The following is a 143,436-nucleotide window of genomic DNA, read 5'->3' on the forward strand; positions in this document are numbered from 1 at the left end:
TAAGCCATCCAGGGAGAGGCCGGCTCTGTTCAAGGATGTAGAGTGGGCCAGAGGGTCCCCACTTGAGTCAGGCGGTGAGCACTTTCCGAGGGGTGATGGGATGACCCCAGGCAGCCTCTCCTTAACATCCAGGTCTCCTGTAGCACAAACGACATCCACCTGCCTGAGGAGGGAAGATTAAGATTGGCTCCCAGTTGGGATTTTACTTCTGAAGCAGCACATTAGTCCCAACTTGAATGAACAAAGAACATTAGAGAAATATTTCACTCCATCTGGAGGTCAGAGGGGGCTGGCTAGAGTGTGCATAGCTGGACAGGCCCCTTGGGGGGGCTGATGGTGCACAGGTGCTTCAGGAAGGGCAGCAGGACACGATGCTGGGGATTAGCTGACCCCCACACACCAAGAGCTTGGCTTCCATGTCGAGAGTAAATGGAGACAACTGTGGATCACCCCAGAGGTCTGGGAGGAGGTGCGGAGGGCCTCAACGGCAATCAAAGGACCAAATTCTTGATCTTCACACTTTTAAGCGTTCTGATGAGATTCTACCTGCTGAGGAATCCTGCAAACAGCTGTAGCTTAGTTCAGCCCTGACTTGTTAGGGAAGCAGAGGCTGGGACTTTTCTCTTGAGCTCTAGGGCCTTCCACCTCCCTAAGATTTCTGGAAAGCGCGGCTTTGCGCCAGGCGTGAAAAAGCAAGATCCTCTTGCCTGAATCCCTCCATCTTCGGTTTGGAGTAAAGAACAAGACGGAGTGGGCCCAGGCAAGAGTATCCAGTTCCAGGGGTGGTCAACCGAGTTTCCTTCCCTACCTCCAACATGTCTGCAGAATCGTGAGGGATGAAACATAACTGGAGACATTTAAGATACACGGTCAGCAGCAGAGTTAGACTGTACGGCCTCTCACTATTACAAATAAATTCCTTCACACGGGTTATCATTCCTTACCTAAAAACTCCAATTTACACATTACTGCTTTCCCCGCTTTATAGATTTTCCAAATTGAGGATGAAAGTTGTCCATTTTCCCCCAAGTTCTTATAGAGCTTATAAAGCAGAAGTGGGTCTCAAACTTTGTATCTTCTGACCCCACAACTGGAGTTCTCTTCATGCCACACCACTGACACTCAGCCGTTACAGTGCTGGCTGCCACAATAGGTAGGAAGGCAGCCAGAGGTAGGAAAGACAGCAGCCCCACAAGCAGGTCTTGGAGAGGCAGACAAAGGCTATAGGACCCTGGAAAGTTGAGAGATAGGGCTGAGAAGGGCAGCTCTGCCAGGGATCCTCTGTGGACATGAGGTTCTCTCAGCCCTCCAGGGCCAGTCCCGCTGGGACAGGGGTTAGACACCATTGTCCACTGGGGGCTAAGCAAAAAAGAAGGGGCGTGAGACGGGTCCAGGAAAGGTCGAGTAGGGCAGGGATGAGGGGCAGGACCAGAAGAGCTGTTGGGAGGACACAGCTGTGCAGGTCCGAGGTGTGGATCCAGCCCATGTGCTGTCCACATCTAGAAAAGGGGGAAGGAGCAGAGGACAGGGCTCGGGCTCCACATGGAGTGTCCTGGAGGGCCCTCCACCTAGTGAAGCCACAAGGCTATCCGGGAGTTGAGGTCGTTTTCAGGATTCGAGTGACTGTGCTGTATGCTCTGAGGCGCTAATTCCTCAAAGGAACTAGTCCGGCAAAGACTCTTGACCCCGTGTAGGAAGAGAGAAGCACATTGGAAAATCGTGGCTATGTCTACACCTGCATTTCGAGGCCTAGTGAAGGAAGGAAGGGCTGGCTTCTCCATGAATACTGTAGGCTTCGGGGCACGGCCCCACCATCAAGTCCGCTTGTCCCTTCCAGGTCTCCACGAGGGGATGGCTGGAGACTAAATGAGTGGAGAATGATGGAAGGCAGTGAGCCCCAGGCCTTTCAGATTGTTCCAGGTGCACTGACCTGTCACACCCAGTCTCTGGGGGCGGGGGGCTGTTGCACAAAAGGATGGAAGTCTTTCAGAAAGTTTTATGATATCTGGGTTGGTCTTGAACCAGCTATGGGAGGGAGGACTTGGGACTCTTTTCTTTTGGTTGTGATACACCATAAATAGGCAAGCTCTTGACAGAATACAAAGGACTGTCCAAGCAGGAGAGAGGGAACTAGTCTTATTTAGCAAACAGTGTAGTAAGCACCTCATAAATGGGTTAGATCACCCATTTTCTCACCGAGAAAACAGACACGCAGACAGGTGTTAATGACTTGCTGCCAGGCCGTACAACTAGTTAGGGGGAGGGCTAGGTAATCACTCGAAAACTGGAGTTGCCCCAAAGTAACCTATGGAACAGCAAAGGACATTAGAATTTCAGCAGATTCTCTGGAAGGTGAGCCATGAGAGTTAAGAACAAATGTAACATTGAAAAGCAGAAGACATGGAGAAATGGACTGAGCAAATATCTAGTGACTTCTCTGTGCCTGTCCCAGTGCCTCCTAAGAGTCCTTAAACTTTGTCCTGACAAACTGAGCGTTAAATAATCCCCAGATGCCTGTTCTTTTTTGTTTTCGCTTTCCAAAGTGTGAGGGTTGGAGACAGGGGAGGAGTCATAAAGCAACAGCAAGGCAAGTGCACTGCATACCCCCTCGCTCAAGGGAGTTGGGTCTTTTCCCGTTTCAGTATCCTCATCTGTAAGATAGCATAGTACCTCTCTCCCTCCAACGATTTTTGTGTTTGTAAATCACAGAGCTCTACGCAGTACAAATAACCCATAGGGTTCGAGAAGTCACCAATTCATGATGAGTAATGACACGGATCAATGACAACACTGTTATAAATTCCAGGACATTAGTGATTGTTATACGCATATCAGGCCCAGAGTCTGAGGGCTGGAGAGATCAGAGGTCTCCAAATAAGCCCTCCTCCATGCACCAATATCCCTGCCAGTTGGTGTCATGATTATAAACGGGTCTATACCTTTAATTCCGAAGCCCACCAAGGAAGAGAATAGATGAAGAACACGTGCCCTGTGTGTCAATGAGCTCCAGGTTTGTACAGACTCCACCATTACTGCTCCTTGGAAGGCCCCCAGCGTCACAACAGAAGACAACTCCCAGAATATTCTGTGGTCACCACTGGGGTAGAAGAGAACAGAACCAGGGCCCCAGATGGGGAGTCTGAGGGATGTCTGTGCTCTTGCCACATCAGCTCTGGTCTCCATGGCACACAGGGAAAACAGGTAGGGGAGAGGGGCAGGGGCACCGGGCAACCTCTGAGGCCCCAATAAGCCGATGTTTTGTGTTCTGGGACTTGCACTCCCCACTGTGGGATCCAGGAAAGTTGCCCACACCTCTCAGGTACACAGCACAGGCCGATGACGCATACCTGCACTCCTCCGTTCCCACTCTAATGAGGACGCAACCCCCTCCATGCCCTCCCACCTGTGATCTGTTCCAATTCCCCCTTTATCCTCAATCAAGGACTAAAAGAGCAAAGTTATAAAAATAGTAACTAATCAAATTCCAGGACCTCAGTGTGAATCACTGTTTACCTGCTCCTACAACCTTCCCCGTGACCTGACATTCTGGTGGATAATTTTGTTCCTTTAGTTCCTGCCCTATTACAACGCAAATGCTCGGCGCACTCTGCCAGGTGTCTGTAAACCAGCTGGGGCCAGGTCCCGAGATGAGACAGTGACGAGCGTTATTCAAAAGGGGAGGTGGGAGGGCCAGGGGTGCCCACCTGAACAGCCCTCCCACCTGCCCCTCTTTGCATTTCCCAGCGGCACAAACACCATCCACCTGGTTTGGGTGGGAAGGATAGAAAGGATCCCTCTGAGTCTTCACTTCCAAATCAGCACACTGACCACAAGCCAGTGGTCAAGAAGGACATGCAGCCTTTATTAAGCTTTTCCACTCTACCTGTGGTTTGAGAGGCCCTAAAGGGGGGCCTAGCTGACTGACCAGGCCTCTTGAGCCCTACAGGCCTCCTGCGTGGAAGGGCAGTTTTGAGGAACAACGTAATGCACAAACGAGGAAGAATATACTTGTGTGAAGAGTCAAGTTTCCATGTTGATGGTAAATGGAAAAGCCTTGGGGTCAGAGCGGAGCTCTTGGACAAAAAGGGAAAAGAAGAGTGAGGAAGGGAAGGGGCCCAGCCCAGCCCTCTCTACTGACAGTCATGGGAACCTTGGCCTCGGAGGGAACCATAACCCTGAAGGCTCGGTTTTTTTCCTGCTGCCTGAAATTCACGTCTCCTCCCTGAAGGTAGAGTACTGGATATCAGGAGGGGAAGGGGTGGGAGTGGCGCCGGGAACAAAAGTCAGGGTCCTACTAGCAGCTCCTTTTCCAGATGGCTAATGCCACAGCAAAGGCTGGGAAGGAAGGAGCCTGGGAAGGTCCACTGGAGCGGAGACTCCTGAAGGGTGCTTCCCAGTTCCTAGAAGATGGCGGGGTGGACAAAAGGGCTGCCTCCATGCTCTTTGTTATGGCTTGATTGACCCATCCTGTGGAAGTAAAAAGGCAATCAGAAGAAACTCGGTACCTAGAAAGGCAGCAGCTGGGTGGCGGGGAGTGGGAAGAAGAGAGTTAAAATCACAATAAGTAATTTGTGGCACATCCATTTTCAAAAGACATTCACATAAATCACTCCCATTCTCACCAAGACTCGGAATTAGCATTATGATTTTGTCACTTTCCATGTGAGAGCACATACCCATGAAGGGGTTAGCGTATTTCCCATGATCACCCAGAGCTTAGAGGGACGTCTTTGGACTCGAAACTGAGATCCCTGACCCCCCAGGTCTCCAGTTTGTCCACCCCAACCCTTCACAAATCACCGCAGAAAGGGAGTTGAGAAATGAGACTAAAAGCCAGGAAAAATACCCTCAGACCCGGAAGGAGAGGCCTGGTAGAAGCCGGCAGAGCGCAGAGCAGGGCACACAGGAATGGGCTGGGAGGTCACTCTGCCAGGCACGTACTTGTCCCCGGAGTCCCAGTGTCTTTCATGGCATTCAGGTGGCTCTCCTCCTTGGGATGGGAGACTGGAATTCTTCCTCCATGAGAGAGGCAATAAGAGGTAAAGGGAGAAAAGAGCAGAGAAGCGTTCTGGTGAGGCCAGAGGCCAGGGGGAGGGGGCTTGGGAGGGGCTTCGGGGCCCTGCCAACCACCGCCCATCTCCTGGCGTGACAGGAGCACCAGGCCCCAAGGACGGCAGGGCTGTGGCCCCAGGGGACCCTCCGGCCGCAACTTCTGCGACCAACCTGGGTTGAGGGAGAGTGTGCCCCGTTCTCCACGTCCTGGGCCTCAAGGGTTTTCCTGCGTCCTTATAGCAGTTCTGATCTTCCTGGAGGGGGGAATCCCCAAAAGCCTGTTCCTCAACTAAGTCAGCGCCACCTCAGGAAAAAAGCGCAGGGCGCTTCCCGAAATTAACTGCTCTCAACTGCTTCTCCTCCAGCCGTTGGCCACGCCCATCAAGCCACCCTCCCACCAAGCCTCCTCCAATCAGAGGCCCTCCTCCCTCTGCCCACCCCTGCGGTGTGTAAGGGGGAAGCGGAGGATGGCCTCGCGCCTTCTAGAACGTTTCAGAGCCTTCGACAGGTCCTACACCAGCAGTCCCAAGGCAGGAGTAGGGGGAGAGGCCGCCTGGACTCCGTGGAGTTTGGGGCCTTCTAGGGAACCTCTGAGTCTTGGATGGGCCAAGCACTGTGAGTAGGAGTTGGGGGTGTGGGAGGGGATGGGAGCCCGTAGACCGTCCAGAATGTAGATAGGCTGCCGTCTGGCCTCTGAGGGCAGTGGCCCTCGCTTTATATTTGGCAGAACATCAAACCACATTGATAATGTGATGCCTGTGATCCCAGAGTCCTCACTTCCATTTTACCTCAGAGAAAAGCACCATCCAGCTATAGGAGCTACAGGAGAGGTGTGAATAGCTTGAGGCCTCATAGGAGTTAGGGGCTGAGCTGCAATTCAGAGCCCCCTAATGACAACTCCTGACCTTTTCCCACCAACCAAAGGCCTCTCACTATAGAGGAAGCTTTACCCAGTCTCAGCCAGCCCTTGGGGACCCAGACCCTTCTAGGACGGTTTACCATTATCCCATGCTTCCTTGTGTCCCTGCCACAGAACCTGGGGGACCTGGGTTCTCACTCAGAGCCTTGGCATCGAGGATCCAGCCAATGGGAGAGGGTTGAAGGATCCAGCCAATGGGAGAGGGTTGCTGAGCAGATGAGGATGCCCCTGACCAATGAGAATAAGAAAATGTCTTAGAGGCCAGTTGGAGGAGGCCCATGTGTGAATATTCACTGGGCACTTATTTTGAAAGAGTCAGTCCTGAAAAGCTCAAAATCCATCAATGTATTTGAGCATCCCATATTACTTCTTTAAATATGGAAATAGGGAATTCCCTGGTGGTCTAGTGGTTAGGATTTGGAGCTTTCACTGCAGAGGCCGGAGTTCAATCCGTGGTGGGGGAACTGAGATCCCATTAAAAAAAAAAATTGAAATAGAATTCACATAACATAAAGTTTATCACTTTAACCATTTTTAAAAGTACGATTCAGTGGCTTCACAACGTTGTGCAACCATTACCAGTATTCCAGAACATTTTGTCACACACCATTCCTACAACCCCAGGGAGTCCCATACACATTAAGCAGTTAATCCCCATTCTCCCCTCCCCTTTGCCTCTGGCAACCACTAATCAGGTTTCTGCTTTGATGACTTGCCTATTCTAGACGTTCTATGTAAGTGGAATCACACAGTATATAACCTTTTGTGTCTGGCTTCTTTTAGCCTAATGTTTTCAAGGTTTATCGATGTTGTAGCACGTATCAGTACTTCATTCTTTTTAAGGCTAAATAATATTCCACTGCACATATATACCATATTTTCTTTATCCATTCATGTTGGTGGACATTTGGATTGTTTCCACCTTTCGGTTATGAATAATTCTGCTGTAAACATTTGTGTACACGTGTTTTTTTGTTTGAGTATCTGTTTTCAGTTCTCTCTCGGATATATATCTAGGAGTGGGACTGCTGGGTCATATGATAAGTCTATAGTTAACTTTTTGAGGAACTGCCCACATGGAATTGATGCACCATTTTGCATCCTTACCAGCAATATACGAGAGTTCCAGTTTCTCTACACCTTCATCAACACTTTTTACTTTTATTAAAAAAAAATTATAGCCATCTTAGTAGGTGTGAATGGCATCTCACTGTGTAGTTTTGATTCGCGTGTCCCTTGTTCTTTGACTTTTCTGAACTAGTTTTGGAAAGTTTGTATCCTTTGTTATGTGTGGTCATTAAAGTCTGTTCTGTTAGATTAATGCTCAGTTAGTGGTTCAAGAGAAATTTCCTTATGCTCTTAGAACTAAAAGAAAAAATTCCTCAAGTCTTTGCAGATGGACTCTGTGTGTGCATGTGCGTGTGTATGTGTGTGTGTGTTGGGACATGCATTCCAGCACTCAGCTAAGCAGACTACAACTCCCCCTAAGCCTTCACTCCCTGCTCCTACAGAGCCTGGATTCAGCCAGAGGTAAGAACCTAGGGCCTTCTCAGGTCTTTTCTTAGCATACGCCCAGCCCTGAATAGGTGCATGGCCTTCTAGATTCCCAGAAACATGTGACTGCATTTCAAAATCCTTATTCCCCAAATCATCTCATTTCCCAGCCTTTCCTCCCAAACTTTTAGGTTAGTCTATTGTTTTCCCCAACCGTTATTACCGGTCTCAGGAAGAAAAAGCTAATACATTTGCCTTTAAATGTTTTGAACAAATTTTCCCTGGGTAGCTGCTTCCACCCTGGGAATGTTCTGAGTGAGGTGAAGTAAAGCAAGCCATTTGAGAGGGTTCTTCAAGGAGCCACCAGACAGGTCAGAAAAAAACTACATTTGTTTGAGAATAAAGTCTGTTCTGCTCCCTCTGGTTCCAGGTACATACTAGGAATGCCAGCTGTTGTCTTCATGCCACTGCAAGCTGGGAAGTGGGAGATGGTATCAGGGTAAGTTAAAATGTCACAAAGCTCTCTTATCTAGACTCATCTGTTTTTTTTTTCTTAATCAATTTATCATTTCTCTGCTTGTGGTAAATTTTGATTCGATTCCAGAGTTCTGAAAAAAGTTGATTCTCACAGTTTTTGCCAGTTTATTTATTGCTTTTGTGGAGAACAAACTTTTGGAGTTTGTTCCTACTGCACAATTTTTGCGGATGTCATTCTCCTCATATCCTCATGTCACTCTCCTCAATAAGCATTGAAGTAAATACTTATTAGGAGCTAAGCTCCTGAGAGGTTCAGTAACTTGCCCATGTTGTATCAAGGAACACTAAGAGCAAGGATTTGACTCATGTGACCCTAGAGCCTATTTTAACCAATTATACATTTATTCATTCACTGAAGAATATCTATGTTACATCTACGAAATGCTAGGTACAGTTCTAGAAACAGGATTACCTCGTTGTACAAAATTGCAAATGTTCCTGTCCCTGAGAACTCGTATTTTTATGGAGGGAGATTCATGATAAACATACTATATATTTGATATTAGAACTTAAGTGTTATGGAATATAGAAATTGGGATACTTAATGGGTATAAGGGCTGCTATAGGAGAGGTGTGAATACAATTTTTTAACATTTATTTTGTTTTAGTTGCCAATTTATAGAAAAGTTCCAAGAATAGTACATGAATTCCTATATTTGCTTACTTAGATCTATTCATGGTTAACATTTTACTGTATTTGCTTTATCATTCTCTCTCTCTCTCTCTCTCATTTACTAGTAATTTACATTTCATCATGCCTGTTTACTCTTCCATAGTTATTTTTTTTCTAAGTAGAAGGAAATGCTGTCCTATGAGCTCGGTATCATTAACAATCAGGAAAGTTAACATCTATACAATACTAGTATTTAATCAATTTATATTCTATTTATATTCTAATTTCTTCTATTATTCAGGTAGCGTCCTTTGTACCAATTATGTTTTCCAGCCCGGAATTCAGTTCAGCATCATTCTGCATTTAGTTGTCATGTCTCTTTAATCTGGAACAGTTCCCTCTTTTGCATTGTATTACACGTAGATTGGATTCAGCTAGTGCATCCTTGGCAAAAACTCTAAGTGAATCTTGTCCTTGTCAGTGAAATAATAGGGGGCCGTGATGTTGGTTTGTCTCATTGTTGGTTAGGCTAATGTTCATCACTTCATCAAAATGTTTTTAAGCCAGATTTCACCATTGTAAAGTTGTTACTTTTTTCTTTCGGAATTAGTAAGTAATTTGTTGGCAGATACTTAGAGATGATGTAAGTATCTTTTCCCTCATGTTGATTCCATTTTATTCTTTGAATATGTGAAATATTAACATGATTCTAAATTTCAAACCATATAAAATGTATAATCAGGGTATATGCCCAGTAGTGGGATGGCTGGGTCGTATGGTAGTTCTATTTGTAGTTTTTTAAGGAACCTCCGCAAAATAAAATAATAGTAATAAATAAATACACTTTAAATACATTACATCCTCCATCATTCTTTTGCCAAAGTTTCCCCCATCATCTCTTGATTGGATAGAATTCATCCTCTAGCAGGTTATCCATGAAGGGCTCATTTGCACAGATTCTTTTACTCTTTTTCTTTTTTTTTTTGTGGTACGCGGGCCTCTCACTGTTGTGGCCTCTCTCGTTGCGGAGCACAGGCTCCAGATGCGCAGGCTCAGCGGCCATGGCTCACGGGCCCAGCTGCTCCGCGGCATGTGGGATCTTCCCAGTCCGGGGCCCGAACCCGCGTCCCCTGCATCGGCAGGCGAACTCTCAACCACTGCGCCACCAGGGAAGCCCTACTCGTTGTGTATATAATTTATTTTTCTATAGTCTTGGTAATTAGATGATGGCTTTGTTGCATATAAAGTCCTTGGCTCACAATTTGTTTCCTTTCTTTTGGTTACCTGAAAATAACGTTCCATTCTTGCCTTGCTTTGCAGGTTGCTCTTAAATATCCTGATGCCAATATAATTTTCATACTCTTGTAGGTATTACGAGTATTGTGCCTGGAGTCCTTGAGTATGATTTCTTTGTCTTTAAAGTCTAATCATTTTTTAGGCTGTGTCTCTGAGTTGATCATTCTCAATTTTCCCAGACACATGGTTAGCTCTTACATAAATTTAGGCTTTCTTTTATTTCTATAAAGGATTCTTAAATTTTATTTTAAAAATATTAGTTCTATTCCATTGTTCCCTCCAACTCTCAGGTCACCAGTGTTCTTGAACATGAGAGAAGGGGTGGAATATAGCAGAAAAGTGGAGGGGCTGAATTTAGATAGGAGCACAGATAGTCCATTTTTGTAATGGGAAGGAAAGCAGGGGGTGTGGACATGGATGCTGACAGGTGGTACCTAAGGAGATGCTCTTCTAATGGCTTTGGCTTTCTCAGTGGTAAGAAGCAAGATCTAAGCTAACTCTCTAATTTCTCCCACCTGAAAAAGGGTAAGGGTTGAGTGAATTTGCCAAATTTAAATTTGTGGTCTGAATGCAAATCATTTACCATAATCTGTGAATGATGTTCTAGAAGGACCTCAGAGAACAATCAGTCCCTGGCCCTTCTACCGAGGAAGGAAGTGGAGTACCCAGAGCTACTTCCTTCTGGAATGTGTTCATGTCCAGAGCAACTGAAAATGGCATTGATGGGGGATGCGAACCGAGAGAGAAATCAGACAATCTGGAGGACTGTGTGAGGAAGGTGTTGGAGACCTGCCCTGTATTGCTTTAGGAGCAGTGAGAGAAAGCACAGATGTAGACTTTGAGTATAAGAAAGAACTTTCAGGCTTCCCTGGTGGCGCAGTGATTGAGAGTCCGCCTGCCGATGCAGGGGACACGGGTTCATGCCCCGGTCCGGGAAGATCCCACATGCTGCGGAGCGGCTGGTCCCGTGAGCCATGGCTGCTAAGCCTGCGCGTCTGGAGCCTGTGCTCTGCAACGGGAGTGGCCACAACAGTGAGAGGCCCCGAGTACCGCAAAAAAAAAAAAAAAAGAAAGAAAGAACTTTCAAGCACTGCGTGAGGCCGTTGTGTGAGGTGGTGGATCCTCTCTCCCCAGGAGTATGCATTAAGTGGCTGAATATCATGTCAGGGATGTTGAGCCGGAGATTCCTGGGTCAGCAGGGTGATTGCCAAATGGTCTCCAGAGCAACGCCAAGTTGATCGTTCATCTTCTCTCTCCATCTGAACGCTCACTGTCAGTAGCTCTTGTCCACGCTACCTTCAACATATCAATATATTAAGAACCCAACCATTTCTAACTTCGTCCATCTGAATCGCCCTGGACCAATCCACGGTGTTCTCTCTCCTGAATTATTTCGTGGTCTTCTAGATGATTCCTCTGCTTCCCTCTTGGCCCCCCACTCTCCTGCCCAAATCTATTCTCAAAAGAGCAGTCAACTGATCCTTTAAAAAAATTTTTTAAAGATTTTTTTTTATGTGGACCATTTTTAAAGTCTTTATTGAATTTGTTACAATATTGCTTCTGTTTCATGTTTTGGTTTTTTGGCCGTGAGGCATGTGGGATCTTAGCTCCCCCACCAGGGATCAAACCTGCACCCCCTGCATTGGAAGGCGGAGTCTTAACCACTGGACCACCAGGAAAGTCCCATCCTTTTAAATTAGAAGTCAGGCAATGCCACTTCTCCGTGTCAAACTCCCTGTTCCCCAGCGTCCTAACAATGACCTACATGGTTACATGTAATCTGCCCCACCCCCCACCAACCTCTGACCTCATCCTCAACAGCGCCCCTCCTTGCCCTGTGCTCCCCGCTTACACAGGCCCCCTGGCTGTTCCTCAGGCCTGCCGAACGGACGTGCTTTCTCTGTCTTCAAAGGGCCCTGACAGTTTCTTCTTCCTGGAATACTTCTGCCTCAGATATTTAGAGAACTCACTTTTTTCTACTTTCTCCTTAGATTTCATTACCTATTCAAAGAGGCTCTGCCTGTCCACCCTTTGTAAAAAAGCATTCCCATCCTTTTACCTTCTTTTATTTTTCACAATAGTACTTAACGCCTACATAGGATATATTTAATTATTTGTTTATATTCTGACTGCCTTGCCTGACAGTGGCTTTGTCTGTTTCTTAATTGCTGAATTCTCGGTGTCTAGAAGTGGCCCAGCACAGAACCGGTGCTCAAGAAATATTTGTGAGAGGAATGAATGAGTGAATAGGTGTGATTGTGTTTTCATATGGGGATGGAGGACAATGTGACAGTCAGCCAGGACTCGTCTCCTTCTTCCTGGAGAGAGGAGAAGGACCAAGTGTTTTGTAGCTTGGTGGGGCTTTAAAATCTTGCTGTGTTCCAGTTCCAGGAGAGATGCAGTAAACCCATGGCAGCCTGTCTCCCACTGACTATAAAACCTGAGCAGGGTGTACGGAACGGCTATTTGAAGTCTCTGAACAGTAAGTACCAGCAAGTGAATTGGGGGGTAAGAGGCACCAGGATTCCAAGTACCACTGAACTGGGGGTGAATTGAGCCTGTTTTTCCCTTGGGCCTCCCCTGAGCAGAACTCAGCACAGCCTGAAACCCAGAAGTGAGTGCTAGGTGCAGAGACACAGAGAGAGAGATGCAGAAGAGACCCCCTGGTTCTGGTTAGACCAGTGAAAGAGGGGACTCCTAAAACTCAGAACATGGGGAGGCACCCCGATTTCTCCTTTCTTTTTTCTCCATGCTCATGTCCCAGCCACTAGGGAGTCCGTGGCAGGAGTGGGAGTGGCAGCCAATGTGTCTGTCAACATACAAAGGCAGCGGCCAGCCCTCTGAGGAAGGGGAGCCTGTGCTCTGGCCTCAGGGTGCTCTTTCTTCCTGCTTCGGGGGCTGTGTCCCCCCTGTTGGGCACCTCAGGGCTCCTGATACCTATCGCTCTTACCTGTCAGTTTTTAACCTGGATCGGTGGGTGTGGAGATACACATGTTCTTGGGGACACAACAGCTGTCACATCTGGGGCAAGTTAAGAAGCCTGGCTCCAGACTCCGCTATGAATATTCTGTGGCCGAGCTCTACCCGTCACCCCAACCCAGGTCCTGACCTCAGATGAGCTGAGCCCAGCCCACGGGACCAAAGTGCAGAGGGAGGAAATAATGAGCCACCGGTCTTTTAAAAACCGTCACGATCTCTGGGTCGGCTGCGACTCCTGCGTATGGGGAGTGGGGCTAAGCTGGAGGTCAGGGAAAGGGGAGCAGAGGAGGAACGCCAAGATCTAGCCTCCCGGGGCACTTGGATGGGCCAAGCCCTGGCATCTGTGATGAAAGACAGAAGCCCAAGAGGTGGGGCCCCTGCTGACCTTCCTTGACTGTTCTGAGGCTCCATGAAAAGGAAAGTTCTTAACGATGCAGAAAGGGCTTTCTGAGTAGAGAAGGGAGAAGCCTGTGCTTCTTTGCACATGCGCTCTGCCAGTTAATCCTCAGCCCGTGACGTGGGGTAGGATATCCATGTTCCAGATGAGCAAACTGAGGCACAGAGAGGTTAAACAAACCTCTATGTCCAAGGTCACAGTCCTGGGGAGTGACAGGGCTGAGGAAGCCTTCAATAAACACATTTTCCTGTGTTGGAATTGATATGAAACCTAGACAGTTCCTTAATTCCTAAAGTCCTGACTCCTAACACCTGGGCTGTGAACTTTAAGAAGACAGAGGCCAGCAGCCCTGTGCAGGAGACTAGAAATCAGGACAATTCACATTCAGTGACTTGCTGAGTACAAGATGCTCTGCCCCTTGTGGTGAGATGTGAAAGCACTTAGGCCCGGGCCCATGAGGTCTTCACAAGTCTCCCTAAGGAACCGTCTCTGGTTGACAAGGACAGGTGTGCTTCTCATGCAGCCCTCTCTGGTCCCCTTGTGTCAGGAATGCCCGGCCTGGGAAAGGATGGACTGGCCAGAGGATTGCCTGGTGCAAGGTGGCTCTCAGCTGAGGATTCATGGCACTCTTCGAGGTCTGCAGACCCGCGTGCCTCACTTATCAGAGAAAGCGACTGAGACCTTCGAAGGGGAAGAGATTTGCTCTGAGTCCAACCAGGAGTCAGTTAAGACTGATGGTTGTTTCTGAGGAAGAGGAGGCCTGAGGGAGCAAACTCTGGCATTAAAGTTTGGGGGGACGTGGTCCTGTGGGCTTGTGGGAGGAGCAGACAGTGGGCAGGAGAGAACAGTGAGGGGACTCCCGCCTCTTCGTGAGTAAGGCGGGGAGCCTTTAGTTTTCAGCCTCAGTTCTTTAATTGGCAAATTGGCCTCAGAGGCAGATCGAGCTCAGGCAGCTGTGCGTTTATAAACTGAGAAGCACTGAGTAGTTAAATCCATGACACCCAGGACTGGAGAAATGGAGGGCTAGCAGCCTCCATCGTATTTATAATACGCACCGTGAGCACACTGTGATCGCTACATCATATCAGTGACAATATTGGGTATACTGGGCTCTAGAATCACTGGACTGGCACGGAAAGTGCCTCCGAGGCCGTCCAGCTTAGTCTCCCTTACCTGATATTAGAGTTCTCTGATCCATATTTGTGCTAAGGAGTACTGACACCATCCTGACTAACAATGGGCATGTTGAATTTCAGAATCCACCCAGGGGCCGGGAGAGGAGGTCTGTGCCGAACCCCCTCCAGGCAGCCCTGGCCAACCAGATCCATTCTCTTGTCCTCTTGGACCCTGAGCGCAGACAGATTCGGCATCCAGGGTGTCCTGTCATCACCATCTGAACAAGAAAACCAGCTCTGGGTGAGGAACTGGACTGGAACACTTGCTGTGGTGTTTGCCATGCTCTCACCCCAGGAAGGGAAGGACAAAAGGGCAGATGGGCACAGGGGGTGGAGATGGTGGCCCACTCCCCCAGACCCAGGAGGAAATGGGCCCCCCTGTCCCAGTATCAACTAAAAGTCCCCGAAGAGCTCCTGATATCACTCCAGAGTACACCTCACAACGCAGGGCCCTGATTCCCTGTGGATCACGTCTCCCCAGATGTGGTCAGCACTGCTGCCGCATTCATCTGTCACCTGGGAGTCATCGTCTCACACAGTTGTTCCTTAGCGATCACCAAGAAACCACACCAGTGAAGAACACTGCCCCACCCTGCCCCCAGCCTCACCCAGTACCTGGCGCTGGTGGGGAGCCCATTCCTTCATGTTAACAGAACACCCTCCACAAAATGTAACCACACGCAGGAAGGTGGTCCCACTCCTCCAAGTGATGCAGGCTCTGCTCTAGAGCCGTTGAGGCCACAGGAAGTGATCACTACTCGAGGGGTGGGGGGGTCCCTCGAGTAGTGGGTAGTGAGGCAGCCAGGGACCAGGGCCCTTTCTCTGTAATTCTCATCTCTCTTCTTTCCCAAACTCAGTCCACCTGTTGGGATAGAAGGTAAAGGTAGACTCTTGTCCTAACTTCATCACTCCATGCACCACCTCAAACAGTAAAGAATAAGGTATAAAACACTCTCTTAAAGGAACCTGTTCATCCCAGCCTGATGCAAGAGGGACTCTGTTGGAGCCTGGGTGATGGTGGGGCCCCTCGGCCGTGGGTGAAGCAGACGTCCTGGAGTCGGCTTCGAGGCAGACTGGGGGTGCTCCAGGACACTCAGCCGAGGAGCAGAGACCTGGCCATGTGAAGACTTGACTTCACTCAGATGTAAGTGGAGGGGCAGAGCGGAGCCGTGGTCAGGGAGGGGAGGCGGGGAGCAGGGATGATGGGAGGGACCATGTTTTCCTCGTACTAGGATTCCAGCTCACATCCCAGTCTTGCCTTCTGAGCAGTCCTGAGAACCCTCACCCGAGAAAGGAGGGGCTCAAGGGAGGCTTTGGGGCGGGCCTGCAAACAGCGCATCCCCTGCCTGGGTAGGGAGACCCAAGGTGGAGTCTTGGCAATAGCCGAGGGCAGTGGAAGGTGGTCCCTGGAGGAGGCTCCTTGCCAGCTCCCCCGACCCTGCGTAAACCAGTGGGGTTAAGGGAGAGGGCACCCAGTTCCAATGTCCACTGATCAACTGAGCCCTGGCCTGTGGGGCAGCTGGTACCAGCATGGGGAGTGCCCGGGGGGTGGTGGGAGTTCCACTGGAGGTAGGAGTGGAGAAGACAGTTGTCTTGGGCAGTTCAAGATGGTAGAAAGCAATAACAAATTTTGACCACATCTTCTCATGGGAAAGGCCAACTTACACTCTCCAAAGAGAGTCCAGAGAAGAGAGTCACGGTGGATGTCCACATGCCTCTTTGTTGTTTGGGTTGACACACTGTGCTGGGTGCCTCACTGTCCTTTCTCATTTCGTCTTCATAACAGCTCTCTGAAGAGGGTGTTATTGTCCCCTTTTATAGACGAGGTCCCTTGCTGGTGGGTGTGGGGCAGGATGATTGATGCTGACGCTCTGATAGGGAGAATCTTGGGCCACGAGACTGGGCGCCCTCTGCACCGTCCCTGCATCCAGCTACCTACTTCCAGCCAAGGCTTCCTGGCTCCTTGACAGTCCGGGGGGAACATCACGTCGGGGGAAGGGACACCAGGACCCCCAGAGGCCAGAGTGACCGAAAGACAAGGACATGGGGCATGTTGGCACCACGGGCAGGGTGGGTACAGAGGTGCACACCTGGGCTTGCTGAATGTCCCTGGGCTCTGCAAGCCCCCTGCTGTGGAGAGCTTTGCCCAGCCCTTCCCATTCAGTACAGGACTCCTGGGACATTCTCTGCGGAAGCAGAGGCTTTGGGCATCTGCCAGCCCAAGGAGGACTACTCCTGCCTCATGCCACTCATGGTGGCTTTGGAGTTTTCTCCCCCCTCCATATCCACGCCTCCATTCTGGGAAGGCATCGTATTTAACGTACTGGCCTTCAGCCATACGGTAGACGGGGGTTGGGTATTCTCCTCCTACTGTATGAATCACCGCACACACAGACGAGGGCTTGGAGCAGCGCTGAAGTTGGCAAGGCCCGAGTGCCACAGAGCAAGGGTCACATCGCCTGAGTTTGGCGGTACCTCCATAGACCACACACGGGTGTGTGATCCTACGTTTCCCAAACACCTGTTGTCCAGAACAGAATGCCCCAGCTTGGGTCAGGCCCTGGGCCAGAACATTCATAAGCTTAGGTCCCTGCTGGCCTCTCTCCCCCTATCTCCTTGTCAGAGTAGAGATGGCATCCCCTCCCCCCAGACTGCTCCTGGGCAGGGAGTGGTCAGGTGGGGGGCAGGGAGCTGGGGGGAGGGGTGCCCCTTCCGTCCTATCTGATCTCAGACCTTCCTCCTCAGGGCCCAATGCCTGGCCCGGCTATATTTAGAAGCTCAACTCAGTAACTAGAGCGACTGGACCACCGCAGCTCCTGTCCCCACCCCTTCAAAGGACTCTGGAGGGGCCAGTTCCTCGCACCTTTTAACCAAGCCTTCCATTTCTCCAGGCAACCAACAAAAGGCCTGGGCCAGGTGGTGGAGATGCTTGGGCTCTAACACAGGGGCTCTCTTTCCTGTTCTGCCTTCTTCCAGGCCGGGTAATTAGAGATCAGTCCTCAGAGCCATTCTGTTTCTTAGCATCGGCTGCCAGAAAGCCCGTTTACGTTAAGCTGGTCTCACCACTCCTAGCTGGTGCTACACTGCAGAGCACTGTCTCACACACACGGCCATCTGTGCGCCGCGCCTCACGTGGACGCCTTCGTGGGCACACTCTAGTCCGCAGCAGTGTGCACCCGCTACGTGCCAGGCCAAGCTGGTCCAGGTGCAGGGCGCACCACGGTGGAGTAGAGGGCCAGGTCACTGTGTCTGTGGACTTTACATCTCAGTGGCAGAAACAGTAAACCAAGAAGTAAGACCGTGTCAGGTAGTGAGAAGTGCTAAAGGAAATACAGCACATCTATGTGTAGTAAGTGACGGGTAAGGGGGGTGGGGTGGCAGCTTCAGGTAGTGTCACCGGGCTGAGCCTGTCCCAGGAGACATGAAAGCCTGAAGGCCAAGCATTTCAGGCAAAGGGACAGCAAAGACAGAAGCCCTATGTGGGAATGAACATGGTGTGTTTGTAGCTGGACAGCAGTAGCAGGGCTGGGGTGAGGAGGGATGGTAGGATCTGAGGTCAGAGATGTCAGCAAGGGCCGGGTCTGAAGGGTTCAAGAAGTCAGATCTTGGACTCTGCAGTCACGTTTCCTGGGCCCAGTTCCCTCCTGGGCTGCTTACTAGCTGTGTGACCTTGAGCAAATTACTTAACCGCTCTGGGTCTCTGGGGAGGTAATGACAGAACTTCCTTCTGAGTTGTTGTGATGATCAAATAAGTTAACATACGTAAGGAGCTTAGAACGCTGCCGGGCACGTAGGTGCCATGTGCATGTGTGTCGGCTATTCCTCGTCATAGGTGCCATGTGCATGTGTCAGCTCTTCCTTTTTAATAAGCGTTTGCTCTTATGATCAGCCTCGTTGTCATTACAGAAAAGGGGCTTAGATCTTGAGAGGTGTGTGTGTTTTTCTGCTGGGACAAGTTCTGGACTGGAAATTAGGAGAGAACTGAATCTTACTCCTTGTTCTGACTTCCCGTCCCTGGGTGTCCAGTCCCTCTAAGGGGAACCAGAACAGTCTGGTTCCCCTTAGAGGGACTGGACACCCAGGGACGGGAAGTCAGAACAAGGGACCCACAGTAAGCAGTTGACACAGGAGCTGGTTCTGAAGGGTGAGGTCTTAATAAAAAGGTAAGGTTTTTACCCAGGGAGTGAGTTTTAATCTCATCAGGGGAGTGTCATAGGCTGGCTCACACTCAAAGGACACATCTGTCACCTGGAGCAGGGAGGGGAGGAGGGCAGAGAAGTGAGGGGGCAGGCCCAAGCCTGGAGGAGACTGGACAGCAAGGCTACTTCCCAGGAGCCTTCCTTATTGCTTTTGGCCTCACCAGGTACTGTGGAGATGGCTGGGATAACGGCATTAAAGGCCCAAGGTCAGGTGGGCACTGGGCTTGCGACAGGCCACTGCCTCATTTTTTTCATCTGTCAAATGAGGGGGTTAGGGCTTCCCTGGTGCTGCCGTGGTTGAGGGTCCACCTGCCGATGCAGGGGGCACGGGTTCGTGCCCCGGTCTGGGAAGATCCCACATGCTGTGGAGCGGCTGGGCCCGTGAGCCATGGCCGCTGAGCCTGCGTGTCCGGAGCCTGTGCTCCACAACGGGAGAGGCCACAACAGTGAGAGGCCCGCGTACTGCAAAAAAAAAAAAAAGAAAAAAAAGAAAGAAAGAAAAAAAATGAGGGGGTTGGTAGAGACAGTCAATAAGCTCTTTTCTAGCTGCCCCCCTCAGAACACTCATGGGAGGCTCAACCACTGGGGTGGGGTCAGTGGGGGAACCTCTTTGAAGATGAGCCATGGGTCAGGGTTTGTTTTCCTCTCCAGCTGGAGGTGGAGGAGGAACTGGTGTGTGGACCCGGCTAGGTGCGTAGCCGGTCATCAGAAGTGCCTGCCCCTTCCCCAACTAGATGACCAGAGGCCCTGACAAGTTCCACTTATGTACAAACACACATTCGCACCCCTACAACGCATGGGCTTCTGAAAATGTGCAGGTAAGTCAAATTTTTGTAAATCAAATTCTATTCAATGTGGTTTGGTTGCTTTACTGTTTAAAGCAGCCCTGTTGCAAAACCTCTTGTGAAGTAAATAGCTCTCCCTCCATAAATACCAATGTTCATATTCAGGCTTTCAAAGTATGGGAGCCCCATCTGTTCAAATGTGTCTGTGTGTGTATGTCCCTGGGTGTGTGTGTGTGTGCCTTTGTGCGTGTGTGTGCGCGTTGGCATTCACTCTGGCACATAAAAGGATCCATGAATGCAAATTGTTTCTTTCTCTCCACGGCTTTGTTGTGATATGTTGCTGGAAAAAGACACCCTGTTCCAGCAAAGGGCAGCCCTTGAGTGGCTCAGATCTCTATCTGAGCTTGCAGCCTATCCTTCCTGGCGTCTGACTGCGACTCCCCAGGGGCATACCCATAGGGTGGCCACCTTGGGGCGAGGCACAAAGGGAACTTAATCATTTGGGAAACATGAAAAACCTGCCTTAGCCTGGCATGGGACAGGGAAGGAGAGGCAGATGTGGGAGAAGGGGGTGACTGGGGATCCTCCTGGAATTCGTTCACCAGATTGCATTCTACAATCAATTATTCATCAGAGGACATCCAGGGAGCCACTGCTGTTTGCTTCCTGTTTGTCCGCAAGACCAGCACGGTGGCCCTAACGGTTGTGTATTTCCGTGCCTGGAAGAGTGGCCTGACTTCCCCTGGTAAATTCACGCCGCCTCCCTCCGCATGGCCCCTTGTCTCACCACCCCACACCGCTGAACTCTGTGCGGAGAAGCGTCCCCCTTGCTCCCCAGCCTTCCGCAAGCTAGAGCAGGGGCCAGCCGAGGAGACTCTGGAAAGCCTCTTCATCATTTATTTATGGTCCCTGGCCTCATCCCTGAAATAATTAGGGTTGGATATTTTCATATCATGCAGTTAATTGCCATCTGTGCTGCTTAACAAGTCAGGCCACTGGGTGGGGATCCTGGAGGCCCAGGAGGATGCTAGATGGCTGGTGTTGGCTGCGGCGGCCTGGGGGCAGGGAGGGGGAAAGGCTGTGGGCTGTGGGCGGGGCCGGGGCTCAGGTTCAGGGGAAAGTGGTAAGAACCTGCTTCTCCTCTGGGAGGAGAGGGAGACAGATCCTGGCAGAAAGCTAGGTTCTCACTGCAACAAACACCCCAGGAACTATCTTAAGAGTGTGAAGATTTCAGATCAGAAGCCCTGTGTTCTAGCCCTTCTGGTTCCCCAGAAGAGGGGTCTTCTTTGGGATCCCCGAGTCTGTGTGATTTGTTGAGGGAGTGCTCTCAGGAGAAGCTGTGAAGGAGTGAGGGCAGCAGGAGGAGAATCGAGGCCAAGAAGTCACTTCAGGTGAGGCTAAGCCCCGGCTTGACCCACGAGGAGCTCTGGAGCCGGATGGCATGTGGAGTTGTCCCACCTTAAGACAAGGGGGCTGCCTTTAGTCCCTACCCAGCGTCATTAGCCAAGGGCTGTTCCCAGGGCGGGGGCCTATGATGGAGGCCTTAACCTCCTGGCTGTCTCCCAGGGAAGTGTCTCCTGTTGGCTAAGGACAACCTGCTGGACAAGGGCACATTGTAAGCCATTAGCAGCCATCGCTGCAGCAGCTTGGGGCAGGTGCCTGACAGGTGAAGGAGATCCGGGTGGGGCACCAGGGGCATCTGATACATCCTTCCATGCTGAGGCTTGGACCAGCTGCTCTGAGGTCCAGTACCCTCCCATGTGGAAGAGGATTGCTGTCCTGTAGTGCAGAAGGGTAGCAAATTGATGGAGCGTGTTGGAAGGCATCTTTTAGCTGTGATGTGCTCTGTAAATTCCCAATAGTATTATGCACATAACCCCCTGCTGTTGGGGAAGAAGGGCCCGGATTTGCCTTTGCATGGGGCTGGAGTACACAGACCAACGCTTGGCTGGATGTACAAGGCTTCTCTCGTCCCCCTCTCCCCTGGCCCGGGCTCCCTCCGTTAGACAAACCTTCCTTTGGGAAGGTATTATCCTTGGGGATAACTTACAAAGTGGAGGGGGTTAATTTCCAGCTCTCATTCATAGATCACAGATACTAGTGTGAGACCGTTTTCAGGCTGTCTTAGACTAGAGCAAGGGAGAGGCGTGAGGGCCAAGCAGACAGGCTCGGGGTTCCACCGAGGGGGCTGCAGGAGGGCCTCTTCCCATCCTCACCTATTCTGGGGCAGGTTGACATGGAGGCTGGAAAGGGCTGAGCACTCAGGCTGGCGACAGCGGCCCTCTGTCACCCAGAGAATAATGAGTCCAACGGCAGCACTCCCTCCCTGCCCTGCTGAGCCCCCTTCTTCCCTGTGCCCCGGCTCATAGGAAAAGGAGGGGCCCCCGCCAAAGGTGGCCCCTGTGCGATGAGCGAGGTTGCCTCTGTCCAGGGCGCACCCCAGGAGAAGTGATCACTGGGGGAGGCAGGGGAGGGGGCGGGGGGGACAGCCCTCCATTGTGACAGGTCCTAGGGAGACAGGCAGCTCCTGGGAGCCCAGCCAGGGTGAGGGGGGGAGGGGAAGCTGGTCAACAGAGCCCTCTGATGTCCCTGGGGCTGAGTGTAGCCTGGAGACAGCAAGTGTGAACAGCCTCAGGGTCAGAAAGGCTGACTGCTGTCTGTCAGGCCTTCAAGGGAGAGAAAACAATGACATTCTGGTGCCCTTTTCCTCCTCAGGAAGGGACTGCAGTGCCTCAGCCTCCCACATCGCCCCCCTCCCCCATGCTGGCCCTGGTTCTTGGGGTGTCCTGCCTTGGTGCCCCCTCGTGATGTCAGATGTCACCCTGCCAAGAGTCGCACCTAGGCTCTTGGGTGTGCCCCATCTCCCAGGGTTGGGGAGGACTGAAAACTCCAGAGAACGCCTGGGCTTGGGGAAGATGCACGTTCGTTGTCATTAGTGGGAATGGGGATTATTTCTAGGGAAACAACTCGATTCTACCTTACGGGGCGTGTGTGTGTGTGTGTGTGTGTGTGTGTGTGTGTGTGTGTGTGTGTGTGTGTGTGTGTGTGTGTGTGTGTGTGTGTGTGTGTGTGTGTGTGTGTGTGTGTGTGTGTGTGTGTGTGTGTGTGTGTGTGTGTGTGTGTGTGTGTGTGTGTGTGTGTGTGTGGGGCCTAGGACGCACTGTCCCCCAGCTCAAGAATAGATGCCTACATGGAACAGACAGGTCCAGACTCATCAAGGACCAGTCTGACTTAGGAAAGCTTTGGTTTCACTGCTGCTCACCCAGCACGAGGCTGGGCTCTGTGCACCAAGGTGGATAGGAGAGGTGGGCCAGGCAGAGCCCCTGCCTCAGGGCCCACAGAGTAGATTTACTCAGAGGAATAATGTGGGGTGGCCGGGGTCAGACCTAGGGGATCAGAGAAGGGAGGCAGTGCAGAGTCCACCAAAGTGGTCAGGGAAGGCTGCATGGAGGAGGTGGGGTTTGAAAGAAGTACAGAACTTGAACTGGGAAGGAAGAGGAAGGAGAGGGTGAATAGGGAGGGCAGCTGTGCCAGCTAAGTACAGGGGCAGGAAGAAGAGAGGGAGCCTGGCTGGAAGAAAATCTTGCCAGAATCATCATCATCATGGAGCTAATACTAACTGAACACCTACTATGTTCCAGGCACCATTCTCAGAGCTTTCCATGTTAACTCACTTAATCCTCACAATGACCCCATGAAGTAGGTACTATTCTTCCCATTTTAGGGAGGAAGAAACTGAGGCCCAGAGAGGTTAAGTAATGGGTACAAGGACATTCAGCCAGTGAGTGACAGCATCAGGATTTAAACCCAAGTAGCCTTGGTCTGGAGCCTCTTCTCCTAATCAGTAAGCCTTTCTATACAAGCTGGCACACACTGAGTGCTTACTACGTGCCAGACACCATCCTGAGCATTTTATTCATGGAAGCCTCACTGTTGAGCCCATTTTACAGATGAGAAAACTGAGACCCAGAAAGTTTCACATGAGATTACTCAAGGTTACCCAGAGATCAGTGGAGCCCGCACTGGACCCCAGGCCATCTGAGTCCTTAGTGACCCCATGACCCCTCCACATGGAGCGGGTAGGGAGGTGGTGTGGGTGAAGGCTTTGCCCCCAAGCACTGGGAGCCCTTGGGTGATTTGATCACCGGGAGGATGCACACAGCTGGGTCATTTGTTATTGGGCTGCTTGTTAGGAGTGGGTGGGAGACTCAGCCTAGACACAAGCTTATTATGGACACGGGAAGCCCTTTCTGGAAACTCCACTCACCCAGTAGGTGGGGCGAGTTTTCTAGCTGGGCAGAGAGGCTCTCTCTCCTTTGTCCCCTAACTTGGGCCCCACTTCCTGGGAGCCTTCCGAAGCTGGGGCAGGGGCAGAGCCTGCCTCCTCTGTGGCTCCTGTGGCCTAGTTTCCAGGCAGCCTCCAGGTACTGGGGCCTGGCAGGCAGGTTATAAATATCCCCGAGTGACAGTGAGACCTTCACTCTGACGCTGACGTGGATTAAGCTGGACGTGCGGCCTCAAGGTCATCGGCATGGCTGTGGCAGCCGCTGCTCTGGGAGGTCTAGTTGAGGCCGGTGCCAAGGTGGCAATGGCAGGGGAGCAGGGCCCTGAGCCCCCAGGTCTGGCCCAGCTCAGAATTTCCTACTATGTGGGCGAAGTTCTTTACTCCTGCTCTTACCTGCTCTGAATCTCCCCCCACTGCCAGCTTCCTCTGCCCTCCCTCCAGCCTGCCCTCAGCAGGTTTTCTTAACCCAGTCTTGGCCCAGAGGCCCTCAAACCACAGGCCTTGGTTAAGGGGATGTGTTGTCAGGTAGGGGAATGGATTGGTGGGGGGATGGGTTGTCAGGTGGGGGATGGGTTATCAGGTGGGGGGATGGGTTGTCAGAGGGATGGGTTGCCAGGTGGGGGATGTGTCGTCAGGTGGGGGGGATGGGTTGTTAACTGGAGGCAGTTCCTGGCTCTCTGCCCACCTTCTCTTCAGCCGCACCTCCTTCCCCAGCACGTCTTGTCCCCCACCCCTTTCTGGGTGGAGTTGGCCAGTGCCTCTGTGTTGACCCAGCAAAGTTGTGCCCAGCTCCCTGGGGATCTTGCATGTGTGTGCATGTGTGTATATGGCCAAGTCTACTCTGTTTATAAAAACAATATTTAGAAATCTCAGAGTCTCATAGCCAGTCAGGACGTAAAGGATAAATTTATTCTGAGACTGAGGCTCGGAGAGGCACACGATGTGTGGACAGCTAAAGCCCAGGCTTTCTGAGCTCTGACTCCCAGCCCAGTGCTCTCCAGGGACAGTCTGCCTCTGGATTTGGGTCCATGTCAAGGGAGCCCCAAGAGCGCCCAGGGACCTAGGTTGGGGTTAAGGGGACCTGGGCTCAAGGAGCTGGGTGTGGGGTGGGGATGGATGGGCTGACGTCACGAGCATGTGACGTCGTGGAGAAGGAGCTGCAGGTGTATGGAGAAACAGCAGCAGAGGCTCTTGGCGTGGCCCGGGGGGGCCACCAGCTGGACTCAGTGACCCAACTGCTGTGGACGCTGGAGGAAAGATGGTAGAAATCCCAGCAGATCCTTTCAAAGACAACCTAGCACTGCCCTTGTTCAGAGACCAAGGGTCCTTCCCTCCTCCAGAGGGTTGAAAGGAACGGGGAAGCAAATCCAGACCACAGCTTACCCGGAGCCTGAGGGCCGAGCTGGGTCAGGCTGCGGAGACAGTCCCAGGACATCCGGGGAGGCTGTAATGCCAGTGAGCAGCCCCCCTCAAAAAGGCCGAACGCATGGCAGGAACATTTCCTGGGAGCTTGCCCAGGCTGCGCTGGCCCTGCAGGGCTCACCTCCACCATCTCACCACCTCCGGGAAGCCCAGAAGCAGGCCAGCCAGGAAGGAGGAGGTGCTGCAGGGGCTCAGGCGGCTCGGAGGTGGGGGCAGGCCCCTGGCCTGGCACGCCTGCCCCACCGAGGCCTGCACCCAAGGCGAAGAGGAGGCTGCAGCTGCCCCCAGGGAGTCAAGTGACTCCCAGGCCCACGTCCGAGCACACCACTTCCCTGTCCCCAGATACCTCCTCCCCAGTGCGGGGCAGGTGAAGGGTTAACGTGGAAGCACAGGGCTCTGCTCCCCACTCTGGCCTGGCTTGATGGGTGCTGGGTGGGCTTTTCCTTCCTCCTTTCAGTTTAAGCTGGTAACTGTCATGCTGCTCCGATATCACCTGCTGACATTTAGGTCCCAACGTTTTCTAAACATGGAAAGGACAAGATCGACCCCAGCTTGTGCTGCAGGGAGGTGGCCACGGAGGAGGGCCTTCCCAGCGGCATGAGGGACACTGGCCTCTCTCGGGCTCCCTTTGAGAGGAGAAGGGAGGAGAGACTTTCTTCACTGGTTGAGGAGACTGAGAGCCGCCCTGGGTTGGTCTGAAGGCAGAGGTGGTACTTGCTGCTACCCCATTCGTGCTCCATCCTCAGCCGGGATCACCACTGCAGCCACAGGTGGCAGATTGGGGACCCATAACCCGGTGCTTGCTTTGGCTAACATAGTGTTTCACGATTTTGAATGTGAGTGCTGTGCTAATTCTTTCTGGATCCCATCACTCCCTGTTATCCAACTTACTACTCTAAACCTTTACTTTACCTGCTTGCTACCTCATGAATGATGCCATTTCCAAACTTCTTGTAAATGCAGGTGGCCCTGGGAAAGGGAGAACCTAATTCCCTCCTCGTGGGAACTAATTTTTTCACAGCCATCCTCCAATAACCAGTTGACTAGGGCTCTTGGGGGTTGGGGGTGGGCTGGGCGCATTTTGGAGCCTGGGGCACTGACCTGGACTCGATCAGGCAGCAGAAGGGAGAGGTGGGCCAGGGCGGGGAAAGGTGGGAGGTTCTTGGGAAGCGTCACCATTTTTCCAGGGTGGGTCTCATGGGACGGCTTCCAGCCACCATTTTTGAAGCCCCCACCATGAGCCAGGGTTGGTGCTGGATGCCTCAGAGACATTATTCAAGCCAATTATCCCCACATCACAGATGGGAAAACTGAGAATCGGAGAGGAGGAGTCACAGTGGACAGGAAGCCACAGGGGCTTGCTCGCTCTGCACGGCGCTGGGGTGACACGTTATCTTCATGTGGCAGCGGCCCTTTCACTGATTCATCAAAGGTGGATTCATGGAACGTCCCCCTACTCACCAGGACCCAGGCTGCATACACTCCAGGCCCCTGGCCAGTTCCCAGGCTGACAGGAGAGGCAAGATGAACAAGTTGGAATCATCTAACTCTTGGAATGGGTACTGGAAGACTCCTACACCACTGCCACCGGCAAAACAACCAGCAGCGTTTCCCAAGGGCTCATGGGGCACCAGTCTGTCCTAGGGCTTCCCAGGTGTTAACCCTCTCAACAGTCCGACCAACTGGTACTGTCACCACCTCCATTTTAGACAACTAACTGGTCTCAGAGAGGTTAAGTAATTGACCCAGTGCCACCCAGCTAACGAGTACAGGCCAGGGTTTCTTACCACGACATCACCTAACAGAAGTAGGAATAAAGCACTGCAGAAGTGCAGAAGATTGGACGACCACACGGAGAAGCCACTGGCTGCTCACAACAGGCCCACATGCAAGACAGTTAACGGAGACCTGGGGCAGGTAAGTGACTGGCCCAAGTCACTCAGCAAGCAGGCAGTGGAGCTGGGTTTTCACCCCGGGTGTCATACCTCAGAGATTTTGTTCATCCTTTTACCTTTACCTGGGAAGGACTCCTTGGTGATAGGAAGGAGGTGATGAGAAACGCATCCTTAGAAATTCTTAGAAGAGGAGGCATCCTTAGAAATTCTCAGCTGCGAGGCAGAGCTTCCATAACTCCGTTTATGAAGTGCTGGGCCTACTGACCTTGGTCTGTTGGAGGGGCTCTGCCAGCAGCCTCCATCCCCCATTTGAGATGCGCAGCCTGCCTCTGACTGAGCCGTCTGAGCTTCTCAATCCCCAGGAGTGATTCCGTCTCATGGATGAGAGCCTCCAACATCTGCACCTGTCGGGCGACAAATCCAGACACACACTCCCTGTCTGGTTAGAGATGCCTCCGGCCCTATTAGGCCCATGAACCTGCCTGCTTCTCACAGATCCCTTTAGCTGAAAGCCCCAAAAATAAAAGGAAATGGGGAGCAATTCATGACGGGAAGTTGCCTGCTGATGCGTTGTGAAGGGTCTGGGGTACAGACATGGGGGAGTGGGCAGAAGACATCTCCCACCACCTGGGTGACGCCTGGGTAGAATGAATGACCCCCTGGTGCAAGGCAAGGGGTCCCATGCCCTCCAATCCCCGGTCCCTATTAGGTGCTTGAAATCCCAGCACAAGTATCTTCCACCTCTGGGGAGGCCAGCGGGGAGTGTTCTTGTCTTTATGGCCCTGCACCAAGCTAGGCAGGGAGGGAACACAGGCAGCTGATGGGCAGGAGTATCCTGAGAGCAGGTTGGCACTGTGATGTGTGCACGCCAGACTGCCCTGCTCCATGCCTTCAGGTCCGATTCTTCTCCCTCACTTTGGTACCTGTTTCGCCAGCAAACACACCTGGGGAAGGGACACCCCTGCCATTCCCATCCATTAGCCCTTCTCCAGCTCGACTGGACAGCTCCCAGGCAGGGGAGCTACAGGTGGAAAGACGCCAAGGGTCCATCTTCCCTGCTTCCCAGCAGGGCTCTGCCGTGCGTGCATTCGGCCACTTCATCCTTACTGACTGATCACAGGTGCCTCAGCTCCCCTGCAATACCTTCACATACCTTCCACGGTGACGGATGATGGGACACATTCACATCTGTTCCCCAGGGCAGTACCTTCCTGAGTGCAGGAAGCGTGTGTGCTGTACTCCTTTGGCCCTCCATGCGCTGCACACTGGAATACATGTCGGGGATTAATTCAGTGAGTGGTCGCTCTGCTCACTGCTGCTCTCCACTCCTGCACTCAGCCACCCCTCAGCACCACTTGAGGACTTCGGCATGCTTTCTGGTCACCCACAGCTCTTGAACACCCTTGCCCTGTTTGGGAATTTCCCACTCCGGGAGTCCTACCTCTCGGGGTGAGAAACCAGACTTTCTTCCCAGCCTCTGCGACATCCAGGACACAGGCGTGGACCTGGACGCTGCCAAAGGGACGCCCCTGCAGGAGGCTTCGGCTTGAGACAGGCATGCAGGTACAGGTGCCACGCAGTGGCTGTTACCTGCAGAGCCGAGGCAGAGCCATCTGGCTTTGGGGGAAGCAATGGTGGAGATCCAGGACCCAGCACCTTGAATCAGCACCATAATACATGTGCCCAATCGTGCAGCTGTGGGGTCTTGGTGAGAGCACAGCCGAGGGGTGGGTTGGGCATCATTCCTGACTGTGTGGCTTCCCCCAGAGTCTGAGTCTGGCTCCCCCAAAGATTTGATATCTTCTTTTTCTGCTTAAACTAACCAGAGTAGATTTGCAAACTCCCGGACTGGTACAGCACTCCCTGGAGTAGGTCTGAGGTTTGTGTCAATAGTGTGTGAGGGTGTGTGTGTACACACATGCATGCACAGCGCTGGGTGACATACAGCTCCTGCCCTCAAGCTTACAAGCTGAAAAGTAATGGTGGTGATGACAGTGAAACTGTGTGTTGACAGGAAGGCAGCACAGTCCGAGCAGGAGGAGGTGGGTGACTGTGACCAGGACTCAGCGGAACTCTGCAGGGCAACCTGCAGGGCTGCCCATCTGGAAATGAACGGAAGGGGGAGTGATCGGGACAGAGATGCCGTAGTACCTAGAGCAGGAGCCGGGGCACTGGGCCGCCAGCTGCCTCCCTCAGACAGGACTCGGTCCCACCAGAAGACGCCTTCCCAGCTCCCAGGTCCAGACTCTCTGGTGGATGCAGCTGTGCCTGCTGCCCACAGAGCTGCTCCCCCAGGTGCTCAGCCAGGCCTTTGCCCTCATCAGGGAGCTGAGCAGGGATGTAGGACCCAGGACTTTCAGGGAACGTGGCTGCCATTCCCCTCCACATGCTCAACTCAGGGTCCCAGTGGACAGAGTTCCCTTGGTGGCCTCTCAGTGAAGCACCATAATTACCCATCACGGGCTCTCCCTGCCCTGAAACACATGCCTGATGAGGCCCCTCCCTGCCTCTCCCACCCCCGCCTCCACTGTCTCCCTGTCCCCTCTTACCTCGGTCTCTGTAGCCTCCCCTGCACGTATCCCACACCAGCCCCCCCTTTCTCCCTCCCCTTTCTTCCCTTTCTCCCTTCCCGCTCCCCCACCTCTCTTAGCCACTTGTCCACCACCTACGTTCTCTCCACCTTGACCCCCAACCTCTCCTCCTCTTCCCTCGCCCACCATCCTTTCCCGGGAGCCCTGCCGGCCTCACCTGCCTCTCCTGTGGTCCGGCTCCGTGAATTCTAGGGCAGACGGCACAGCAGGTCGAATTGGCATCCCCTTCTCCTTACAGGAGACGTATCACAGTCCTCAGGGGACGTACCAAACTCTCCCATGTGCTGGGGAACCCAACAATGTAGGATGGACAGTTTAAGGGAAGGAAGAGAGGGGAACAGTGGACCCTGGGAGATTCAACTCCAGGAGACCTGGTCCGTCTCCTCCAGGACAGGGAGCAGGGATTCCGGTGTAGAGGCCGGGGGATAAGGGCCAAGACGGGCTGTGAGGAGAGGCTCCCACTCTTGACTCAGGGCGTGTCTGCCTTCCTCTTTCTCTTTCCATCTCTCTGTCTCTGCTTCTGTCTCTCTGTCTCTGAGCCTCCCTTGGTCTCTTGTATCCCTGGCTCTGTGCAGTGTAGAGGGTGAGTTGGAATAACTTCTCAGCATTAACCGCTGCTTCTGTGCAGGAGAACGTTATCTTAATTGAGTCTCAGCTCGTTCACAGCCACTCCACCGTCATAAATAATGGATGTGCAAATGGACTGTAAACCAGAAGGACTCAACAATGCCACGATGCGATTGCCACCAGCCTCTGCCTTCTGCAAGGAACCCAGCATCCCTCTTAATAATGCATGGTCCAAGCCTGCCACAGCCAGATGCCCAGATTCCCCATGAGGCGCCATGTTATGCTGTGGACCAAAGTGAAGCCGTGGAGAAGAATTGGAACATTGCCCCCCACCAGATCCTTCCAGGGTGCGGTCAGTGAGTGCCCCACAGAGCAATATAAAAGGCTCAGGTCTTCAGACCACCTTGTTTATGACAACCTCATTGAAACACTGAAACTGACCCCTACTCTCTCTCCTACTTGCACCAGCAGATGGTCTTTTGGTTTGTGGCTTTAAACCTGAGGTATAAATCCTGTGACTGTCTGCTCACTAGGTCCCTGATGACTGCACCATTCTCTGTGTATAGAGCAAGCTGCTGTTTAGGGAGTCTGAAGCTATTTAACACACTTGTACTGTTTGCAGAACCTCCCTCTGTTTGTAGAGTCTGCCAACAATTGCAGGATGAAGGTTATTTGCAGACCAATGCTGTTGGCTTACTTCTGGCCCCAGGATTCACAGTCAGTGCCTCTGCTCTCACGTAGAGGATTCCCAAATCCCAGCTCCCACCGTGCTCCCCTCTCTCTGGCTGCTCTGCCTGCCCCCAGGGTCTTCAACTGTGACCCATGGACCACCCATGTCAAAGTATCCCTCACCCACCATCCCCCTGTGTTACAGCTGTGCTCAGAAATGTTCTCTGATAATGGGTCTGAAAAATGAACTTCAGACCTTGAAGTTTCTGGGGTGGAGGTGTGAGGGGAGGGACCTGCAGTGCTGCTGAATGGTGCCTGGTGGGAGGTGTTCTCAAGGCCCGGGGGCTTGCTTTTAAAGCTCTGGACAAACACAAGGTATTAATAAACCTCAGTGTCTGCTTTCTTCTAACACGTTCTTGTTGGTTTTGTTCTGGACGGCTGTGGGGTGGATGACGGGAAGCAGCTGTGATTGTTTAGTGGTTTTTAACTTTAATAGCTTTGGTAATGCAGCTAAAGCCTGTTCAACTTCTGCTGTTACTGGTACCCAAATGCTTCAGGCAAATCATCCCCTGGTCTTCTGGTTCTCTCCCTAATGGGCCATACTGGAAGCACACAGGTCCCTGAGATATTTGAGGTCCTCTGAGGGCCAGGGGATGGCCCCTCTGTGGCCAGAGTCAAAAGGGATTGCTTTGTTCAGCGATGGCTGATCTGAGCCTCCTGACGGGATAGGCTTCCCTTGGTTCCCCTCGAGGCCCATGGGCTCATTGGTCATAGACAGGTTTTGAGATTGCCGCCACACTGATGAATGATGTTACTAATGACAGCACTCAGGCAACCTGTGCAGGAAACCGCATTGTCACAAACGTTACGGCACGAAAGGCTCATGAAACAGTCGAGGACAGTGAACTTCAGAGGCGTGTGATGACTTCTCCAAAGGGCAAGCCTCAAGCCTGCCAACTCCACACTCAGTGTTCTCTGCCCGTGCCGGGGGCTCCTATGCCGGTTCTGCCCTCAGGGAGCCTTTGTTCTAGCTGAAGAGGAGACAGGCAAGTAAGTCAAAATAAAATAAAGAAAAGGGCACTGCCTGGTTGTGAGAAGTGACAAGAGGGGAATAGAGGATGAGGAGACACTGAGACATGGGTGGGAGGTGGGGAAGCTCCCCCCCCCCACCACCACCCTGTGTAGGTGACGTGAAAGAGAATCTCCCTCCTCCATCAGACTGGGAGCTCCCTGAGGGGAGCTGCTGTGTCTCCCCCATCAGACTTGGAGATCCGAAAGGGAAGGCACTGTAAGTCCTGCACTGGGTCTAGTAGGTGCCGTGGTGGGTAGGGACATCAGCCACTCTGTTGTCTTGAAATATTGACGAGTCTGAAACGTTCTTTAATTTGGGGTCCTTCACTCAGTTGTTTAACAAATACCTTCCCACTCTTGGCATGTCTGGCCTCAAAACCCTGATCGTTCCTTCCCTTCCAAAAAGGGTTCCATCCCTTTTCAGTCCTACAGCTTCTTCCCCAGCATCATATTCTAAGAATAAAGAATATGGGCTAAAGCTAGACAGACTTCCACGCCCTCTGGCCTCTCAGCCCAGTGCCCCCTCCTCCCACCCACAAGCACCATGCTTTAGAAAGCTCCAGCATCCTGGCCCATTTCCCCTTCACAGCTGAGCATGTAACCAGAATCGACTGTTGTAATGGCAAACTAAATGATGCCCTAATACCCAGATCCATCTTCCTATAAAATAACTCATTATTCAGGCTCCGATTGCAGGGGATGGAATTAAGACAAGAACAGTTAAAGGAGGAACTGCAGCACCAGGTAGCATTCGGGAAACGCAGGGGAGGTGCAGGCAAGGAGGACGTGAGGGAGCCAGCTGGGCCTGCAGGGAGGGCCCCAGGCTGGGCTTTGGGGGAAGGAGTGTCCAGTCAACCATCCCCCCTTCTCCTTGAGAGGAAAAGGGGTGCCACCTTTGCAGTAAAAACAAACAGGCAGAGCCAGCTACAAGCTACAGGGTTCCAATAGGAGTCACTTGGTTTCTGTCGGCAGTGCTGAGGCCAGAACAGGTGGCCCTGAGCAGACAGCGAGCCCCAGAGAAAAGGGCAGGTCCACGACTCCTGGCACGAGACTTAATCTCAGAGAAGGGACTGGGACCTCTAAGATCACTCCAGGGAGAACAATGAAAACAGCCTTTATGCACATGGGAGCCAGTAGAGGAGGGAATGTGGGTGGAGGAGAGGTGACCTTGCCCACGTGAGCGGTGGAGACAAGACCTTGTCTGGGGACCCCTGGACACAAGGCGTCAGCCTTCCTCCCCACTGCCCTCTGTTCTTATGTTGGTGGGGCAGGAGCCAGAGGTCACGAGGGTCTCCAGAGAAACCAGAAGTGGTGATGTTGGAGCAACCCTTCCCTCCTGATACAATTCATTCATTCATTCATTCATTTATTCATTCAACAAACACCCCATAGTCTCCCACTGCATGTCCACCAGTCTGCCTCTGGGGATACCACAGGGAAAAGAACATTGGGCAGGGAGTCGGGAAGCCCGGGTTCAATTCCCAGCTCTGGGACAAACTGGCCGTGTGACCGTGAGACAGTGTCCTCTGTTCTCTGGACCTTGGTGTCCTCATCTGAAAAGTGAGGAGGTTGGAACAGAGAGGGGGCAGCGGGGTCCCATCCAGCCCTGACGCCTGGGTGTCTGCACGGCTGAGAGTGGGCAGGCTCTTCACAACAAGACTGAGCCTCTGTGGGAGTTTGGAGCAGGAAGAGGGTGCACTTTGGGGTGGGAAGCCCAGGAAAAGGGTGCCAGTGCCAGTTGGAAGGCTGGAGCAGGAAAGGCTGATAAAGAAAGAGCGAGCAAGAGAGAGTGTAGGAGATGGAAAGAGAAGGATGGTGGAATGAACGACAGAGAGACAGACAGACAGAGACAGAAAGAAAGCCAAAGAGAGAGACAGAGGGAGACAGAGGGAGAAGGAGAGAGAATGGAAGAGAAGCTCATCTGAAAAATGAGGAAATAACTTAGCTCCACTAAGGTCTATTCAACACATTCTTAGTGGAGTATCTTCCACTTGCCAGATACCATCCTAAGTACAGAGGAGCAAAGACTAATAAGACAGTTGCCGCCTGCCATCGAAGAACCATCAATGATCATATGATAATGTGAAAGTGAGCAAAATGGCAAAATGTTGACCATGTCAGAGTCTCTCCTGCAAGAGGAATTTAATCTGGAATTCATGGGCAATAGTAATAACTAACCCTTATTCTGGGTTCTTACTGACTAACACAATCTTTACAGTAACCTTATGAGGCAGGTATAAACTATCACCTCTTTTATAGGTGAGGAAACTGAGGCACAGAGAGGTTAAGCAATTTTCCCAAGGTTATGCAGTTCGTAAGTGGTACAGCCAGGATTTGAACCAGAGCAGCCTGGTCTCCCAGGCTGTGCTTCACCATCACCCTCTACGGACAGGCTGGGAAGCTTGGTGTGGAAAAACAGAAAGTACCCTCCTCCAACCTCAGGCAAGGTGGAAGCAGCTCGCCTCCTACCAAGCAGCTTCGCCCCAGAGAGGATTGACTCTGTCCCCTGCATCTGCCTTGTGTGATAATTAGGAGAAGTCTGGTGCTTTATACATAAATGCGCCTCACAAGAGAAGAAGAAAGGAACAGAGCTTTGCCAAGGCAAGCTCTGATTCTTTGAGTCAGGACCAGCCCATGGCAAGATTGGAAATCATGTCAGCTTTTCTCTGATGTTTTCCAAGCTGTCTCTAAGTGGTGGCAGAGTCTGTGACTGTGGACTAATGGTTCATTCTCTTTGAAACTCAGTCTTCTCATCTATAAAGTGAGCAGACTGAATTATATCCACACACTCTTCATTGTGTCCCAGACCCCTTTTCCCTTCCACTGTGTCTCTCTTGTCCTTCATTCGTATCAGACATCACATCCATCAGTGTTGTATCAGAAACTGGTTCAGGCAATGGGCCTGGCAGGCAAGCAGTTCCCATCACCCAGATCAAGAAACAGGCAAGGGCTTCCCTGGTGGCGCAGTGGTTGAGAGTCCGCCTGCCGATGCAGGGGACACGGGTTCGGGCCCCGGTCCGGGAAGATCCCACATGCCGCCGAGCGGCTGGGCCCATGAGCCATGGCCGCTGAGCCTGCACGTCCGGAACCTGTGCTCCGCAACGGGAGAGGCCACAACAGTGAGAGGCCTGCGTACCGCAAAAAAAAAAAAAAAGAGAAACAGGTAAATGGCTGTATCTTCATCAATTACCTATACCTATTCAACTACCTATATCTGAAAGATACAAAATAATAGTAGCTAAAACAAGACAAAAGCTTATTGATATTGTAAAAGAAATTCATAGATGAGCCAACCACACAAACAGGGAGGATCTTCAGTGTCAGGGACCTGGGCTCCTTCCAGTTGGTGTTTCTCCTATACTCTGTATGTGAGTGCCACCTCATGGTCCAAAATGTCTGCTAGAGCTCCAGCCTTTGCATCCGTATTCCAACTAGTAAGTAAGAGAAAAAAAATTCAGAAAATTGTGCCTTCTCTTTTTTAGGAAGGCTTCACAGAAGACCCACACAACACTTCTACTTAGATTTCATTAGCCAGAATCCAGTCATATGGACATACGTGACTACTAGGGAGGATGGGAGTATAGTTTTATATGTAAGCTGAGTTTTAAGCCCTGTACTCAACTAAGGGATTTGTTGCTACAAAAGAGGGGGGAAATGGATATTTTGTAGACACTTAGCAGTCTTTGCCATTTTCTCTTGACTTTAAATATGCTGATATCCTGGACGATAGAAATTCCCATCCGGGAGGTGGGGTCCTGGCATAAGCATCTAAGGACAGGAACCCAGGTTTCTAGAATTGTCTAAACTGGGGGAAGCGGAAGACGTGGTCAATGGCATGAGGCAGGAGCTCCAAGCGTGTGACATGATAGCCGTGCTGCCCGCCAGGACTCTCCAACTTCTGTGCCCTGGGCCTGAGGCAGGCCCAGACCTCAGGGGCTAGGTTCCCCAGCTGCAGGGTTTGGGAGACAGGACACAGGGAGCGAGGCAGCTCATTACGTCAGGCACATGGCCTGGGAGAGAGGGGACAAATTGAAAATGTCAGGTGCCTGCATGAAAGACAGGAAAGTCTGGACTCCTCACCAGGCACAGAGGCTGACTCAGCCCCAGGGTGGGTCGCCACAGAAGGCAGAGCTGGGCCGTTCTTGAGGAAGGGGAGGAGGGACATCCTGGGAGCTGGCTACTAGCAAGCCCCACCCCCTGCAATGGAAACGGTATTCTAAACAGAGCAAAGCTTGGGAGGCAAAGCAAAGCTATTCCGCTGAATAAATGTTCTACATTAAAGCCACCAGAAGAGCGATGAATTAAACATCAGGTCTGAATGAAGGGAAAAGGCCGTGATTTATAGTTGCTTCAGGCAGGAGGCAGCCTGGGAGAGAGGTTGTGGCCCCATTAGGGACCAGGTTTCCCCACAGAGCTGTGGAAGCACGGAGAGGAGATGTGGGCTGCCTTCAGGGTGGGGAGACTGGGATGGAGTCTTCTAGCAAAGCAGGCAGCCTGGGGAGACGAAAGGAACGTGCTCAGGAGCCAGGAGGCCCAGCTGCCTCTTAGCTTTGTGTGACCTTGGCTAAGTCAGTCACCTGGTGTCTCTGACTTCCTTGGCCCACCTGTCTGATGGAGAAGATGACACCTGTCTCCTCTCACTCGGTTCTTGGGAGGACAAAGGGTTTTGTGAACGTGATGTGCTGTCATGACTTCTTGGTCCCAGCATCGCTGCGAAGGCCGTGATGACACCAGTGCTGAGCGTCCTGGTTTCCCTTAGGTGGTCAGTGTTTGAGGGGGTGGAAGGCAGTAAGGGATAGAACAAGATGTGTTGGCAAGTGCTGGGAAATGCTGCTTAGGAGGCGCCCGTCAGAACAGCTTCGAGGAGTCAGACGGGCTCACCTTCCTCCCGGCAGTGGGGTGTAGTGGTTGAGATCCTGGGGGCCTGGCTTGGAGTCCCAGCTCACCTACGTGTTAGCATGTGACCTCAGGCAAGTTAGGAAACTTCTCTGCACTTCAGTTTCTTCCTTGTAAGGTCAGTATAGTCATGGTACCTCATTGCGCAGTGTCCTTGTGAGGATTAAATGAGTTAATACAAGTAAAACCCTTGCAGTGTTGCCTGGCACGTAGACGCTTCCCTGTAATTGCTAGCTCTTATTAAGTTTCTAATACTGAGCACATCAACGAAACGTCTAGAAAAGAAGCCACGGGCTGGCTTTACAGGCTCCAGAACACTGCCAAAGCCATGCTACTCATACTTTGCTCTGCACAGGAGTCCCTTGGGGATCTTGTTAAGTTGCAGGTTCTGATTCAGCAGGTCTGCGGTGAGGCCTGAGATTCTGCATTTCTAACTAGTGCCCAGGGAAGCTGGGACCACACGTTGAGTAGCGAGAGGCTAAGGGATGCTCCTGGTTGAATCCCCACGACTCACGCCTCCTCAGGTCCGGATGTAAGGCTATTTCAGGAGGCTGTTGGGTCAGCAGGTCTGCACTGCTGCACTCCACCTCCATCTCCTGCCTGAAAGCTGTCTTCCTGAAGGAAGGAATCATCGATATACATGAGGGATGAGTCTTGATTTTCAACTGACAGGACTTTATCAGCTCACAGAAAACCACCCAAAAAGCTCAGGCAATCTGTCTCGCTGGGATATTCCTGATCTATTGCAAATGACACAGAAATCCATTCCTAAAAATTCCCAGCAGCTGACGATGGTGCTGAGGCTGCTGGGAGAAAAGTGGTGAGTGGGCAGGTGTAGCTGTGGGCAAGTCCCCGCTGGACGCCTGGATCCTGGGGTGCTGACAACCCTGTCTCCTGTGGGCTGTGTGCCTGGGGCAACCAACCTTCCCTGAGCCCGTCTTCCTCAGCGATAAGTGGGGACCACAAGAGCCCCTGCTTTATAGGACAGTGTGTACGGGTATGAAAAGTTGTCCAAGACTGACGGTTAAGTGAAGAAAGCAAATTGCAGAAACAATTATTTTGTTAATTTTAATTCCATTAAAAATGGACAATAATATATATTTGCAAACTCATGCAAAAGTCTAGAAGAAAATATACCCCAAGCAGTAGTTATCTTGGGGAGGGAGAGGAGGGATTAGGGGGGCCTTTTACTGTCAATATTGTGAATTTCTATATTGTTTGATTTTTTAAAAAATGAGCATGCATTACTTTTATAGTCGGAAAACACCCATTTAAAAAAAAATCTGCTTACAAATGGCCATCCTTATAGGCCACTGTGGAGAGAGAACATTTGGCACTGTCCCTTCTTCTGGCCAGCACAGACCATAGGATCTAGGGTCTTCTAGAAGGGCTGGATGAGAGTTTTGCCTTGTCACTCACTAGCTGTCAGACTTGGGCAGGTTCCTACATTTTCAGCAAACTGAACATGATAATAATACCTAAACCAGGAGGTCAGCATCCCGAGCACCAGTGAGGACAGAGTGACACCACTCCCCGGCCCCAGGAGGAAGAGGAGGGTCTGGGAACCCCACTAAGCTCAACACAGTTGGTGTTTCCTCTGCCTAGCGAGGAAAGGAACAGATCGTGTTGCACAGACTATGGCATAGCTCTAATTACCCTACAGTCCAGTATGAAAACTTTCATGCCTCTGAGCCTCTGCTCATGCTGTCCCGGCTCCCTGGGCTGCCCTTCCCTCCATCACCAGGCTACTTCTTGCACACCCTTCAAGACTTGGCTCCTCCAGGAATCTTCCCTGAGCCCCCTGCTGTAGCTGGGGGTGGGCAGGGGGCCCTCTTAGGTGTTCCCTCAAAAGGCTACATTTCTGTATCTCCCTAGGCTACCCGTCTGCATAGTAATTAGTTTCCTTGTTTGTTTCCTTTTTAGGACTGAGAAGTGGGCAGGTGTGGGTCTCATTCCCTTTTTAATCCCTGGCATCTGGCACAGGGCCCGGCACGTATTTTTATCTATCTTTCAGCCTTTTACACCTTTTGATTTAAGCCCCTTAGAATATCCTGGTATTTCCTAGTTGTGCCAATGTGAATCCTTCTGTCCTCTAAGGAAGGGGGAATAGGAGAGGGCCAGATTGCTAGGGTGGTGATGGCATGGTGCCCTCTTGTGGCCATGTGCAGGGGCGGCTGCAGCATTAGGGCAGGGGAAAGGGTAGGGGTCAGGTGGGACTGGGGCGCTCGGTAAGACCAATGACGGTCCCTAGGAGCAAGTAAGTGAGTGGGGGGAGGGGGGTTGTTGTATTAGCCCTTTCTGCCTCCATAGACCCAAATAGGGCCTGTGGTTTGGCTTAAAAGCATTAGCAAAGCAAGAGGAAGCCCAGAGACTGTCCCCCTGTGGAGAGAAAGAGGCAGCCACGTGGAGGTGCCTCAGGGCAGTGCTGAGGGCAGGAAGATGGAGCAAAGATCCCACCGGTGCCTTGCTGGGAGAGGGACTGAGTGTCTCCTGCTGTGACGTTGCCGTAGGCCTGAGAAGAACGGAGAGGCCCTTCAGCTAGGGGAACTGGATCCGTTTTCTCTTGCAGGAAAATCATGTTCGAAAGCTCCTTGCTCCTCCCAGCACCCTTCCAGGCCTGACATCCAGGGATACGTGGGGCTTCCTCACTTCTCGGTGACCCTTTCTCTAAAGCCTGTCCCAGGGCTATGGTTAGTTACAATATGTGATCTGCTCCAACAGATATAAGACATTTCCTAGGGCCATAGCCATGCAGGATAAAACCGAGGTGGAAAGTGTCAAGTACCAAACTGCTGAAACAATGCTCTTTCTCCACACCATGTGAGGAATTTCCAAACCTACAGAAGTCATCTGGTCCAGCCCCCTGCCTCAGATCCATAAACCAGAGTAGGCAGACGCTGGTCAGTCTCCTCTTCTTCCTTGTCATGCGACACCAGTGGCATTATCAGACCTCTCTCGTCTTTCCTCTAGGACCTCATGTTTCCCGGTCGTCCTTTGTGCCTGACCCTTTATGGGACCAGGGAGGGGCCCACTGAGGCATGCAGAGAAGAGGGATCGCCAAGGGAGGTGATGACTTCACCAGAAGCCCAACCACGTCCTCCAACGTATCACTCCCTTTTCACTGAGGTTCGCCGACTGAAGTCTAACTTGAGTCTTTCTTGCTTTATGAACCCAGGTCCCCTAGTTCTGCCCCCCTGAGCTAGAGAGGCGCCCATTAACCTCTGCCTTCCTCCCCCGGCCCCACTTAACTCCCACCCACCCTCTAGGCTTTTCCTACAAGTTCTATTTTTTCCCCAACTTTCCATCATTTCTCCTATTGGCTCTGGCTCCCCTCCAGAACCTCCGAATCCTGCTTAAATGTGAAGCTAAAATAAGACGCCGGGAGAAGGCCAAGCGCAGTGGGATGATCGCACCCTGTCTTGCATGTGCTGCTTCCTCCTTCCTGGGCCCTGTCCCAGTGGTGGAGGCTGGCCCTTCACTGGAGATATTATCAGGCTTGTGGTCCGCTGCGATCCTGGGCCCCCTTGGGTTTTCTTCTTGCCTCCTCTTGGATTGCCGGGGCTTGGGCGTAACTTCTGAAAGCCTTGCCTTGTATTTCACCTGTCCTGAATGGATTGCTTCTCTAATCCATCCAGCTTCTCCTGAGTTATATCCTGGCTCCCTTCGACTGAGTGTTTTCCTTCTAGTGCTCCAGTGTAAGGCAAGTTCTAGTTCTGGTCTTGCTTTTATTCATTTTTTATTCACTTATCCATTTAGTCTACAGCTGCTTTTCCCCTTTGCACCAGCCACTCTGCTAGCTCGAGGATAATGTCATGCCTAAGGCAGTCCCTGGCCTCCGTGGAGACCAGAGTCTCAACGAGGACCACTGAAATGGAACCAGGGCTGCCCTTGTGGAAAGCCTGCAGAAGCATGTAAGAGGGGGCCTGATATAATGGGAGGACTTGTTATAGCATATAGCAACTGTATTGCAGTAATGTCAAGTATGCTGTGGCTTAAAAAAAAAATCAGAAAACAAACAAACAAAAACCCCTCGAAATCTCAGTATCTTAATGCAATAAAGATTTTCTCACACACACATTCCATTGTAGGTTGTGTGACTCCCTGGGACAGCCATCCTCCCTACAGGGATCATGGCTGCTTCTGTCTTGTGGTGTCGTGTTCAATACGTGCCAGCTTCCAGGTGACTGCGGCAGAAAGAGAAGAACCGGGAACCTCACACCTGATTTTAAGTGCCTTGGATTGGAAGAGACCCACAAGGCTCCTGCCCACACGCCATTGGCTGGTTCTGGTCACGTGGCCCCAGCTTAGGTGCAGGGGAGCCTGGGAGACACAGCCTGGCCGTGTGCTCAGACAGAGGACACAGACCAGCGAACACGCAGCGTTGTCTCTCCCGCAGGGACTCACGTGGCCGGAGCCCAGAAAGAGAAGCTCGGTGAGTCAGCATCACCACAGCCAACCCTTTCTCGTCAGCCACCTGCCTTCAAAGCAGGTCTTGGTTGGTCCTAAAGAAGAGGGCCGGAGCCAGAGGCCTGCTATGTCCCACCCAGGGAAGGCCCACGATGGGGTCCCAGCCACGCGGCCGTCAGCGTAGGCCTTGGCCCAAACCCGAACTAGCCGTGGGGTCTTGGCTAAGTGGCCTCTCAGCCGGTACAGGGTGGTCTGGCGATCCCACTGTGTTGGTCTCACGCCTGTTGTCCTCTGTCCTCTCCCTGCCCTTTATCTGCCTTCCGCAGACTCTGAGTCAGCTGAGTTTCATCTCCCCAGCAGGGAGCACAGGATCAGGAAGGAAGCAGCCAGGTCTGGGTCCCTCTCTCCCTGCCTGGGGCAGCTATGGCCCAGCTCTGGCTCTAAAGGCCATCTGGTCCCAGCTGTCCTGGTGGCTCCAGCTCCCAGGCTTTGCCAGCACCCCCTCTCCCTCTCTCTCTCCCTCTCTCTCTCCCTCCCTCTCTCTCTCTCTCTCTCTCTCCAACCTGAGCACTGGCAGTGGCTTCTCAAGGTTGCTAATTTCTAAGTTACTTTGGTGCCCTATTTGGCTGACTCCTCCAATATCTGCGTGACCAGGCCCCTGTGTTATATTCCCTCCATTGCATACTTGAATTTATTTGTTTTCCTGTTTAGATCCTGACTTATACTCCATCTACTTGGCAGGAACCTGGCTAGGTTGGGGGCAGGGGAGGGAAGGGAGTGGGTGTTAAATGAGATAGCATGAAAAATAGAAATCAAGGACAAATGATGGGCCTATCCCCTCTTTGTGGTCTCCAGCATAGACCTTTGCCCTCCCAAAGGCTGTGTCCTCCAAACTGGTCCCAGGCAATAGAAGGTAGGGCAGGGGAGTAAACATGCATTAGAACAAGCTCCGACTGATGCCATCCTGGGCTGGTGCCGAAGCAAAGGGATAAATAGGCAGAGCTGAGCCCTCCAAGTTAGAACAGAATTTTCCAGGCGCTTCCTGCAGGCAAGGCCTGTGTTGTCCCATCCATCCCGAAGCCCTGTGCTGGGAAATCTCGTGGGGAAGACGTTCGGGTGCAGGCAAGGCCTTGCCGCATCGCATAGATCACCCCCAGGAAGGCAACCAGCTTCTCAGCCAGCGGGCTGGGCAGACTCTGCCATCCATCTGGCCTAGCTCACAGTGGCCCTGGCTGTGCAGGCAGCAGACAGCCCGAGTTCTCTGTATGCAGAAGAACATCTCCGAGGCGGGGAAATAAATAAAATCAGAAACCATCAATAAATCCACTGGCCTCACCGGAGGTGAACAAGCAGCCCCTTGGGGAGCTGGGCTCCGCTTCCAAGGAGGTGATTAAATTCTAAACGAACCCACCACCGTCCCCCAGAAAGGCCAGGACTCTGGGGCTGTGGGACAGGGATAAGAACACAAAATATTTTTTAAAAGCGAGGGATTTTAGAGTGAGAATCAGAACTTTAAAATTGCAGGGGACCTTCCAGGAGGCTCTCAGCCCCAGCTGCACATTGGGATCACCTGCAGGGCATTTAAAAAAAGAGACAGAGAGAAAAGCCAGACTCCTCCCCTCCACAGCCCCCGAAGATGCTGACTCAGTCAGGCTGCGTGGGGCCTGAGCTGCTCAGATGAGGAGCTTCTGAACTGCCCTCCAGTCCAGAAGCTCCAGGCTCCACTGACAAGGAACTCAGGGGTTCTGAGAGCGGGCCCAACCATCAAATCACGCAGCTCTTTTCCCAATGCACAGGAAAAAATCAGGCTAATGAAGAAAATGTTCTGTATTTAAGGTTTGTCCCCACCCCCCATAGATGTTTCCTCTCCTTTCGGCACCTCATGCTGTGTGCCTGCCAGTAACCAGTGAGAAGCCAGTATGAGCAAGAAATCCCAGAAGCCACTGATCACATCTACTTTGATGACTTTTTTCGGTGGGGAGTGAGCACACGTGCTTAAGCTCATGTTTCTGTATTGTGTTTCTAGCACAAATATAGTTTTGTATATGTATATAGTTTTGTGTGTGTGTGTGTGTGTATATATATACGGTGGCAAGCATTTCTAGGCAGTGTAAGCTCTGGCTAACAAAATCAGGTAGTAGTTCCCTCAAATATTCTTTAGAAGAAAGTGGGTTAGGTGTAAATAAATACGACTCCATCTTCTGACCATCCTCAAGGTGTTCATAACTTAATACAGCCCTCCTAGAGGTCAAGACACAATCCCAGAGCTAGTCTACCAGCGGGTGAATGTCAACCCCACTGCTAACTAGACAAGGGACCTTGAATAAGGTAACTAACATCCCTGTACCTTAGTTTCCCTACACGGGAAAGAGGGATAATAAGTAGTACCTGCCTCACGTGGTTGTTCTGAGGACTAAGTAAGTCTGTGTGTTTACAACTCTTTCAGCAGCACCTGGTGCTAAGTGATGCTATTAGCTAAATACATTTTAGGACTCAGTGGGGGGGTGGGATGGTACCTTTAGTATCTTTAGTATCTTTAGAGAGGATGCTTCAGTCAAAGAAATGGTACTTTATCCATTCTTTTTTAAAAAAACTTAATTTTTTAAGAACAGTTTTAGGTTCACAGCCAAATTGAAGGGAAGGTATGGGAGATTTACCACATACCCACTCCTCCATGTGCACAGCCTCCCCATTACCAAGATCGCCCACCTGAGTCATACTTGTGTTGCAACCAATGAACTTATACTGACACGTCATTATCACCTAACGTCCATGGTTTATCTTAGGGTTCTCGCTTGGTGTTGTACGTTCTATGGGTTTGGACAAATGTATGATGACACGTATCCATCATTATGGAATCACACAGAGCGTTTTCACTGCCCTAAAAATCCTCTGTGCTCTACCTATTCATCCCTCCCTCCCCTCTGACTCCTTGGCAACCACTGATCTTTTTATTATGTCCATAGGTTTGCCTTTTCCAGAATGTCATAAAGTTGGAATCATACGGGAGGGAGCCTTTTCAGATTGGCGTCTTTCACTTAGTGATATGCATTTAAGGCTCCTCCATGTCTTTTCATGACTTGAGAGCTCATTTCTTTTTAGCCCTGAATAATATTTCATTGTCTAGATGTACCAGTTTACTTATCCATTCACCTTCTGAAGGGCATCTTGGTTGCTACTGAAGGACATCAATTATGAATAAAGCAGCTAGAAACATTCATGTGCAGACTTTTATGCGGACATAAGTTTTCAGTTCTTGTGGGTAAATACCAAGGAGCACAATTGCTGCATTGTATGGTTGGAGTAGGTTTAGCTTTGTAAGAAACTACCAAGCTGTCTTCCAAAGAGTCCGTACCATTTTGCATTCCCACCAGCCGTGAAGGAGAACTCCTGTTGCTCCACATCCTCTGCAGCATTCAGTATTGTCAGTATTCTGGATTTTGACCATCCTAAGAGGTGTGCAGTAGTATCTTGTTGTTTTAATTCGTATTTCCTTGATGACATATAAGGCGGAGCATATTTTCATTTTTATTTGCCATCTGTATATCTTCTTTGGTGAGACATCTATTAAGGTCTTTGGCCCATTGTTTAGTTGGGTTGTTTGCTTATTTTTGAGTTCTAAGAGTTCTCTGTACATTGTGGAAGCAGTCTTTTATCAGATGTGTCTTTTATAATTATTTTCTCCCAGTCTGTGGCTTGTCTTCTCATTCTCTTGACACAATTTTTTAATCACACAATAATACATGAATTGTTCTCCTTTTCAAAAATCCAGACAGTATAGCAGTAAATACGATGAAAAAGTAATAGTGCCTCTTGGGACCCATCCCACTCCAGTGCCACTTCTTCCCGGAGAGAGATCCACTGCTCTCCAAGCAGTTTGAGTCCTGCTAAGTATTTTTCCTGGGAATCCACAGGTAGTTAAGACACAGATCCTGCTCTCTAGGGACGGACAGCCTGGGAAGGCAGACAGACAAGAAAATAAAATAGTAGAGAGTGGTGACTGGAGGAAGGCAACTAAGAGGAAGAAGCACACGTAGTGTTTCCAGCATCACCTGTGAGGAAGGTGCCAGGGAAGGAGCTAGAGCAGTGGTTTTCAAAGTGTGGACCTCAGGCCAGCATCGGCACCAACATTACATGGAAGCCTGTTAGAAAGGAGATTCTCAGGCCCACCCAGACCTGCCGAACAGAAGCTCTGGGGTGGGGCCCAGCAATCTGAGTTTTTCCCAGCCCTCCTGGGGACTCTGATGTGCCCTGAAGGTTGAGAACCGCTGCCCTGGAAGAACTAATCTAAGCTCCCTCCCTGAGACTCCCTGTCTTCCCCTCTGTAAACCAAGAGGGGCTGAGGACAAAATGGGCATGGAGCTGCCCAGGGAGATGATGCTGTGGCCTTGAGGAGCGATTGAAGGGCGCAGAGCTGCCTGCTGGGTGGGGTGGGGGGGCGAGAGGCATCACTTCATGCTTTAGCCCTTTGCCCTTTGGACCTGACGCTTTCCTGGGAGACACGTCTCAGCCCTGCCCTTTGCTTAGGAAGGTGTCACTACACACCACATAACGGATTCCTCAGGAGGACTCAGCAAAGTACACACACCATCCATAATGAATGAGCCTGTTTCCTGTGCGAGTCAGGAGGGAGTTGACAGATTAGCCCTGGTAATGGAGTGAAAATCAAGGTCATTTGTTTGCAGGATTATTGGGAGGTCAGGGTCCCTTCACGTGGAGCAGGGAAGGCAGCAGCCTGTTCCGTTGGTTGAGAGTCACGTTGAGTGTGGCCTGGGCTCTATTGTGTAAGTATATTTTCATGTAGACATTCTTAGGAGAGAAGGAAGAACACGAATGCCTTGTTCCAGAGCCTGACTGGGTATAGGCAGGGCTGGGACCCTTCAGCCTCTTGTTTTCCACCTCTGCCCCCTCCCAGGACCCCCAGCCTGGTCGGGAGCAGGAAGCTCTGCTAGTTTCTCAAGGTGAATTAATGATTTCTTCTTTCAAGATTCACCTACTCCTGGACTCCCATGTGTTAAGATCACAAAAGAACCCCAATACCTGAGCCATGACTGGAGAAGCTGCACTGGAGGTTTCCAGGATGACTGGAAAGGATGTAGTCATGGTAGCACAGGTGGGCCGACCCGCACAGAACACAGTCAAGGGTTGGGCTGGACATGCAAGGCCCTGGCTAGCAGCGTCAGCCAGGCTCCAGGGAGGAGGGTCCAAGGGCTCAGACCGCTGATGCTCCTTCCTGGGAGAGCCCAGGTTTCAGGTGAGCACGTGCTTTTCTTCGCTGGGAAAGTTACCTCCTGCCTTTGCTGAAAATCTTATAGTTCCAACACCTACTTTGGATAAAATCTGAACCACTCAGTGCTACCCACAGGCCCCCGAGGACCTTGCCCCTGCCTGGGTGTCTGGGTCTATCCATTGCCAACACATCCCGTGCCCCTCAGCTGTTCCCAGACCATCCTCTGCCTTTGCACTCTGACCCATGGTGTACAAATGTGACCTCCTTTTGGGAGCCCTTCCTGAGGGGTCAGGAGGACTTTTTCCCCTCCTGTGCATACCCCCGGCACCATAGTTCCATCATTTCTCCTGCAGGACTTCTCACACCCTTTGGTAATGATTTGTCTGCAAGCCTGAGTCCTACAGCAGGCTGTGGGCTCCTGGCAGGAGTGCGGGTGTTTTCCTGTACATCTATGTCTCCCCACGGCTTACACACTGGGGCACCCATGGGAGATGCCAAATGGACAAGGGACTGAAGAGGCTCAGCCTCCAGGAAGCCCCGTGGAGCTTGGGAGACCATGGGTTCCCCAGGGATCCATTCCCTCCAAGGGCAGCCATGTTCTTCTAGCAGGGCCCACTTTCATCACCAGAATGCTTTTTTTTCCTCCCAAAATACTAAAGCAGAAACTGTGGGGAAGGAAACGTGTAGAAGACACTAGATGACTTCCCTTATTGTCTCTAAGCCAGGCATCCCTGGAGGGGTCAGAGCCCACTCCCTACTCCTCCCACCTGCCAGCTGGCTCTCTGAAATAGGCAGGTCTAATTTTATAGCCAGAAGGAGGCTCCAGGGATGGTAAACTCCCACCTCAGGGACTTTAATACCCTTGCATCTGGAAGGATCAGTCTCCTTCCCAGAGAGCAGGGCCTCAGAACCTAGAGCCAAGACCATCTTCAGGCATGCGTGGAGGAGAGTGTTGTTTGCAGTCTGATGAGGGAGGGAAGCTGTCTTAGGAGGTGGCAGCATCTCCCTTCTCCCTTAAATACATCCCTGCCCACTGACAGCCATGCGGCTCAAAGGCCCACCGTGAGCACTTCACTCCTAGGGGCTTAGTTTAGACCCTAGAATTCAAATGTCCCTGTGAGGGGTAATAACAAGCCATTATCAGTATGTCTTCAGGGACAGTTACTTCAGCAGACAATGAGAACTGTCTTCGTCTGCCGTGGCTGACGTAACAAAATACCGTAGACCGGGTGGCATAGGCGTTAAGAATTGATTTCTCACAGTTCTGGAAGCTAGAAGTTCAAGACCAGGGTGCCAGCGTGGTTGGGTTCTAGAAAGGGCCCTCTCCTAGCTTGCAGACAGCCTCTTCCTTGCTGTGTCCTCACAAGGCAAAAAGAGAGCTCTTACCCTCTCTTTTTCTTGTGAAGACACTTATCCCATCTCAAGGGCTCCACCTTCATGACCTAATTCCCCCCGAAAGGCCCTACCTGCAAATACCATCCCATTAGGCCTTCAATATATGAATTTGGTGGGGACACAAATATTCAGTCCATAGCATTCCAGCCCTGACCCCCCAAACTCGTGTCCTTCTCTCATAAAAAGTACATTCATTCCACTCCAACGGCTCCCAAAAACCTTAACTAATTCTAGCATCAAGTCTGAGTCTAAAGCCAAAAGTCTCATCTAAATGTCAGATATGGGTGAGACTCGGGTAGCTAGAAGTTCCCAGACCATCCTCTGCCTTTGCACTCTAACCCATGAGAGGCAAAATTCCGCTCCAGCTGTGAACCTGTGAATCCAGACAGGTTATGTGCTTCCAGACAAAGGATAGGCATTTCCATTGAAAATGGAGAAACAGAAAAGAAAAAAGGAGTAATAAGTCCCAAGCAAGTCAAAACTTAGCAAGGGAAGCTCCACTAGATCTTCAGTCTCAAGAATAATCCTTTTTGGTTCAATGCTCTGCCTTCCAGACCCACTGGACCAGGGGTCCGTTCTCTGCATCTCTGCTGAGTGGGGGTCACATCCCTAACACTCTGGGCAGCCGTGGCCCCTAGGCTTTAGTCAGGGGCTGTCTGGCCCCTGAACAGAGGGTCCTGATGACCTCTGAATCGCCTTTGGGATCCATCTTCCCTTTTCTTGAAGAATAGCACCTGCTGCAAACAGCTCTGTGATCCAGCCCTGAAGGCTCATCTAAGAGGTCCAGCAGTTTTCCTTCATTTCACCCTGTTTTCTCTGTCCCCTTTAGTTCAAGCTGGCAGTGTCATTATATACAGTAAGCCCTCCACATTTGCACGTTCCACATTTTGGAATATTCCAAAAATACTCAAAAACAAGTTCCAGAAAGTTCCAAAAAGCAAAACTTGAATTTCCCACATGCAGGCAATTCTTTACATACCATTTACATTGTATTTACAACTACGTACATAGCATTTACATTGTATTAGGTATTATAAGTAATCTAGAGATGATTTAAAGTATATGGGAGGATGTGCGCAGGTTACGTGCAAATACGATGCAATTTTATATAAGGAATTTGAACATCCTTGAATTTTGTTATCTGTGAGGTTCCTGGAACCAGTGTCGTCCCCCAAGTTGTACCCATGACCTCCTTATCAAATCCCGTTCAGCCACACCCTTCGTGTTCATTTCAGATCAAGATATCTCATTTTTTGCAATACAGATAGGCTGACAGTTTTCCAAATCTTCAAGCTCTGGTTCCTTTTTGCTTAACAACTGCTTCTTCAATACATCTCTCTCCTTTTGCACTTTATGCAGTCAGGAGGGAAGCAAAGCACTCCTTCAATGCTTTGCTTAGAAACCTCCCCAGCTAAGTATTCAATTTCATCCCTCGAAAGTTCTACTCTCCACCAAACTAGAGACGGTTCGGCCAAGTTCTTTGTCACATTAAAACAGGGATCGTGCCTTTCCTCTAGTTTCCAATGACATGTTCCTCAATTCTGTCTAAGGCCTCACCAGAATCCCCTTTAAGGTCCTTATTTCTAGAATGCATCTTAAGACTCCTCAGTCTCTACCCATTACCCAGTTCCAAAATCACTTCTACATTTTTAGGTATTTATGACAGCAGTACCCCACTTCTTGGGACTAAAATCTGCCTTACTCAGCTTGGGTTGCCATAGCAAAATACCACAGACTGGTTTAAACAGTAGAAAGGTATTTCACAGGAGGCTAGAAATCCAAGATCAGGGTGCTAGCTTGGTTGGCTCCTGGTGAGGGCCCTCTTCCTGGCTTGCAGATGGCCGCCTTCTTACTGTGTCCTCACATGGCAGAGGGAGAAACCTGGTGCCTCCTCCTCTTCTTATGAGGGCACTAATCCCATCATGAGCCCCTCTCCCCCTGCCCCTCATCTAAACCTAATTCTCTCCCAAAGCCTCAAACATATGAATTTGCATGGGGTGGGGATGGGGCACAATTTGGTCCATAGCAAGAGTAACGCCCTGCAAGAATGAAGGAGCTAACTTAAGCCTCCTGGCTAGAAAAATAAGGCAAAGCTCCTGTATTCTCATACTGCCTCATATCCTGGAAGCAGGGATATATATGGTTGTTCACGTTGTGCACTGCACAACCCTACTGGTTACCAGTCACATTAGAGACCTTGTGGCTTTGAAAGCTTAATATGACCATTTTTTTTATGACAGATGGCTATGATATCTCTTGTCCTAAGAAAATCAGTATATTATGATAAATGTCCAATGTAAGGCAGTAGAATCTTTTGAGGAAGGATTCCTCTTTTGTCATTCATGAGAAGGCACTGTATAAACTAGATTAGCCCTTCTGCAAAGTCTACTTTTGATCTCTAACTCAAGATAACCCTATGAATGGGTATTTGGGGTCCATTTTGCTGGTAAGGAAGTTGACATGGGCAAGATCAAAGTCATCCAGTGAGTAAGTAAGGAACTAGCCAAACTGCAAAGCAAGCCCAAAACAGAGCCCCTTTCCCACTGCATCTGGCCCCTGTAGCCATGGTCCTGTGTCTGGTTCCAGTGCCTTCTATGAAGATGTTTCTATTGGTGCTCCTCCTTCAGGGCAAGTGTGGAAGGATTGATCTCCCCACATCCTGCCTCTGCCAGGCAGCCCCTCCTCAGCTCCTCCAGGGAGCTCCAGCTCCTCTTGGCCATGCTAGCGCCACCTGGCTCAGGAGGATCGTGTGCTGGGAGCTGGCATTCCCAGCCCCAACTCACCCTGACGGTTGATCCCAGGAAAGGAGGAGGCCCCTTTGGAACTTCTGGGTTTTCTTTTTTGGAATTTGGGAACTGGGTGAAGGGGAGGGTGGAACCCCAGAGTGGTCTGCTGAGTGAGGTCTCACTAAAGCACCTGTAGGGAGATACACTGAGAAATGATACAGTTGGAAACCTAGATGGGAAAACCCCAGGTTCTGTTCTGAATAAATGAGTGAGCAATGAAATGAATGAAAATTAAAGACCAATGCAAATTGGAAGGGTTTGGAACTTCAATCAAACCTGAGAATAGTTGTTTTTTAAATGGAGATGTGGCATATATACAATAGAGTACACAGATCTTAAGTGTACAGCTTGTTGCCTTCTTATCTATGGATACACCCAAGTAACCAGTTTCCCAGCACGCCCTCAGGCTTCCTGGTGCCTCTTCCCAGTGTCTACCCCACCGCAGAGGTAACTGCGATTTGATCCCTGTCACCATGATTGGCTTTGCTTATTCTTGAACTTCTATAAATGCACTGCATACAGTATGTTTTCTTTTGTGTCTGTCTTCTAACAAAATGTCTGTTCATGCACGTTAACAAGTTTGTTTTCTGTGCCAGGATGTATTCCACGTTCAAATATGCCACAAATTATCTATCCATTCCATTGTTGATGACATCGGCTTGTTTCTAGTTTGGGGCTGAATGAAGTTGCTGGAAACATTCTTATGTATGTTGTCTGATGGACATAAGCCCTTACGTCTCCAGGGTCAAAACCTGGCGGTGGAATTGCTGGGGCTCAGAGAGGGTTTCACGGTCTAGTTAGGTTATTGGGGGAGTAGGTCAGAGAGCCTTGTTTCAGGTGTTCCACCACCGTTTGACCTTGGGTTTCCCACTTGTCCTTTCTGGGCCTCCGTGGGACTAAGAACCCGTCAAGTGTTCAGTATAAGGCTTAAAAGATAATATTTGTCAAGCACCTTTTGTGGTGCTTAGCATGTTTAAGAAAGTGATAGTTCCTGTCTACTTCACTCCCCGTCCACATTTCACTAACCTCAGCCCAGTCTCCCTTCAGCAAGAGAGTAGCTTACAGTCTCTACCGGTGCGCACCCCCCATAAGCTAGGCGAGGTGTGAAGGTGAAGCATATAGGGACAAAGCTGTGCCTTGTACTAGAATGATCTGCCCTCTGTGGTGGACGGGATGGTTCTTCTGCCCCCAACAGTATCCTCGTCTTCTGGAAATGTGCCTGTGAACCACGTGGTTCTGGTGAGGACTTACCAATCATGGACCCCATTCCTGCCCCATACCCCCAACTCCAGCTCCATCCATCAGCCTAGGATGGATCCCATGACACAGGCCTGGCCAGTCAGAACCCTTCCTGGGGATTTTCAGATAAGATCTCAGAAGAGAGAGCCCTTTCCTCTCTCTGGTCACAAAGTTTCCAGATGGAGGTTTCCAGATGGAGTTCAGGGCTGGTTATTGATCAGTTCCGCAACAATTCCCTACCCTCCACCTACAACGTGAAGAAAAAAGGTCAGTGAGATTAGAGTTGAGGCAGAGAAAACCTGGGAAGCAGAGGAGAGGGAGCGAAAGGGACAGAGCTGCTGGTTCCAAGTGTTCCTGAGGCCAGCTCCTTTGCCAGCCTTCCGGGTTATTCAGTCATCTGAGACAAGAAATCTCCCCTTCTTTTTAAGCAAACGTGAGTTAGGTTTCTGTCACTTGCTCCCTTTATAGTTCTGACAAATATACCCCATATGGACCTTTCTTTCAGACCAAAGGCCCTTCAGGGTCTCCCCTAATCTTTCTCAGGATACATCTACTCGGCCCTTCTCTTTGCACCAAAGTATCACAAGCATATTCTTTGCTTGTGAAGCCAAGGCTGCTGGGCACTTATTAAGCACACACCTGGTGTGCCCCAGCCCTGGTGTGGGCTCTGAGTTCATGGAGGCAAGTGGGTGTCCTGGCCCCTGACCTTGGGCTTTGCAGCATCCTACACAATTTCTTATAATTGCTCTCTGATTTATATTCCTTTCCTTGGCATGGTATTGACAAACCAAAGATTCGATAGATTCTCTCCAGGTCGTCAATTTAAGGTATCCCCAGTTAATGCAGGAAAGAAATCATGTTCAGTTTTTAAGTGATCGAACTCCAGCCGCATTTTATTTACTTTCAGCAATGTGCCCAGAGACTTGAGTAGCTGCCCTGGCCTGAGCTGGGGAGTGGACTCCTTGGCCCCAGGAAGATCAGCCCTGCTTGACCACTGCCTTCCTAGGTGATCTCTGAAAACCCTAACATTGCGTTACCAGGAGAAGTAGGTGTGTAGTGAGAGAGCAAGACACCTTGACTCTGAAGTCAAAGACCAAAGTGGATTCAGGAAGGAGGGAGGAGAGTTCTGTCTGTCTGTGCCCCAGTGCCTGAGGGGCACCCTGGTCCATTAAACCAGCTGCCTGACATGCCCCCTGTGAGAGCAATGCCTGACTCTGGCTGTGATAGATCACATCGTTTGGCCACAGTTCTTTACTCCTCCCTGTATTCACACCCTTTGTTGTATGTTCTCACCTGGTGGAGTGAAGTCCATCCCTTGACTCTCAGCTTGTCATGTGACTGGCTGTGTCCAGTGAAATATTCATGGGTGAGACACTGCCTAGGCTTGAAAAAAATGCTCTCTTGAAAACACACCCAGGCCAGCCTGCTGGGGGATGAGAGACACATGGAAGAGAACCAAGTTAGCCCGGTCCCCCTAGGCAGGGCCAGCCTGTGTCAGCCAAAAGCAGGCTCACCTCCAGACACTTGAGCAAATCCAGCTGAGGCCAGAAGAACCACACAGCTGAGCCCAGGCTAGATCACGGACTGTTTAAATGTTCATGGTTTAAAGCCACTAAGTTTGGTGGTGGCGACGTATAACTCATACACCTGCTATAATGCAGACATTGTCAAACCAGACACGTGCAGATTAACCAGGTGGATAAAAATGCTGAACCACTGAGAGATCCACTGAGTTAGTTAAGATATTTGAAGCGAAAAGAGTTTTTTGAGAATTGCTTCTTAGGACCTATAGTAAGTAAGTGTTAACCACTTGTTATCGGGTTGAGGAATGGACTTTAAGGAAATTCAATCGTAATTAACTCATTGATATGGCAGGGAGAGCTGCCAAAGCATTTAGAAAACAATTTTAGTTGTTAGTCCCATGAAATAGTTTTCTTGAAATGGGTACAAACCCACAATTTTTCTTTTCCATAAAAATGTTTATCTTTTATTGCCTTTGTTGTTTTAACGCCTCCATTTTTAGGGCCCCCTTCTTCTCCAGAGGTACACAGTGCCCTAAGGATGTCTTTGGGACCTCTGGTAAGAAAAGAAACAGGAAAACTAACTCAAATCAACATGTGGCAGATTTGCGCACATTGGGGCACTGGAATGAGAGTGAAACTTGAAGCAGACTTTCTTTCAAAATACTTCTACTTTTAGAAGAGAGGAAAAGTAGACCTCAGGGAACCTGAAAAGAGCCAAATGTGGCCATGGTGGCATGTCCTTAAAGATTCGTATTTGACCTAATACGGACGTACCTCAGAGATACTATGGGTTCGGTTCCAGACCATAGCAATCAAGTGAGTCACACACATTTTTGGGTTTCCCAGTGCATAAGTTATGTTTATATTATACTATAGTCTACTAAATGTGCAATAGCAATATGTCTAAAAAAATGCATACCTTAATTTTAAAATACTCTATTGCTAAAAAATGCTACCCATCACCTGAGCCTTCAGCAAGTCGTAATCTTTTTGCTGGTGGAGGGTTTGAAATATTGAGATAATTACCAAAATGCGACACAGAGAAACGAAGTGAGCAGATGCAATTGGAAACTGGCACTGATAGACTTGCTTAAAGCAGGGTCACCACCAACCTACGATATGTAAAAAAATGCAATATATGTGAAGCACAATAAAGTGAAGTGCAATAAGGTGAGGTCGACCTGTAAATCCATGTGAAATTTGCCAGTGATTCCAAATTGGTGGTATCCCCAGGAGCCTTGCAGAAACAAACACAAATCTTTTCTGGAGAACACACTTTTCTTTTTATCGAAGTATAGCTGTTTTACAGTACTGTGTTAATTTCTGCTGTACAGCAAAGTGATTCAGTCACACATATATAAACAGTCTTTTGATATTCTTCTCTATTATAGTTTATCATAGGATATTGAATATAGTTCCCTGTGCTGTACCGTATAGGACCCTGTTGTTTATCCATCCTATATATAATAGTTTGCATCTGCTAATCCCAACCTCCTACTCCATCCCTCCCCTAACCCCCTCCCCCTTGGCAACCACAAATCTGTTCTCTATGTCTATGAGTCTGTTTCTGTTTCACAGATAGGTTCATTTATGTCATATTTTAGATTCCACATAAAAGTGGTATCATATGGTATTTGTCTTTCTCTTTCTGACTTCACTTAGTACGATAATCTCTAGTTGCATCCATGTTGCTGCAAATGGCATCATTTCATTCTTTTTTATGGCTGAGTAGTATTCCACTGCATATATGTACCATCCTCTTTATCCATTCATCTGTCTATGGACATTTAGATTGTTTCCATGTCTTGGCTATTGTGAATAGTGCTGCTATGAACATAGGGATGCGTGTATCTTTTTGAATTATAGTTTTGTCCCTACACGTGCCCAGGAGTGGGATTGCTGGATCATATGGTAATTCTATTTTTAGTTTTGCGAGGAACTTCCATACTGTTCTCCATAGTGGCTGTATCAACTTACATTCCCACCAACAGTGTAGGAGGGTTCCCTTTTCTCCACACCCTCTCCGACATTTGTTATTTGTAGACTTTTTAATAATGACCATTCTGACCCGTGTGAAGAACACACTTTAAATACAGATCTTGAAGTATTCTCACAGATAAAAATTGCAGATAACTTGGAACTCACGCTTTAAAATCACCAAATACACAAGGAAACAAGCCACCATGAGCAAGAGTTATGAGAAACCATACACTGAAGGATCAGATTCCCCCAAATGGGAGCTACTGTAACCATCTGATACCCAGTACAAAAGTAGTAAGTTGGATATGGTTAAAGAATGAAAAGGAGATTGAAAGGATGCTGAAGCAAAGAAGAGCTATCAAAATTGACCAGTTTGCAAAAGAACTAAATATAACTTCCATAAGTGAAATAAAAGAAGTGAACTTTAAAACTCAACAGAAGGGGCAAACAGCAGAGTGAGGCATTGCTGAAGTGAGAATTTGTGAACTAGAAGATAGGTGGCAATTGACCCCACTGCCTAGGAAACTGAGTCCTTGTAGTGAGGAGACCGGATCTCAGTTGCTGGGAGGATGGGTGGCAGCTGGACCAGTCTGGTGGGGCCCTGTTCCCTGCAGTGAGGTGGGCAGATGGAAGAGCATCAGCTGTCACTTTCTCTGTTAGGGAGACAGGAATTGTGGGAACAGAGCAGCACAGGGAAGTCCCTAGAGTAAAGCCAGTAGTAAAATAAGCTGCATCAGGGATGACCACCCAGAGTCACAAAGTGCTTCAAAAGACAGTCACAGCAGGCGTTCTGGTTGTCTGTCGCTATGTAACAAGCCGCCCCCAAATTTAGGAGCTGAAAACAACAATAATCATTTCTTTTGCTCGGGACTCGGCCACTTGGGCAGGGCTGGGTGGGGACAGCTTGCTTCCGCCCTCCATTGCGTTAGCTGGGTTACTCTAGTAGGTGCTAGAGGACAGCTTTCAAAGTGACACGCCGTCACCCCCAGGGGCTAGTTGGTGCTGTCAGCTAGGAGACATGGGTCTCTCCAACAGTTATTTGGGCTTCCTCACAATATGGTGGCTGAGTCCCTGAAGAGAAGGCAGACGTGCATGATAATTTTTTTTCTTTTTTTGGCCACACCACGCAGCTTGTGGGATCTTAACTCCCCAGCCAGGGACTGAACCCAGGCCACTGCAGTAAAAGCACCTCATCCTAACCCCTGGGCCACCAGGGAATTCCCTGCAGGATATTTTTATTATTTGGCTTCTGAAGCCCCATGGTGTCACCCTTCAGCTACACTCCGTTGGTTGAGGCAGTCCCAAAGATCTTCCCTGGTTCAAGGAGTGAGGGGAGTAGGAAGTTTCTAGAAGAACATGTGGCATGAGGGGGTACTGTTGCACCGTCTTTGGGAAATGCAATCTGCCACAGGTGATGCCAATCCAGGTGATGGCAATCCAGGATCAGGTGATGGCTGGAGACCTAGGCGGGCAGCCCACCCAGCTGTCATCACTGGGCTGGGATTTGGTGGCAGAATTACAACCCCCGAGGCGGGTGGTAGACAAGAGCAGGGCCAAACCTGGGAGTTTATTAGCAGATGGCATAACAGAGTAGTTAAGAGCACAAAATCTACAGCCTGTGTTTGAGTCCTGGCTTCACCAATTAGTAGTTTATGATCTTGGACAAGGAAATTAACCCCTCTTTGCCTCAGTTTCCCCATCTATTTCACTACTTATCTGATAGGTTTGTTGTGAGGTTTCAGCGAGTTCATATAGGTAAAGAGCTTAGAACGGTGCCTGGCGCCCAGCAAGTGCTATCTAAGGATAAGCTAATACTGTTAATAGGCTGTTTCTCAGAAAAAGCACTAGGAACAAAACAGGGAACCAAACGGCCAAATGGTGTGTTTCAGAGCTTGGAAGTGAGGCAAACTTCCAGAAATGAGGACCTCCAGTAATGAGAAGAATGCTCCTGGGGGAGAGGAGGGGCCTGAGGCAGATCCTTGGCGCAGCGAGGAAGGTGTCCTGGAGTGGAGAGAATTGTCTCTCAGGCCTGGCCTGGAGGCCTTGCTGGGCTCAGAGGCAATGTCAAGTTCAAACAGTACAAAATTCTCTGCAGTGTTTTTCAAGCAGTAAAAATAGTCAGGAGTCCTGAGGCTACTCAGAAATAGAACAACTGTTTTCTCTTTAACGAGCCTCCATACACAGTGTTTAATGAAAACTGAAGGAGCGGGTGAGAATGTGGACCCAAAGAGCTTGGAGGGCCGTGGCTGCAGGAGTTTGTCAGGGCTGGGGGGACCCTCAGAGGCCTGGCACAGCTGCACCCCTACCCCCAGCTCCTTTCATGCAGGCCCCGGGCTGCCTCCACGTTCCCCATAGATGCTCATTATTATTCTTAACCCTGGTGGACATGGTGAAGAATCGTGCTCCACCTGCGTCAAATATCTGTGGGGCAAATAGGGCAAATTACTTTCCCTCAGTTTCCCCATCTAGAAAGTGAGGATACATGAGCCGTCCTTCACAGGGTTGTCACTAGATCAAGCAAGATACATACTGGAGGTGCCGGACGCTTGTCTACCCCCGCCCCGTGGCATCCCTGGCCGGAGCGATTGAGGTGGACCTTGATGCTTTCAAGGTTGCAGGCATCGAATTCCAAGCCACGTTCTGTGAGGCGCTCTTTGATAAAGGGGTTCCAAAGTCAAATACGTTGGGAACCTGCTGTGCTTTCCATATGCTCCTCCCCATTTGCAGGGTGGCAATGCCCGTGGGTATTTTAAAGGTTCTGAGAAGTCCTGGTAGAAACAATCCTGCCGTGTTTAGCGTTTTCTAAAATCTCTCACCATGGAAACTCTGGTTCATACGAATTTTTCTTTATTTGTTTCACCCATTAGCGTCATGGGGCATGGTCTCTAGGAAACACCAGGGTGGCGGCAATCACATGTGCAAAATCACTTAATTTCTCTGAACTCATTTCTCATCTGAAAAATGAGGGTAACCAACACCTGCCTTGCAGGTTGCTATGAAGACTAGAGGTTAGTGTACATGAAACACCTAGCCCCGGGGCCAGGCACTCAACGCATGGGCAATAAGTTGAAGCCGCTGTGACTTAGGCAGAGCCACAGGCGCAGGGAATGACACTGAGGGACACAGGTACTAAAGATGAGAGCTGAGGCAGGGGCTTGAGCATGAAGGGCCAGGCCAGCACAGGCTGGCTGGGGCTGAGCCCAGGGGTCCAACATGGTAATTATTCCCAGCACAAGGGGCATCGCTGGGCCTGCGGGAGAGGGACATGAGGCCTTGCCAGGGGCTTGGAGGACTGCTGGGCACAGGGGTGGGTAAGGGGGTCATTATTAACTCCTTCATTCCCCAAACATTTACTGAGCACCTACTGCATGCATGCCAGGCACTCTTAGTGAGGGAGGGTAAGTCAGTGGACAAGACAAAGTTCCTGCCCTCGTGGAGCTTACACTATCAACAAGTAAACAAACGAATAATGTTTCAGGTGATGATAAGGGCTACAAAAAGTAAAGTCGGGTAGAGGGGTAGAATGATGGGTGGGTGTTATTTTAAGTAAGGTAGTCAGAGAAAGCCTCTGTGAGGAGGTGATGTGAGCAGAAAGTGGCAAGAAGCCAGTGATTTCAAACTCACTGACTCAGCGTCATCATCGTGGTCATCAATAAATCATCATCCTAAGTCCCCCCAGCCATCTCCGTATCCCTATCGGCTGGGCTAAGAGCTCTCGGGATCTGCTTTCCTTCCCGGGGTGCAGTTCCAAGGATGACCACAAGGTGGAGGAGTGACTCTAACCCGGTCCAGGGGCCGTGCGCTTGACGATGAATCCAGACGACCTGAGTCCAAAGCCCCCACCCCTAGAGTCCTGTCAAGGTTGAGAGTAATCGCAAGCGGTGTTCAGCCACAGAAACCCCATGTAATTGGGTTGTAAACTCGACCGTTGGTGTGGTGGGAGTCCTTGGCTATCTGCCACCTAGTGAGCAGGGGCTTGGGGGAGGGAAAAGGAAAGCCCCCAAGGAACTTCCAGGGAAGCTGAGGGAAGGGCTGACAGGCCCCCGGGGTCCCAGGGCTGGGGGTGGCACAGTCACCAGGAGAGCAGTTCCAGCTGCGACTTTTCCTCTTCCGTCTGCCTCTAGCTATGGGGAAGGCAGGGAGCTGGTTCTAAAAGCCAAGGCCTGCGTTCAGCACGACCCATCTGGAGCGAGTAACAACCTGCCTGTGTGTGGTTTATGCCCATCTAGCTGCTCCTATAAAATCCATCTTAGCGTTGGGACAGGGCAGCTGTGAGCTTGCTGGCTGCTGGCCCCGTTTCTGGGGAAAAGGGACCTGCTCTGACCCCCCCCCCCCGCCCCCGCCACCCCCCGTTACGCCCTGGACGGTAGCTGCAGGACAGTCCCTGGTGGCAAAACTGCCATGACCCCCTGTTTGGAGTCTTCCCTGAGTGTCGACTGAAAAGGGGTGACCTGGCTTGCTCCCCTGGGTGACCAGGACCCCTCGCTCTTCCTCCTTGTCAGGAGGATTGATTACCCTCCCAGACTCGTTCCAGCGGGGCGGAATTGCAGGGTTTCCAATTTTCCTAGCATTTTGCTCCCCAATAACATGTGAACAGATGCTGCGAGGTTCTCTCCGAGGATTCCCAGGTAGGGGGGGAAGAATTTTCTCCGTGAGGTTCTTTGCTTTTCTCTGGGAGGAGAAAATCCATTTCACATTGCTCTGTGATTTCACTAACCCGTAAATGCATGGCTGAGGGCTCTGGGTGTAGTTCCACCTGTGCCCTGACTCTGTCTGCAAATGGGGCAAATAATACTTACCTGGTAGGGTCATCTGGTCAACCCAATATGCTAACGCATGTCTAACAGCACCTGGCACCTCATCAGGGTTCAATAAATAGTCTAGTGCATCCTTTTATGTCTAAATAGACTACGTAAGGGCCAACTACATATTCATATCCATGAGCTTGTTTATTCCACAGAGAAACCTGGTTTGGTGCATTTCTCCTTTTTTCTTCTTATTAATTTTTTTCCACAAGAAATATTTGCAAACATTCTCATAGTAACAGAGTCAAGCACTGCTTCAGTATTTGGAGTAAAATACAAATGTCTTCCCTGACCACCCGCTTAGGGGACCCCCCTGCCCCCCAACTCCACCCCCATACAACGCATTCACCAGAGGTAACTTCTGGGGTAAGTTTGGTACTTACCCTTCCAGACTTTAAAGTTACACACTTGTGTTTTACAATACAGTCCTTGGAGATGTAAAATGCAGATCCCTGTCAACATTAGGTAAAGATTCGCCTCTGAATCAGCTGCTGGAGAGGGTGCAGACCAGCTGCTTCTCCCGGGCAGCGTTTAGCTCCCTATCAGCCCTCATCAGTGTGCTCAGAGCACGTGAGCTTTATTAAAATAGACCTGCAGAGGGGGGTTGGCAACACTCTGCAAATAATTACCATTAAGGTCTAGAAAGTCACAGAGGTATATGCCTGGGGTTCTCTAACTCACTTTTCTACTAAGTGACCTTGGCCTCTGTTCCAACTTCTGATCAGGGGGTGAGGCTGCTGGTTCCCAGGATATGATTCTTCAGGCCATTTTCTGCCAAACTGAGAAGCCAAGCACAGAGGACGTGCCTGGCCTACATGAGGGCAGGTCAGGCCTCAGGTCTGGGTTTCGAGCTCTGTTCGGTCAGGGAGGACAGTGTCCCCTGGACACTAGGGAGCCTTAAGGCCAGAAGTGGGCCCCTACCCACCCACCTTCCCCAGCCATCCCGGGGCTGGAAGCATAGCGCTTACTGGGCGGGTCTGTGGGGCACTCCTCACTGGCTACCCACCCACTCCTCACGCCAGCTATAGGGAGGGTACAGCCATTAGAACCCTTCTTCGTAGACAAAGAAACTGAGCCTAGAGAAGCAAGGAGCAGGAACACACAGCTAGACAAGGGCAGTGGCCACGTTGGTGGGTTGAAGCCCCAGTTTCCACACAGAGGCTTGTTCTTCTGTTTTCTTTCACTTGTTTATTCCTTCATTTTTTTGTACACAAGAAATATGTGAGTACATTCTGCTTACGTGTAAGATAAAAATGAAATTCTTTCTATCCCCAGCAGTCCCCCTTCCCGTTGGTGAGCACCAGTATTTGTCAAGTGCGTCCTTCCAGGCCTTTTATCTACATGCACACACACACACACAGTTGACATTTTGAAAATATAAAAGAGATTACACTATACAAACATTTCTATGACCTTTTTTCCCTTAATGTGTTTCTCTTCAGATTCATGTATTTAGACCTATCTTCTTTTTTTAAATGGCCGTACTGTTCCATAAAGTGGCTGTATCAGAATTTCACCTCTACTAATGCTCAGTTAACTCTCTGTAGAATGCAGATAATAATAGTACCTGCCACGCAGGATTATTGTGAGATTAAATGAGATAATGCATGCAAATTTCTTAGAATCAATCCTGGCACATACGTGCACACGCACACACACAGACAAAACTATTAGCTCTCGTGATCTTTACCAACGTTATAATCACTATTATTGATGGACATTAATTAACATTATTTCCAGTCTTTCCTATTATAAGGAATGCTATAATGAAGATGTTATGTGTGAATTTGCCTATGGAGTATTTTTCTGGAATGCTGGGTGAGCAGTTTGAAGGGTGGTAGGAGAGAGAGGTCGGGGTATTTCTTCCCTGGTTCAGCCCCATGTCTCCGACGTTGGCATTGTTCTAAGACTACAGCTCCCCCACGGCAGCCCCTCCGCATGCCTCACCTCTCGTGGGACTGAAGTCCGTTTAGCCCGTGAGCGGTGACATCCTCTTGCGCTGGCTGGCCTCTGGGGGCCTCGCCATCCTTTGCTTATTCCCTTAACCCTGTTCACCCCCCATAAGCTGCTCCCTTATGTAACTGCCATCATTTGAACCATCTGGGCGTGAGCTCTGTTTCCTGTCCGGGCTCTGTATGACGCACCAGCTTGTTGCTTGTTGTAAATTGCCTATTCATATTCTTTACCCATTTTTATAGCGCTGCCTTTATGATTATTTATAAAAACTCTTCACATAGTATAAATATTAGTATTTTGTTAAATATGGTATAAATATTTTATCTTAGCTCTTCTTAAGAAATTTTTTAAATGTAATACACACTTGTAGTAAAAAAAAAAAAAATCCAACAGTACAGAAGGGTATAAAATGTTAAGATGAGAATCAGAAGTCCCCAGAATGAGAGACCTTCCTGTAACCTCTGTGAATGTGCACAGCATGGAATGTTGACACGTGAAGGAAGGTGTGACGGTGTGAGGCTAACACCTACATCCCAGAAGTCTTAGGAAATTATTCTCCCAGAGCACCATTCTGGTTCCAGCCCAGGGTAAACATCCCCCCTGCAGCCACTCTCCACGCTGGGGCCTGGGGGCAGCTGACTGCACAGCTGTTCTACAGACAGTCTCCCAACTAATCACCTCGACTCTGATCTGCTCTTCCTCTTCTGGCCTCTCATTTGTCGGCTGCAAGAGAAGAACAAGTCTCTCCCTCCCCGCTGTCCTTCTAAGACCTGGTGAGTTTGGCGGGTTGCCTCTCTGCTCTGGGTTCGCCCCTGACCTGACTCAATCAGTCCCTGCTCTCCTCTCAGACCTCAGAGGGTCCATGGATGTCTCCCTCCTGTCTTGCAGGGGATGGATACACTCCCTTTAGACAGTCTTTACTGCCATTTCAGTGGGAAGGGGTAATGGTTACGCTTGTCCTGTGCTGGAAGCCTGCGGTGACTTGAACCACAGGAAACAATTGTTGCAGCTCCTGGGGGAGGTGGCGTGATGGGGCAGCCCGTCAAGCCACCTCCAGCCTGGACCGCTAGCCCTTCCTGCTGGCCCCCTCCCCCCACACAGGTGCACACGCCCACCTTGCCTGCTCTTGGTCTGTCCAACACCTGCCGGTTAGAGCCTCTGCCTCCTGCCAAAAAGTAGTTAAGTCAGGAGTAGGCATCAGACTGTCTGTCCTGTCACCTCCCTCCGAGGGCCCTTCCTCACCTCTAGTGCCCAGTTTGAGGTCCTTCCCAGGCCTTCTCATCCTCTCTGCTGGAGCCCAGCGCCCACCCCTCTCCCCCTGAGACTCCTTCCCGCCCCAGTTCCCTAACCGGTCAGCAGAACTGCAGCCCACTGCCTGATTCGGTAAATAAAGTTTTATATCATGTCTGTGGCTGCTTTCAAGCCAAAAAGAAAGAGTCCAGTAGTTGTGACAGAGATCATAGGATCCCCAAGACCTACGATATTTACTGTGTGGCCCTTCGCAGACCAAGTTTGCCCATCCCTGCTCTAGGCATTCTGCTTTCAAGTGTTCGGAAGGAGGGGAAGTCGTTGGTGACCTCCTGCCCTGGACCTTGTGAGGTGGTCAGTGGCTCCTGCAGGAAACAGAAGGCTTGACTCTTACACCCTCCCCCTGGTGGTTGCAGTGATCTTCAGCCTTGCACAGGCTCCACTGTGACCTGGCCTCTGGGCACGGAGTGCACCCCATGGCTGGAGGGCAGCCCTCAGCCTGGGACATCAGGCAGACAGTTAGAAGAAGACGGGACCCCACTCCCCACCCTTTAGGAGGCGAGAAAGTTTACCTGGAGGTGGCGCCAGTGAGTGGGGAAAACAAACCAGGTCTGTTGTAGAACAGCATGTACCAGCCATGCCCTGGTGCCTGGTGGCCCAGCCACACGACCTTGGGCAGGGCTGGGTGTGGAGGGAGCGTGCGATGGGGCAGTAGAGGCTCCAGGAAGGCGCATCTCAGGCAACTCGGGGAACTTGGAGCTCATTCCTGGAGCTCCCAGAATGCCACTCCCCCGAGGAGTCATAGCATCACAAGATGGGCCTGTACCTAACTCCCGCTGCCCTCAGCCGGCCACGGGACTCTCCCATGCCGCCTTCTTCACCCTGTCCTGCCCTGGCGCCCCATTTAACCATGAGGTAATGCTTTGGAAACTTCTAGTTCTACCAGCTATGGAAGCTGCTCTTTTCAAGGTCACCTTTGTCCTCTATGTGGCTGAATCCCATTGGTTTGTCACCTATCCCCATCTTGCTGGACCATCCTGCATCTTTTGACATATTCTTAAGTGCTCCTAGATCTTTTAAACTCTCTCTTCTCCTGGCTTCGGTGGCCTCACACTCGTGGTTCTCCCTCTGCTTCCTGCTCCTTTGCTCTGTCCCCTGCTGGAGCCTCCATCTCGACGCCCCCCTCAGAGGCTGTGTGCAGTCCTGGGACCCACTGTTCTTTGTCGCCCGTATCTTCCTTGGTCCCAGATGTATATCCCCCACCCTGGCTTCTCCACTGGGCTCTGGACTCCAATACAGAACCACCTATTTGACATCACTGCTTGGATGTCCAATGGCATCTCTAACTTAGCATGTCCCAAAGCAGAAGTCCTGATTTCCCCACCCCAGACCTGTTCCTGTCCTTCCAATCTCTACATGGCAATACCTTCCACCCATCGCTCAAACCCCCAGAGTAGGAGGCAATTCCAGGCTTTTCCCTCTCCTCTCATATCTATGTGAACAGTAAATTCTATTGGTTCCAATACAAAACATAACCCATAATTATCCTTGTACCTATGTCTCCACAGCTCCTGCCTCACCCCAAGCCACTCATTGCTTGTGTGTGTGGCTGCAGTAGCCTCCTAACTAGTTGCCCACCTCTTTTATGCACCCAGGGTTCTCTTTGGTTTTATATGTGAATCGTGTCAATCATTCTTCCGCTAAAATGCCGAAGGACCCATCACATTTACGATAACTGCCTCCTTGTCATAGTTCATGAAACTTGTGGTCACGTCCATCTCTGCTCTCATCCTCTATGCCTTTGTGCCTCTGTGTTTCAGCCACACTGGCCTGTGGTCCTGCTGTCGGGCATAGCATTTGTCCCTTCCACACCTAGGATTCTCTCCTGGCTCATCCTGTGGCTGGATCCTTCCGCTCATCCCTGTCTTGAGTCAAAAGGCATCTTCTCAAAGTCTTCCTTTCATCCAGGTAACCACCCCAACCACACACCCACACCCGGTTGCTACCATGTCACACTTATAGTTTTCCCCAGCAATCATCACTACTTGAAATGACATTGTTCATGAATGTGTCAAGAAGTTAAGCGCCTAGGTTCTGGAGCCCGACTACCTGGGTGCAAATCTCAGCTCTGCCATTTCTATCTGTGTGACCTCAGACAACCCAGATGGTGTCTCTGTGCCTCAGTTTCCACATCTGTGAAATGGGGGTGATCTAATCAGGCCCGTGAGCCAAATCCAATCCACTGCCTGTTTTTGGCTGACCCACAAGTTAAGAAGGCTTTTACATTTTTACATGGTTGAAAAAAGTCACAAGAAGAGTATTTTGTGACTCGTGAAAATTATATGAAATTTCAGTGACCATAAATAAAGTTTTATTGGAACACAGCCACCCCCATACTGCTGCTTCCATATTACGATGGTGGAATGGAGCCATGTGTGACAGACTGCAGGGCCCACAAAGCCTAAAATATTAAAGCCTAAAATATTTACTATCTGGTTCTTTACAGAAAATATTTGCTGACCTTTGAGATAAATACCTACCATCTAGGGTTGATATAAATGAATTATTACATGTAGAGATCTTAGTGCCTGGTATCTATATAGATATAGATTAGCTATAGATGTTAGATAGATATGTAGATAGGTAGGTAGACAGATAGATAGATGCGTAGATGGATGGACGGAGATGTAGGTGTGTATCAGCAACATGAAAGTATCAGCTATTGTTTGATAGCGGCCTTCCCTGTGCCAGCCTGTGCGATAGAACTTTCTGCCACGGTGGAAACGTTCTGTATCCACACTGTGCGATGCGGCAGCCGCCAGTCACGTGTGACGACGGAGCATTTGACATGTGGCTCGTGTGACTAAGGAGCTGAACTTTCAATTATAGTTAATTATAATTAATTTCAATTTTAACTTCAAATGCCACCTGGGGCTAGTGGCTACCAGATTGGACAGCCCGGCTCTAAACCAAAGCCCACGAGAAAATGCAGGCCTGGCATATGGTAAGTACCCCATAAACATCGGCTGTGCTGCTCCCTCCCTCGCGTCTCCCAGACTCTGTTCTCCCACTCCTCTCTCTCCTCTCATGGCCCCGTGCTTCTCCTTCACTCTCTGTCCCACTTCCTCTCCTTGGGGCACGTCCTGTCTCTCCCCACTCTGTCCCCCGTCGCTACCCGGCAGGCCCCTCTGTCGGGGCATGGCCCATCCTCCGCCGACTTAGCTGTGGGTGTAAATCAGCCTGATAATTCGCCATCTGGTCCCGGCCATGAGCAGAGCAGAGGGAGCCAGGCCAGGCGGATCCTGGCTGGAGGCAGGGAGGGAGGGTAACCGGGCCCCTCGGTGCAGCAGCCAGGGACGCGCCATCATTTCCAAGGCTGTCGCTGCGCTCACGGGGCACCTGGCGCCAGGAGTCTGTGCCAGGCTGAGCAGGGCCGCCAATCACAGAGGAGCCAGGGGCCTGGAGTGGGGAGAGTGGCCAGGAGCCTGGCTGCAGGTGCCGCGGGCAGACGGCAGATGGATGGTTTGGGGACAGGAACGAGAGGGCCGCCGGGCAGCATCCCCAAAGCATTCTGTTCCCTACTTAAGGGCCTTGTGACCATCACTGCAGCTGTGGGGCCCTTGTCAGCAGCAGGAAAGGGCATCGGGGAAGCCTTGTTCAAGAGTGAGGTTCCCATCCAGCGACAGCCCATGTCAGTCCATCTTGTAGCCACCGGCCCTCCCCTCACACAGAGCCCGTCAGCCACAGGGCGCACGGCCCCCTCCAGGGAGGCTGGAATAAGCAGGAGGGGTGTGGGTCCCAGCAGGAGGGTGCCAGGCTAGTGAGGGGACACTGGGCCCAGAGCTCAGAGAGAACATTTCATTACTTTTTGATTAATGCATGAATGAGTGAGTGTGCTGACCCGTCCCAATATTTGGGGGAACAAGCAAGTTAATGACTCAGGAAACCTGCCCTCCAGGTCTGACTCCGCCTCTCAGAACTAGCTGTGTGTCGCTGGGCAAGTCACTTGCCTTCATCTGGAAAACAAAGGGGTGGGACTGGATCCACGGTTCTTAACCATTCTTAACGGTTCTTAACTGAGGGAGAATATTTAGAAATGTGGGGGGGGGGCGCCCTTTTTGGTTGTCACAGTGACGAGGAAGTGTGATGGGCCAGGGATGCCAGCATCCTGCAAGGAGCGATTGTTCCACCCGAGAAAAATCGTTCCACCAAAATGCTGGTAGTGCCCGCTGAGACGTGCCCAGCTGGGACAGCCGCCTGTGTGCAGGAGCCACTGTTGGTGCTCCAGCCGCTGGCCCCGGCCTCGACCATTTTAACCACTCCCAGATTAGCTCCCAGTCGGCACCGCCTGCGTTTCTTCACCAGCGGGCTTTCTCTGGCAGCTCACATTGACAGCCGGAATGCTAGGAGTTAACAGGCCCTGGGAGCAGCCCTCACCAGTAACCGAGGGAGTTGGTGTATACGTACCCCAGCTCCCTATCCCTCGGGTAGGTAACTCGGAGCTCCATTCCACAGGGTCTCCAGAGGACTCTGTTGCCCACAGTGGGACCTAGGATGATATCCTTGTCCATGGGCTCCTTCCATTCCTTGTCTTACTCTCAGCTCCCTTATTTTCACTCGAATTCTTATCTCAGGGTTGGCTTTTTGGGGAGACCAGACAAAGACTTTCCTGCTAAGCTGTCTAGAGTGGCTGGGACATGAGTGCCCCTGCCCATCAGGAGTTCGGAGGAGCCTGAATAACTGCTCAGGACTTTGAACTTAACCAAAGCCCTCGGGTGGATGGTGCGTGGGTCAGGTGTGCAGACGGCAGGGACCCCACACTGCCCAGCATCCCCGTGTCCCGAGCACACACAGGGACAGCTGCGGGGGCCCAGATCTCATTTCTCCCCTCAGCACCCTCCTCTAGGCTCACCACTGGGTGAAATCACCCACTGGCCAGGAGAGGGGAACAGCCACATCCAAACGCACTCTTCTCATGACGGCCAGTGCTCAGTCCGTGATGGAATCAGATGACGCTCGCTTCGTCTCCCCCAGGGGCTTCTCCTTCTTTCAAAAGGAGATAAAAGTGGAGGAAGACAAAATGGAGCAACCCATGGTTATTTTCCATCTGTTCTCATCTGTCTGGTCTCAGTGAAAAGAATCCAACATATGCCTAAATTGTCCCAAAGACCAGGGCCAGCCATGAGTTAGAAGCCACAAACGAAGTGTGTAGTGGGGACAGGGGAACGGGACAGCAGCTGCACAAAGAAAAGGAAAATGGGGCCATGTCTGGATGGCAGATGGCTGGTTGGCTGCCCCAGCCCTCATTCCAACCCCCTTCCCTTCCACATGAAGGTACTGAGTGACAACCCTACTAGCCAATCAACATGTGCTGAAGGGATCATGGGGACAGCTCTTGCTGACCTAATACAGATACTGCCTCTCTCGCCTCCACCATACTTCCACTTTCTCCTGCTGAAAACGCAAATGTGATTGCTGGAACTTCAGCAGCCATCCTGGGCTTAGAACAGAAAGACTAAGAAAATCTCAGGCTTCAGGGCTGACGTCCTTGAACTTGTACCGGTAGCTACCTACCTATTCTTACTATGGGAGAAAAATGAACTTTTCTCTTTTTTGGACACTGAAGTTGGGTTTTCTGATCATTGCTGCCCAGCACATTCTTGACTGAGGCAGTTGGCCATGCTCTCTTGTCCTTGCACAGCTCCACCATATGTCAGCTCCAACGTGCGCCCAACCTTCAGCCCAACTTTTCATCGCGGCCGTTGTTGTGGGAATCAGCTATGCACAGCACCCCTCCCCACACCTTGGCAATAGCTACCTAGAGCCTGCCCAGCACGCAGACATACGAACACCCTTGAAAAGTGCAAGGATGTCGACACCGCCGTGGCATGAGGCTGCCGCTGCCCAGTGCTGGCCCGAAGCTGAAGGATAAATAGTGCCCTCCCGCCCCACCCCACCCCACCTTGAGGAGACATTTTAGAAGCACTTAGAGGCCCCCAGTGTGATGGTAAAGCACTCAAATTGGCTTATTCTCCTTCCTATTGCATTCTTCCGAGCTCCCTACTTCTGTTTCTTCCCATATCCATAGACCTTGTTTCACGCTTTGGGGGTTAGGGGGACCCGGGCCAAGACATTTTAGATCACTGAGTCAGCTTGGTCTGCTTGCTCACCCTCTCTGGGCCTCAGTCTTCCCCTCTGCACAGTGGGTAGACCTTGGACCACACGTTCTCGGGGGTCCCTCCCTCTGTGCATCCCTGTGCCCCATCCTTGTCCCTCCACATCATCGCGTCAGCCCCAACTAAAGGTTCCCCAGGGGCAGGGCCCACGACTGCCTCAGCCTGTCTTTAGGGGACCCAAGCCAGCATCACACACACAGTGAGTGGAGGAGGGAAGAGAACAGCCAGAAGAAAGTGTTAATTATGAAGTGAAGCAAACCAGAAAGAAAACAGAAAAAATCCTCAGGCTAGAAGCTCAATCATGTGAAGGGGAAGAGACGGGGTGTTGCCAGGCGGGTGCTGAGCCCATTAAGTGGGAATGAGCTGGGGTGGTGTGCGCCAGCCAGGGGCAGGGGCCAAGCACACAGCCAGTGCTAATTAGCTGCAAGTGGCTTTGGTCACAGGTTACCAAGAGCAGAAAACACTCAGTCCTGCCAGGGCATTGCAGAGGCGGGTGGGGGAGAGGGGAGGGAGGGAAGAAGATGGCTGAAGGGCTGGCGGGAGGGCTGGCAGCACAGGGCTGGGACTCGTGGCCGGCACTGAGCTGTCCGATCCTCTCCAAGCCACCTGACTTCTAAGCTCTTCTCCTGTGGGAGGCTCAGAGGCAGCGCAAAGAGCCCTCCCTGAGGGCCCACCTGCACCAGGTTCCACAAGAAAGGGGATGCAGTCCCTGACCTCACGGAGGGCACAGTCCAGTACGGAAAGTACTTCTAAGATGGGGTGAGCACAGCCGAGGGAGCGCTCACCGGGGGTGAGGCTTCAAGAAGTTTCCAGGCAGGGGTAGTTTTGTTGAAATCTGGGAGAAGTAATCCAGGCAAGCGAAATGGGGGAGGCTGGGGGAAGGAAAAAGCATGCCCGACAGAGGGACCTGCAGGTGCAAAGTCCACGAGGCAGGAGACAGCGGGGCAGTTTCAAGAGCTACCAGCCCTTCCGGGCACCTCTCCCTCAGCCTGTTGCAGCAGGCTACTGCTCAGCGGGCCATGTGCCCCTGGAGGGGCTCCCCACCTAGGGTCATGGTTTCTGTCTCTTGCCCCTAGGCCTCTTGAATAGTAGAACTGAGTGGTGCGGGGTGTGACCCAAACTGGGTGCTTGGACCCTGGGCCTCCAGCTTAGGATTCCATTCTGCCCTCTCGATATGAGACTAGAGGGAGGCTGTTAGGTCCCCTTTCCAGGAGGCAGGTGGGAGTGAAAGTGTGTCATTCAACAAACACTATGACAGCCTCCATGCTAGGGGCAAGAGCCACAAAAAGAAATAAGTTTTGTCAGGTCGTTACTTTCCCTGAGTCCCCACTCTAGGGAGATAGAAACATATACAAATAATTACAGAAAACCCCAAACAGTCACTTAAGCAAGACAGACATTCATTTCTGTCTAACATTAATCAATTACAGAAGTAGGTAGCCCAGGGCTGGTACAGCAGCTCTATATGCATCTAAGACCCATCCTCTTGTCCCCTCACCCTCCACACACAGCTTTCATTGTGTGATCCATTATGGCTGCTGGAGCTCCAGCCATCTCAGCCACATTCCAGCCAGCAAAGTAAAGGAAATGAGGAAGAGAAGGGCACTTATCCTTTTAAGAACACTTCCAAAGAGCTGTCTATGCTGATTTAGCTTATGTCCTATTGGCTAGAATTCAGTCAAATGGCCACACCTACTTGCAGGACAGTTGGGAATATAAACTTTATTCCAGGCGTCTATGTGCCCAGCAAAAAATTAGGGATGCTATCACTAAGGAAGATGGAAGAAAGAGAGATTGAGGACATCTAGCAGCCTCCACCACAAATCAGAATCCTTCCTGGCCAAGGATGGCAGAATTCTGAGCTAGGAACTTCTACCACTGCATGTGTTTGGGGCCAAGAGGACTGTGATATATGTCCCCATCACAGAATCTCAGACTGTTGTTAGGGACTAGAAGACTGGGTCCTTGTAGGCTCTAGATCCCAAAGCAGACTCCCCTGTCTAGTCTGCTTTCTCTCCTTTCCTTCTCAAGTGGTACTTCCCAATGAGACTTTTTCTTCCTAAATCCTTCTCAGTCTCTGCTTCCCAGACACTGTCTGTTCGTCACTTTCAGCTGCTTGGCAAGGCCCCTTCTCTGGCCACTGCTCACGGTCTCGGATAGGCTTGGACCAGCTTCTTGCAGGTGCAGCCCTGCAGCCCTCATCTCTGCCGGTGACCTGCATCTCTTGCTTCCTGCCCAGGGCTTCTCTGAGGCCCCAGCATGGCTCTCCCGGTGTTACCGAGTCCAAGTTCATACTGCTTGCTGCACGACAGGCCAATAAATCGAGAGACAAGGTGTTGGGGCAAGGAACAGTGACTTCATTGTTCTAGCAGACCAGGAAGATGGTGGACTAGCGTCCCAAAGAACCATCTTACCCCAGTTAGAATTCAGCCTTCTTTTATACTAAAAGGGGAGGGGGTGTGATTGTTTGCTGCAAACTTCTCGGTGTCAGAATCCTTTGTTCTTGCAGCTGTCCCTGTAGGTCCCCTGGTGATGTTCCTATAAACCTCTAACAAGACAAATGTTATTCTCTGTTCTGCAACTTTTTATCTCTGTATGAATGGGAAAGTGTTATACCCTTAAAAGTCAGAGTCTTGAGAATGAGCTATCCTGTATATTTCAAGCTATAGGCAACATTCTTAACTTGTAGCAAAAGCAATAGAATACAAAGGTGAAAGTAAAAGAAACAGACCCATCATGGGAGTACTTGCTTGGAGTACCTGCTTGGTGCTCAGGTAACTGCAACCAGGAAGCACTGGCCACCCTTGGTCAAGAGTGGGTGGCGGCCACTGAGAATTTTTTTCCTCCCACTCATCTCCTGGTGTACAGCTCTGAGACACGTGCCCCAAGACTCCTGAGATGACCCGTGGGGTCCAGACCCAGTTGCCTACACAGGTGGCCAATCCGACAATACAAACTTGGCTTTGCTTTGACCCTTCTCAGTGCCATCTCCCCTTCTCACTGCATCCCACTTGCAGGGACCACTTGCAAGAAACTGCCCACAGGCCTGTGAGCCTTTGTCTCGGGGCAAGTCAGCCGAGACACGGGTTGTGCAGGGAGGCCTTGCCCTCTCTCTGTCCCGCTTTCCTTCACACACCGGGAACTGCCCAAGCGGCACTTGACCTGAATTCAGAGACCAAGTTCAAATCCTGGTTCCGAGCTTTCAGCTGTGAGTCCTTGGGCTTAGCCTCTGTCTCCCATCCTCTTGTCTGTAAGTTGGCGGGAGGCATGCTTCTACCCAGAGACGCCTTCAGGGCACCACCCTCCTTGTGTTCCACACAAGTGATGCCCCTTGGTGTGTGACACGTAGCTCTGCTTACACCACGGGGTAAAGTGAGGCGGTGGGTGCATCTAGCCGTGCACAGTAGGGGCTTAATGGAGTTTACTTCCCTTCCTTCTGCCGTTAGTCTGGGGATCCCCTGAGGTCAAGGGACCTGTCTCCCCCTCAGACTGGGGCTCCTGAGGGCAGGGCCGAGAGCTTCCCTCTCCCTTCCTCTGGCTCCTCGGTATCTGTCCCCACCCCGCCCCCGGCAATGCTCCAGTCCGCTTTCTGCTCCAGAAGATGGCTGTTCTCTCCCAGGCAAGAATGCTGCCTGTGGGTCCACTGCTCATCCCTTCTCTCTCTCTGTCCTCCTCCTGCCTGTGTGTTTGAGGAGGAACAGCTTGCATTATGCTAACCGCAAGCTTACCCTTTGGTGATTAAAGGAACATGGTGTTACGAGCAGAGCCATACTAATTACAAAGTGGAAAACACAGCTTTTTACCAAGAGACAAAAGGGGACATTCGGTGCCTTTTCCAAGCATAGCCAGGGATGTGCAAAGCTGCCACAGGTCCTAGGGAGCTGGGAAGTGGGGCTCCCCCGAGAAGCTGCCTGATCCCCCTCTGTTTTGTGCACCCCCCCCCACACCTGGTGGGGGGAAGAGAGTGACCTCTGCAGGGAGGAAATGAAATCCCTCCACGGGCCAGGTTCATTAACAGGCATCATTAACAGGCATTAGCAGGCACCGAATCACAATTCTCTTCCCTGGGAAAACACAGAGGCTGCGGAGGGAACAGCATGCCAAGCTGGGGGCTGGAGCAAGGGGGAGCTTCACAGAGTCCAAGCAGGGCAGCCTCATTCCTGAGCACAGGCTCATTCTTGCAGTTCTACCCCCACCCCTGGTCCCAGCCGAGGACCCTGCCTTCCCATCACAAGGGCAGCCGAAGCCTCTGGTGCTCAGCGCCTACAGCTTCCACTTTTCATACTCGTTGTCTCCCTCTCTCCCTCCCTTCCTCCCTTCATCCATCCCTCCCTCTTCCACTCCTCCCTTCCATCCATCATTGAGCACCAGTTTTGGAAGGATGCTCAGCCCTAGGGATACACAGTGAAGAGGAAGACACAACCCCACCCTCATGGACTTTGATTCTAATAGAAGAGCCAGTAAGCAAATGATGATAGAAAATAATCAGTAAATAGGATTGGGATGGGTGTTTGAGAGAAAAGTACAGGGGAATTTACCTAACCTGGGGTTAAAATCTTATACAATAAAGCTCGAGGTTACTGTGTATCAGGAGTTGTCACAGCTCCACTCACTCACTCACTCATTCATTCATTCACTGCTTACCAAAAACCACAGTTTGCCAAGCCCTACGGCCCGGATGGACAGGAAGTCAACAGCTCCTCTCTTCCCTCATGCAGCCCACTTTCCAGGTGGGAGACAGACAATGAGCAGCTCGGTGATGGTTACCGTAACGCCCAGCGCCAGGCATGTGCTGTATTTTAGATACTTCATAGACTCTATTCCTCATAACAATTCCGGGGGTCATTATCATCCCCAACCTACAGGTAAGGAAACTGTTATCTCCATGAGGCCACAGACTTTTGGATTTCAGTGCTTCCCTGGGTGCTCGGAATAAAAAAATACACATGTAAACTCCAGCAGATCAAGAATAACTCTGACCCTTCCCTGGGCAGGGAGTTACTGTGAACATGCTGGCTCCTCGTCCACATCCCAGCACCAAGGTCACCCTGGATGGTGCCTGACAGATCACTGCTGAGCAGATGAGGAAGGACAGTCTGGTCTGCAGGACCGCACAGCCGCCCAAGCCCACGAGCCTTTCCCAGCTCAGCAGAGGCCCACTTCTTTCCTTGGTAGCAACAGTTTCCCAAGGCCTGCAAGGGGAAATCATTTGAAATGCAATGATTTCTTTTTACATATGTCTATTGACTTTTCTCCACATTCCACTGGCATTCTCCAATACTCAGCCAACAGAACAGCCCAGTTACACCAATTCACAGCGGACAAGGGTGTATATATTCATCGCTGCCGCTCTCCTCTCCCAAGCCGGGCTGCTGCTTCCAGTGCATCAGGGCTCACGACGTTGGGGGCAAGTGGCCCTCTGCAGTGGGACATCCAGTTCCTTCCTTCTCCTGCCTACATGCCTTGCCTTGCGGGAGCTCCCCTGCCAGGGTGGGAGAATTAGGGACAGGTACATGACACAGGTGTTGTGCCTCTCAAGGTCAAGGGTGGGGGCAGGAGTAGGACAGGTGAAGCTGTTGGATCAGGTGAGGTCTTTGTCTTATCCTTGAACTTACGTTCCCCGTGTTCAGGCCTGACAGGAAGGTTCTGTGCTAGAACGTGGGGAAGTCCGTGGACTGAGGCCGCAGGGGCTGATCTGTAAGCTGGAACGAGGGGAGGGGGGACGCCACCCAACGCATCAGGTATTGCAGATCTTTAATCGCTCACCCCTCTGGGTCTACCTGCTTCAATATCTGAGCTGGACGCGAGGATCCCCATCCTCTTCTGCCATCTAGAATGTTGGGGTGGCCACACTGAACTGTCAGTGCCCCCGCTCCCATATCCCCTCTGGTACACGACAGCCCACTTCCAGATGCTTTTAAGTTTTTGACTGAGAGCATCCCTTGGCCTTGGAAGCCTTTTGTGCCCCTTCATGGGGGGCTAGAAGAGCTGGGGAATAAACAACCCGGGAGTAGCTCAGCCCGTGACTGATGGGAGCAGGTGTATAAATGCCCCAGCTCCCTCCCCTCCATGGGCACGGAAGTCCAAGGTGCAGGTTCTGCACTGGCTTCTAGAGCTCCTAGCAAGATGAAGCAGGATCAGCTGGTGATCTGACCATCAGTGCACACTGGACTGACTTCCTTCCCTTGCCTGCCCCACTTCCCTTCCCCTCTTCCTGAGTTTTCCAGCACACAAGTCCTTACTCAGGCCTCTGTAGTGGAGCCCAGATGAACAGTGGCATCATTGGTGTGTGGATTCAGATCCTATTTCTATTACTTAGACCTCGGGTCAGAGACTTACGCTCTCTTCGCCTCCATTTCCTCGTGTGTAAAATGGGCATAATGACAGACCCTACCTCCTAGAGTTGTTCTGAAGATTGGATGAGTGATGACATGGAGAGCCTGACCATAGTACCTGGCATGTGGTGAGTGCTCAAATGTTACTAAACCGTGAGCCCCGCAAGGCCAGGGGCATTTCCAGCCTCACACACCTTGTGTGTGTTATTAACCACAGAGTTAATAACAGAGTGCTTGGCAATATTTACTAAATGAAATTCTTGTCCTAACTCCAACCCCGGTGTTCCTGACTTTGGCTCCCCCTCCACTCCTGACCACATGTTGTGTTGTGAGTCTGGGCTCTGGTTCCCAGCCTGGCCTGCACCTGCACCCATAATGCACTGCTGCCCTTGCTGACGTCAATGGTGTTGCTGGGCAGGGGAGCCTGAGGCCGTTCCCAGGTGACCCTGCGCTCTCAAGGCACACACACAGGCCCGGGAGGTCAGACCTGGGAGTGACGTCTTCGTATTAAATGAGACCTATTCTCTAGCCCCGCTTTCCTTCACCCTGGGCAAGGGTGCCCGCAGGAAGCCCAGGGCAGCCTCTCTGAGGACTGCAATTTCTAATTAGCCTCGGCTCTTTGAAAAGAGTAAAATGCTACACAAATGTGAGCTGTTAATGAAAACAAGTGATCTTGTTGGGGTTGAGCATGTGGCTGGCCAGGCCTCTTGCTTCTCCTTGTTGGAGGCAGCGTAATAGAAAACAGTACTAGAAAGCAGCAGACCAGGAGTTTAGTCCCACCTGTTACTAACTCGCTGGGTAACCTTGGACAAAGTATGTCTTCTATGGGGGCCTCTGTGTCCTCCTGGATAAAATGAGAGTTTTAAAAGTTCCTCCCATCTCTGATTCCATGGCAGACCTCACCAAGGATTGCAGGCAGCAGGGCCAGACATTTAATACCTATTACATGCCTGAGGGTTCTCACCTATGGACTAATTTATCCTGCACGGTGACCCAGATTACCTCTGGGTTTATAGATGAGAACATCAAGGTTGGGAGAAGTTACATAACTCACCTAAAGTCACATGTTAACAATGATGAAGCCGGTGTGTGTACATTCATGTGTGTATGTTTGGGCATCTGCACACGCACGAGTGTGTTTGTGTGCACATCGTGTGTGTGCATGTGTGCACATGAACATGTGTTACGTGTGTGCACATGAACATATGTGTTACGCGTGTATCTGTGTACATATCTGTGCCTTTGGTGTGGACGTGTGTGTGTGCGTGCGCATGTGGGTCTGCTTGTGTGTGTTGAGCTGCATGTGTGGGGGGCACACACGTGACATCTGGTCAATAGCCAGTTTTGTCTGCGATGCCCCGGAGGGCAGTCCCCCCAGGTCCCATCCTCTCTCCTTTTCCTTCTTTCCTCCCTCCTTCCTGTGTCTCCAGGCTGAGCCACCTGAACTGGTTTTCTTTAGAAGAGAAAACAAAGCCTGCTCTTTCCCAACTCCAAATTCTTTTACCTGCTGGAAAATCCATAACAATTAACCAGATCTGCTGGAGGGAAAAAAACAACCCGGGACCTGCTGAGATGGCTGTAGGAAAGGCGGTCGTTCTCTTGCGCAGGTTAAAAATTCAGTAGGTGCACTGGCATATGATATGAGGCGCAGTCTTTTACTAAAGAGATTTAATGGCCCACAGTTCAATTTGAACGGAAGATTCCCCCCATGACTCTTTATAAAGTCTTCCCAAGACCTGAGTCGATATGTGGGGGGCTGGCAAGGAGCAACAATCGATTAGCTGTCTCTGCCAGTGAGCATTACAAACCGAGGAGGGTGGAGGGGCGTTGCCTCATAAAATCGGCCCCGTATCCACTGGCTGCAGGGCCGTCCAGGCCGAGACAAAGGATGGCTAATGCAAGGCCTGAGAGCTAATCAAATTCTCCAGGAACCCACTGGGCTAAAGGAATCCAGAGGCCCCTCTCCTACCAGGGGGCATGCAGCAGGGGCCAGGAGCCAAGTTTCTAATAATTTCAAGCCAAAGGATCCTCAGGTGTGAGGTAAGACCTGATCGTACAAGATTTGAAGTTTCATTGTGTTCTAACCAGTTCAGAGAAGAAAAGAGAGAAGTTACTGTGATACCACGTTTTTCCTTAGGCCACTGATTTGGCAACCTCAGCTGTACAAGAATATAACAAGGATTCCAGAGTAAGAAAAAAATGGCCTCTGGGCACTTAAAAAGTCCTCATGATAAAGTCTCTGCATTAAAATACATGCGCTACTCAAGGAAGAGCAATTCAGACCCTCACTCAGAACCTATTAACTCTTGCTTTATACATAATTCTAATGAGCTTTATTTTTCTGGTCTCACGTGACAGTTTAGTACTAGGAAACAGGTAAGATTTAAGTGAATAAGGGATGGCTATGCTAAAGGTAGTGACGTTATTGGCCACAAGAGGTAATAGCTCAGAGATAAGGCAAAGGAACTATAAAACCAGAGTGGGGTGAGCATGCAATTTGGAACCACTTGGGGCAAGGGCAAACTGTCCTATATTCTGAAGTCTCCGTGTTAGTCTGTGATCAGACTGATTTCGGAAGCACACAGCAGCTTGCAGCAGCTGGAAGCAAGATCTTAGTTCCCGGACCGGGAGTCCTAACTGCTAGACCACAGAGGCCAGAGGCTACACCCTAAACCCCCAGTTCTTGCCCACCTTGTCAGGAAAGAATTCAGGAGAGGAGGTAGAAGGTAAATAGAAATGTAAAAAGTTTATTGGAAAAGCAGAGTACATGTGGAGAGACGCATGGGCGAACTCAGAGAGAAAGAGTCGTGCCTTTGGGAAGTTTAAATCCTTTACAGAGGGACAGTGTTCCAGGTCTTTGTCTTCCTTCTGGCCAATCATCTTGTTTTGTCCCCCTGGCTAATTGATCTCAGGACCCTCCCTTTAGATGCACACGCGCCTCTCAGCCGAGGTGGATCTTGACGTGAAGGCATCTGGGAGAAGCAAGACTCACTGTGACCTAGCATTGCTCTCTGACTTTTGACCCCCAAGGAGACTTTCTGCACATGTGTGGTGTCTCCCTTGCCCCAAGGAGGGGGAAGCAGAGATCCCTTGATCCTTTAGTCAAACAAGGTTTTGCCCCTCTTTGTTCTTGCCATGACTGTTATCTTAAGGCATCCACAAGAGACAAAGCCTGGCTATTTACCCTGTCTCTGTAGTTTCTTCCATTTTGGAGAGTAAACAGGAGGCTGATTTTATTTTATTTTATTTTATTTTTATTTATTTATTTTCGGCTGAGTTCGGTGTTCGTTGCTGTGCGCGAGCTTTCTCTAGTTGCAGCGAGCGGGGTCTACTCTTCGTTGCAGCGCACGGGCTTCTTGTTGCAGTGCGCGGGCTTCTCATTGCGGTGGCTTCTCTTGTTGCGGAGCACAGGCTCCAGGTGCGCGGGCTTCAGTAGTTGTGGCGTGTGGGCTCAGTAGTTGTGGCTCTTGGGCTCTAGAGTGCAGACTCAGTAGTTTTGGCAAATGGCCTTAGTGGCTCTGTGGCATGTGGGATCTTCCCGGACCAGGGTTCGAGCCCGTGTCTCCTGCATTGGCAGGCGGATTCTTAACCACTGCACCACCAGGGAAGTCCCCGGAGGCTGATTTTAAATGTCTAACCTGAAGCCCATCTATCTCCTGTCTCAGGAAATGTAAGCAGGAGGCTAGTGCCCAGCCCAAAGCCCACTTTTTTCCTACCCCATGAAATGTAAACGGGAGGCCAGTTGTAAATGTCTAACCTGGGGCCCATCTAGCTCCTGCCTCAAGACTGCCAAAACAAAATACCATAGACTGCGTGGCGTAAGCAGACATTTATTTTCTCATAATTTTGGAAGCTAGAAGTCCAAGATCAGGGAGCCAGCATGGTTGGCTTCTGGTGAGGATTCTCTTCTTGGCTTGCGGACTGCTGTCTCCACACTGTGTCTTCACGTGGCCTTTTCTCTGTGGGCACAGGAGGAGAGAGAAAGCTCTGGTGTCTTTTCATATGCTTTTAAGAAAACCAGTCCCCACTCTTATGACATCATTAATCTTAATTACCCCCTTAAAGGTTCTATATCCAAATACAGTCATATTAGGGGGTTAGGGCTTCAACATATGAATCTGGGGGGCCACTATTCAGACCATAACAGTCACCAAAGTCTGCAGTGCCCACCGTGGGACAACAGTTGATGTTCATAAGGAACTAGCAAGGGTAGCTTTTCAATCACGTGTAGTTACTTCTCTTTCAGACGGCAGGGAAATAACGGGTGCATTTTATAAAGACTGCCGAAGAATACTGGCCAAAACACTGGTTTCTAAAGGAAAGAGCTCCATTTAAAAAGAAGGTCACTCTTGTGAACTAGTTCTTTTTCAGGGTCTTGACACAGCTGTTAAGAAATGTCACCCTCAAATTAAGGATCATTTGAGGAGAATTTATTAAAGGGGTGTTTACCAAGGTGCAGGTAGAGCGGGAAGCACAAGGGACAGCACTTGTAGACCAGGCTGGGAAGGGTGGGGATGTGATGCCCCAGGCCCTGAAGCCCAGGTCAGCGAGACCCTGGGACAACGAGAAGGCTGTGAGTAGAAGGCTGATCTACAACAAGTGGAATCTCAGCTCTAGGGGCCAGGCAGATCCCAGCAAGGAGGAGGCAGGAGATGGGAAGTAAGTCACCTGAGCTCTCTATCTCTTCCCTCCTTCCCTCCAATCTCTAATAGGGGCTCCCATGTGCTAAATCTGACCAGAAGTCAGACATCAGGCAGGGCTGAGTGCGTGGTTTCAGCCTCCTGGGGTGGAGCGTGGACACGAAAGAGTAAACCAAAGATGCCCTGGTGCCTTACCTTTTCCGAGGTGCACCTGGCCCTGCAACAGGTCATCTCCCCTATCCCACTGGGTGTTGGGTAGGTGCAGGGGCTGGGGGAGTTACTTCCTCTCCTCACTTCCCTCCTTCCAACTCTGACCCTGTTTCATTCTCTTGTCTTCCCCAAAGATAAGAGAGGGAAAGAACTAACCTCAAATGTCTCTCCAGCTCCAACTTGCCGTGTCCCACCATCAAACACCACGTACCACATACACGTCCCCCTCCTCAACAAGAAGAGAAACTCATTTCACAGCATTAGACGTTTCAAAACGGAGCTCCATCATTTACTCAAGCCCCGCCCCACCTGAGGATCCAGTGTCACAGCTGCCACCAGTGCTGAAAAGAACAGAGGCAGCTTTTCCACACCTGCAATGACTGATTTGCACCAAACTGCTCTAATTAGCACATTCCACGCTATGATTAGGCTTCCAGGGGAAACATGCCAAATGCCATTAATTATGGATGTGATCTTAAATTATTCACTTGGAATGTTTTTTCTTCCTTGATGTGCCCCTTTCATCTCCCACTAACTTTTTGTCACATCCAAGAATAGATCCAATTAAGCCTCCAAAGGCGGGAGTCTGTTATGTTAAAGAAAATGTAAACTGAAAATGAATCACTTCTTTTTTCTCCCCAGTTGTGGCGTTGGTGGTGATCAGGAAGCAACCAAAGGAGGAAAAGAGACGTGGTTTTCTTCCCTCCCTTTCCTTTCTGCAGATCTCGGCCCACATGGCTCATCAGTGCCACCTTGCTCATTCTTACGGGAGCCTGGATGGGGATCTCTTAGGCAGGTTCCTTAGAAGTAAATCCGGAGCTGAGGATTCCTGCGCAAAGGATGTTTTTAGGAAGCTGGAAAGGAGTCGGGGAGGCAGGACGAGGAAGGCGAGGCAAGGTGCAACTTCAGGCCACATCCCAGCGGGAGCTCTGGAGCATAAATTATACCTCTGCATTTCTAAGGCAAGGCAGCTGGGCTTTCAGACTTCTGCACAGGTCAGTCATTGACTAAGGACTGCCGGGAGCCAGAGAGGGTGTAAACTCCCAGGCATTTGGTCCACTGCAAGTGTGGACCAAGCAGTTCCCAAAGGCAGTTCTTTGATGAGAATAACAAGTGTGGGCCATTAGAAACTAAATGGAAGCTGGAGACCGGCTGCACAGAATCTCCACCAAACGGGGATCAAGAGGATGACAGACAGCAGAACAGAAAACGGAGCCCCCCAGACCAGCATGCCCCTGTGTGGTCTGTGGGCGCGGATGCTCCAGGCACCCATGTGGACCCAGCACTGCGCTGTGTGCTGTGGTAGAGACACAGGCAAGTCCTGCTGGACTCAACACTCCATGTCAGAAACTGGCCTAACACAAATGAAAAGAAAAATTTGAGGGTGTCAGATCAAATGCATGTCTGTGTGGTTGAAACGTGATTGCTAGAAAGATTCATAAATGTGACGAGGTTCTCCTGGGAGAGTTAGGACTGAGCTGGGTTCAAGAGGATGAAAAGGAAAAATAAAGATTCCTTACCTATAGTGCTTTATGCTGTTTTCTCTTCCTTCTGTTTTCTCGTTTAAGCCTAGAAACGACTTATTATACCCTAAGGTGGTATAATGGCCCCATTTTACAAACGGGAAAAATCGAGGCTCAGAAAGGTGATGGGCTGACTTGTCCAAGGTGCTCAAGTACTGTATGGTGAAGCAGAGCCTTGGGTTCCTTCCTGCCTTTAGATTCTAAGGCCTGTGTTCTCTCCACTGTGCCACACTGCCTCCCAGGGAGCAGGATCTAGCAGGGCAGAGAGGACAAGGAAGGGCATTCTCGGTGGGGGAACTGCACAAGCAAAGTCTTAGAGACTGAAATGTACATATAAAGGCTATGAGGAAAGGAGCTGGTCTGATTAATATCCATACTGTAGTAGCCTTGGAGGAAGGTCGTTCCCACCCCCTTGATCCGTCCCTACCATGTCACAGTGGAATAATAGTCTCCCTCTAGAAGGAATCCAGGCCTGGAAGCAAACCCCATGTGGAAGTGGCTGCCTGTCTAGGCCTTTTAGAGTCAACAGGAGTCATGTGAGAGGCACACACAGGAGACTGGGAGCCAGAGGGTTGCACAGGGCAGGAAGGACACTGCTGGTCAGAGACCCAGGCCACGAAAGGCTGCTCTGTTATGTCCCAGATAGGCCGGCAGCCAAGAGAGCATCGGACAGCTAGAGATGCCCACAGACAGTGCTGCCCCAGGCCAGCCACCGCTGCCTCCTGTTCCATCTCCGCTTCAGAGTGGCATTAGGGAAAGATGGGCTGTCTGTCCAGTTCACCAGACATTTAGTAAGCAGCTCCTATGTACCAGAAGTAGGTACCCAGTCTCCCATACATGACAACTGGGGTATTTTTAAATCTGCCCACGGAATCTTCGGTACTCCTCCCTTCAAAAGAAGGAGCCTCATTCCGTTGAATGTGGGATGTCCTTAGTGATGTTTTTCCTAGTCAATAGAATGTAGCGGAAGTGACAATGTGTGACTCCCAAAGCTAGGTCGTAAAAGACATTGTTCTGTCTGCCTCTCTTTCTCTTGAATTGCTCACTCTGGGGAAAGGTGGCCAGCTTCAAGGCACTCGTGCAACCAGGGAGAGGCCACCCTGAGGCACACAGCCCCTCCTGCCAAGCCAGCATCAGCTCTGCAGCCGCGTGAGGGATCCGTGGGAAGCCACTGCTCCTCCTCCCGGGCTCCGCCAGCCCCAGCCAGACCTTCAGATGAAAGTATCCCTGACCAACATCTGAACTACAACCTGATGAGAAATCTCGAGCCAGCACCACCCAGCTAAGCTGCGTCCAAATTTCTGACCCAGAAACCATAGATATTTATCGCTGTTTTAAACCACTAAGTCTTAACGTAACTTGTCAAGCAGCAATAACTAATACAGGACAGTACAGAGTGTCAGGACCCATTGAAAATGGGCCTTTTTGCCTCCATCTAAGGAATGTATCAGCACAGCATCACAGTGATGATACAGAAAAACCCACATCCGAAAGGTTTTGCAAATAATGAGCAGTTTTGCTGAAGATTCTCTGGAAGGTGAAGGAGTGAGGTGGGAATTACATCTCACAGCAGAGACCCAAACTCCTTAAAAATCGTCTTTAATCCCCACTTCCCTCTAGAAAATGCTCTCTAGGTGGGTCTGCTTTGTCCAGAGCTCCAGCCCACCTGTGTCACGCTTCCACAATGCTTCCATCGAACTAGGTTTGTTTTGCCCAATGCACAGGAAGCCAAAACATTGAGACACGGAGGGTTTGCAGCAAAGAGACGGTTTATTTGCGAGGCAGCCAATCAAGGAGACAGGAGGAGAAATCTCAAATGTGCCCACCTGAAGGCAAGGGCCTCGGGGGTATTTATGGGATAAAGAATAAAGAAGCAGGGCGGTCTCAGGCGTGGGGAGCGTGGGGGAAAGGTGATTGGAAAAAGGTGTGATAATCTTTGTTCCGTGCAGGCGTAACTAAACTCTATGCCTCCACACGTGCGAAAGTTCATCAAGGACGCTCGCGCATGCCCAGTTGAAGGGTCGGGGATCCCTTCCGGTCTTAACCTGCTCAGCTTGAACTAGGCAACTGACCCCGAGTTCCTGGGAAACGATTGGGGCAAACGTCTTACCCTTTAGGCTACATGCCGCTTGGAGGACAGGCGAGTCTTAAAACGACTTGGATTAGTGAAGGCAAGTGAAGTAGGTTGAACCACGGTTTCAGTAGCACCGTCCCAATGTTCCTCCCTGCCTGTTACCCGCGGCCAGTACGACAGAGGCATCACCAAGCAGGACCAGCACCCAGGAAGGTGGGGACGGCTGTGATCCTTCAATACGTTGGCCCCGTCACTGCAGCAAGAGCAGTAGCAGACAATCGTGCAAGGTCAGTGCAAATCCGGGGAAAGCGTGCCTGCGGGCTGGAGGTCACTGAGCTTCACGGAGGGATGAGTGAGGGCTGAGATGTGAAAGACGCCAGGAGGCGGAGAGAGCATCCTGGTTGAGACCTTAGGTTGTGCAATGCCACAGAGGCACGGCAACGCGAGGGAGGGCGGCGAGCTTGGGGAATTGTGCCTCGCGGCTCTTGCGCCTAAAGAGGGAGAGAGCTCCAGGGTCCAGAGGACTCTGGCCAAACTCCTCCGGGGTTGGAGGGTGGGGGGTGGAGGTTGAGACTCCCGGGGCAACTCGAGCTTGCCCGAACCTCGGACTGTTCTTGTATTGGAAAACAGCCTGGTTTGGCGTTCACTTGGATAACTAAGTGATTACTCCTCTGTATATAGGGTCAGGACTCTTAAACTGTAATGGTTAAATTCTGATTCCTGGGCCCCACCGCCCAGAGGTTCTGAGTCCTCAGAGCTGAGGCAGAGCCTGGGAATCTGCCTCATAACAAGGGTCCCAGGGGCTTCGGCTGCAGGTGGCCCTCACATTTTAGCAGCTTCCTGAACTGTCTTGGTGCTGAGAATCGCCTGGGAAGTTGTGAAAAACACCGATCCCTCCCCTGGAGATTGTGGTCCAGCGAGCTGGCCTAGGGCGGTGATTCTCAAAGTGTGGTCCCAGGAGCACAGGCACCCGGCACACCCGGGGGTTTGTTACACTTGCGCAGTCAGGTCCCACACTAGGGCTGCTGAATCGGAATCTCGAGGGCCGGGGCCCAGGCCCCCCATTTGTTTGAACAGGCTCTCCAGGTGAGTCTGCTGTCTGCTAATGTGACAGTCATAGCCTAGAATTTGAATTGCTTAACGATTACAGCAGGTGATTGGTAGCACTGGACAAGGTTGGGAAGCCTTGCATCACTGAGGACACAACCAGCTCCTGTTGCCCAAGGTTCCCCAAAGGCCTGGATTCTCCCCAGCTTGCCTCTGGTCCACTCCACAAAAAAAGGTGTCCAGGAAACCGTCAGTATTTCCCCTTTACAAGCAGGTAATTTTCAGAAGAGCTGGGGAGCAGATAATTAAAAACCCCACCTCAACCTGCACACTCATCCACTCCTCCACACCCGGCCTCCGTGGCTCCCCTGGGAAGAAGTGGAGGCCATGGAGAAACTTCCAGAATCCAAAATTTACCAAGAATGAGTCTGGGTCAGCAGGGGTCACTTCCTTTTATTAATTCATTCCTGCCAGCTGACATCTCATTTTCTGGAAGCCAACCTGCGGAGCCCAGCTCCCCCGCCCCTCCTTCCTCCCTGCCGGGGAAGAGCATCCCCGCTAAGAATAACAAGGAGAACTGAGCAGGCGCTGGGCTCACCAGTCATCAGAAAAAGGAGCCGCCCCCTTTGCTCCCCTTTCAACCCATTTTTAAATTCTGGGGCAAACTCATTGTCTCAGGACTGACAGGGAAGGGAGGTTCGTGGCCTCTCGGCCTTGTGCTCCCAGAACTGTGGTTCCAGAGGACCCTCTCTCCTTTCCCTGCCTCATAGGGTACCTGAAACCCCACCGTCAGTGTAGCAGTCTTTTCATCCTCTCACCTACACACACACACACACACGCTTTATTCAATCAAATTTATTTATTGAACATGTTCTTGTGCCAGGTAGCGTGCTAGGAGATGAGGACGCTTGCAATTACATCTGACCTGAAAAAATGCCTTAAACCTTAGCAGACAAAGCTTCACCCTAGAGCTTCATTAGAGCTTCCCAACGGCGGAGGAGATCTTGTAGGTGGAGGGATGGGACTTCGGGAGCGTGCAGGGCGAGGGTGAGGGAGGGCATTGGGAAAAGAACTTGTCTGACTTCAACTTAGAAACCTGTTTATTGAGCAGTTAATGTGTCCCAGGAACTTCACTGGGGCCTCAAGAGAGGTAATCCATAGTGTGCCTGCGAATCCTGGGTCTTCAGGGGTGCATCACCCAGGGGAGATCCCCTGCTCTTCTGAGAGGCATTGCAGTATTGAGGGCAGAACCCGGGTGTGTGGTCACAAGAATGGAATACTGGTCTGGCAGGTTGTCTGGTTAGCTGTGATCTTGGGGAAGTCAATTTATCCCCAAACCTCACACCTTCTGTGGTAGGGGAAGGAGTTCTCTGTAAAATGGGAGTTGTCATAACTACCTGCTGCTAAGAGCTGATGAGATAATTGTGGCTGCACCTTGGAGACTCTGGACAGCTGTAGATACTTATTCTGTGGATCTATATTTAGTACCTGCTATCAGACATAATTTAACTGGGGGTCAGTTAACACAATGGACAGAAATCCCTGTCCTTGTGGGGATTTCGGTGGGGGAGGGTGGATGATGAATGAACAAATAGAGTGTCCATGGTGTCAAGGGCTCTGGAGGAAAATACATCAGAGCTGGGGGTTAGGAAGGACTGAGGGAAAGGGTGCTGCTATTATATAGAATGGCCAGAGAAGGTCTTTTAATAAGTGACAAAGTGCTGCTGGAGCTAGAGCTAAAGGAAGTGGGGAAGGAATCACAGGGTTATCTGGGGAAAGAGCATACCATGTAGGGGAGACTGTAGGTGCAAAGGTCCTGAGGTAGGTATGTGCTACAAAGAGTATCAGGGTTACTAATGAGGGGAGAACCAATTGCTGAAGTTTCAGGCTTTTTTTTTTTTTGGAGCAGAACAAGAAGTTTATTACTCTCAGTAGTTGCTGGGAGCTTTGATGTTAAGTCATACATAATTTGAGAAATACCAGGAATCTTCTTAATCTCAGTGACCGTCTTTAACACCACCTCTACAGGGATCTCATTGCCAAGGGTTGCAGGTACACCAGTCATGAAATCACTAGTAATAAAGGTTCCAATAACCATGGCTCTCTGGCATGAAGGATGCTTCTGAAGTGGGTCCCAATCAAAACGTAAAGGTGTCAGAATCACTGGCATCTGGCTGATTTTCCCAGGACACCCAGACTCCCTGAGAACGTTATGGGCCTCAAAATCAGCTTGGCGTAAAGTACTGAGCACCCCTGTTGTCAAGAAAGTGGGGGTAACATCTGTAGGAGGTTCTTTAACTGGTGGGCCAAATATATAGACAACTCTGTTAATGTTGTGACACAGGCGAGGTATAAGTCTAGCCAGGAAAATTGGAGATTCCCAGTCAGGCTCATCCTTACTGGAGATTCCACACCCATAACTGGAAGAACGACAGTCACCCTGCACACCCACAGTTTTAACTGGTAGCGGGAAGGCATTCGGTGAATGCAGACTTGTAATTTGCACCAGCTTCTCCTGAGCCTCTTCAGTTGCGCAGGCTTTGACTCTCTGTAATAGTGTATGTGGCTTTATAACGCTTGCAGAAAAATCAGCTACTATTTTCAAAATACTGTTGGTTTCAGGAAAATCCTTACAAATATAAGGTTCCTCAGCACATATTACTCGGATTGCCAGGCTCGGACCTGGGAATGGATGCCTGGAAACGAACTCTTCCGGAAGTCCAGATTCTCTGCCTAAGATCCTTACTTCGTCTTGATGAAAATCTTTCAGAGGTTCTATGACTTTTCCCTCCTCTCTCAACTTTCTGATAAGCTCTGTGTCGTTATAATGTTTTTTTATTTTTATTTTATTTTTTTTGTGACTTAAAACATTTTATTTTATTTATTTATTTTTTAAACATCTTTATTGGGGTATAATTGCTTTACAATGGTGTGTTAGTTTCTGCTTTATAACAAAGTGAATCAGTTATACATATGTTCCCATATCTCTTCCCTCTTGCGTCTCCCTCCTTCCCACCCTTCCGTATCCCACCCCTCCAGGCGGTCACAAAGCACAGAGCTGATCTCCCTGTGCTATGCGGCTGCTTCCCACTAGCTATCTACCTTACGTTTGGTAGTGGATATAATGGGTTTTGATGAGTTCAGCTTTGCCACTTGCAACAAGGGATGCACTTTCAATTAGATCAGGCCATAAAGTACCTTGGGCAAGGAAAACCTCCTCTGGTTTCAGGTTCATTTCTCCAATTACTTCATTGGCAATCTTGACAAAAGTATCCCCAATGATTTTTCCTTTCTCCTCAGGACTTGTAGTCATTTTAAGGTTTTGCTAATTCTCTTTCGTGGAGATCTGTCTTCATCTGATATTGGTAGAGCTGTTTGTTCCATTGTAGAAAGAATGAGCGCCATTTATCACTTTGACTTGAATTTCAAGTTTTTTGAGGGCCTCTTCAACAGACCGACATTCTCGTTTTCTCATAAAGCCATTATCAATGTGCACAGCAATGACTTGACCTTGGTTTAAAGCACGATTCAACAAAGCTGTACAAACTGTTGAGTCCACTCCACCACTGAGCAAAACCAAAACTTTTGATGTGCCGACTCTCTCTTTGATCTCTTGAGCGCACTCAAGTTCTCTGTTCTGCACAGTGAAGGTCCCACTGCACCCAGCTATGTCAAAGAGGAAATTCTTCAGTATTACTTTCGTATTTTCTGTCAGGCCAACTTCAGGGTGGAACTGGACTCCATATAATTTTCTAGATTCATTTGCTCTACCTGTTAGTGTTGGAGGGTCTCCTGCAGAGGCGGGGGGTGGCTGTGGCTCACCGTGGGGACAAGGACACTGGCAGCAGAAGTTGTGGGAAGTACTTCTTGGCTTGAGTCTGCCATTAGCCCCACCAAAGAGCTGGGTAGGCTCCAGTGCTGGGTCACCTCAGGCCAAACAACCAACCGTTTTAGGCATCCTGACAGCTACTTTTTCGACACAACCGTGATTTAAAATTATATTAAATTATTATATCAAAAAGAAATACATGTTTGCAACCTATTCCTTTGTAATTATTTAGCTACATTCTAATTCTGTGTATTTTACTGTGATCCATGCGCTTCAGGTAATTTACATCTATTGTAGGCATATAGTGATATTGCCGTGTAATAGAGGGAACTGCCTATCCATTCTCAACTCCGTATTCAGTGACGTCGTGTCAGGAGCTTGAAGCCCGCCATGCTGGGAGTATTTACACCTTGGCAGTTGGCAGACACTGTGAATCACAGTTGCGCCTCTCCTCCTCCCAAGAGCGGATTGTGACCATTTTCCAACCTACCAAGGCTGCAGCTCCCTGCAGGGCAGATCTGAGGCAGGAGCTCCCTTTCCAGTCTGCTCTCAGATGGTCCCCGAGTATGGAGGAGGAGATGGGGGTGGTGCTGAGGAAAATCTCAGGGTGTGGTAGAGGCAGTCAGGGTGAGCTGGGCAGGACCTCCAGCCCCACCCCGTCCCTGGGCCCCCATATTACTCCTGGAGCTGCCCCGACTGCATTATTGTCTCTCAATCCCCACTTCCCTAGCGGACTGCAGCCAATTCCTGATTCGCACACTGCAGTTCAGGAGGCATTCCAAGCTCCTTTGAGTGCCCAGCCTTGAGCACGCAGTCCCTAGGGATAATGATAATGACAGCAATTTACAGTCATTGCTTTTAAAATTCTCTCAACAACCCTAATCAGGTAGACATGGTTATCATCCTCATCTCATGGAAGGGGCATCTGAAGCACGGAGAGATTCAGTAACTTGTGCAAAGTTGCACAGCTGTTACCAAGTCCAAACTTGTACTGCTCGCCGCATGACAGGGCAATCAACTGAGAAACGAGTTGTTGGGACAAGGAATAGTGATTTTATTCAGAAAGCCAGCAAATGGAGAAGATGGTGGCCTAGCTTCGCAGAGAACCATCTTACCCTCGTTAGAATTCAGGCTTCTCTTATAGTAAAAGAGGAGGGGGTGTTATTGATCGTTGCCGCCCTCTTGGTGTCAGAATCCTTTGTCCTTGCAGCTGTCCCTGTAGGTCCAGTCACCATGTTCCTATAAACCTCGAACAAAACAAATGTTATTGTCTGTTCCGCAACTTTGTATCTCTGTATGAATGGAACAGTGTTTTATACCTTTAAAGGTCAGAGCCTTGAGAATGGGCTATCCTGTATATTTCAAGCTACAGGCAACATTCTTATCTTGTAGCAAAAGCAATGGAATGCAAAGGTGAAAGTAAAAGAAACAGATCCAATATGGAGTCAGATTTGTTCCTCCCTATTACACAGCTAGTAAGTAGCAGTCTTAAGTCGAGCCCAGGCCACTGGCTCCAGAGTCTACACTGTTTGCCATGAAGCAACTCTATGACATGAGTGGTAAGGGCCCTAAGCTCGGGGAGCTTATGCTGGGGTGGGGAGATCAGGAATATCTGGGCCTCGAGAGAGACAGATGGCATTTTGCCAGGAAAAGATGGCGATCAGAAGAGGGCATCCCAGGTGGAGGCAACAGACAGTGCAAAGGTCCAGAGTGTGGGGGAGAAAGGGCTGTTCAGGGAAGAGGGAATGGCCCCAGCTGCCTGTCACTTCCACGGCCTCACCCACCCTGGAGAAGCCTGCCTTTGGGGCTTCAAAATGACAACCTTCCAAAAATAACTTATCTTCAGCTTTCTCTCTGTCTTTGCTCAGTGATTCACATGTTCCTCAAGGTGGTAGTAAAGTAGATTAGTTCCATAACACAGAGACTGGGGAAACTGTGTGTGCGTGTGCATGCTGGGGTGGGAGGCGGCAGGGAGGAGACCTGGTAGAGTGAATGTGGCATCTGGCTTGGGATTAAGCATTTTCCTCAAGTCTGTTCATTACCTGCCTTGAGCAAAGCCAAGTGGTAGAGGCTGGTGAGGGCAGGGCAGGAGGGGCGACTGCTGTGCCTGGTTGTTCTCGACGCTCTCTCTGAGTAGCTCAGAGTTTGCTGTCCTGGTCACTCTCAGGAGGTTAATGAGACAATGAACATCTCTGGGTCAACTGTTATGTTATCCAGCACCCTTTGTAAGAGCCATCTATGCAAAGCCATCTATGTAACAGCCATCTATGTCCTGGAAGGACAGACTTCTCTTTCTGAACTCTGAGCAGAGACCACCCTCTTTGCAGGGGAAATTTCATCTCTACAGATGAGTCTGTTGGCCTCTTTTTATCTGCTCCGGTGAACTATATAACCTAAGCATCCACATCTAAGGGATTGCATCCTGTAAATTTAACGCTGCTCTGTGTAATGAGTTCCAGAAAACAGAGAAGCCCCAGTGGAAATTTCCATTGAGGTTCAGCATAACCATTCTTCCCGGAAAAATACTCTTGGACAAGGTAATAGAAATCCTTGTTTGCCTGGAATCTTAAAGAGAAGAGTGCTGGTGGGAGGAGCCCAGGGACTCTTGTTTCTCCAGAAGTTTCCAGAGGTTTGGAAGACCTTGCGGTCACTGACTGTTCTGGCAATAAGCACGGCATCTGCAGAACTGAGGATTCATGGTTGAGAGACGCATGAACTCAAGCCCGCGCCCTTTTGAGCACAGCAGAGGAGGAGTTAGGAATAAGCACCACTGCGTCCAGGGTGGACTGGTGGTGAACACATGGGGTGCATGTGTCCAGAGGCTGAGTGTGGAGGGACTCCCTGCCTGCAGGTCAGAGGTGAGCCTTCTGCAAGGTTATTGGTTCTGGATCTAAGAGGTCAGCAAATCTCCCCCAAATGAGAGCTCTTAACTACAATGTATTTTCCCTTTTGCCTGGGCTACCAGGACATTCACAGGGAAAATTAGTGTTCAGCTGGTGACTAGACATTTCAGGTACGTGACATATCTATTAGTGGAAGCTTTGGGTCCTTGTTAAAATTGTGCTGGGGGAGAAAAAAGAATGGAGGCAACATATAACACTAAAATAGAAGTGTTTTTTCAGAATTAATCTTTAGCCTCAAAGAGTGACTCTTCGTGAGGCCCTGGAGAGGAGAGGGTGGGGAACCACACAGTCAGTCAAGGGAGTCTTTGCACCCCTCTGCCTGGTGTGTGGTGTTCCTCTGCTTCCCTCATGCTAATCCTCGCATGGCACCTCTAATAAGCCCGTACCCCAAACAGTTCTAGCCCCTCCACGTTCTCCAGGCTGTCTCCTATCCAAGCCCATTCATTTGTTCATCCATCAGTCCATCGATCTATCCACCCCCCACCCCCCTCCACTCTCAGCAAACACTGAGCACTCTTCCTCTGTCCCAGGACGGGGCTATGCATTGACTAAGAATTGGGATCTGCCTTTCAGTAGCCTTTGCATCCAGTAAGGGAGAAGATTTACCAATGGGTAAGCTCAAGAGATGTTAGGACAGTGGAACAATAGTCAATTTAGGTTTCAGAGAAGAGGGAGCATGGACTTTGGGACCAGGCTGTCTGGGTTTGGAATCCTGGCTTCATCACTTATTAGCTGTGTGACCATGGGCAAATTACTTGACGTCTCTGTGTCTCAGTTTTCTCAGCTGTCAAACGGTATTCCATTGGACCTGCCTCAGAAGGTTGTCCTGGTTATCTACCGCTGCCTAACAAAGTACTCGTGCCATTTTATTATACCTCATGATTTTGTGGTCAGTTACTCAGGCAGTTGGCTGCTTGGTGCTTTTGCCCCACGTGGCATCAGCTGAGGTCACTCAATGGTACTTCAGCTGGAAGGTCCCAGATGGCTTCACTCACGTGTCTGGCACCTCGGCCAGGATGGCTGAAAGGCTGGGTCCAGCTGGGACTGTCCACTAAAGCACGTGAATGTGGTCCCTCCAGCATGGCAGTCTTGGACTAGTCAGACTCTTTCCGTGGAGGCCCAGGGCTGCCAAAGAGAGTACACCAAGAGATGGAGGTGGAACTGCTAGTGTCTTCAGGTCTGCTCTAGAAACTGGCACGGTATCGCTTCCACCACATTGTACTCATCAAGTGGACCCCGGGCCTGCCCAGGTTCAAAGTGAGAAGACTGAGACTCAAACTCTCCAGTGGGAAGAGCGGAAAGGATTTGTGGCCATTCTTAAAGCATCACAGTTACCCGAAGATGAAATGAGTTAATATGCGGAAGCAGCTAGAGCCGTGACTGACAGCGAAAGGGACATACAAGTGTTTGTCGTCGTTGCTTTAATTACCGCCCTTGCGCTGAGTCTTAATAGATGAGTCTGTGCTCTCTTGACAGACAGCCATGGGGAGCTGGGGAACGGTGGGTTTCAGATGGATGGTGTTATTAGCACGTAGTCGTGTTTCGTGGGCAATCTTGTGAGAGTCCTGGTCTTTGCTAATTCGAAGTAGATGATCAGACCTACTGATATATGCAAAACATGTAAGTGACTGCTAACTAACAGGTCTCACATCCCTCCCAGGGACAACCAGGGACCCAGCCTGGTGGGAGACCCAGAGGGCAGGATGGCTTGGAGGCCAGCCCCCTCACCCAGGACACGTGGGCTCAGCTCCGAGGTGCTCACAGACCCAGAAACACACAGATGAGCAGACACGGCTGTGGGCCGCCTGCCTGGGCTCCCCCTCCCAGAGCCCACCGCTTAATTGGAAAGGGCCATTTCAACATCTTAGCAGAAAATGGAGTTTTTCTTTCCTTGATGTCGTGATTTGACTGGGGGTTAGCAAAGCATCAGTGAATCCTAAATGTCTATTTTAAAAAATCAAGCCTTCATTTCAGCTTGGCTCAGGGCTCTGCTCTCCCTTTGTGGGAGGAAGATAAAACGCTTCCATGCACGTCCTTCTGCCTTGAATGCGGGCTGGTTAAACATCTCTGGTAATGGCTGGGCTGTGCCAAAGATTTTTTCTCTTCCCAGTAGCAGTTCCTGCCTTTAAACGGCTTCCACGGGGAAGAGCCATAACACACATGCAGAACAGAGGCTGAGAAAGGCTTCCAGGAGGAGGGCTTGTTTCCGAGGGGCAGGTGTAGCCGTGGCTTGAGCCAAGCTCGGTCCCTCGCATCAATTACCTTATGTAATCCTTACTAGGCTGGGGTGAGGGGTGGGGGGAGAAATGAGGGTTATTTTTACCGCCCTTTATAGTTGAGACATCTGGAGCCCAGAAGGGCTGAGTGGACCGGACCATCCAAGGTCACACCCCTGGCGGAGTAGAGTGAGGGGCAGAGCAACTCCTACCCAAGTGTGTCTGACTCTGTGTTTTTACTCTGCCAGGAAACATGGGGGTCCTCCCCACCTCCTCGTCATTCCCTTCCCCCATTACTAGCCCTTGTACAGATGCGGACCCACTCTGGCGGGGGCCCCCCACTCTGAGCGGACCAGTGGTGGGTGCCACAGCTTGGTGATGTGATTTACCTAGGAAGACCCCAAAGCATGGCATGTACTGACTCTGAATGAGAGCACAGAACCAAGGTGGGCGCACAGGGTGTGCTGAAGGGGAGGGAAGGGGGCGTTTTGAGAGCCCTAGAGGAGGGGAGGGAGGACGGCAGAGGACACCTCATGGTGCCATTCTGAGAGCCAAGAGCTGTGGGTCCACAGCCCAGCCATTTCACTGAGGCATCACTGCATGGCCTTGGAAAAGCCTTGTCTGCACCAGCAGCCTCAGGCTCTTCATTTTAAGGTTGAGTGACTGTGCTTTAGGCTTTCTGATGTCCCTTTCAGTCCTGAGACTCTGGGAGTTTACCAGTGCTGCTAAGCACAGCTGTAGAGGTTGTGCACTGCACAACTCCAGGTAGGTGCCACTGGCAGACTGCAATGTGAGTCCGCGTCCCATTCCACGGTCCTGGAGTCTATAAATGGGGATATAGATAGGACATGAGATCAGAGAAGAGGGGAGAAGTTCCAAGCAGAGGGTGGCGTGTGACCACATTTTCTCCAATCAAGAGCCAGACAAGTATTTATACTGCAAAAAGGAGTGGTCACATAGGTGTGTCTGGACCTGTGGTGACAGATCTCTGGGGTTTGTCACTAATCACACTCAGCAGCCACATATGAGCATGACCACTTTGATTGGCTCTGATTTAAAAGCACAGTGTTGGTCCACTAGGGAGAGACCCCTTTGACGGGTCTAAGATGTGGGGCCTCCAGTTGTCAGAGGCAGCTTCCTACGGGAAGTCTTCCGACAGTCTTGTAAGCCTGAGGTTCCTCAGCCGCACTGCCTGCAAGGATTATGTATTTGGTTAGTACTTGCTGATGACTATTGCCGCAAGGAAAACAACTGCGTCTCCCCTCAGGCCGGGGCTCCCCGAGGGCGGGGCCGCGTCTCCCCTCAGACCGAAGTTTCCCTGCCATCGGAAAGTGTGTCTCCGTCCTTCATTCATTCATTTGATATTGACCGAGGACCTATTTAGTGCCAGACACTGTTCTAGGCTCTCAGAACATTATACTGATAAACAGCAAACAATTCTTGCCATTGCTAAGCGCTAAGAAGCAGGGTTGTGTGACTGGTTCACTCGGGGTGTTTTGGGAAGGCCTTTCTGAGCTGTGAGATCCAGCAATAAGGAGGAGACAGGTGTGGGAAAATCTGGGTGAAAAAGCATTCCAGGCAGAACCAACCACAGGGCAAAGGCCCTGAGGTGGGAGGAAAGGAAAGGCCAGGGTGTCTGGGCATAGCGAGGGCCTGACTGCCATCCCGTGGGGTCTCCCGGAGCTTTCTGTGGCTTCTCCGTGGTATGGGCTCTGGGCTCTGTCCCCTGCCCACCTTCCTCTGCTGCCCCAGGATATCACGGAGGAAGTGTCCTGCCAGCGCGATGCCCTTCCTGCAGCCGCCCCCGGCCGCCGCCTCTCCAGCCACACTCTGGACTTCCTGCCCCCAGCCTCCTTGCTATTGCAGACCTGGTCCCCTGAGCTCAGCCCCTCATGTCCTGTTCCTTAGAGCCATCTTAAGCAAGCAAGGAGAAAACCTCCTTGACCTGAATTTTGGATTTACAGACAGGGTACCAGAGAAGCATGTAGCTGGGCAGATTCAGGAAGGCCTTCACCTCCAGTCCGTCTTCTGGAACTGACGGTAATCAGCCCCAGGTCCTGTCCCGACTTTCTCCAGCCCCCCAGTACAGACATCCTATAAAAGAAGCCAGTAAGTGCCTGGCCTTGTCATGTCCCCTGCAAATGGGCCGTTAAGAGGCCAGGCTGGGAAGTCACACTGAGCCATTGTTGAAATCTGTTGAGTTATTTCACCTCTCAGGTCCTCCGTTTCCCCAGATATAAAATGGGAATAATGGCATGTACTAGGTAGGATTGAAATTGGGTAACAGATACTTGGGAGGGTAATGCTTGATTAATTATTGATTACTGTGGGTAATGCTTATTGTTCGTGTGCCAGGCACCATTCTTCATTTTTATAAGCAGTATCTCATTTAAGCTTCATAGCCCAATGAGGCAGGCACGTTATCATCCCCATTTCTGAAATGCAGACACTGAGGTACAGGGAGGCCACCCAGCTGTTCAGGAAAGCTACCGGAGAGTGGTCCACAGCCAGGGCTGGCACTGTCTCCCTAGGAGATGTGTTGAGATATGAGTGTGTGGTTTTGGGTTGTCACAGTGGCTGGGGCCATCTTGCGGGGTTGGGGGACAGTGGGGATTCCTAGTGAATGTGCCCCCTGGGGCAATGTGTGGACTAGTCCTACACAGGAAGAACTGGCCACCCCAAGTGCCAACAGACCCCTGTTTTGAGAAACACTGATTCCGGAACTACCCCTCATTATCAGAAGAAGGATTGAGTCCCAGGTAAGGTGACTAGTCCAGGCTCACCTGATGCATCAGGGCAGAGCTCGGACCACAGCCACATCCTCACCTCGACCATCACTTCACGGCGCAGAGCCCACGCCAGAATTTGAACCACGTTCAGGGTCAGGCCAGCTGGCAGCACTGGACTGGTGTGTCCCTCAAAAGCCACCGGGTGTGGCCTGTGATCCCCTTTCCCAGCCTGAGGAAGGACCCCCTCACCCAGCCCTGGCTTGAAAGGTGTTTTTTTTTTTTTTTTGCCGTACGCAGGTCTCTCACTGCTGTGGCCTCTCCCGTTGCGGACACGCAGGCTCAGCGGCCATGGCTCACGGGCCCAGCCGCTCCGCAGCATGTGGGATCTTCCCAGACCGGGGCACGAACCTGTGTCCCCTGCATCGGCAGGCGGACTCTCAACCACTGCGCCACCAGGGAAGCCCGCTCCTCTCATTTTGGGTGTGTTTGTGTGGGCAGATGGACTGGCTCTCCTCTCTTCTTGCCCCAGGGAGTTGGTCTGTTTCCCACTTGGTGTGAATACCACCACTGTAACCCTGGCCTCTGTCTATCCAGCTCTCAGGCCACAGGTGGATCCTGGAGCATCCACTGCCTATGAAATCTGGGTTGGGGAACATCTGCTGAATCCTCTGTCCCCAAACCTCTTCCTGAGATTTCCTTGCCATTCATGTGCTTGAAATTTTACCATCAGAGATTCATTTCTTTGTGACCTGGCCTGGGGTGGTGGGTGGGTGATCCCTCTTTTCTTTTCTTGTTCCCTAATTGAATCAGGATTATTTTCATTGTAAATGATAGTTAGAACACTTAGCTTGGTCTCAGGTGATATAACTGAATGAATTATTGAAAAGTTCAGATTATTGAAAAGTCTCTGGCTTCAGGCATGGTTTGATCCAGGGGTTCTCCTTGTTAGCAGGACTCTGGCCCCATTTTGTTGTGATTCCCTGGGCTCCACTCTACTCCTGGGTCAGTTTTCTCTTCTGACCACCCTCCCCCCAATCCCACCACATTGGTGTCTACAGAACCATCTGGAGATAAACAGCTTCTCTCTGAGAGGTTCTGATAAAAGAAGAAGGAGCTTTGGAGAAGCCCCCCCCCCCATGCATCTCATAACTCACTGGCCCAAACTGGGTTATGTATTCCCTCTACTTCCCTCCCCCAGCAATCACTGTGGTCCAGGTGATGGAATCAGTTATCCCTGGGCAGTGTCATCATATTTATTACATAGCAAACTATGGTCCTTGGGCAGAGAGAGCCTTCAGACCATAATGCAGACCTGCAAGCTGGGGGAGGGAAAGGGGCAGGAACGCCTCAGACCACCATTCACCAGGTCACGCACAACGGCAGCATCTCAGGCCGCCCAATGGGGAGCTCCCCAGCAGACTGCCCATTAGACGAGTCCGGCTCCGGGCAGAAATGGCCAAGCCCCAGCACCTGCCATGCTGGGTCACTGGCTGGCCCCGACTGGGAGGAACTGGCCTGAGCTCCAGAAGTGAGGTGGCCCCTGAAGGTGCTATAACCGGAGGCTCTCAGCTAACTGCCCTCCTATCACTGAACAGGAAATTCCTCCTTGAAGAGGGATCTGAGAGGCATGCCTCCACAGCCACCTCGCAGCTAGGAAATAAACCAGGACTCAGACTCCAGGGGTCTGGGGCCAGACGCCTGTGTACTTAACCCCTTGGTAGACAGTGGCGGGGGGGTATAAGGAGCACAGCGTTAGTCTTGGGTATCCTGGCTGTGCCACCACCAGCTATGTGTCCCTGGGCAAGTCGCTACATTCATTCATTCATTTATTCCAGCACTTAGCATTTGCTGAGTGTCAAGCCATGTGCTAAACCCCAGGAATTAATGCGAGGAATCACAGGTTCTGCTCCAGCAGATCACTGGGCCGGGAATAGGGTGTTGGACCTGTGCAAGCTGGGACACAGGCACTGTTGTCCATCCCACTTCATGCAGAGGTGGCCTGTTCTCTCTCCAAGCTACCTCTCTGCCATGAGGCTCAGTGGCTTATTGACCTTGGGGCAGGGTTTATGCCTGGGGGTCTGGATACAAGGGCTTTGGCACTCCAGACCCCAGGGCAAGTCCTCCATCTTTGCCTTTATCCAGACACAGCATGTCCAGGCAGAGAGCCAGGCCAGCTGGGCAGGAACCATCAGTTAAACAATAGACATTCATCAGCTGATGGATGAGTCTGAGAGAAATCAACAAACTCATTTAAAAAACCAAGCACCCAGAATTTCCCAAGTCCTTTTCCTTACCCAGCCAGCCAAGATGCATGACCTTGAAGAGGTCCCTTATCTTGCTGCAAATTATTGCCAGGAAAATCTATGGCCAATTAAACAAGCAAATGTTCCCCTTGCACCTTTTACTTTCTCTTAAATAAGCTCTGGCCTGACCTATGGGAGAAGATGCTGGACTCACCTGTTCCTTCATCAGACTAAACATTTCCCTGATGGCACAGACACCAGGGCTTGGTTATTAAATCAGCAAAACCCAAATGCTCCCAAGATAAACTCCTGATGATGTGATAATAGCAGTCACCCTGTAGAATCCCACCTGTGCATATCAGCAGTGGAAATGTCATCATCAGCAGGCATCCTGGTTAAAACAGCCCAACAGGTCATTTGCTGATTTACGGCTCAGATGCTAAAACACGAATGTAAACAGGCTCCAGTGGCCAATGGAAAAACACTGACAGTGCAAAATGCTTTTCCTCACCTTCACCAGGGAAAGTCCCAGAAACGCTGAGCATCCCTGGTCTTCCTCTCCTACTCCAGCCACTTTGGGCCAGTGTGAAGGAATATACAGACTGGAGGGTTGCGGTGATCTCGGAGAGGCAGCAGTGAGTGGTGGTGTGAAGCGAGATCTTAATTCCCTGCCCAGGATTGAGCCTATGTAACCTGGATGAAAACCGGAAATCCTAGCCACCACACCCCCTGGCTCTTGCCCCCAGTAAAAAATGCACTTCTCATGGAGGCAAAACTATAAAGACAGGTACAAAGTTTATTTTTAGAGAGGTAGCACGACAGCCCGTGGGAGAGCACACAGAGAAACCGTTTGTTTAGTTAAGATAGAAGCGAGGCAGAGATGCCCACCGGAGAGAAAGGGTGTGGGCGTTCTCCCTAAGGAGGAGGAATGCAGTAAAAAGGCGATTAAATCATTTATGCAGGTTAGTTCTTCCTGGTCTTTGTGTACCTTTGGCCAATTATCTGGTTTCTTTTTCCACACCTGACCTGCCTTAGGAGCCTCCCCCACATATGTGTGCAACTTTTTTCCAAAATGGATTTCAGCCCAGAGGCCTATGGGATGGCCTTAGCATCACATTATTATGGGGTGGTTCCACCTCCTTTTTGACCCCCAAGGAGCCTTTCTGCGCATGTGCAATACTTCCCTTGCCCCAAGGATGGGAAATGTATGACCTCTTGATCTTTTAACAGGGTTTAGTCCTACTCCGTCCCTGCCATAAAAATGTCCAACGTCTGGTTATTTACCTTATTTCTGTTGCTAAGTTTTATATCGAGGTGCAGATCTCGAGATATAGACAGGAGTCAGGTCATAACTATGTAGTTCTGGAGCCCGTTTGTCTCTTGTTTCAGAAATGTAAACGGGGCTGGTAATGAATGTCTGGCCTGAAGCCCAACTTCTTCTCACCCCAGGAAGTGTGAACAGGAAGCCAGTTGTAAATATCTAGCCTGGAGCCCGTCTGTCTCCTGCCTTAGCAGGGGGCATAATTTTTTTCCTAAAATGAGCCATAACCCACCACCTACCCTCTCCCCAGCTCTGCCTGTTGGGCAGATGTGCTACTGTGACTACTGCCCACTCCTCACTGTGCCCACCCCTCAAGGGTAATTGTTTATTCTCCTCTTTCAGTCTCTGCCTTATTCTCTCTCATCTGCCTTTTCTCTATCCCATCTTTTTCTCTCTCCTCCTTTTCCTGAGGTGGGTCTTCCGTGACTTTCCATTTTAACACGCTCACATCAGGAAGTTCTTTCTAAACCCTGGGCCAGACTCGGGGGTGTTTGCCTAACCCTAGGCCGGTCTTGGCGTGTCTGAGTCACATTTCCCCTCTTTCCCTCACAGGGACTGTCCTTGCTGTGGTGATCCCAGTCTGGTCCTAGTGAAAGGTCAGGCTCCCCCAGCAGGCAGATGGAGAGCAGCCCAGAGCCACCGCCAGCCCTCAGGGCAGCTCTGGGTAAACTAGAAAAGAGGTGCCCCTTCTTCGAGGTAGAGGTAGCTCCCGTGTCAGGGTGCACATCCCAAGGGCTTCAGCCCCGTGCTACCCCTTGGCCAAGCACCCTGTATGCAGCACATGGAAGACAGGGCTGCCAGGACCTATTTCTCTGTGAGACGCAGCTCTGGGGATGGGGACAGAGGGATGGCTGTGGACCAAGTGGGTTCTTCCCAACTGCTACAGAGGCAAAGTCCAGAGTGACCACCTGCAAAGGCTAGTGGCCGTGGATTTCCCTGGGGAGCTTGCTTAACATGCAGATTGCTGGCCCTGCAGGAAACCTGCTGCAGCGGGTTTGGCGTGGGCCCTGAACCGAGCTCCCCGGGTGATTCTGATGCAGCCCACACTCTGAGAGTCCCCGGTTCCCCAGAGCAGAGCCTTTGCAGATTTGTATCCCAAGAATGAACACATTTTACCTATCACCCCCAAAATAAGGGTATTAATTTGTCAGTTTTATACATGTGATACTGAAAGCTACGACATTAAGTAATAGAAGGAAAACATTTTTTAAAGGTAAAAATAAATACAAATAGGAATTGTAATATTTCCTCCCTACCCCCCTCAATTCTGCTTTCTAACCCTCTGTGCGCCCCACTATGGAGGCCATGGCCACAGGGACTGGGAGAGGAGATTTAACCACTGAGAATGATGCCCGAAACTCAGCCTCTGTGCACAAGTGCCGAATTGAACCTCAGAGACGGAGTTCTGGGTGAAGTAGCAAAGAATAGCTTTATTGCTTTGCCAGGCAAAGGGGGACACAGCGGACTCGTGCCCTGAAAAACTGTGCATCCCAACCTGGGGGAATTTGGTGAGGAGTTTTATAGCAAGGGTTCAAGGGCGGAGTTGCTGGTAAGGGTCAGAGTGGGAGGGGGGTTGCTGCAGTCCTTTAATGTGGTCTGAGGTGGTCTCCTGATGAGCTTTGCAAGGTTATCAAACTGTGATCTTCTCTGGAATGAATGCTGACGTCTTCCATTTGTTGGGGGTTTTAGATCTGTAAAGAGCTCAAGATATTTTTATGTGTATCAGCTTGAGGCGGCACTAGGACCCTGCTTCAAGGCTGCCCTGTTGTTTCTTGCCTGCTCCTCCCTTGTCTCTGCATCCTCTCCCTTCCCTGATTAGCAACCGTTTGAAAGGTTTCCAGGCCCAGGAGCCCCACAGGGTCATGCTCAGTTTCAAGATCATGAGTCATCTCCCCCTTATGGGAGGAAAACCAGGAGGTTTTCTCAGGAGGAAACCCAGACGCTTATGATCAGGGTGAAACCTCAGGCTCCCCTTCCCTCCACTGTGAATTCCTCGTGATTCTGCTGCCTTTGGAGGGTGTGGGGAGCTGTGGCGAGCCATGGCGGGGCACCCCCTGACTCCCGAGGTGCTCCCTGACTGCCCGTGCTGCAGGCCACACTCCTTTCTCTCTCTAACGTTGGATCCCGGCCACTGTGCTGTGAATCAGGCCTGTGCTGATTTAGTGGCGGGTCCTGTTTCGGGTGACACGCTTCCTCACCTGTGAGGTGAGAGGGGTGGACTGAGTGACTGCTTGGTCTCCTTCCAGCCCCGACGAGCGAGGCTCCCATCAACAGTGGTGACGCCATTCGTGAGTGGGAGAGTAAGTGGCGGCCTTGGAAAAGACTAGAAACGAGAAGCGAAAGCTGGTTAGTAAGGAGACAACCATACTCCAGCCGGTTCTTTGGGAGAGAAAGGCATGGGAGGGTCAAGGGTCCCCACAGCAAAGGCAGCAGGACTTGGTCTAGGTGCTGCAAGCAGGATCGGCAGTCACTTCATCCGAATTCTAGTCCGGACTCTGCCTGGAGCAAGTTTCCTTGATCAATTTTTTTTTTTTTTTTGAAGTATAGTTGCTGTACAATATTATATGTTACAGGTGTACAATATAGCGATTTACAATTTTTAAAGGTTATACTCCATTTATAGTTATTATAAAATATTGGCTCTATTCCCCGTGTTGTACAATACATCCTTGTAAACAAGGTACTTCTTTTTCCTAACCTCAGTTTTCAAAAAAGCAGGATTGGGCTAGATGATCACTGTGGATGCTACCGTGGGTGTAGTCTAACATGGACTTTTCCAAAATGCGGGCCATGAAAAAATTTTAGTTATTTGGTGAGGCAGGGTAGGGCATGGCAGAATAGGAAGTTTCCTTGAAACTTTTGTTTCAGGTGTGTGTGTGTGTGTGTGTGTGTGTGTGTGTGTGTGTGTGTGTGTGTGTGTGTGTGTGTGTGTGTACGCATGCGTACTGGGTCGCTGTGCCAGTCCATGTCCCAAGAGGAAACAGAAGACACACTTCAATGACAATAATTGGCACCGGGCTTCACGGACTGTTTACAAAGGTGGAGAATAGGGAAAGCATGGATGCAGGACCAGGGGCTGGCAGCAGTAGGGCTGCTACCACCCCTGAGGCAGGAGGAACGTAGGGAGGGAGTGCTTTCCAGAACCCAATGGGGAGTCCTATAGAAAAGGCCACCTGGAGAGGAGCCACAGCCTTTTATGGAGGGACAGCCAGGCTGCTGCAACCCAGGAGGAAGGAAGCCAGGAGGGAAAATACCCCTAGCTTCACTCTCCATCCTTCCATGTCCTGCTGGAGCTACCCACTCGCAGAGCCTCCCAGAGGCCAGAGGGCAAGAAAGCCACGGGCGCAGTGCCCTACAGCTCCTGGGGCAGAGGGGCGAAGGGACAATTTCCAGCCCAGGGAGACGTCCCATCTATATCTTCCCATGGATTGCAGTCAAGTGCTCTTAAAAACCATCGTCCGTTGGAGACCAAGGTGGCCTTGGGAGCCTGCATGGGTTTGAAGGCAGCCAGAATTAGGCTTGGATCCTGGCTCTGCCACCTGCAGGCTGCCTGACCTTGGACAGACTACTCACCCAAGGTGAGCCTTAGCCACCATACGTGTGAGAGCTGGGACCATGATGCTGGCTGTGCAGGTTGGCCACATGGGTTAGAAATAATAACTGAGAAATGCCAGGCACCTTGGACGTTCAGCATCACTCCTTTGCTCTAAGCGTGACAACAGGAATTAGTCACAGCCCTTTCTAAGCACCCGGGTGCCTGTCTCCGTTTCTTTAAGCAGCACCCTTGTACCGGATGGTCCTTCTTTCATCTCCATCCTCGCCGCCCAGCCTTTGGTTGCTTCATTTCTTCTGCAGACAATTATTGATGAAATGATTTATAAATTACAAGGTGTTTACTGCTCTTGGAGAAAGCATAGACCACTTATCAACAAAATTTACTGAGACATTAAGTGGTAAGAAGGACTAAAGCCCAAGGAAGGACCCAGAACGGGAGTAGCTTTCCTGGGGAGCCTGAGGTCAACGCGTATTTTCACCGTTATTCCCACTTGCAGTGGCAGCTCCTGGAGGCGAGGAGCCTGCTCTGCTCAGAGGAAAGACAGCCAGGGAGCTTCCTTTGCACCTGCACTGTGACTTGGGTTGAACCTAAGGCCTCCCTTGCTCCTGCTCTGGGGGCCCAGTCCCTTTGATTTTGTTGGGGGAAAAAAACCCCAAAATCAGTGTGTTTCTCTCCTTAACAAACACCGGGATTTCTTTTTCAGGGCAAATCAAACCAGACTGCTCAGGCTTCCATTAATTGACTACATCTTATCGGAGCCTCAGTTTCCTCAACTGGAGAGTGGAAATGGTAACTCCTGCTTTATGGGATGGCTGTGAAGTGTAGAAATAAGTGTCTAAAGAGCCTGGATCGAGTCAGTGAATGGAGATTCTGGTGGGGCCTCTGGGTAAATTCTCCCAAGGATAACAGCTCGGATCAGCCTCCCCAGGCAGCCATGGCTCTTCCTCTGTAAGCAGGGCAGCGTGATTTGCAGAGATTCTCCCTTTGTTGATGCCACTGAAGGCTGCCTATGGCTCTGCTGAAAGGCAGTGATAATTACACCTGGTGTGGGACGGGGGGAGGTGTGGCGGGAGACTGCTCTGCTGTGTGGTGTGTGCTCATTTGCATTAAGCTCAGAAGCATCGTGTGCCTGCGTGTGTGTGGGCGTGTGTGTGTGTGCGTGCACACATGCACACACACATATACTTGTGCAAGACTGCAACTGAGGCTTGTCATTGGTGCTTTGGTAACAGAGAGGATCAGGGGAGCAAACCAGGAGCACTGACTCTAAAGGGATGACACTACAAATGGCTCAGAGGACATCCTTGTCCTTCGATGACCGTCCTGGGTGCTGGCTGAGGGCAGGGTTCCAAAACTAGACCGCTCAGGCTGGGCTCTAATCCAAGCTTTACCACCTTCCAGCTGGATGGCCTTGGGCAAGATACTTTAGCCTTTCTGTGCCTTGGTTTCTTTCATTGAAAATGGGGATAGAAGTGTGTTGTGCTGAAGATTTCATGAGTCAGTACAGGTCAGGAGGCTACAATAAGGCCGGGCACATACTACGCAACATAAAATGCGTTACCTCTCATCACCGGCGTCAGCTTCTTCCGCATCATCTTCCCCTCTGCCTCTTCCATCATCACTGTCATCAACATCATCATTATTATCCTCCTAAAACAGTTGTATAGTGAGAGGAAGCTTGGACTAGGGAAGGAAGAAGTACTAAGATTCATTCAATTATTATTATTATTTTTCCAAATATGTTATTCCAAATGGGATGTGAGACAAGTCATAAACATTCTTACACTTCACCAAAAGAGACAGAATAAAGTTCATGGGGAATTGTGGGGAAGCGAGGGCAAGATGAGTGTACAGAATGACTCTGGGGGGATCCTGTAGAGTTTCTGGAAGTGGGCCGTTATTGTGGCTTTCAGCTCCATAAAAATATGATCAGCTGCAAAATTCACTGACAAAGGGAAGTCAGTCGCAGAATGGATGACCCCCGTCCCGCACAAACAGAAGGTTTAATAAAAGAATTCAGATGACAAAGAGTACATGCTATGAAATTCCATTTATATAATAAGTACAAAAACAGGCAAAACTAATCCATGCAGTTCCAAGTCAAGATAATTGTTACCTTTGGGAGTGGGGCAATGAATAGCAAGATAGTAGGGGGAGGGTCCTGGGGATCCTCGTAATGTCCTATTTCTCGATTTGGGTGTGGAATTGTGAGAACTCATCAAGCTGTGCATTTATGATGTGTGTGTGTTTGTACGTATGTTTCATTGACAATTTCGAATAAAAGCGGTTGCTTGGTGGAAGCATAGCTTTTCAGCACACTGCATCTATAAGTAACACTTTATTGTTTTTGTTTTTTTGTCTTTTTTTTAGTTTTATTGAAGTATAGTTGATTTACAATGTTGTGTTAATTTCTGCTGTACAGCAAAGTGACTCAGTTATACATATATATACTTTTTCATATTCTTTTCCATTATGGTTTATCACAGGATATTAAATATATTTTCCTGTGCTATACAATGGGACATTGTCGTTTATCCCATAATAGTTTGCATCTGCTAATTCCAAACTCCCAATCCTTCTCTCCCCCACCCACTCCCCCTTGGCAACCAAAAGTCTGTTCTCTACGTCTGTAAGTCTGTTTCTGTTTTGTAGATAAGTTCATTTGTGTCATATTTTAGATTCCACATAAAAGTGATATTATCTGGTGTTTGTCTTTCTCTGACTTATTTAGTATGATAATCTCTAGGTCCATCCATGTTGCTCCGAATGGCACTATTTCATTCTTTTTTATGGCTGAGTAGTATTCCATTACACACACACACACACACACACACACACACACACACACACACACACATATATATGTATATATAATCACATCTTCTTTATCCATTCACCTGTCAATGGACATTTAGGTGGCTTCCATATCCTGGCTATTGTAGATAGTGCTGCTATGAACATAGGGGTGCATGAGTCTTTTCAAGTTATAGTTTTGTCTGGATATATGCCCAGGAGTGGTATTGCTGGATCACATGGTATCTCTGTTTTTAATTTTTTGAGGACCCTCCATACTGTTTTCCATAGTGGCTGCACCAGTTTACATTCCCACCAACAGAGTAACACTTACTGGTAATGACAGAAATAGAGAGCTAATCGTCGCTGACCGTGTGCTCTGTCCACTACACGTTTCCCTCACAGCTGTCCTGTGAGGTGGGGTGGCCCTCCACTTTTACAGACGGGGCAGCTAAGGCTTAGTGAGGTTAAGTAACTTCCCTGCACCCCCAGAGCTCTTCCTGGCAGAACACACTGATTTGTGTGTCCTTCCCCCGCCTCCACCCCACACCTAATAGCGAATGCCTCTTAGATACAGCACAGAATCTGGCGCACAACTGAAGCTCGAGAAATGAGGGAAGGAGGGAGGGAGCAAGGCTTGTCATTGCATTGTCACCAGTCACCCAGTCTTGGCATTCTGAAATCATTTTTGTCTCCCCTCTAATTTCAATTGTACTTAAAGGCCGCGCCAAACAGCACGTAATTGCTTTCTGTTGCTAGGTCTAAAACGTTCTGTCACTCGGGCCTGCGCCTCCAAGCTGCACAATTGTTTGAAGTGATTGAGGAGCGAAGAGAGCTACTTCTGCTCCCCATGGGAGAACCTGGGTGGGAGAGGGAGGAGGGGCAGATGTGAACTAGGGTGGGGGAGGGGTGGGGGATGATGCCTGCACCTAGCTGCTTTCCACCTGCCCAACCGCTTAGCTTCTTAACCCAGCACCAGGAGGTAAAAGTGAGTGACTGGCCCCCAAGTGGGAACATCTCCTGCCTCACCCCACCCCAGGGTCTCGCTTCTGTCCCAGTCCTGTGCAGTGGCCCTTTCCCATCCTACTGGACTCTTTGTCCGAATTAAGGTCAACAATTAGCCCAATTTGTGGCCGATCCCTCACAAAGCCCGCCTGTGCACTCTCCCTGCCGGAAGCCTATTTCTCCTGGGGAGACTTTAGTGGACAGCAAAAAGCTTCAGGTGGCGTCCCAGTCCTGGGGAGGAGGAACCCTCCTCTGATCCCAGAAGCTCTTTACATGTCCCTCTGGAATTGTTGGGGACATGGCTTTCCTGCCCTTTGGGAGGATCCTGTCTTTCTGCCACTGCTTATGTTACACTGAGTCAACATTCAATGAATAATAAATTATAATAACAATAACTTGAGGAAATTTATGCCCTAGCTTCCACGGGGTCCAAAACATAAAGGGAAAACTCACTGTAAATCATACCCTGGGACTAGCAAGTGAATAATGCAGGCGGCTTTCCCCAGAGACCTCCAAATCAACTCATTTAAATTAATAAATCTCACTCTCCTCTGTGCCTGAATAACAGGCTTATTTATGCGTCTTGAAATTGCCCAAAATATCCGAGTGAGGGAACAGAGCAATTAGAGTTCCTTCTTTGAGATGCTGTCTGACTTGCTGACTCTTATTCTGGCTGAACGTAGGGAAAGGGGAAAAGAAAAAACCCACAATAGCATTGAATTCAATCCGACCAGCGGATCGCTTCTAAATGTACAAGCTTCCAAGTAACCAAACGGACTGAATTTTTCACTTTCCAGTCACTGCTTTTGTCTTTTCTGGCCTAAAAACCCTGATACAGACCAGTCTTTCTCGAAAAAGTCCTTGCAGAGCTTAAGGCCAGAAAATACGGTTTGTTCTGACAGGTCCCCTACTGAGGCCCGTGGAATGTGGGACTGAAATTGAAACTATTTAAGGCAGTGGAGGGCTCTGGCACTGACCAGTCAGAGGGGGCGTGGCCTGCGCCCCGCCTCCTCCCTCCTCCCCCTCCCCCTCCCCAGCAATGTTAACTCTTTAGTTTCTGGATCTTAGGGTAGTCGGTGTCGGGGGTATCCTGGAAGAGAGGCAGGGCGGGGTGCTGGAGGGCTCAAGGCAGCGGTGGGGATGAAAGCATTTTAATATCTCAACAGTGCAGAGGACTGACCGTCAGGTCTGCTTCTACATGCTCTGAACAGCTGGGGAGAGAGTGGGTTCTAATCTGCCTTTTCTGGGTCATTCATTTCTGTTCTTTCCCTCTCACCTAATTCTTCTTGGACTGTCCATAACCTGTTGTTTTTGTTTTTGTTTTTGTTTTTGTTTTGCGGTACGCGGTACTGCTGTGGCCTCTCCCGTTGTGGAGCACAGGCTCCGGACGCGCAGGCTCCGCGGCATGTGGGATCCTCCCGGACCGGGGCATGAACCCGTGTCCCCTGCATCGGCAGGCGGACTCCCAACCACTGCGCCACCAGGGAAGCCCCATAACCTGTTTTTCATCTCCACCCCAGTTCACCCAGCTTTGGTCCAATGCAGTTTTGATGTTAACCATTCAGAGTTAGGTCAAACTCTATAAGTCAAGGGCAGAGTCGCCCAACAAGGCTGCCCTCACGTCAGACACTAGCCCCAGTTTTGAAGGGTCCTCAGAGCCACTGATACTTCCGACCAACTGGCTACAAACTCAGGGGTACCACTACCTCCTCAAGTTTGATAGTTCACTGGAATGACTCAGAACTAAGAAAAGCGCTCTACTTATAACTACAGTTTTATTACAAAGGATACAAATCAGGACCAGCCGAAAAAAGAGACGCAGGAAGTCTGGGAGGGTCCCAAATGTGAAGCTTCTGTGTCCTCAAGATGCGACACTCTTGCAGCCCACGTTGAGTATTACCAACCCGAGAAGACCACCTGAACCATGGTGTCGAGGATTTTATTGGGATTTCATTACCTGGGCACGATGAAAACAGTGGCCATGTGATGGAACTCAATCTCTAGTACTCCGCCCCTTCTAGGAGGTTGGGCTGAAATGTGGCTCAAAGCCCCACCCATCTAATTACATATTTCATCTTTCTGGAGTGACCAGCCCCCATCCTGACTCATCTTGTGAGCATAAACTCAGGTGTGTCTAAGGACCCACTATGAATAGCATGGGAAATTCCAAGGACCCAGGAACGGAGACCTGCCAAATGCTTTATTATATAACATATGGTTTAAATGGACATGCTTTATCTGAGGCCTAGCTTCTGTGTCCATTAGGTATGTCCTAGAAGGCTATCGTATCTTTGTGTGTGTGTGAGTGTGCACGTGGAGGTGTCTGAGAAAATACAAGGAGTAAGGACTGGCCGATGAAGCAGGGAGAGCCTTGGGCTGGAAGATGAATCCTAGTCTTGGGTTGGGTGGGACGTTATCCTCAGGGAGGGGCAAGGGCAGTAGTAGTTGTGCCACCAATACCAGCTGTGTGCTCTTAGGAGTTTGCCCACAGGCTGGAGGAGAGTAGCCCTGAGAGAGGACCAGAGGATGGAAAGAACTGGGGGGTAAGTGGAGACACGGAAATGGAATGGAATGGAATGTCAGGGTTGGGAAAGGCCTCTGTCCGTGGTCTTATGTGCGTCTGTGTGTGTGCATGTGAACATGTATTTGGGCCTGTGTACAGACGCATGAGCATGTGTGAAGGTAAACGGGAAAGAAAAGCTAAGTTGACATAGCCTCCTGATCTGGGCTGCCATCCACTGGGATACAAACTGAACCAGTGGCTGATAAATGGCGCTCCTCTCACCACCACTCTTAACGAACCACTTAGGGAACTTTTGCTCCCTGTTCTCATAACCTTGAGCTCTGTCAGATTCCCAGGGAGGGAACACGCTTCCACCAGGGAATGCTGCACTTAAACTATGACCACAGCATGGTCACTCTGGGCTCCTCCTGCCAGTGGACCAGCAAGCAGAGAAAGGAGTGACTCTACGTGGAAGTAATCGGTCCTGACCCCCACGAGGAGCTAGGGTTGCTGTTACCCACTGAGGGCAGGGAAGAGCTTGTCTAGAGCTCAAGAATTCACTGAGCTGTCTCTTGGGCTTCTGTGCCTGGTCATGGTAAAGAACACTGCAGCAATCGCAGCCTGACAAGGGCAAAGCAACTGAGAGCTCAGACCCCTTGAGATGAGGCGCAGCAGTATCTCACAGGCAAGCAGCCCAGACCAGCTGGCCAAGGGAGAGGGAAGCTGAGGATGTGTGTTGGAGGAGGGAGGTGATGAGTACCAGTTTTGGTCTCAGGACCAGCTGCAACCACAGGGACTGTCGCGAATTCCACTTACCTTCCTGGGTTGAGTTTTGGCAGAGATTGTAGGCAGCCACCACCATGAAGGAAACCCTATGACGGGTCGGACATAGCAGAAGGCCCAAGAAGGCCTGAGTGGTTCGAGGGCTGGATTGTACCAGACACTTCACACCCTCTCATCCCCACTTCTCACTCCAGCCACTGCTGTGGCAGTCGGTCCTGTGCAGGCTACAGCCAGCCTCATGCAGGTTGCGATTTAACGGCCCTTACATAATGTACATCGTGCTCTCTACCTCTTGCTTCCTGTGCTGGGACTTCTCGGGCCCTGAGGCACACGGATGCTGGCAGAAGCCCACTCGGCGGCACACGCGGGCAACCCAGCAGTGTGTGGTAGTTAGGGCTGCGAGGCCACACTTGACCAACAGAGCAAGGAAGGCAGTGGGGTGGTGCTGGCCCCTGGCATTGTCCGAGAGGAGAGCCCTGAGACGTCTCTCTCCCAGGACCCTGCCAAAACCAAACCCCGCTGGCCCCGGGCTGGTGGCCAACTCACTGATGCATCCTCCTTCCTGCTTCTCCTTTCCCGTTCCCACTCTTCTGTCCTTCACTCTTCTCCACGGAATCACAGGTCAAATAAACCTCCTGCCGGCAAGCTTTTGTCTTAGATGCTTTTCTCCCCTGACAAGGCAGAATCTAAGACACTCCCTCCACACGCTGTCCTCCGTACAGAAGCCAGAGCCATTGATCCTTGCATGAGTTAGATCACACGTCTTCTGCCCCAAGCCCGGAGCTCTAGCCGTGCTCCTCCCCGCACGCTTGCGGTAGTCAGGGCCAGGTACCCACACTGGGAAAGCTGCTCTTCTCCTAGGAGGCCTTGCATGATCTGACCCCCATTACTCTCTGACCTCATGCCCGACCACTTTCCCTCTTATCTACCCCCTTCCAGCCACTCCAGCCTCTCTGCTGATCCAGGAACACACAGGCAAGTCTCGCTGCAGGGTTTGTGTGGGCTCATCCTCCACATCTCTGCACAGACAACTGCTTCACTCTTTCCCTTCCTTCCTCCAGTATCATCTCAAGGTAGGGTGACCAGCTGTCCTGGGTTGCCTGGGACTCAGAGGCTCCCCAGAATGTGGGACTTCCCATTTTAAAACCAGGACAGACCCAGGCAGATTGGCATGTCTGGTCACCCTCTTTCAATGAGACCTGACTCTTCCATTTAAAATTTCAACCCCTCCCCTTCCTTCCCCCACATCCCTGATTCCCACTCATTCTGCTCTTATATTTCTTTTCTTTCAGAGCATTTATCACCTCTAACGCACCACATCGTTTACTTGTGTATTGGGCTTGTTGCGTAGAGTATTCCCTGCTCTAACCCTAGTTTCTGCAACAGCTGAGCACCGGGGTTCTCCACGTGTGGTCTCAGCAGCAACATCACCATCACCTGGGAGCTTGTTAGAAATGCAGACTCTTGGGCTCCACCCTGATCCACTGAGTGCAACACTGGCAGGGGAGGGGGGCGAGCCCGGGAATCTGTGTGTGACCCAGCGCTCCAGAGGATTCTAAGGTGCATCAGGGTTAAGGGTCACTGCCTGGGCGCACAGGAAGTGCTCACAGAGGGAAGGAATGACTTCTGCAGACAGATGCTCTTCATCCAATCTGTAGACACAGGTTCTCCCTGGGTTCCTGCTCAAATCGCATCTGTGCATTGAGGATTTGTCACTTTGAGCCAAAGAGGGATTTCTCTTCAAGCTGCTTGAGAGCCCGGGGGTCGTCATAATTAACCCGGTAGAGGCTGCCTAGGTGACGTGAAAGGTGCCTTGAACCTGCTTATCTCGGTATGTAGAAGATGTTAAGGAAACAGCTGCCGTTTTCTCATGATCCCTGAGCTGTTTTTCCCTTCTTTGGGGAACCTCAATCAGCAATATTATGGTAGGTTATTTCAAACGATCAAAAGGGGTTGGAGCAGGAGACATCTGAGCTTTACCCTTACTGAGAAATCAAACATTCTTGAACGGCAGCAGGAGAGATTAAGGCTAGACCTCAAGAAGGACTTTCTGAAAGCCAAGGAAAGCTATAAGGACCTAAGGAAATTATGAAATCCTCTCTCATAAATGCCTGAGTTGGGGTTGGTCTTATGTGTGGGCAGAGGAACTGACTGCAAAGCTTTCAGGACTCGGGGGGACAGATTGAGAGGTGGCTGCCTTTCAGTGAGGAGTCCGAGAAGCGGGGATTGTCCCTCACGCACCCGCCATGTGGTTTTGAACCCATTTTTCCTAGTTTCTCTACCTCAGGGTTTCTAGCCTCGGCACCGTTCACATTTGGGACTGAAGAATTCCTTGTTTGAGGGGCTGTCTCATGGGATGTTTAGCAGCGTCCCTGGCCTCTATCTTCTAGATGATAACAGCGTCCTCTTCCCCAATTGTGACAATGAAAATTATCTCCAGACATTGCCAAATGCCCCTGGGGGTGGGAGGCAGGGACTGTACACGTACTGCGAGGCTCGGAAGATCTCTAAGGGCCTACTCAGCACCCGTATCCGTCAAATGGAGCAAACAGCACCCCACGGCCTTGAGGGCAGCAGAATTATGGCAGGGCCTGGCTCCAAGCGAGGGAGTGGTACATGGCTACCTCCTCACATGCACTGTGGGTCACTGCAAGGCCAGCCTGGCCCTGATTGGCTTTCTTTAAAACGCTTGTCTTCCGGACTAGCTGGCAGGGGCTTCAGTGGCCGTCTAGTCTGGGGAGTTCAAATTCTAACTGGGCTGGTGGGGGAGGGGACACTAATGTCACACACTGGAATCCCGCCCCCCCACCATTTGAAAACCGGTACCCGGGGCCACACTTTCTCAGGAAACCAAGAGACCAATGTCATAGCCAATAGATGGAAATGTTACGGCCAGATTCCCAGTCTGAGCTATTTTTGAGGTATTATCTCCTGAAAGACTCTTTAAGGGGGAGGTGAATGAGGCAGGGTCTTGCAAGTGTAGGACTGGATCCTGTCTTTCTTTAAAATGTTGATGTTTTGTTCATCGTGGATAGTTTTTGCATTCATTTTGATTTTTTAGAAATAGTGTGTTAAAATCCTTGGTTACTAGGTCTTTTTTTGGCGTCCCTCTGAAATTTCACACCCTAGCAAGTGTCTCACTTACCTCACTGTAATCCTGGCCCTAATCACCAACGTTTTATGATGCGGAACAGCAGGCCTAGGCGTGAGGAGCATGGCAAAGGGAGCAACCAAGGCTTAACCTGAAGGCCCAGGACCCCAGGTGTTGCAGAAGCCCCTGGGGGACAGCCCAGCCAGAACACACTGAAGATAAACTGGACAGAGCCTCCCAGCCCTAATCCTCAGTGAATTCATGGTTCTAGGATACTACACATCATTCACTTCTTTATTCGCAATCATTCTCAGAGGGCCTGCTCTGGGGCAGACATTGGAGGGACCAGTAGGATGCCGCTCCCTCCCCCCCCCCCCACCCCAGGAGACAGGCTGGTAAACAAAGAAGGCTGATGCTGGTGACAAGGGCTGTACAAAGCACCTCGGGGGCTGAGCCAGCAGTGATTCATGGGATCTGATGTGTGGGGACCGAACCCAAATGTAAGATTCATTCTCAACCCAAGAGAGACCTTGTCAACCACAGGTCATTTTCCAAGTTCACTAACAAGCCTGCCAGAGCCACAGTGGTGAGATATGAGCTGGGGATTTACCTGGCTTCATTTCCTTGAGTTACTTAGGGAGCCATCAAGGGACTCTCTACCCCCCTTCACACAGCTGAGGCTGGGTTGGGTGGAAACGATTAATGAAATGATTCTCGAATGGTTAGAGGGCTTAACTGATGAAAAACCAGAGTATGTTGTTTTTATTGCCCACTCTCTTTTTTGTTTTGAGATTCAGGGGATGATGGAGTTGATGGGGGCGGGGGAATGATGCACAGACAAGAAACAGAAAATAATATGCTTGCGAGTGATGTTCTAACTCCCCATTGTACAGATGAACAAACTGAGGCCCGGAGAGGACAATTGACTTGTTCATGGTGCAGCCTTAAAAGAGAACTTATAATAATAGTGCCGGCCCGCGGGAGTGGGCGGGGGGTGGGGGCGGAGGGCAGTGTCTGCTCCGTGTGTCTGGCTGTGCAGGAACGCGCACCGTTTTCTTCGTTAAGGAATTAATTAAGCAGCAGCTAATCCCTACAGCAGCGATAAACAGAGCTAACATCCAAGCATTTGGTTTGACAGGAGATGGGGTCCCTTGTGGCTGGTGCCAGGTGTCCCACTCTCTGGAGAGGAGGGGCTGGGTAGCTTAAAAGAGGTTGCACACGGAGTGGATGGGACTCCAGTCTCCCGCAGAGCAGCCCTGCCATCCCTCTAAGTTCCCTGCAGTGGAGGCAATTGCTCTCAGGCATCTTACTCTCTGCTCCTGGAAAGAGGGAGGGCCAGAAGCACCAGCAGTTCCATTTATGGTTGAGGAAGTTGGCATTCAGAGCGGTTGGGCAGTTTGCCCCAGGGCAATCTTCTAAGTAAATTGCTGGCAGAGCCGACCCTGGAGCCCAGACCACTGTGATTTCTGCCCACCCTGGGGGCTCTCTCCCCAGCCCTGCAGAGGTTCTGCTCCTAGAATACCTGGGTCAGGGCACCATCTGTCCCCAGCGGGCTGTGTCTGGTCCTCTCTGCCGTATGAACTACTGTCTCTAGGGAGCTCCACCAGGGCAGGGAATCCCAGCTCAGTCTTTCTCAGAACCCCTGTCAGACAGTTCTTTCTTGGTTTGTTTTCTTTATACAGACACAGCCCATCTCCCCTCCAAGACTCCCCTCACTAAGGACCATGTCTCATCTCTTGTTAACCTGGCCAGCACCTGGCCAAGTATGTGTTCTAGAAACATCCGTTCCCTGCCCCTGCCTTTATATGGTTGACCCTTACAATACCTGGATGAAGGTGAGTCTGGGATTCTGATTATCCGCATTGCAACTGATGCATTTCCTGAGAGCTGCAAGGCAAGGGCCTTTATCCCCTGAAACGCGGGATTGCGAACACAGACGTATGTGTGGGGCGGGGTTGAGGCGCGGAACAAAGGAACGAAGCCCGCCTGCTGGTTCTCCAGGGACCCCAAGCTCCACTTAAGTTAGTGGGCAACTTGACCAGCTCCCGTCCACACTGGTTTCAAGAAACTGGACCCAGCTTTGCATTGTCAAGGGAAGCAGAAAACTGAATTTCTGTGGGAAATTTCCTGATATGACAGTGTTGGCGTTAAACTCATCTTTTACAAAAGACACTCCGATCAGATCAAACAAAACACAAGTCCGAGCGGCCCCTTTGCAGACTCTCACTTTAGCACTTTCTTAGGTATAAGGCTGGAAAGAGCACAGAAGGAGCAGGGTGGGTAAGGGTCTGCAGGAGGGGGGCTCACAGCGTCCTCCCTCTTCCCTTTTCCTGGAACCTTGTAGGGGGAGCAGAGACTCCCCTGCACTGTACTGGAAACTAAGTCACTGACCCCGTTGGCATTGGGCCCTATGCCCTCAAACTCCATCTTTCTTCCCCGGTGTTCTTGGGGTCTCTCCCCACCTCACCCCACCATGCTCTTTCCTTCCCTGTGGGTAAATGAGAGGGAAAAACCATGAAGTCCCATGAGTTCTACGGCTTGGCATGGTTCATCTCAAATGCCTTCTCAGCGAATCTCCGTGTTTTCAATTACCTCCTGAGCTCAGCCAAGCGGGAGGATTAGTAAATTAATGAGTTTAAATTATTTAGTTTTCTTCTCCCCCCGCCGTCTTTATTCTGTGGCAATATTAAATCGAATCCAGGTCCAGATGCATTGGATGATACATGACAGGTTATGGCTAATAACTGATCTCATTTTCAAATTAATATGCAAATTCACCCTCAGAGCTGAGGAACGAAAGAGGCTAGTTGGAAACAGCAGGGAAGAGAGGATGTGAGTGGGGGAAGGAACAATAAGGGAGGAGGAGGTCCCCCTGGAGTCTAATCAGAATCTTCATAGAGAGACAGGGAAGAGGAAATGTGACAACATGGAAAATCTTTGTCAAACAGAGTCCCCAAGCATACGCATGTCTCCCTCTGCAGGGAAGCTGTGGGATCTTTGAGCTGCAGAGCTGGAGGGGAATCCACCGCCATCTTACAGAGGGAGGAACTGAGGCCCGAAGTTACCAAGCGTGCTGGGAGCAAAACTGTGCCTATAAATCAGAATATTTGAGGGCCCCTGTGCCAGCAGGAAGGCGAGAGGGATCAGTCTTCCCTGCAGTGGGTAGCCGGAAAAATGAGATTCCTTCTACTCCTAAATGAAAATTCATCCCTTTCAGTTCCTGAAACAGGTCCTCTATGGCATGGGACTCTATAGGGCCATATACAGTGTCTGGTGGGAGTGCTGACCATTTCTGATAGTTACTAGTTGCACAGCTGAATTAATCAATGAAGCCGTGAGTATGGGGCACGCGTTGGGTGCCTACTACGTGTCCGTCATTGTGTGGAGCGCTAGGGATAGACTTTTGTCCTGTGTTAGTTTAATCATCATTTCCACATAACAAATGGGAAAGCTAGATCCTAGTGAGTGACCTACCTGGGGGAGAGATTTCACAGCAGAGGTGGGTCTGGCTTCCAGGGCCCCTTGGTTTGTCCTGGGCTCCCGCTGTCTCCCAGGCCGGCACTTTGCTTTCGGGCTGGGTGCCCCTGATGGTGGTTGTACGCAGCCTGGATTCCCTCTGTTGATTTTGAAAAGGCTCATGGAAAAATGAGTTGGCATCTTCCCAGCTCACCTTGGAAGATGGATTATTGGGAGGGAAGGGGTCCCTGGCTGCAGGTGGCCCGTAGCTAGTGAAGAAGTGGCAGCTCTTTGGCTGGGAGGGGACGGGGCCCTGGCATAGAGTGTCGTGGTCCAAAGATGGACGTCTGTGATGCTCCGTTAGGCAGGATTGTCTCAGCAGGAGCCCTGTTCCCTCAATCACTTGATCTTCATGTTGGTTTCCTTAATGTGTATTTACCCTCCTGTCTTTCCCCTTCTCTGGGCTGCTGTCTTTGCTGTCATTATAGCTGCATCTTGGATTCGGAGGCTGTTGAATGCTGGAGGAGGGGAGGTCGTGGGGATGGAGGGCTGCAGGAGGCTGGGCCCAGGGGATCAAGGAGACCTTCCTGTTCACCTTTCTTAGACTCAGTGTCCTGCATGGAAGGCAGTGACTCGGGCCAGATTCCCAGGGGGAAGCCAAGGAGGAGGAACTAGAAGGAGATCGTCAGGCTATGCTGCCCAATATGATAGCCACTAGCCACCCATGACTACCTACACTTACATGGAAATTAATTAAAATATAACAAAATTAAAAATTCAGTTCCTTGGTCATACTAGCACTCATGTTCGTGTTCAGTGGCCACGCATGACTAGTGGCTATTGTATCAGCATGAATAGAGCATGCCCATCATCACAGGAAGTTCTGTTGGACAGTGCCATTCTAAGGTGTTTCCTGTGTCTTAAGCATCTGATTCCTGGTCTGATTCCCAGGAGATTCCCTGGTCCTTCAGGCCCAACATTCATCTGCAACACCTAGCTCGGAGCCTTGCCTGTGGTGAGGCTTAGTATGTGGCACCCCATTGTCCAAAACCAGATGGGGGGGAGCGATGATCCTGTTTATCCATCCGGGAGTCAAACCATATATATTCCAATATGCGTACCATTACATTTTTAAAGCAGTTCCATTTGTCTTACAATCAACCAAGTATAAGCGGGAATGGAGGGTCCCTTTGACTCAGGGGGATTCAAAGTAAGGAAAACAGACAGCATGAAAAATGAGGCGGTGTTGGGCGTCCAGGGGTCGAGGGTTGTCCCTTGCTGGTCCTTTCCTTCTAAGACAAAAGTTTCCTAAATGCAGGACCACGGCACATAGGAATCAACAGTTTTTAGATGGACTGCTCTAAGCAGCACCAAGGAAGAGGGGGGAGGGGGGCAAAGAGGAGTCAGAAAGACAGGGAGGTTCGTGACGAGCACAAAACACCTTAAACCTGCACAGCTCCTGGGAAGGATCTCACTGGTTTGAGAGTCACTTTATTGTCTTGGGTGGTGCTTGCATCGTGTTGATGAGCAGCCTGGGCACGTGTGACTATCGTGCCCATTGTGCAGATGGGGAAACAGAGGCTCAGAGAGGTCAAGGTCCGAGTGGCAGGCCTCCCTGGTGCCGCCCATGTCCCATCATCGGGGCCAGGAGAGAGCCCGAGAGCCTGAGATGGCCCAGCCCGGTATCGGCAGTGGTGGCTGTATGCAGACTGTGGAGTGAGGGGAGTTGTCTGCTGGCTGAGAGCAGAAAGCCGTTTAGCAGTGGAAGCAGCAGGTGAGACAGCAGGAGTGGAGCTGCAGAAGGAAGCAGCCGGGGAGGACAGCAGGATACAGAACACCTGGGACAGGAGGGCAGCAAGGGAGGGGGCGGCACAGGGGGCGGGTACGCGGCCACTGTGGCGGCTCTGAACGAGACACATCCGCAACCTGACACTGGGTCACCTGCGGCCACCGGACAGTGACCACAGGAGCTGGGAGGTGAGCAGTGCGGCTGTTGAGAGACTTCTAGGTATACGCTTATCTCCCGGGCGATGAAGTTATTTTCAATCAAATCCCTTTTCGTGACAAGTTGTATAGCAGGTTGGTTATCGATGTTGTCCCCACTCCAAAGTAAGGGGCTGGCTCCCTTGACTACTATTTCACAACCTTGTTAGCCATGCTTCAGATCCAAATAATGTATATTTCACATTGTGACCTGGTGCTCGAGTGCACGCACACACACACGCACACACTCATCTATGAACTGAACAGTTTCTCCAAACAGTGCTCTTATTACGATTCACATCCACATTCTCTTTTCTTATCTCCTCTTTTCTCTCTCTCTCTCTCTCTCTCTTTTTTTTTTTTTTGTGGTACGTGGGCCTCTCACTGTCGTGGCCTCTCCCGTTGCGGAGCACAGGCTCCGGACGCGCAGGCTCAGCCGCCATGGCTCACGGGCCCAGCCGCTCCGCGGCATGTGGGATCTTCCCGGACCGGGGCACGAACCTGTGTCCCGGCAGGCAGACTCTCAACCACCGCGCCACCAGGGAAGCCCTCCTCTTTTCTCTTTTTATTTTCCTTCCATCCTCCTCCATTTGGAAAAATACTGGTCACAACCCACTGAACTGGTTTTGCTTCTCACTAATGAGAGGTGAGAATTCTACCACTGAACCACCAATGCTCCTCACTAACGGGTCTTGACCTGCCTCCTCACTGTGCTGCACATGTGACCCCTTCTGTTTGGAAGAGGTGATCTCTGGAAAGGTGTGCCACCTAGAACACCAGGTGGTGAGGGTCTATGGAGGGCTCCCTGAAGCACGAGGGAAGAAATCTCATCACGTCTCCTTCTCAGACACCATGAGACAATTGATATTTATCAGACGGACAGTCAATTTCCTGGCATAGGCATTGGCAATTCCTGCCAAATGTATTAACTGGGGCAGCAGGATAGTCATTAGAGCCCCTGTGTACGTGTGCCGGGCACTGTACCAGGAACTTGCCAGGGTTTATCTCTTTGTTCCTCGCTATAACCCTGTGAGGGCAATATCACTAGTCCCGCTTTACAGATGAAAAAACTGAGCTCAGAAAAGACAAGCGACTAGTCACATAGTGGCAGAGCTGGGATTTAAACCCAGGTCTGTGTGTATCCAAAACCTCTGTTATCTTCGGGACATGAAATTATTCGAACAGTTGAATATCAACATTACTCCAGAGAACAAAAATGCCAGTGTCTGTGTCTCTTCTCTCTCCTTCTCTCTCTTTCACACACACACACACACACACACACACACACCCCATAAAATTACTAAATCAAATCTGTATACAATTTATTGTCCAGTGGGTTTTGATATGACATGAGGCATACTGGATCCAGCCATATTGGGTCTCCATGAGGCCTTCTGAGAGGAGAATGGAGAAGGTGTGAGAGAGTGGGCAGCCCCTGAGGGGGCTTTACACATGCCCACAGGCTCCTCCTAATGTAGGAGGCCTCCTGTCGGGGGGCGCTGTGGAGCAGCTGGTCCACCCTCCATTCGGCCCTACTCTTAGGGTGTCTCCCTGCACTGCAAAGGCTGGAAAGCTAAAAATTACATTCCTTAGGTTTCTCTGTAGCTATTATTCTGCATGGGAATTAAGTTCTCTAATTCCTTGTTCTTGCCCAAGACCTGGGAGGCAAAGGTGATGTGGAGGCTGTCTTGCCGCTGCTTTTAGCTGTTTCCCTGCTGGAAAAGGAGGCTGTGGAGATGTGACTTTTCCCCCTACAGCAGCACTCAAATGCCCATTCTTCATGTTCTTGGGTGTTGAGAAGCAGCTGTGGTGGACACAGTGGCTGAAAAAGCACATTGCAGACCTGATTACCAGCATCGACAGTGGTTCATGACACGGGCACAGCTGCAGGGCTGGCTTCCCTAATCTGGATTCCTGGACCCTGCATCACAGCTGTGGGTGTGATCTTGAACTCAGCCGGGACCAACAGTGGTGGCCTCGGGACAGTTCCACTGGTAGGTCAGCTCCAGGGTCCTGCACCCAGGCTGAAGCCCGTATGGTTCCAGCCCTTCCTGAGATGTTTAGGCACCTAATCCCACGTGTTCGATCCCTTTCCATCTCTTGCACAGAACCTGGCTGATACACGTTCCTTCGCCAACCTCTGCCCCTGAGCCACCAACCCCCTTCTACACATGTCCAGTGAGGACTCTCCCTTTCAAACAAGGATGCTCACTCCACCAACAGGGCTGAGTCTTGGAGACTCACCTGCTCAATTTATCACTTTGGCTCAGTGATTTCTATGAAGTTATCTGCACCTGTTCACAAATAAAAATGTTCTGTCTCGTGGACATATTGGATGGTTTTGTCAGTCTTGAGAAAGCCTCAGATGCTTAATCAGGTAACCCTTTTCCTTCTGGGTATATTGAGATCCAGAAGGCTTTCTGAGGAGGCAGGAAGTTCCCAGGGGAAGTCCCACGTCCTGCTTTCTAACCCTGGAAAACGGCAGGGTGTCAGCTCTCCCATCTGAGCCCTCAGAAGCCAAGCCCTCCCTGCCTGGTTAGGAGCCCAATTCCCCTGTGGAGACATCTTTCCAAAGGATGCTCAGGCTAGCCTGACCCTCAGAAGTTGAAAGGAATGGCTTCAAGGGCACCTAAAAAGCCTTCCACCGACTTTGTGTTTCTTGGAGATCTAAAAAATACTTTTCCATGGAGGGTGATCTCCCGCCAACCTAAAGAAAGAGGCACAGAGAGACAGGGCTCATCTAAAATGCTTCAGGGGAGAGGTGGGAAGAAGTCTGAGATGTTCCGGAAGCATCCCTGAGGCAGATGGGTGGGGTTTGGAGGTGTCCCTTAGGCCGGGGGCCTGGCATTTCTGCGCTTTGTAAATGCCTGTGGCCACCACCTGAAAAGGAAAGATGGACAGGAGTGTTGTCAGTCGCTGGAGTATACACAGCTATTTTTAATACAGTGTGGGTGACCTCAGGGCACCAACCATGCAAAACAGAGATAAGGAGTATGAAACACCTCACCCAAGTGACTTAGCACCGGTTCATGCATTCAGTGGGCTTGTCTCAGCTGTGCTGTTTCCAGAGTCCTCCCAGTCACTGGCTCTTTCTGTCTCTCTGTCCTTGGGACTGTCCTCCCACTGCCCTCTCTTTCTGGATCACCCCTCTCTTGTCCCAGGCCAGCAGAGTCTCCTTGCTCCCCATGATGTCTAATGAACCAAGGCCTCTTTCTGCCTAGACACCAGGTCCACCTCCTTAACTTTGGGTCAAAATGGACATGTCTCAGACAATGTCTAGTTCAGGTCCTTCAAAAAGCAGATGCTAGGATAGAATTAAATGTGCAAGGGTTTTAGTATAGGGGGGACACCTACTAAAGGAGAAGATGAGGAGGGAAGCTAGGAGAGGCCAGAAGAGCTATCAGACTGCAAAGTAAGACTGGCGCTGAATGAAGGAGAGAGAGAAGGAAGGTTAGCTGGAAACACCCTAGGCCTCCACGCACTCTAAAGGGGTTTGGCAAGGCTGTTGTTCTCAAGCCAAAGTCCCCTGTCAGAGGAGTCTGCGTCTCTCGGGACTTGCTTAGTATCCCTGCTGCGCTCAGTCATAGTTTGGGAGCAGCCTGTTGAAACATGCAGCATTGCCCTGGTGCAAACATGATATTGGATTTCAGAGCACAGCGGTGGGGGCCCTTGGACAACTAAGTTCCCTGCAGTTGGAGGTCTGCAGGGCATATTCTCAGGGCTGCCACGGCTCCCCACCATATCTACCAGCTCACCCTGTTCTCTTCCCATAGAAATTCCTCCACTAGCCTTTACCCTTTGCCTAGTTCAGTGGCTGGAGACTAAGTCTTCCATCTTGACCAGTGTGTCCTTCATTTCCCCGAAATTTCTTCCTCTTGTGTGGTCTACTTTTTTTCTTTTTAATGGGCTCTGACCCCTTCTCCAGCTCTTCCACTCTTAAGTAGCACATCCAGCTATTTCTCATCTTGTTGCATCCAGTTTTCCTGGAAGTCTCAGCATTCTCTCTTGAGTCTCCAATCTCCAGCCCATCATAATGATACCTAGTTCACCAGTGTTGGGTAGAAAAGCCCTCTCCCCTTCTCTCCATCTCCCTGGATTGTCCAATGAGTTATGTTCTTTCACACAACATTTACCTTTTCATATATTGATAAAATCTCTCATTTACATTATATATTTTTTTAGTTTGGATTCCCCTGAAAGCAGAGGCTGAAGCAAGATTTGGGTGCAGTGAGTTTGTTTGGAAGGTGATCCCTGGTTGAAGAAGTGAGGGAACAGGGAGAGAAAAACTGGAATAAGGGAAAAGTAATAAAGAATATACTATTAGTCTAGGACCTGATGGCTACAGTGGTGCATTCTACCAAACATTTAGAGAAGAATTAACACCAATCCTTCTCAAAATCTCCCAAAATATACAAAAAGAGGGAACACTTCCTAATTCATTTTTGAGGCTAGCATTCATGATAACAGAGCCACATAAAGATTCATCACACACAGAATATTATAGATCATTATCTTCTATGCCTATAGGTGCAGGAATCCTCAACAAAATGTTAGCAATCCAAATCCAACAGCATATTAAAAAGATGATACACTATGAGCAAGTGTGATTTATTCCGGGAATGCAAGGGTAGTTTAACATAAGATAATCAATGTAATAAACCACGTTAATAGAATGAAGGGGAAGAAACCCCAAATCACCTGAATTGATGCAGAAAATACATTTAACAAAATCCAATATCCTTTCATGATAAAAACTCAGAAAACTAGAAATGAAAAGGAGCTTCCTCAACACGATAAACAGCATTTATGAAAAACCCACAGCTAATAGCATACTCAATGGTAAAAGGACTGAAAGTTTTCTAAGATCAGGAAGAAGAAAAGAATGCCTGCTTTCACCACTGCTATTTAACATTGTACTGGAAATTCTAGCCAGAGTAATTAGACAAGAAAAAGAAATATAAAGCATCAAAACTGGTAAGGAAGAAGTAAAATTATCCCTATTCACAGATGACATATCTTATATATAGAAAACCCCAAAGAAACAATAAGAAAGCTATTAGAAGCAATAAACAAATTCAGTAATTTTATAGGAAATAAAATCAACACACCACAATCAGTTGTGTTTCTATATTCCAGCAATGAACAATCTGAAAAGAAAGCGATTTCATTTACAATAGTATCTAAAAGAATAAAATACCAAGGAATAATTTAACCAAGGAGATGAAAGTCTTGTACACTGAAAACTATAAAAAGTTGCTGAAAAAACTTAAGACCTAAATGAATGGAATGACATCCCTTGTTCAGGGCTTGGAAGATTTAGTATTGTTAAGATGGCAGTGTAAAGATTCAACACAATCACTATCAGAATTCCAAGTCTTTTTCGGCAGAAATAGAAAAGCTAATCCTCAAATTTATATAGAATTGCAAGGGACCCTGAGTAGCCAAAACAATCTTAAAAGAAGAACAAAGTTGGAAGACACACTTCCCAATTTCAAAATTTACTACAAAGCTACAGTAATTAAAACAGTGGTATTGGTGTAAGAAAGACATAGAGACCAATGAAATAGAGAGTCAGTCCAGAAATAAACCCATAAATCTATAGTCAGTTGATTTTCAACAAGGGTACTAAGTCCATTCAAGGGGAAAGAATAGTCAATTCAACAAATGGTGCTGGGAAAACTGGATTTCCAAATGCCGAAGAGTGAAGTTTGACTCGTACCTCACACTATATAAAAATTAACTCAAAATGGATCAGTAACCTAAATATAAGAGTTAAAACCATAAAACTCTTAGAGAAAGGGGTGAATCTTCATGACCCTGGATTTCATAATTGATTCTCAGATATGATACCAAAAGCATGAGCAACAAAGGAAAAAAGTATGTAAATTGGACTTCATCAAAACTAAAAACTTTTGTGCAAAGGACATTATCAAAGGGAAAACACAGCTTACAGAATGAGAAAAAAATATTTGCAAACCATATATTGGATAAGTGTTTAATATCCAAAATATATAAATAACTCCTAAACACAACAAAAAAAGACAACCCAATTAAAAATGAGCAAAAGACTCAGACATTTTTCTAAAGATGATATACAAATGGCCAATAAGCAAACGAGAAGATGCTCAACATCATTAGTTATTAGGGAAATACAAATAAAAACCGCAATGGTATACCACTTCTCACCTACTAGGATGACAGTAATAACAATAATAATACAAAAATGTGGAAAATTGGAACTCATACATTGTTGGTGGAAATACAAAATGGTTCAGCTGCTATGGAAAATAGTTTGGCAGTTCCTCAGAAAGTTAAATACAGAGTTACTGTATGACCCAGGAATTTCACTCCTGGATATATACCTAAAAGAGTTAAGAAGAGAGACTCAAGCAGCATTATTCACTATAGCCAAAAGGTGGAAACAACCGTGTCTATCAACAGATGCTAAACAAAATGTGGTCTGCACATACAAATGGAAAATTATTCAGCTATAAAAAAGAGTGAAGTTCTGATCCATGCTACAACATCGATGAATCTTGAAAACCTTATGCTAAGTGAAATAAGCCAGACACAAAAGGACAAATATTATGTGAATTCACTTATATGAAATCTCTTAAAAAGGCAAAGTCATAGTGACAGAAAGTAGACGAGAGGTTACCAGGGGCTGGGGGTAGAAGGGGACGAGGGATATCTTGCTTAAGGTGTACAGGGTTATTATGGAAACGGTTTGGAAATCAGTGGTGGTGATGGTGACACAACGTTGTGAATGAAATTAATACCACTGAATTGTACACTTAAAACGGCATACTTTATCATATTGAAATATATAATAAACAATATAAAATATTAAAATATATAATATAAATGTAAATGTATAAACAGAGTATGCCATTTTAACCCTTTTTAAGTATATATACATATATATGTGTGTATATATAATTTGCTGTAATTTTTTTTAAAGTGCATTATTGAGTGAGCTGGGGACCACAGTGGGAAACTGAGGTTCAATCCTGCAAGGACCACCCTAGGGAAGCATATAGAATATACCTCAGAATTGTCCCTTTGAAGGATGGAAGCCTGGGATATTTGTCCACTGGCTTCTGTCCCCCAGTAGTTGGGAGTTGCCCTTTTGGTTATTAACTCCCCAGCATTTCCTGGCTGCGCCTAGGTGTGGACTAAGTCCTGCAGCCCTGGAGAAAGCCCGGAGGCAGAAAAGCAGAGGCTTCCTCTGTACCCTGAGGCAGGACTCTGTCTGCCACAGACATGCTGAAATCAGTGATGTGAGGCACGGTGAGCGGGCGTGTGTCACATCTTCCCAAGTCTGGGACCCCCTTCGATCTGCAGTGACCCTTTGAAGGAAGCAGTGGGTGGTTTCACCAGTGAGAAGTTTGTACATTCTCAGGTCTCAGGAAGCTTCCACGTCTGCCAACATCTGAGGCAGAGAGACTGATGGGCTGGGTTCCCCGAGCAGCGTTGCCAGCATGTAGTCATCAGGGGAACATCACCTGTGACACTGAGGGTGTCCATCTGAAATCCAAATCCTTCTGGGATTCTTGTCTCTCAGATGCCACTACATCAGTTTTCTCTCACTTTTGAACACCTGCATTTCAGAAGTCTAATAAGAAAATAAGGATCCCCAGAGAGAAAGAGATGATTACAGGATCTCTATGTGGAAAGATGAGGACTTCCTTCTCAGAGCCAGGGTGCCTTGAGGACAAAACCTGGTAGAAATGTACACAGTCAGGTCATGGGGGATAAAGATAGGCCAATTTCTAAATCTGACTCCCTTTCAAAAGCAGCACTGCCATCAGAAATAGGGATATTAAGGTGACAGACGATGGGGGATAAGCCAGTGGGAAAAATCCATAGATGTAGAGGTCTGGCTGCTTTAGCCACAACGTTGAGGACAACCTGGCTACCCTTTCCTTCTCAGTCCTCCTCTTCCTGGGCCTCAGTTCTCCCAGCTGGGAAAAAAAAAAAAAAGCAGGAGTTAAAAGGAAACAACTCCTGTGGTCCTTTCCAGCAATATTCTTCATCAATCACAGCATCCTCATCTACATCTATTCTGGGATGTCCATGCAAGTTGCAAGTTTCCTGATGCTGAATCTTCATTTGCTGAAGTTTGGGACATGAATTTTGTTCCTATCATCTCCATTAATTAGTATTGGCTAAGCATCCACAAGCCCTCAGTGCTGAGAGCCTGGCTCTCACCCCAGCAAGCTCCTGTCGTCAGGAGAAAGGACAGGTGCATGTGGGGCACAGATTAATCTCCCACGCCCTTCCCCATCCTCTCTGTGAGGTTTACTCAGAGACTAGTATGAGTGAGTTTGGATATGGGTAGAAGTTGGTAGTAGAAAGACTAGTCATTAGATAATAAAAATTTTTTTTAGCATGGAATAGCGGGAAAAAATAGCATTTTCAGTTAGAAGTAAATTCAAATCCTGGCTCTGCTGCTTACTAGCTTTATGTTTTTGAGCAAATTACTCAAAACTCAATTTTCTTATTTGGGCAACCCTGGGACATATGGTTGTTTTTAGAATTAGCAATAATATATTTAAGTACCTGGTGAATACCAGGTATTCAATAAGTGGAAGTTAGTATTATTTGAGGATGGGACCTGTAATAGTTAAGATTCTTTGGGTTGCAAGCCATAGAAACTAAGTTAAATGAAAAAGGAACTTTGTCTGAAGGATACTGGGATGGCTCACAAAAATCAAAGGAATAGCCAAACAACCTGGGTGCAAGATGGGCATATAACAGAACCGCTTCAAGGATCTCAGAAACAGGAGGAGTGGACTTTCTCCCAAGAAACCACTTTTGCAAAAAAGATTCCTGGAGGGCAAAATCACAGAGTTCAGACATGGCCCCTAGAGGCCTGCCCCCTCTTGGGTGTCAGAGCCAGACATTGGGGAGCACTCGGAAGCCACCTCAATTAGTGTTGACTACAAGGATGATGTCTTTAATGATGTCCAAGTCTGGGTGCAACCTTTGCTTCAGAAGGGACCCTGGACCCTGGAGATGTGGTCACCGTGCCTTTCAGCTGCTTAGACTGAGGTTCTGACAAGCTGGAGCTACCCCTTCTCCCAACACGTAGAGCCTCAGTAAGCTAGAGGGTGATTCATGGATATTGCCCACCATGTTTATCACACGCAACTACAGTCACCAGTTACAGGCATGGTTGAGAAAAGATTACAGTCTGCGCTTTGTGTTCATTGATTTCTACAAGCTTCCATTATGCATACTGCTCATCAATATGTGTCAGATAGACAAACTGCATCATAGATGTTCTTGTGTTGTGCCTTTTACATGCTTCTTATTCTCTTAGAAACCCAACAAACAGAGTCCTACCAACATAATTTCTGACCTATTCAGTTATGTATCACAATACTTCCTGGAATTCCAAGTCTAAGCCCTGAATGGTCCCTCAGAAGTCATCTGGTCGAAGCTCTCAACCCTGGATGTACATTAGAATCATGTGGGAGATTTAAATACTGAAGCCCAGGCCTCCCCCTCAGAGATTTGATTTAATTGGTTAGGGTATGGCTCAGGAGTCAGTATTTTAAAATAGTTGCCAGATGATTCTCATGGGCAGCCAAGGTGGAGAGCTATTGATTTGGTTCAAGCTTTATTTCACGGGAAAACGGAAGCACAGTTAGGAACATGAGGACATGTGCTTAAGGTCACCTCACTGATTATTTGCTGAACTGGGACTTGAACCCAAGTGTCCCGATTACCCATTCAGCGCTCTTTCTCTTTGGATAACTGATTGCTCTTGTCCCATGAAGAGGTGGAGGTCTTCCAGAAGGCGTTATTAGATTTGGCATGGTGCTGGAGGGGAGCTTTAAGCTGAGGAGAACCAAGACTGGGGCAAGCAATCCAGAGACTCTGGAGGAGTAGAACCACAAACGGGACCTGAAATGTCCAACATAAGTTGTAAACAGTAACACGTCCACACCCATGTCAGTTTCTGATGCGAGAGTGATCTGAAGTGTGAGTGAGCACTTGGTCATTGTTTTTCAAACCCATAGTTATGTAAAAGAAAAAGGCTGCCACTTAACATTTGAGACAGAAAGCTAAGGCCAAGAGACTCCACCCAGCTCAACTTCTGGGAGTCTTCATATAACAGACGCTGTGTTAGTTTTTCCTTACACAGCTAGGTTGGCACCAGATACTCAGTTTAGGGGTACACACGTAGGTGGTAAACAGTTTAAAAAAAAAGATTAAAACAAAAAGTAATAGTGACATATGGGGGTGAGCGAATATATGATTAGGGAGTTATACACAGGGGTTTGCTTCATTATTAGCTTAAGTAATGAAAAGACATGCTAGTTACGAGCAATGTCACCAAAAAGCAAAGCAGACGGCAGTATTTATGTAAAGTTTTGGCGTCAGGGATAATGTGTGGATTCTCATGGTTTTAGAGGTAGGGTTAGGCTATGTTAGCCTTGGAAGTGTGCTTACCAAGGCAACACTTCACTAGAGTAAGTTGGCTACTGATTGACTAACCTTCAGTGGCTATCACGGGTTGGTTGGTTTTTAGAGGTGTGCTCAATGAAGTAAGTTATCATTGATATAAGACTGAGGCCGTTTGTCACTGATTAATCAAACAGATTTAAACTGGTTTTATAAAGTCAGCCTTTTTCTAGGTATGTAGAAGCTTCATTTTTATTCTCAGTTGATGGTTCAAAATTATCAGGTAAAGGATTTGTGTTTCCAGATTGGAAAAAAAGAAAAAAAAGAACGAGATGCCTAGCATAATAGTTCAAAATAGACTCAGGGTGAACTATATCATTGTGAAGTTTCAGAACACTAGGGACAAAGAGAAGATTCCAAGAGCTTCCAAAGAAAACGCAAATCACTTATAAAGTTTCAGGAATCACAGTGGCTTTTGACTTCTCCACAGCAGCTGGAAAGTAAAAGGCAGTGAAGCAGGGTCTTAAAGATGCTGAAGGGAAATTATCTTCAATGTGGAATTTTATACCCAGCCAAACTATCACCCAAGAGTAAGGGCAGAATGAGATATTTTCAAATATTCAGAGTATCAAAACATGTACTTCCCTTGCACCCTTTCTCAACAATGTGCTTTGGGGTGTGCTTCACTAAAGATGAGAGAATAGATCCAGAAAGAGGAAGATATGAAATACAAGAGGGGTCCCATCACAGAGGCAAATATAATAGATGAAGGTCCTGTGATGACAGCTGCACGACAGACATAGAGAGCATTTGTTCCAGATACGTGTGACTCATGATATGTTGAAGACTTATGCATAAGGATCCCAGCTGCCTACCTTATTTTTTTTAATCTACAGATGAGATTTTTCCGGCAAGTTTGGCCCAGCTTCTCCTCTGCTCTAGGCTTGTGTTAACTGTGTGCCCAGTTAACTGCTCCCAGACTCTGACGGAAAGACTCAGTTCAGCTTGGTTTCCCTTGGGAGCTTTCCTCTAACAGGAGCCACATTGCCCTGTCCTTATATAGCTAGGTTTGTGCCTGACACTAGTTTAGGGATAGATGCATGAGTGGTGAAAAGTAAAAACAAAGAATGATTAAAACAAAACAGTATAATGGTTACCTCTGTGGGTGAGGGATTATGCAATTGGGGAGTAACTCACAGGGGCTTCTAAGGTATTGGCATTTCTTTTTTTTTTTAATATAAATTTATTTATTTATCTTTGGCTGCGTTGAGTCTTCCTTGCTGCACACGGGCTTTCTCTAGTTGCGGTGAGCGGGGGCTACTCTTCATTGCGGTGCGCGGGCTTCTCATTGCAGTGGCTTCTCTTTGTTTCGGTGCACGGGCTCTAGGCAAGTGGGCTTCAGTAGTTGTGGCTCTTGGTCTCTAGAGCACAGGCTCAGTAGTTGTGGTGCACGGGCTTAGTTGCTCCGCGGCATGTGGGATCTTCCCAGACCAGGGCTCGAACCCATGTCCCCTTCATTAGCAGGCAGATTCTTACGCACTGTGCCACCGGGGAAGTCCCCATTTCTTAACATTAAATAACCTCATAATGATTCTTTAAACTGTAACTGTGGTTTTTTTAACTATACTTTTTAGACATTTTATTTTGTTATTGAAGTATAGTTGGTTTATAGTATTATAGTAACTATGTTTTTATACTCTTTTGTATGAAGATCCATTTCACAATTTAAAAAATCTATCACTTGATATAAATAAAGCAGCAGTCATGCTTCCTAAGCTTCTTTCTGAAGTTGCATTATTTTCAACACTAAAAAAAGCTCAATGAAAACTCCAAAAGGTTAAGATGAACAGCTCACTGTTCTCTTCCTGCTGTAGCAGAGGAGATTTTTTTAGAAAATAAATAAGCTAATGTTTGCTGTTTTGAAACCTAGACAAAATGGAACGCTTTTTAATTTTGTTGATTACCTTTTATATTTATAAACTGCTAAACATTCACACACACACACTTTTTCTCTCCCTCTCTCTCTCCATCCCTCCCTCCCTCCCTCTCCAGTAACCGTTATGTTGGATGAGGGGGCTGAATCTCTTAACCTTCCTCACAAAATTACACCTGGAAACTCCCTTTTGGTAGCCAACACCAAACGGGAACATGAAGAGGAGGAGAAGGGTATCTTTAGTCTTAAGAGTGTGTTTGTCTGAGAGGGTAAGAGAATGTGCCCCATATGAGCAGTGGCCTTTGACAGTGACCTCACCCAGCAGTGGGACTCTGGTCAAAGGACGTCTGGTGCTCACCAATCAGATTGGCTGCTCCTCTACATGGGGGCGGGGACTAAACAGGATGAAGGGAAGAAAGGCCAACTGTAGTCATTCCAACATTCAGTCATCTTGGAGAATAAAGTGAGAGTCCCCTTTATGGAAACGAGGAGGAAGAATACGCCCCCTGTCCTGTCCACAGAGAAAAATATGCTAGATGTTACAGGGAGGGACTCCTACCAGTCAGGATTCAACCAGAGGAGCAGATCCACCTACACTGACCTTCAGAGAGGAAGCAGGACTATTTGCCTTGCAAACCTGAGTCAGTTTCTCTCGCAGCCAACTCTAGCCTGAAACCACACGTGCCAGGAAATGCACTTCCAGCACAGCTAAGTTAACACAGGACAACGCCACCACAGTCCACACCATAAGGACTTGACAGTCAGTACACATCTCTCTCTCTCTCTCTCTCTCTGTCTCTCTGTCTCTCTGTCTCTCTCTTTCAATCATAAACACATCAACACATTTTATTTATAATGTCTAACAGTTGACAAAGTGTTTTTCTGTATGTGATCACATTTGATCCCAATATACTATGACTAATAAAAATAAGAGACCAGGGCTTCCCTGGTGGTGCAGTGGTTGAGAGTCTGCCTGCCGATGCAGGGGACATGGGTTCGTGCCCTGGTCCGGGAAGATCCCACATGCCACAGAGTGGCTGGGCCCGTGAGCCATGGCCGCTGAGCCTGCGCGTCCGGAGCCTGGGCTCTGCAACGGGAGAGGCCCCAACAGTGAAGAAGCCCGTGTACCACAAAAAAAAAAAACAAACAAAACAAACAAACAAAAATACATACAAAATATATTCATATCAAAGTAAGGAAAAATATTCATAACTCCTTGCATCTTCTTTTCTGAATCTGGTTATGTGCTTATAGCTGGTATTTGTAACTTACCTTCTTCCATGATTCATTTTACATTCCCTGCCCCTTAGTAAGTGCCTCAAATGGTCATGGTTCTTTGCCTGGTGAGGTGACTCCAAACTTTAGATTCTGGATCATTGGGTTGCTGTCTTTTTCCATCTAATCACAGGACGTGGGAGTATATTATGAGGCAGCCCAGGGGATTGCCTGCATTCCCTGAGCTCCTCCTTACCCACCTTGTGTAGCACCCGATTTCCCCTTGTAAGTCAGGAGTCATCACCCCAGCTAACCCCGCTTCTTTGTCTGTTGAGTCACTGGCATGAAGAGCCCAGAGTGGCCAGGTGGCCGCCCCAACCTCCAGTTTAATGGAACCATAGTTGTGTCCCTGGCATAAGCATTTTCCTCTTGGCAACAGAGCTCAAAGTGATGGGGATGAGAAAGCAGACATTTCACTAGTGACTCACTGGGGGTAACAGTGAAAGAAGCCACTCTCATCTCTGCTGCTGGATTCCTGTCCCCATAAATCGTGCTATAGGTAAAATATATCAGTTAGTGATTTAAAGCGTATTCCACATCCTGGAGAGCATTGCCTCTGCCCTGTAAGGTGTTGCCACCCAGCTAAAGCAGTCACCAAATCTTCAAATGACTATTCCACTTGTTTTTTCCTACAAGGACAGCCCTCACTCCCCAGATCAGAAACCAGTGTGGGGGACTCTTCCAGCTTCCATGTTTATTCCAGTATACATTCTTGAAATACCTACAGGGTGGACTTGGGGACCCATTGGACCCACTGTGATCACCTCACCGCCATGAGCCCCTGCTCCACAGGGGTAGCTGGAATCTAGGAACTAATGCTGATATTAATCCCTGAAAAGCCTGATTATTTCCCTTTCGCATCACATAGTCACAAGTCCTTCCTCAAGGGGACTTGGCCTCTTCATTCCAGACGTTCTGGATCTGTGCATTGGTTCAAATCTGAGAATTGGTTGAGGGACTGGAACTCTCCATCCTGGTAACTCAGGTTAGACTTCTGTTAACCATACTTAAAGCTTTTCTGCTTAACATAAGTCAAGTAAAACGATAATAGGCTGCCCCTCTATTTCTGTTTTAGGACCACCACGATCAGCTAGCCACACCAAAGATCTCTGCAGGTCAAATCATTCTGATTACTGCTTCAGCTGTGTTGCCCACAAAGTAACCATGCCCATCTTGTCACTTGTCCCCTGTCACCCAGGGATCCATCATCTCCAGTGGATTCAGGGAGCCCAGTTTGGAGGCAGTATTTCCCATGGCCATTCCTGGCCTTTAGAGCATAGTTACTACAGAGTTCGCCAACAGTGCAGGGCTTCCCCTTCTGAACAGACTTCTTACATCCTTCGCGAGGGGAGTGTCCTCTAGGTGGTAGGCTTAGTGGATGAGGGAGCAGGTCTCATATAAGAATTCGTTCTCACGTTCTAGTCTCCCTAAGCCTTTGGAGAGCTTCCTCTATAGTGTGCCAAAGAAAGACTGGCATTTCAGCTCGAGTTAGACCATCCTGGGGTTCAGTCAGTCAACCCAGCAGGCTTTTGGAGCTACTGCTAGCCATTAGAGCTAACACACAAGTCCAGGATCTCTGCTTGGTGAGCCCATGTCAGTAACTTCTACTTAATCCAGCACTTACATCTCACACTCTAATACCCTGGTTCCATTTGCACATGTATTCTCCAGATTTCTCTATATAGAGAAATGTATCTATATTTATAAATTGGAAAAAAAATCATGCAATTCTTTTGGCATGTGTGGCACCTCCTCACAAGTAACAATTCCTCCCTCGCTCTTCGGGCCCTGTTTGAACTTGAGCCTGGTTATAGGTCTCCGCAATGGGAAGGGGGGTGGGTTCCCAGGAGAGTCAGTAGTCCCTTGCAAGGTGGCTGACAACCTCAGGGGAGGCTGTCACAAGGGGAGGCCAGCCTCCTGAGGCACGAGTGGAAGGGCCGCTTCGTTTAGAAAAGGAGACTTGGCAGGATTTAGGGGTTCAAGGTCTCCAGCTTCATCAGAATCTCTCCATGTGTCCTCGTTGGATTTTCAGTGTACCACCCCTTCCGAAGAAGAGCCCGAGGTTTCACCTAAGAGGCTGAGAGGTTGAAATTCACTTGCTGTGTAGTTTAACCACCTGTGAGTTCAGAGTTTGGGTCTTGTTTTCAGAAATCTTGGTGGCCACAGGTGATAAAAGTTTCTTTTGGGTCAATCACAGGATGTTCAGGTACCTTTAGCAGAACTTGAGTGAGAATTTAAAGCCCTGCGCATATTGATTTCTTTCTCCCAAGCACAGCTGGGGGAAACCAGCCAACGCAATTCAATTCCTATTGTCACCAGAACATTCCATGGCAGCAATCACCTGGTCACCTCAAGTCTTGCCTTCTACAGTCACTTGATAACAGATGTCTACAGGTGAGAATTTAAGTAGCTGTTTACCACTGTTTGCCATGGGCCACCAATGACCTCTTTACCACAGGAAACATGGTCATTAATACCTTTAAATCTAACCAAATTAGAGGACCCATCACAGCTAACCAGAACCAATTCAGAGAACTTATCCTTACGAGTCTGTTTCCTGGAATCACTTCTGGTACCAAGTTCTGCACCAGAGATACACTAGGCACGGCATAGAACATGGGAGTTGTCTGAGGGAACGGCAGTATGTGGGAGCTGTATAAAAAAATAGATAAAATAAAATTCAAAAAAAATGCGTTTCCTCTCTCAGTTACCAACTTTATTCATAATCTCACTGGGGCTGGGACTCTGCCTCTTTCACGTGTTTTTCCACAGCCAAGTGTCATGTCAAACCCACTGTCAGCATTAAGTAAATGTGTGTGGAATGAGTTAAATAAAGGGGGAGCCCCTTTTCTGCACAGGATGTAAGTTTAGTTTTCAGAGTTGTCCCTCTATTTTATTTCCGATTCGTACTTCTTTATATCTTGGGAGTCTGGGCTACTTCATGAAATACTATATTTTTAAATGATATATATCTTGCCTAGTCCAGAAAGGTGGGTTGAAATATTTAAGGGTATACAAATGGAATTTGAAAGATAATAAAAAAAAGGTTAACTGTAGGAAAACAGACGTGTTAAGCCCTGGGAAGGGTTAGACATTTGCCGTAAAATGGTAAAAATTTCATCTTTACACCTCATGGTCTCTCAGAGCGTGTGTTTAATTTCCTGACGGTGTTGACTTTATGTGATTAAGTGTGGATACTGTCAAAGTGAAGATCTACTGGCCCCTTCTAAACTCTCGATTTCCCCTCTTTGTCTAGTTAGTTCTGTGCTCTTGTCTCTCTCTGCTTCCTCTAATGAATGGTCTTCCCACCTGGAGATCTGACCTTGGCTGTGCCCGCCAGCTGGGGGCCAGGAATTCCAGTTCTGTGCGCCTGGTACAGCTTCCTCCTGAGCAATGCTCTTGCCCTACAGCCTGCGAAAGAGGCTGAGATTGGCTTGAATTCTTCCAACGTTTAGTTTGATCTTTCTTTTCTCCTTGGCCCCTTTAAAAATCCTGCCTTTGTCTTTAAAGTTTAAAACAATTCACAAGTTGATTTGGTTCCTGGGGTTGGGGGGTTGAGGGAGGAGCTTTCTTTGGGAAATGCACCCACTTGACATACCCTCTGCGATGGTTTTTTCTTGCATGGTACTTTTGTTTCATGATTCTTTTTAAAAATATTTATTTATTTATGGCTGTGTTGGGTCTTCTTTGCTTCGCGCAGGCTTTCTCTAGTTGCGGTGAGCGGGGGCTACTCTTCGTTGCGGTGCGCGGGCTTCTCATTGCGGTGGCTTCTTATTGCGGAGCATGGGCTCTAGGCATGCGGGCTTCAGTAGTTGCACCACAACGCAGGCTCAGTAGTTGTGGCTCTAGAGCTCAGCCTCAGTAGTTGTGGCGCGCGGGCTTATTTGCTCCGCGGCATGTGGTATCTTCCCGGACCAGGGCTTGAACTTGTGTCCCCTGCATTGGCAGGCAGATTCTTAACCACTGCGTCCCCAGGGATTCTTTTTAAAATGTGTCTCATGTGTTGGGCTTCCTCTGCTTCTTCTGGCGACCGGTACATTCACAGAGAAATTTTATTGATCTATTTTCAAGCTTCGTAAGTTTCTCCTCATTTATCCTTTTAACAAAACTGCCCAGACACCTGCTGTAGTACTGGGTTCTGATGGAGAGCCAGCCCCTGGAGTGGAGAATCATGTAGGAGTCGGATCTAGCTCACCGTGCAGCTCCATACCTGGCTGTTGGAGGATGTGGTTTATGGGGGAGTGTGCTGAGAGGCCAGAGCTGGTGTTCTGAGTTAAGAACAAGCAGATTTCGACCCGCCGAGTGAGGGGACACAGCCACCCACTCGAAGGATGCGTGGAGCTCGCTCAGCATCGCGGCTCCCACCCGGGGAAGTGAAAAACCCCAGGGTTGTCTTGACTGAAGTTACAGTTTAAATACACCCACCCAAAGGAAGTAGGGTCACAAGATTTATTACTTGCAGATCCCAGAAGCAAGGGGACACTGTGACCCAGGGGAAGGGCAGTCCTCTGTCCCAGGTCACGAGCAAACAGGAGACAGAGCAGGGTAGCAAATACCTACTACTTACAAGGTGGTTAGGGCTGGGGTCACTAACTTTTCAAGGGCTGAACACTAAGTGGTTATTTTGAAAGTTGCCCCTGGAAAAGTGAAGCGGGAACTTCCGGCAGGCATCCTAAACCCACGTCCCTATCTAAATGTCCAGACTCTGGGTGTGAGCGGGGTGACCACACTGTAGAATGCCCAGACGGCAACTCTGTTGTCAGTTTCTTTTGACAGAAATCAAAAGGTGTTTTTTTTGTTTTTGATTTTTTGTCAGCAGCCTCTTTTCTTGTCACAGTGAGGCAGAGAGGCCAGGCGTAGGGGAGCTGGGGAGGTGGCAAACATGAGCCGTGGAGTACGCCTCCAACTGATGCCACAAAGAGCCTGGAGAATGGACCCTGAGGCCCAGAGCTAGTGAGGGCGTCACTCAAATTCACTAGACCTAGACTGAATCAGAGCTTAAAGACATACACCTTCCATGTTGAGAGCTCGTCCTTCATGTGTTGAAACCAGATAATACAGAGGCTGGGGAAGTTGGACTTTTGGCTGAAGTGATGGGAGGGAAAGAAAGAGAAAGTCAATGCAAGATGAAGCTGCCCAGAGCCACAGAGCCTGCCTTCCCTCCTGGCCCCCAGGAGTGCTGGCCCCCAGACTCTGGCCGTGGACCGCGATGCCCGGCCAGTGCGTGCGGCAGTGGTGACCTTGGGTGGAGAAGATCTGACCGGAACTTGCTGGAGTCGGTTAGCATCCGTGTTGGGCGGCTCCTGAATCTTACACTTTTATCAGCGCTTCCTTTTTGATCTGGGATTAATTCTCTCCTGCTTTTCCTCTCTGTGGGTCATGTTGTAGGTTGGCGTCCCAGAAAGCAGGCTCTGAAGGGGAGCACAGCTTGCAGGATGTTTGTTAAGAAGGCCCTGGGGGTCAGCACCTGGGCAGGGAGGGAGGCGCTGAGCTGGGATGCCAGCCGAGGGCAACCTGCAGCCTGGCCCATGGCTGGGAGTTCTGGTGCCTCAGAGTTACTGCCTTGCTCCACCCCCACCCCCAGGCATCAGGCACTGGAGAGGGGCTGCCCTGGGGGCCGTGACCTTGGGCAAGTGGCTGGCAGCTGCAGGAGTCCCCAAAGGAAAGGAACGGTCTGCCAGCCAGCGCCCCAGCAGCTGGGACAACAGTGAAGGCAAACGGGCTTCCCAGAGCCCCTCATAGGCCGGTCCCAGGGCCTGAAATCACCGGATCAAAGAGCCTCTGGTTGCAAAGAGCTCAGACTTCACAGGGCAGCAGGCAGACACGGCAGGACACAGCCACGGTCATGTAATACAGTAATTGCTGTAATTGAAGTGGACTGAAAATGTCAGCATGGGTTTGTAAGTGTGCAGAAAGGGTTATTTACAATTACATGGGTTTTAAATTGGTTTTTAAAACAAAATATTTTGAAATTTGTTTTTCCTAAGTCTACACTCAACTGCAATGCTTGTTCTATTTACAAATCTGGTAAATTAAGTCAAAATGAAATAATCACTTTCATGAGACTTTTGAATAATGTTCCATAAATTCAAGTTGAACACATTTCTCTCAGAAGAACCCAGTTTATACACTTAGCTAATTTACTAAATATTTTAAACTCCATTCATATATTTAATATATCTTTTTCTCTTTAAGACCATCAAATGCCTAAGAGGGGAAACTTAGGACTAACAAGAAAAGGTTCCCAAGTGTTTCAATAACTGTAGTAAATTGATTAACTTACAAGTATCAGGCTAATAGTGACATTTTCACTAAACTTACTCAAATGATTTTAAAACTTCAATGTTAAAAATCACAGGCCTTTTAAATCAATTATTAGTTTTGTTTTCTTTAACAAATCCATTGCAAGGGAATTTTTTCAAAATATGAAGTGGTGAATTAAAAAACTGAAGAAAGAAGTAAACATTATATGTAGACCTTATTTGCTTCTTGGTTTAAAAAAAATCTTAACAAAAAATTTTATGGCATTCGTGAGACAGGAAAGTTGAACATTGACGAAACACTTGCTCTTACTAAGGACTCATTGTCACTTTCTATATATATAAGGTGCTATATGACATCTGGGATTTGTTCCCAGGGAAGCGGCTGTGGAAGGGAAAGTTTGTCATGAGTTGGAAGTTGTTGAAGCTGGGGTTGGGTTCATGGGGGCTCACAGGACTATACCGTAAACATTTGTATTTGTTTGAAACTCTGCATAATAAGCAATTTTTAAAAAGTTAAATTAGGGGCTTCCCTGGTGGCGCAGTGGATAAGAATCCGCCTGCCAGTGCAAGGGTCTCAGGTTCGAGCCCTGGTCCGGGAAGATTCCACATGCCGCGGAGCAACTAGGCCCGTGCGCATAACTACTGAGCCCCCGCTCTAGAGCCCGTGAGCCACAACTACTGAAGCCCGCACACCTAGAGCCCATGCTCCGCAACAAGAGAAGCCACCGCAATGAGAAGCCCGCGCACTGCAACGAAGAGTAGCCCCCGCTCGCTGCAACTAGAGAAAGCCCACGTGCAGCAACGAAGACCCAACGCAGCCAAAAAAAATAAATTAATTTAAAAAAATTAAATTGGAATTTTAACACCAATTTCCGAGATTCCTTAAGTGATCATATTTTCAATAAAAACCCATCAAATAACAAATTCACACATTATCCCTATGTGTGTCAAACATATTCCTTAACTAATCCAAAAGCATGAGTGCCATGGATTTGATTTGTTTTACCATCTTTTCTAAAACCACTCAGGGTTGAAAAGACATCCACTAGGCAGTGGGGCTCAACCCTGGGGATCAACATCGTTTTTAAGCCCCCCCGGGGAGTTCTAAGGGTAGGAATCTCCTGCAGAAATTGTGAGCACTTGGGTTGCTGGGCCCTGCCCAGGAGGTTCTGAACCATGGGTCTGGGTTGGGGCCTGAGAATCTGCATTTCTCACAAGTTTGGGTGATTCTGGTGCTGCTGGCTCAGGGGCCTGCATTTAAGGATCACTGTTGCAAGGCAAGCAGATTTACTACCTAAAGAGAGTGGAAGTTACTAGGTCAATAACTGAGGTCTGTTATACTGGAACTATCTCACGTAGACTGCACTTGCTTCCTGAGTGAAGAAGGAGACTGAGGCAGTATGCAACCGACCATATGGACATGTTTGGTCCTTGTTACAACTGCTATGACAATGAGGGGAGGTGTCCTTTTTTAGTTGGGTTTCTACAATCCTTGTTCCCGTGCTCAAATCACACCCTTAACTAATTATACCTTCTGGGAAGAGTCGAGGGAAAGGGCAGATACCTTCCTTTACCCACCCAGCTTCCTTCCCTGCCTGCCTGGACTTTCCATATTTTTCTCTCTCTTAAGACATTTTAGTGTCTTCTGCTCTAGTTTGGAAGACACACAGTGCAAGTCTGTAGGGTCCTGAATTTCCTCACATTTTGTCTGACGTTGTGGCCAAAGCTCTTACATTCTATTAGTTGTATAGCTGGAGCATCTCACAGTCTGACTGGGGAATCAGGAAAGGCTTCACAGAGGAGGTGATTTCGTGCTGAGCCTCAAAGGGTGAATAGGAGTACAGCAGGTGGACAGGGAAGACAGACTGGTGCTTTCATGATTTCTGGAATGTCAAATGGGGTGTATTGGGGGTTATAGGGGGAGGGAGGAATGTGAAAGGCTGAACAGTCAGGGGTCACGTCTTTGGAGGGGAAAAGCTAGATTTATCTTGGAGATGTTGAGGGAACTGCTGAAGAATTTTGAGCAGAAGAGTGACCCTATGAAATCTGCATGTTAGAAAGATTAACTTGGCAGCTCCATAGAGGATGGCCTGGGGATCAGACCCAGAAGCAGATTTTACCAGTAGGGAGATTCTTTGTGTAACAGCAATGCATGAGTACCAGTTTGGGGTGGTCTCAGGGTCAATATTATTGACAATAATAAGAGGTAGATATGTTTGCGTGCTGTGTATGTTTGTATGTATTTGTAATCTGCCTTGTCTTGAAAGGATTTAAGGTAGCTTAGATGAATGCATTAACAAAATCAAAAATAAATGTAGAAGAAAGCAGGACAAATAGGAAAACAAAATAGGAAAGATAAAATGAGGTCATGAAGGAAGTTCACTTTGGGGCATTTGGGTCCTTATGTTTGCCTGGGGTGAGACACGATTAGGCTGATTTTCTAAAATCAGTGGAAAGGGAGGTTCAGTCCATCACTTGATTCACAGAGCCCATCATATAAAAGCGCCCCAGCTGCCTGGGAGGAACACAGGGAGTGTTGGTTCTGAAAATAGAGAAATGTCTCCTAGGGAGCCTCAGAAAGAGGGGAAGGGTGATATGCCAAACAAAACCCTCAGCATCACTGAGCGAGGAGATCTTGTTTCTCCAAGAGGTGTTTCCTCCGGGTGAAGATTCAAGAATTCAGACTGAAAGATGGGTCTTTTTGCTGTCCTTCCTCTCAGTGAAGGGCCTGGTGAGGAGCTACCAGGCCAGGCTGTCTGATCATCAAATATCTGTCTTGTCAAGAAAGGCGGGGCGGGGGGTGGTGCCTTCCTGGAAACAAAACAAAACAAACTACAATAAACAGCAGGGAGGCTCTGGAGGAGGACAAACCGTAGCCAAGCAGACATGGAAGATGGTGGGCCTCCCCAGGCGCAAAGCTAAGAGTGTTGGATGAAGGACTCAGGGTGCCTCGTGATCTGGGGGAATGAGAGATCTGTTAGCAGGTTAGACCAATGGCTCGGGTCAACCGGTTGGATGGTTCTGCAAAAGGTGATGAAGCAGGAGAAGAAGTAGCTTTGGGGGATGGGGGATGGGGAGGAAATTGTGAGTTCACTTTGGGGCCGTGTTAACTGCGATGTGCCTGGAAATACCCAGGTGGCCACGTAACCTGTTTTTTTGTGGTTTAGTCTTGGTTTTCATGTGCTGTTGGTGGCATCCACCATATCCTCTTGGCCTTCCCACTAAGTCACCTGCAACTCTTGGCGTGGCCACGCATGGCTTCCTGCATCTCTCTGCCCTAGAGCGTTTCCCCCATTGCTGGAGCAGGCAGGTTGGAAGTGTTAGGACTTACTGTCCCAGGAGTGACCCTCAACCAAGAATGCACCTCTTGCCCCTCCAAGTGGACAATGCTTAGGCGTATTCCTCATGGTGTCTCTGAGGGTCCCCAGCAGGATTGAGTGCCAGTTGCCCACAGGGGTGAGTCCCTCATCCGTGAGCTCCTTCCTGGCTTTCTCCCTTCCCTGCCTCACTGCCCCACTCCTTGTGGATCTTCCTGGGATCGCTTTCCAATAAGCCACTTGCCCTCAAATCCTTATCTGAGGGCTCCCCATCGGGCCAGCTTTTTACGGGGTACCCATGCACATGAGTCAGCTCCTGAGCAGCAGAGCCTGAGATGGGGATTCTTGTTCGTGACGTACTGGGGCAGTGCTCTCAGGAGGAGAGGAATGGGGGAAGTGGGAGAGGAC

At 49.7% G+C, this 143,436-nt stretch overlaps 1 protein-coding gene and 1 long non-coding RNA gene across 2 annotated transcripts; one reads left to right on the plus strand and one right to left on the minus strand.

The window, feature by feature from the left end:
• The first annotated feature begins 41,162 nt into the window (after positions 1-41,162).
• LOC309829149 lies at positions 41,163-82,248 on the plus strand. Its single transcript, XR_014297381.1, has 3 exons — positions 41,163-41,274; positions 59,527-59,590; positions 81,415-82,248. It is a non-coding gene; the product is annotated as an uncharacterized lncRNA (long non-coding RNA).
• A 2,409-nt stretch (positions 82,249-84,657) lies between these two features.
• LOC309828228 (GMP synthase [glutamine-hydrolyzing]-like) lies at positions 84,658-105,829 on the minus strand (the record flags this gene model as incomplete). Its single annotated transcript, XM_082663488.1, is given in 6 exon segments — positions 84,658-84,860; positions 87,343-88,232; positions 88,524-88,729; positions 88,735-88,791; positions 88,793-89,208; positions 105,775-105,829. Coding segments are annotated over 6 exon segments (1,827 nt in total).
• Between the last annotated feature and the right edge of the window lie 37,607 nt (positions 105,830-143,436).

The sequence above is a fragment of the Grampus griseus genome (assembly GCF_964374135.1).
Source record: "Grampus griseus genome assembly, chromosome: 10".
NCBI classification, from domain to species: domain Eukaryota; kingdom Metazoa; phylum Chordata; class Mammalia; order Artiodactyla; family Delphinidae; genus Grampus; species Grampus griseus.